General features: G+C 43.6%; 1 long non-coding RNA gene across 1 annotated transcript; it reads left to right on the top strand.

Annotated features, from left to right (window-relative positions):
- The first annotated feature begins 35707 nt into the window (after positions 1–35707).
- On the top strand, positions 35708–111440 carry LOC124791962. The gene is made up of 3 exons (XR_007016575.1): positions 35708–35822; positions 54066–54181; positions 111294–111440. It is a non-coding gene; the product is annotated as an uncharacterized LOC124791962 (long non-coding RNA).
- The last annotated feature ends 32739 nt before the right edge of the window (positions 111441–144179 follow it).

Genomic DNA, 144179 nt, shown 5'->3' with positions numbered 1-144179 from the left:
CGAGGGGGAGAAATGTACGATAAGTTGACAGAAGAAAAAAATTTTCGTAAGTTTTGATGACATAGCGGAGAATGAGAATCTCGAGTTTGACAGAGATTTAGAAAAGCTGTGTTGAAATAAGACAGAAGGAACAGAAAACTGTTTTCCGATTTTAAAAAAGTAGTATACCACCATTTGACTGTATATTACTTTATTTTTCTTCCGTGCAATCTATATTTCGGCTTTCACGCCATTATCGAGTACAATACTCTTAGACCAATAACATCATTTTGAGGTATACTGTGCAGCATGATGTTAATGGCTAAGAATCTTGTACTCGATAATGGCGTGAAAGCAGATATCTAGATAGTACAGAAAAAATACAGTAACATACAGTCAAATGGCAGTGTGTTATTTCAAACAATACTGTATGCCTGTGGCTAGGCACCATAGAAAACTTTTCATTTCTTACGAGTTTCTAAAATCATTGAGGGAAGTAACACCGACAGGATTCTACACCATCATGCTTTGAGTCCGTGAGACTCGATGCATAGCCTCGGAAATTAGGACAATATAATCCATATAATGCTGAAAACGCAAGGGAAGATAACTGAGAGAACAATTGTTCAAGGAGATTAAAGGTCATGCATCCAAGTATCTGACCAAAATAATAAACACATAAATGAAAATAAAAATTTAGGGCGCGTTATATGACTATTAGTCTTTCCTTAAGAAAGGTAAAGACACCAGAAAGGCAATTCTAACGTTACGGTTGAGGACGGAAGCTAGAATTAAGAAGAAACATGACATTTCCATACTGTTTATTGAACCAAACAGCCACTTGAAAAGCTAAAATGGGTGTATGTGTTTGAAATCTTGTGCCGGAGAAGCAAGAAGGATTAAATTCAAAATGATAGAACATCGCTGAGAAAATTCTCTGATGAAATTACTGTTCTCTGCGAAAATCAGGAAGTATCTGATGTGCTACTGAAAGGAATGTCATTTGTCTAGTAATAGGTATAACAGCATATCAAAGAAAGGCGAAAGTGTCTAGGGAAAGCAGAAATGTAACGGCAAAATTAAAATATAAAAGGGAGATCATATGATGAAGTTCTATAATCTTGCATAAAAAATAACACATGAGGAATGACGCGAGGAAGAGGAAGATATGAGAAGCAAACCAGCACAGACAAAGAGGGCGTTTTACATTAAAAAAACTATTGTAGTGTCGAACACAGGAAGCAATTAGAGAAAGTAATTTCGGAGAATATGTGTTTGTTACACAACAGCGTGTGGACGAAGAGAATCGAAATGTTTGAGTTGTGGTACTACAAATTTATGCAGAGTATTAAGGTAACTAACAAGATAAGAAATGAGGAGGTCCTTCGGAATATTTGCTAGGAAAGAAATACGAAGAAAGCACAAACTAGAATAATGGATCGTGGATATTACGTATGTTAAGAGACGAGGGAATAGATTCCATGGTGCTATTGGACAACACAGATGATGTCAAGGAATTTGTAGTGAGAGAATTAATTTTATAATGTTTGGCATACCTTGGACTATCAGCAATGTCTGCTTCTCCAGACATGCATGCGTGTCTGAAGGAACAGACATTGCAAAATAGACAAGCAAAAAGATGATAATAAAGTAGTCCCATTCTGCCTGTTGCGAGAATCCTTGTAATGTTGGGAGCATTAGGGCTTATAGACAGTGTGGCAGATGAAGGTATAGATCAGCCTGGGGAGAAGGCACGAATATCTAAAGCTTGAGTCTGCCTTGGCAGCATAGTGGCACAGACGTCTTGTTTATGTCCATGCCATGCACAGTGTTGCTTACGTGATTCAGCCGTCTTGGTGTGCTAAATTTTCTTGGAAGGAGAATGATTTCTGTCCACCACAAATGTACGAAGAAGACCAGCTTTGCGAATGAATATGAGCGACCGAGGGTACTTAAAATCGAACAGTTTACCGGAGATGAAACAAAGATTGATTACAACGATTTTGTTGGCAGCCATCTGTCTATAACAAGCAGTGTGTTATATGTGCAACTGATTAACGGGGAAGTACGTGATAGGATTCCATGTGCAACTAGAAGTGGTCTTACATTCCCTCACTCTGATGGACACATTGGTGATATAACTGTGGAACATGCAGGACTTGGACTGCATACAGTCTGTGTATTTGAACCCCCTTTTGATGTCCCTTCTGAGATGGTGGTATCTGCATCCCGAAAATATGGGAAGGTATTAGCCATTCAGATGAAAAGTTGGCTCAATTTACCACATACCCAGTTGCTAAGAGGGTACAACAGATATGAATCGAGCTAACTAAACATGTACCGTCCTATTCATATATTGGCAGATGCCGTGCCATTATAGTGATGCTTACCTTGAATGCAGACCACATAATTTCGATTACGTGTTGGGTCCTGTATGACGTTATTACTGTGAATGATAGGCCTCTTGATGAATATCCAAAATTAAAGCAACAAACAGCTGTTTCCCCGTCCTGTATCTAAGCCACGATATAATCATACCAACGGTCAACACAAGGCCGTTCGATCGTGTTTTGCACGGAAGATAGTATTCCGGTCAACGGACAACCTCGCCAGCTGTGGCGTTAGGGCACCCATCAACCGGGGTAGTGTGTACCGGGTAGTCATCGATCCACAATCGCTGTTTATAGAGTGACAGACGGTGCAGTATGGCACAGAGAAGACGCCTGCCACACTCTCTGCAGTGGAGAGGCGTAGGAGGAATGGAAGCAGGACAGTCGCAAAATTGATGTGACCCGATAGCTTCTGTTGTTTCTCGGATGTGGCGACAGTTTGAAGAGACCGAAACTGCAACCTAAAGACTGGGGCAGATCCGACCATGTGTGATATCAGAAAGAGAAGATCTATTTGGCTATAAGGGTACAACAATACCGCCTTAGCACTGCACAGCAAATGGCCTCTGACCTAGCAGCATCCACTAGACGTGTTGTATCGACGCAAACGATGTACAGAAGGCTCCGGCAGAGTGACCTTTACTGTCGTAGACTTGCTGCATGTGTACCTCTGACGCGTCTTCACAGAACGGAACTTCTAGAGTGGAGTCGTCAACAAGCCAACTGGCCGGTCAAACAGTGGGCCAATGATCTCTTCACTGATGAGTCCCGAATTTGTCTGGAGAGTGAGTGTCGACGAATTCGCATCTGGAGGGAACGTGGAACACGGTTTCGAGACCCAAACATTGTGGAAAGAGATCGATATCGGGAAGGATCCCTAATGATGTGGGCAAGAGATTATGCTGAAGATTCGAACAGCTCTTCATGAAATTGTATGGCTGAATCGGCAAGGTTTAACTGGTGTCAGGTATCTTGACGAGATCTTGGGATCTCATGTGCGGTTGTCGCGAGATGTTGTGGGCCCAGATTTCGTACTGATGGACAATAATGTCTGACCTCATAGAGCATGGGTGGTTGATGTTTTCTGGGAAACAGAAGATATTGCACACATGACGTGGCCTGCTCACTCTTCCAATTTGAATCTCATACAGCATGTGTGGGATGCAGCATGCAGACGGATTTTGCATCACATCAGCATCCACCAACCACTCCTCGAAACCGGCGAGCAGCTCTGCATGAAGAATGGGCGTTATTGCCTCAAAATGAGACTGATGACATCATACACAGCGTGCCCCGTCATTGTCAAGCCTGTAGTGCTACAAGAGATGGTCACAACTCATACTGAGCACAACAATCAGTTGTCGGAGCGTGTGTGCAAATCCGTTAAGTTGTAAGAAAATGAAGAACGTTTTTGTCTACCATTATGCATGTTGCAATTGCTTACTTTCTCTGTTCTTTACATTGTCTCTACTTTACAATCACCTGATTATACTATTTTGTGGCGAAATAAACGCAACCTTGCAAAATTTCGGTTTGTTGCTTTACTTTTGGACACCAGTGTTAGCAGTGTCTTTTGCACCAGCGACCATGTCAGCCGTGTCACTGCTGGGCTGGCACTGTGTGTTCACATCTATACGCCAAGCGGCGGCCTTCGAAGTGAGCTCAATCTTGCAAGTGACTTACTTTTTGCTGCGGGGCGGGGGGGGGGGGGGGGGGGGGGGAAGTGATTGGAGATACTGGCCAGTTCTCTAGATGCACATTTTGTAACACTGTGCTAATTATTATACACATATAACGTATCTTTGGTTGGAAATCTGTAGATCTCAGAATTTTGCTATGATGTAGTAATTCTTATACATACAGTATCTTTGGTTGGAAATCGGTAAAACTGCAGTGCTTGTAGCTTTTGCTATGATGTCGTTCATTTTGCGGAATATGTTGTGGTATCTTATTTGTACCAAGAGGAGATCGTGTTTGTTTTCTAATACATCTCTCTGTCTGTCTCTCTCTCTCTCTCTATCGTTTCTCTCTCTCTCTCTCTCTCTGTCTCACACGCACATACACACACACACACACACACACACACACACACACACACACACATACACACACACAAGCGCGCACACACGCACACTAGTACTGTAGGTATGGCTTAGCAATGATAAATAAACCTTTCATGACATTCTGTATTGTGATAACACTGTGACATGACGTGACGTGACGCTATTTGACGTGGAAAATAATATGGCTCGATGCGACATGACGTCAAGAGCAGGGGGCCAAAACTCGTGTCGCTGGCAGAGAACTATAATTACATCAGAGCAATAGATCATCCACACCTGAGGTACAGGCAGAATATCCTCATTACGTACAACGCTGGGGAGCATCATACTGGAGAGCCTTAGCAATATTCACGATTGAAGAAGGGAAAAATTAGAATGGGCTGAGGTGTGAATTAAAGATTGTATTACAGAGGTCATTGGACTACGGTATTCCGTGTTAGTCATAATGCTGGGGTGGTGTAGTGGAGAGCATAACTGCCTCGTAAGCAAGAGACCAGTGTTCAAGTCCCAGCCTCGGCATGGATTTTAAAACATTACTTTAACTTCTAGCTTTATTGAAGATAAAGTTGACACGCAGTATCTCTACAAGAAAACATACTTACAGCAGAGCAATTTACATATCTGCCTGGGTGAAGTCTTTGCTGGTGACTCGAACGACAAAAATCGTGTATTATTTCATGCAATTTTTTTATTTACAAATGTTCACCTCGAGTGATCTTGCTTAATGTCATGACAATAACATTAATTTGTTATTCACCAATAGCCACACCCCGATCCTCGCCCAACTGTGCAGAAGTCATCCACTCAAGCACTCCAGCTGCAAAACATGAGGAGGATGAAAGGTTGCTTGTATCTTACTGGTCCGGGGAGAGATTGAGGGGAATCTTGATCAGTTGTCAGTGGTTTCTCAGGGAGAGAGGAGTGGGAGATGACTTTGATTACAACCAGCCCAAGTGTGTAACCACGCACCAAAAGCGTAACCTGATACCACCCTCTCATCAGTGGATTAAACCAGATACACTCATGCTCATAAATTAAGGATAACTGCAGAATGTGGTACCACACGAGGTGGCGCTAGACAAAACTAGCGCTAATAGCATAGGTACATAGGGAACACACACGACACAGAACTGTGAGTCCACAGTATTGGTGATAAGTTGAGAAATCCGTCCCGAAACACATGTGCTACGAAACGCCACTGTTTCCTGCGCATGTACCACGACATCAATATGGGATATGATCACCATGCACACGTACGCAGGCCGCACAAAGGGTTGGCATACTCTGGATCAGCTGGTCGAGCAGCTGCTGTGTTATAGTCTCCCATTCTTGCACCAGTGCCTATCGGAGCTCCTGAAGTGTCGTAGGGGTTTGAAGACGTGCAGTGATACGTCGACCGAGAGCATCTCAGATGTGCTCGATGGGGTTTATGTCTGGAGAACAGGCAGGGCACTCCATTTGCCTGATATCTTCTGTTTCAAGATACTCCTCCACGACGGCAGCTCAGTGGGGCCGTGCGTTATCATCCATCACGAGGAAGGTGGGACCCAGTGCACCCCTGAAAAGGCGGACATACTGGTGCAAAATGAAGTCCCGATACACCTGACCTGTTACAGTTCCTCTGTCTAAGACATGCAGGGGTGTACGTGCACCAATGATAATCACACCTCACACCATCAAACCACGATCTCCATACAGATCCCTTTCAAGGACATTAAGGGGTTGGCATCTGGTTCCTCGTTCACGCCAGATGAAAACCCGGCGAGAATCACTGTTCAGACTATACCTGGACTCGTCCGTGAACATAACCTGGGACCACTGTTCCAACGACCATGTACTGTGTTATTGACACCAGGCTTTACGGGCTCTCCTGTGACCAGGGATAGGTGGAATGCACCTTGCAGGTCTCCGGGCGAATAAACCACGTCTGTTCAGTCGTCTGTAGACTGTGTGTCTGGAGTCAACAGTTCCAGTGGCTGCGGTAAGGTCCCGAGCAAGGCTACCTGCAGTACTCCGTGGCCGTCTGCAGGCACTGATGGTGAGATAACGGTCTTCTTGTGGTGTTGTACACTGTGGACGTCCCGTACTGTAGCGCCTGAACACGTTTCCTGTCTGCTGGAATCATTGCCATAATCTTGAGATCACAGTTTGTGGCACACGGAAGGCCCATGCTACGACCTGCTGTGTTTGACCAGCCTCCAGTCGTCTAGTATTGTACCCCTCATATCATCAATATGTGTTCTTTGAGCCATTTTAAACACACAGTCACCATTAGCAGGTCTGAAAACTTCTGCACACTTACTCGCTTCACCGTACTCTGACATGCACCAACACAACTCTGTCGTATGTGGACTGCTGCCGGCGCCACCTTGCGATGACCACAGGTCAAATGCACCGCATGGTCACACCCAGAGGCGATTTAAACCCACAAACCGCCCACCAGAGCGTTGTTTCACCATGTATCAGCATTATCCTTAATTTATGAGCATGAGTATATAATCGGCTATAACTGGAGTGTGGGTAGAACTCACCCTGATGAATTCTTCTCAGATTATCAGTGGAGTGGTGGCGTCGTCTTGTCGCAACGTTTCAATGAGTTTCTGGCGCCAGAAGATGATGGGTGCGAAACTCATTGAAACGTTGCGGCAAGACGATGCCACCACTCGGCTGATAACCCGAGAAGAATTCATCAGTAGAATACGCCGAGAAAGACTGCAGTCGCAGTCGCATTGAACTCACCCTGATTATCTACTAACATGTTCGAAAGAAACATATTCCCTGAAACAGCCAACAGTGGTCCACGTTAGGAAAAAAATATGCTGAAGGTAACAAAAGTTGAAACGCTAAAGAGGGTAGCAGAAGCTTCACTGATAGGAAGTACGAGTATATAGACAGGCTTATCTAAAGCGCAGTTGACTACCAGATGACACACACATCCGAATGGGCGATCAGGACAACTCCTATACTTCCACCGTGGAATAATGATTGGATGTCTTCTGAATAACAAATCCGTGATTTCAGCCCTTGTAAAGCTGTCCAAGTCGACCGTTGGTGATGTGACTGTGAAGTAGGAAAGTAGGAAAGCCAAGGAACAGCCACGACTACATCAAGACAAGGCAGATTCGTACTGACGGACAGAACTGCCGAGCTTCGCGGACGGTGGTCCTAAATAAAATCAGGGAAAGAATCACTCGTGAATTCCGAAGTGCTAGCAACACAATGAACACGTAGGAATTTAAAAATAATTACAAACAATTTTCGAGCAGCTCCTTATAAACCACAGATTTCTGTAACCAGTGCTAACAGATTCTCCAGGCGGTGTAAACACAGCCGCCACTGGACTGCAGATGACTGGAAACGAGGGACTTTGAGTGATGAACCACGCTGCACACTGTGGCTGTCCGATGAAAAGGTTTGGGTGTGGCGAATGCCTGGAGAACGCTACCTGCCATCATGTGTAGCGTCAACAGTGAAGTACGGAGAAGGTGGTCTTACGATATGGGAATGTTTTCGTGGTTAGGGTGTGGTCCTCTTATTTCGCTTGGGAAAACACTAAATGCTGACGCTAATGATCACTGTATATAGCATTATGTACTTCATACACTAGAGAAACGGATCTAAGACGACTAATATTCGTTTCAGCAAGACAGCACACCATCAACATAAAGCAGCATCTGTGAGACAATGGTTTGTGAACAATAGCTTTTGGTTGGGATGAGTTGGAACGTATAGTTTGCTCTAGTCCCCAAAATTCAGCATTTTCTCTGATTTTGGCTCTCGGCGAAAAATGGGCTGCCATTTCTCCATAAACGAGCAGTGATCCCAGCAGAGTTCACGCCATCATAAAGGTGAAGGGTCGACGCATTCCATGTTAATGGCCACTGACAGGTGTCCGGACACTTTTGATCAGACAGAGTAGATTATATCTACAGAGACAAACTACACCCTTCAGAAGATGTCGCTGATTTTGGAAAGTAGAAAAATCGCACATAAATAAAAATAAAGTTTTAGATCACAAGTGTAAGTTGTGTACGTACTAAGGTTTAAATAACAATATGCTACTAAATTTTCGCCGTGAGGATAAAGTAAACGACGTTTTCTCCTATTTCTCTCATTTTCCTACCGTGTAATGATTGCGCCGCCAGAGCATTTAACTTTTACCGACGGTTTAAGTCTCTCTCCACGACATTCGGTACTTTTTCTGTAGCACACGGTGCAAATGCGACACAAGCTGTCGTTTAAAGTACAGCCGCCAGAGATGTTTCCTCAGCAAACATGAGATGTGTGCTTTTCACATCGTTAGAAGTACCACTGAGCAGTCTCCCTGTGCTTTTATTAAGGACGAGACTCAAGTGGCACATCTCCAGTTCTTAAATGCTTTTGTCAGTTAAGAGCCTCAGTGTATGAGGGGACACACAACTGATGACTCCGTGACAATGACTGAAGCTTAGGAACAAAGTGTTTGCATCAAGGTGGAGCCAAAAATTCCATAATGTGGAGCTATTCTTTTTTCTCCATCACTTTTATTCCACCATATGGCTTTTTTGATTCATTTCGTTCTTACTGTAGATTTCATGAAGGATCTATGATAGATGATACTGATCATCGCTTCCATGTGTAGAAGAAAAAAAAATTGCAAATTTTAATGGGGTGCAATAAAGCACATCTAACGAGACCTATGTCGTAGAGAAATAGTTTTTATAGATACATTTCGTGCCTTTGGCTGCACATGTTTGCATAACTGTACGATTTAACAGAGAAGGAATGTTGTCCCACTATTACTGATCATTTAATGATAATTACGTTTGTGAAATTGACGGTCAATAGATTATCCCCTCTCCGTTCGCCCCTGAAGTGTGCTGAAAACGATTGGGTCTGCATTTAGATCAAGTGAGGCGAGCAGTGGTTTAAGGCACTGGACTTACTTTTCGGAGGAGTGGGTATCAAATCAACCTAGGCACCCATATTTAGGTTATCCATTGATGTCCAAAGAGCTGAAGGTAAATACCGACATAGTTCCCTAGAAAAAGACCACTGAATATCATACGTTATACCAGTGTCTAGTCTGAGCTTGTGCCCTGTCGCTAATTACCTGAATGACGACAGGACGTTAAAGCCCAACCCACCTACCTTCTGTCTGAAAGGCTTATTTCATAATACATCCACCATTTGCACTCAGAAAACTGTAATTTTCGTTTAGATTGTTTAGGCTGAAACGTCAACGTATTGCAAGTACCTATTGACAACGAACTTTCTTAAAACATTACATTCGGACTGAATGATAACATTCTACCATTATAGCTGTCATCGACTGGTATAAACACATTTTATTTCTTTCTCATTATGCACAGTTTTGGCTGTCAAGTCATTTTCTATTGTTTGTGTAGTATAACCCACCAAGCTGGACATACGTGGCTTAGAGTTTAAGAACATATGATAAACAATCAATCCTGATCTGCATGTAACGTTTACATTATAACTGACCACTAAAATGCTTCGCTGAAACAATTCATTATTAACCACAAGACCCAGCAACATGATACAACATTCGTTTAAAAAGATTTGAGTAATAGTTAATTCTGAAAGCTTGCCCTGTTAGCATGCAAGGCAACCTGCGGCATGTAACCTAACCGGTACATCAGAAACAAGGTACACCAGTTTCTATGGAACCAAAACAGTATGCTCACTGCAGGTAAGTAAGGACAGAATTAGCAAACCATTAGCTTACAGTACGTGATGGGAGCGCTATCTTTCTAGGCACATGTTAAATATGTGTACTTGTGGAACTCACAACAAGGTAGTTTGTCCAACATGTCAGAAATCACAGCCACAGCTGTCCCCAAATCACCAGCGAGCCACACATTCTGAGCTCCAAGTTTGTACTACGACCGAAAGGACACAGGGATATCTCTGTTAATGACTCCTGTTGCCCTTCGCATTCAGCAGCCAACAACACTACTCGGCTCACAGCAAAGTACTCCCGTCACCTGCCGCAGCCGCGAGATAACACTGGTTTCAACAAATGGGGTAAACACTATCTCTGCTCAGTGACTCAATGAACCACAGTGATGCCATCCTTATTATCAAAACAAAAATCGTGCCAACATTAAAAAAATGTCCCCGTTCGGTAGACCGTTTGCCGGGTGCAAGTCTTCCGATTTGACGCCACTTCGGCGACTTGCGCGTCGATGGGGATGAAATGATGATGATCAGGACAAGACAGCAGCCAGTCCCTGAGCGGAGAAGATCTCCGACCCAGCCGGGAATCGAACCCGGGCTCTTTAGATTGACAGTCTGTCACGCTGAATACTTAGCTACCGGGGGCGGAATGTGCCACCATTGACATAGCCTGAAATAAAAACTGGATCAACAGCGTCGGATTCTCTCCATCCACAAGTGCAGTATTTGTCTGTGGCTTGTTGATCGTCGTAGACGAGCCCGAAGGTGGCGAGGTAGCGTGAAGCCCAACGTATTCAGCAGAAAAATGTGATGATTTTTGGAAGTTACCAGTCATCATAAGATAAAAATCAACAAAAGTAATGTTGTATAGCCTATTCATACTGTATTAAAAGAGGCGGTACTGAGAGAACTTTTGGATGGGAAAATAGCTGACAATGGTCAAAGCAGAGAAGTTATAGAGTTCGGGAAAAGCAAAACAACCTTTTATAAAAAGAAAAAAATATGTTAACAATGAATAAGAATTGAAGTAACACTTTATTCATATTTCTGTTACAGTTCCGTGTAACTCATAGTGACAACTACTGTAGTTTCGAACACAGCCGTTCATTTTCAAACCAGATCCGCAGTAACAGTGCTTATCAAAGCAAAACTACACCTGCACTAAAAGTGCTTATCGAAGCAAAATTCCACCGACACTGATAAGCACTTATAGTACAGGTCTGGTCTGAAAACGAATTGTTCCGTTCTAAACTGACCACCCGTATAAATTACACGCAACTGTGACATAGATATAAATAAAGAATTGTCAAATCTCAGTTGCTGGTATTTTCCCAACAAATGGTAAAATTACACCAATTTAAGCGTTAAACATTATAATCTGTAAACAGTCTAGAAATGTTTTTGAGGAAGGTCTGCCTTGAGCAGAATATCATTTCACCTTTTCTTTTATTTCACCAACATTTTTCGCTGAAGTTACCACATACTGCGGTTTTCCTCCATTTTTATGTTTTTCAATGCAGTTGTTTTCTTTCTCAGTTTGTCATGTTTTTCTTTCCCCATTATCTTCACTGTGAAAATTTGCAATAAGTAACATTCGCTGTCACTGTTTGCAAACTCAAAGGCAGTGAAAGTTACATTTTGCAAGTCAGAAAAAAAAGGAAAACTTTGAAAGAAAAAAACTGCGATAAGAAACACAAAAATATAGGAAAACCACAGCATGTGGCAACAAAAATGTAATACAAACCTCCTGATAATGCAGAAACTTCAGCGAACCATGCCTGGGAAATAAAAGGAGTGACAAAATTGTGATTTGCTCAATCCTCTCCAAAAACAAATCTATTTGTAATCACACACGGACAGAAGAGTGTCAACTTCAATATGATTATTATTGCAGAATATAGACTTATATGAAAGGTAAAGAAAAACAGATAAGTTCTTGAAGTTCGGTGCTACAGAAGAATGCTCATCTTAAGATGGTAGTAGATAGGGTAACTGTTGTTGTTGTTGTGGTCTTCAGTCCTGAGACTGGTTTGATGCAGCTCTCCATGCTACCCTATCCTGTGCAAGCTTCTTCGTCTCCCAGTACCTACTGCAACCTCCTTCTGAATCTGCTTAGTGTATTCATGTCTTCGTCTCCCGCTACGATTTTTTACCTCCGCGTTGCCCTCCAATACTAAATATGTGATCCCTTGATGCCTCAGAACATGTCCTACCAACCGATCCCATCTTCTAGTCAAGTTGTGCCACAAATTTCTCTTCTCCCCAATTCTATTCAATACCTCCTCATTAGTTATGTGATCCACCCATCTAATCTTCAGCAATCTACTTTGCACCACATTTCGAAGGCTTCTATTCTCTTCTTTTCCAAACTATTTATCGTCCATTTTTCACTTCCATACATAGCTACACTCAATACAAATACTTTCAGAAACGACTTCCTGACCCTTAAATCTATACTCGATGTTAACAAATTTCTCTTCACCAGAAACGCTTTCCTTGCCATTGCCAGTCTACATTTTATATCCGCTCTACTTCGACCATCATCAGTTATTTTGCTTCCCAAATAGCAAACCTCATTTACTACTTTCAGCATCACCTGAATTAATTCCACTACATTCTGTCTGTGACAGAATGACAATGTCATCGGCGAACCCCGAAGTTTTTATTTATTCTTTATGAATTTTAATACCTACTCCGAATTTTTCTTTTGTTTCCTTTACTGCTGGCTCAATATACAGACTGAATAACGTCAGGGAGAGGCTACAACCCTCTCTCACTCCATTCCCAACCACTGCTTCCCTTTCATGTCCCTCGACTCTTATAACTGCCATCTGGTTTCTGTACAAATTGTAAATAGCCTTTCGCTCCCTGTATTTTACCCCTGCCACCTTCAGAATTTGAAAGAGAGTATTCCAGTCAACGTTGTCAAAAGCTTTCTCTAAGTCTACAAATGCCAGAAACGTAGGTTGCCATTCCTTAATCTTTCTTCTAAAATAAGTCGTAAGGTCAGTATTGCCTCACGTGTTCCAATATTTCTACGGAATCCAAACTGATCTTCCCCTAGGTCGGCTTCTGCCAGTTTTTCAATTCGTCTGTAAAGAATTCGCGTTATTATTTTTCAGCCGTGACTTATTAAACTAATAATTCGGTAATTTCACATCTGTGAACACCTGCTTTCTTTGGGATTGGATTTATTATATTCTTCTTGAAGTCAGAGGGTATTTCGCCTGTCTCATACATCTTGCTCACCAGATGGTAGAGTTTTGTCAGGACTGGCACTCCCAAGGCTGTCAGTAGTTCTAATGGAATGTTGTCTACTCCCGGGGCCTTGTTTCGACTCAGGTCTTTCAGTGCTCTGTCAAACTCTTCACGCAGTATCATATCTCCCAGCTCATCTTCATCTACATCCTCTTCCATTTCCATTATATTGTCCTCAAGTACATCGCCCTTGTATAGACCCTCTATACACTCCTTCCACCTTTCTGCTTTCCCTTCTTTGCTTCGATCTTGGTTTCCACCTGAGCTCTTGATATTCATACAAGATCTCTTTTCTCCAAAGATCTCTTTAATTTTCTGTAGGCAGTATCTATCTTATGCCTAGTGAGATAAGCCTCTACATCCTTACATTTGTCCTCTAGCCATCCCTGCTTAGCCATTTTGCACTACCTGTCGATCTCATTTTTGAGATTCCCACTATATCTAACTTTAACCTATCCATTTCCCTTTTTAAATTTTCTAACCTACCTGCCCGATTAAGGGTTCTGACATTCCACGTTCCGATCCGTAGTATGCATGTTTTAACTAATGAAGAGATAATGAATCGAATTAGGGTGAAGAGGAATTTACGGCACAACTTGACAAAAATAAGGGATCAGGTGACGTCAGATACCAAAGAATTGTCAATTTGTAAAGCGGGAGGGGTGAATTGTCCGAGATGAAACTTGTAGAAGAAGACGGAGTACTAATTACACTTACCTGGTTTAGCTGGATGTAGGTTGGTTTTTACACCAACTCACAGGATGTAGGTCTATTGGAGCCTTCCTCCTAGCTTAGAACTTACTTATAGCTGGCCTTGCAGGAGGACCTAAGCCGGCACGCCAGTCGGGAACGGCAGGGAAGAGAGGACTGTGTGAAGAGATCAGCCAATCACACGCTAACCGGACCTTCCTCCAGGACGAGAAAGCGACATCAGCGGCCTCTATGTGAAGATGACATAAGCGCCGCGACCGACTGATGGCGGCCCAGTTCTATAGCAGCATCAACGATAGCGACTTCGTTTGCAGTTCGGGAAAGACTTTTATCAGTTAGAGATCAGCAGTCACTGCAAAGACTGATTGCTTCGCATGTCGCTCTTTGCTCGCGACACATCTGTGTATTACCAAAGTTAGGTATTGTAATTTTCTTATTGTAATAAAACTCATTAATACAACGTGTTTGATTGTTTATCTAGCGAATCCAGTATGCAAGCTTCCTAGACACCACAAGAATGATGGCGAGACTGGAGTAAACAACAAACACTGCCAGAGACGAAAGAAGCGGTAAGTGGCTCAGTAGTCTGGCGCTTAACCACGAGCCACCGAGCCTACAGTGGTTAATTAGATATGAAGCTGCTTGCATAGTATACGCCGAGTTGAGATCTGTATCCAACCAGTCTCCGAGCTAAAGACAGCATATCATGTGGAAATGTTGAACGCCTGTCATCGGTATGGAGGGAGCTGTGCAGTGTCTGGACTGCACCAATGTGTCGTCCAGCCCTACAGTTAACATGTCAGCGATGGGCTCGTCTTTTAAGACAACAGTGCATGAGCACATCTCGTAAACATCATCCTGCTGAGGTAGCAGTCAATCGAACGTATTGACGTATGATAAATACTGAGATGAAAGCAAAGTGAATGCTTGGAATCAGTTGACACTTGCAGTGTGTCGTCGTAGGAAGCTCGTAACACACAAGATGACTTCCACAGGGCCGCTGTCGATTAATGGAGCAGGCTCCAGCAGCTAAAACTCGACCGCCTTGCGGAGGGCATGTCAAGGACACAGCAAGAATGCTACAACTCACTTTTCGGAGCAACACCGTATGGTGTGTTATCCAAAAATCTGTGTACAAACATATGCAGTTTCTAACAGACTGTCTTTATTTTGTTTCTTGCTTAGTTTTCAGGACTCCGTACTAACGCGTTACGCCCCTATCTCTCTGTATAAGTTAATTATCGATTTGCTTGATTGTAAAGTTCTCAAATGAGGTGACCAGTTTATTGTAATGAAAACTGACAGTACTGAAATTCTGCAGCAAAAAAAAGTCAGCCATCGCCAGAGAGAGGAACACATCACTTAGATGGTGGTTATATAGCCATAATATCACACCTTTGTTGTGCGTGCTATGACCACATAGCGCGCTCAGTAAAAGTATAGGTACTGTAACGTAACAGGCTAAATTGGGTCATGTGGAGTACCCTGTACAGCAGGTTTTGTAGCATGCGATACACGCTAAAACAGAGGAGCGTAGTGTATAAGGACACTTAATGAATAAGGTTACTTAGTGCAACAATGTGAAATAGTTGTAACGAAAATGTTCAAGTGTGTCACAGACCAATTAATGTATGTTCCCAATCAGGTAAAGTAATGTACAGTTAGGATAAGTCATTATAACTTTGATATGAATTTCGGGATGTTTTGAAGCGAATGAACAAGCTCTGGAATCAGTGTTAATAGTGTATAAATGTTAGTAACTTTTTCACTCAGTTTTGTAATTATAATTCAGATAGTAAAATTAATTGCTTACCATAACGCAAATTAACTGTGTAAACCATTAATTTTAGAAACGCCTAACATTTATGTACCTTTGCAAGTCAGGACAACATATTCTTATGGAAATCACCAACTAAAAATCTGTAATTAAACTCGTAATTAATGTTTCTGGAACATTCTATAGAGAAAATCAGTGCAATGTCCACATACTACGAAAACTAGAGAATATTCGTTTGAACGGGAGACATAACCTGATTCAGAAAGACAATTTGTATCATAAATAATGTTAGAAGAACGATTTATTAATTTTTTGTAACACAACTTAAAAATTTTGTGATGCACGTAATTATTCCGCGTTTTAGCCTTCAAATGTTGTAAAAAGTCATTTTGAATGTCTGAATTGTAATTCTGATGTTGTAGAAATATTACCAGCTCAAAATTATTTCATAAAATCGCATAATTAATTAAATTACGTAAAGATATTCGAAAATGTTCTGGACTGAATAATAAGAACTTAATTAACTGTATGCATGTTTCAAAATTGCACTTGTAAAACACCGTTAATTTCGGAAATATACATTATCATTGTACTCGTTTTAATTTCTGCTAAAACTCTGTAATGCCAGTTTTTGCGGGATTAACTTATTGCAATTGTAACATCATACATGAAATAACATAATAATGTCAGAGAACGTAATTGTTAAAAGATGTATAAATACACCTGCTCTAAGGTCTTTGATGTGTGTGGAGGGCGGTTGGAGTACTAGCTGGTGTTTTGCGGTGCCTGAGAAGTTGCGACAAATAAACAAGCGGTGTCAACAGATTAACTGGTGTACGTATGGTAGTGACCCAAGACTTTCTGCAGCGATGTTATCACCTCCAAAAATGTAAAACATGATACTATCAACAGTACTATGTTAAACATGAACTGAGGGGATTGCTACGTTAGATTTGATGAATGGAACTGGTATGAGAAGTTACGTTAGATTTGACGTTGGCTTCTGGACCTGGTTACGTTTTAGTATGTTATTAACAAATACCTGAGACAGTTTTCATCAGCCACCATCAGTCAATAGTATTTAGCGGGGTCTGTATCCGACGGGGTCGAATCCCGACAGCATCACTGGCCAGAGACGAACGACCGAGCAATTCGCAATAATTTCTTGCACGAAATAAGCACAGGAAATGTTAAAACGATTTCCATCTAATCTCAGGGCAGAGATTCGCTATGAGCAATGACAAATTAGTGATTCAATGCGATGCACGTTCTGTCATTACGTCGGTTCGCAATGAACTGCCGACTTCGCTGTCTCAGCTAAAGCAATCTGAGACAGTGCTAATTAGTACATAAACATGTAAATATCCACACTAGGAGATTTTGTTTACATTTTCTTCATATTTAATTCTATGAATAAAACCAGCAAACATCTATACACTTACAACAACCGTCTGCTCACTCAAGCAGACAGAGGAAGAAGACTTATGAAAAATATGGAGAGCTAAGCTCTTGCCAGAAGACACGAGAAAAACGACTTCGTACCTGTGTTTTCTTTCAGCCACAGGCTGATCTTATATCGCTGATTTCTTTGCATATGGTATTACGATTTCTTTTACATTGTATGGTTCTTGACTGACAAGGATTTTCTTAAAAATTTCATGTGTTCAAAGAAACAGATTCCTAAGGTTCCTACTGAACACTACAAGAAAAATAAAACTTTTATTTAAAAATAATATTTCAGTTCCTCAGTCGGTAAAAATGGAAACGGAACCTATATAGGATGACTTTGTTGTCCGGTTGTCTGTCTGTCTGTAAAGATCCGTTTTTTTTATTCTGAGGAAGAGGTGGAGCCGTGAAGCTGTAATTTATATCAAATACTAAGATCAATGGTCCCTTAACGGTTTGTAAAAAAATTAAACTTGTATGTCAGTGCATTAAAAAGATACGGCCATTTATGTAATATCTTTTGATCTGTCTACATCAATTTGTACAGAGCCCTCAGAGTACACAACTGCTCGCACTTGTTCGGGTTTTTGTTTCACTGTGAAGTAATTTTTTGCACTGAAGCGCCAAAGAAACTGGTGTAGGCATGTGTATTCAAATACAGAGATATGTAAACAGGCAGAATACGGCGCTGCGGTCGGCAACGCCCATATGAGACAGCAAGTGTCTGGCGCAGTTGTTGATCGGTTACTGCTGCTACGGTGGCAGGTTATCAAGAGTTACGTGAGTTTGAACGTGGTGTTACACTCGGCGCACGAGCGACGGACACAGCATCTCCGAGGTAACGATGAAGTGCGGATAGTACAGTACGACCATTCAGGAGTACACCGTAAATATCAGGAAGCCGGTAAAATATCAAATCTCCGACATGGCTGCGGCCGGAAAAAGATCCTGCAAGACGACTTAAGAGAATCGTTCAAAGTGACAGAAGTGCAACCCATAAGCAAATTGCTCCAGATTTCAATGCTGGGCCGTCAACAAGTGTCAGCGTACGAATCATTCAAAGAAATATAATCCATAAGGGCTTTCGGAGTCGAAGCCCCACTCGTGTACCCTTCATGTGATTCACGACACTGAGCTTCACGTCTCGCTTGGGCACGTCAACACCGACATCGGATTATTGATGACTGGAAACGTGTGGCGTGGTAGGACGAGCCTCGTTTCAAATCGTATCGAGCGAATGGACGTGTTCGGGTATGGAGACGACCCCATGAATCCATGGACTCTGCTTATCAGCAGAGGGGCCGGCCGGTGTGGCCGTGCGCTTCTAGGCGCTTCAGTCTGGAACCGCGTGACCGCTACGGTCGCAGGTTCGAATCCTGCCTCGGGCATGGATGTGTGTGATGTCCTTAGGTTAGTTAGGTTTAAGTAGTTCTAAGTTCTAGGGAACTGATGACCACAGATGTTAAGTCCCATAGTGCTCAGAGCCATTTGAACCATTTTTTCATCAGCAGAGGACTGTTAAAGCTGGCACAGGCTCTGTAATGGTGTGGGGAGAGTGGAGCTGGGGTGTTATGGGACCCCTGATGCGTCTAGATACGACTCTGACAGGTGACACGTACGGAAGCATCCTGTCTGATTACCAGCATCCATTCATGTCCATAGTGCATTCCGAAGCACTTGGTCAAAGCCAGCAAAACAGTGCAACAACCCACCCATCCAGAATTGCTACAGAGTGGCTCAAGGAACACTCTTTTGAGTTTAATAACTTCCGCTGGCCACCAAACTCCCCAGGCATGAACATTATTGAACATATCTGGGATCCCTTGCAACGTGCTGTTCAGAAGAGATCTCCGCCCCTCTCGTACTCTTACGGATTTACGGACAGCCCTGCAGGATTCTCGATGTAAATTCCCTCCAGCACTACTTCAGACGTTTGTCGATTTCATGTCACTTCCTGTCGCGGAACTGCTGAATGCTCGCGCGGACCCTACACGATATTAGGCGGGTGTACCAGTTTCTTTGGCTGTTCGTTGTAGGTTAATACGATTGTATTCTTTCCTTTCCGTTCGCATATATGCATATTGTTCCACACTTTTTTTGGGTTCTTTAATATGAAAGGCGGCGCAACACGAGGAACTACCAGCAGAGGGAGACAAGCAGACTCTCCCAGAGTTTGCAAAATGGATTACAAACGGTGTTCAGACGAGAGGCCTGTTGGGCAGATTTCAGTGGTAGCTACATCAGTGCAACCGGTTGCAAAGTACAACTGCCTTCAATCGAGACCCTAGCGGCTTCGTAACCCATCTGAATTTCGCGTAGTTGTTCATCATTAAGTCCGATTAAATCACTCCTAATACTCGTAAATCAGCAGTTGACGTTCTTGAGTTGCCGGGGTCTACTGTCGGACATTGTCGCCTCCCTTGCATCATACTTCGGTGACGTGACTCTCCGACTTCATCAGGAGCTACCTGAGACTGATAGACGGATGTAGCGTGTCCGTAATCAGTCCCCTCAGTCTTTCCTCTCCATCTGTAGGCACCGCCCTCGAGTGTTCTGTTTTCGATTGAGGCCTGTTGATCGCGTCCTGTTTGCAGCCCGTACTTGCTTTGGTCGCGGACGGAGTGGGAGGCAGAGAGTAAAATTTACGGGCACGCTCCATCCGACAGTCTCAGGCAGCATCTGATGAACGGGGCGAGTCACTTTACCGAATTACAGGGTAAGGAAAACGACGATATCCGGCAGTACACACGATAATTCAAGAACGTCGGGAAACCGCCGAGTAAGCCTCAAGATTTACAAATCAACAGTTGTCAAAATTCCTCATTTCTAGTTCTGATAACTATAACATTGCTGGCTACTTGGTTTTCTAGAAGTAGTGTGAGTACGATGAAGCAGCCATAAAACTCGAATCCAAGACATGCACAAGACGGTCTTGTCTCTCTAGTACGACCACACTTTGCCCAACTTCCTTCTCGTGCGATGGATAAGTTTTAATTAGCACCTCGACAAAATGAAATTTATTTCGTGCAGGTGTGTCTCTGTAGTCGTGGTATATACTGAAATCATCGCATCAGAGTACCGTAGCACATATAGAAGTGAAAAAAATATTGGCGCAGCCCACTGATAAACTGGAGTACCCTGCGCTGACAGTTTTCATGCATTTGAACGGTAGCAACGCTGCAAAAATTCCTGCTGGGTTCTTGGAAGTGTATTTGGCAACAGTATATGATAGTGCTTTGGTGATGCAGACGCAGTCAGTTTGTTGAAACATATTTGAATGACGAAGACAAAGTAACAGACTGTCTAACTGATAAAAATCGAGAATTGCAAGAAAAGTGAAGACCGCAGTGCAAAAAGTCCAGGGTATCACAGTGGAGGTGATAGCGGATCAGTTTTGAGCATCTTTCACCACGTTTTAACGACAACAGAAGTCGCCATCCGCTGGCTTCCGCGACTGCTCAGACCCATTCAAAAAGCCAAACGAACCGAGGCGGCAGCGGAAATGTTGCAGGTATCTCAGACAACAGCAGATGACTTCTTTGGCCGCTTCATCGCTGTGGATTTTTTCTGGGTGTATCTTTATGACTATGAGACAAAGCAAGAAGTGAGACAATTTGAGCATACCATCGCTGAAAAAGGTGAAGACACAATCAAGGTTACGCTGAGTGTTTTTTTGTAGTGCCACAGTGTTCTCTTGCAAGAATATGCTCGTAAGTGGAAAAGCGTCACAGGAGCGTATTACGGAGTCCCACTGTTACGGGAGGAGGTCAAAACTATGAGCCGCACCAGTCTGTCCAAGGAGGTGCCTTTCCTTCACGATAGTGCCCCAGTTCATCCTCTGCAGCACAACACGAGATATTCACACTTGCTGCTTGTATGAGGTATCACATTTTGTCGCAAACCCATAACCATCGCGATACTCTTCTCACATGAGACCCATTAACTTCTTCCTTTCTCTGTTATGTCCTAGCCAGTAATGCCACCCGAGCCCGCTGCCAAAAGGTTGGCAGCATCAAAGTCCGGACGCCGTCCGCATAAGCAGCGCCAGCGATACAGGAAATCGCCGCAAGTCTGCGCGCGCCACCGCTGGCTTCTGGCTTCTTAAGCGCTGGAGTCGCGAGCGCTAGGACAGTTCCGTATTCGCCGCTCAGTTGTATACTCGCCACCGAATTGTGTACTTGCTAGTCAGTTGTGTGTTCATCGCAGCAGAGTTGTTGTTTGTCGTCAGCCGACGCTGACCTAGCCGCTCCGACTCGAACTAGACAGATTTCTGTAGACGCAGAGTTCACTACTGTGTTTCTGTATCTTCATAAATAAAGATAAGTACCGACTTTTATTTAATCTGAGTGTTTGGGCTTTCATCTTTCTGTTCAGTGTTCCAGCGGACCGGTCGGCCCGCTATTAAAAGTGTGGCGGTGACTTCGTAAGCCATTTCTACAGCCAAGTGTTTGTCGCTACGAACACCGCCACAAAATTCTCCCCGGTTGAAGAAATCACTGCATGATAGACCTTTCGGAAATTATTTCGTACGTGGAAACGTGAGAATGTAGAGCAGGAGTAATACCAAGTTTAATAGTTGCAACTTTTTCGAGACGACAAGCAAAGAAGAGGAAGCTGAATAATGGAGAGAGTGTGTAGAGTATTTATACAAGGGAAGTTAAGTTGAAGGCATTGTTATAGAAAAGAAGGAGAGTATAGGTGAAAATCGATAGGGGATATAACAGTGTGAGAAGAATTCGGCGGAGCACTGAAAGACCTAAGTCAAAACAACGCCCAGGGATTAGATGACAATCCTTCAGAACTTATACTTCGGAGAGCGAACCATAACAAACGTATTCCACCTATTGTGCAAAATATATGAGACAGGCGAAATACCCCCAGATTTCAAGGAGAATATAATAAATCCAATTTCAATGAAAGCCGGTGCTAAGAATGTGATTATTATCGAACTATCAGTTTAATAAATCGTGGTTGCGAAATAATAACACATATTATTACAGAAAAATGGGAAAAACACAAATTATTACACAAAAATGGATAAAAAACAAATTATTACAGAAATATGGAAAAAGTGGTAAAAGTTGACTCAGAAGAAATGTAGGAACATGTGAGGCAGTATTGATCCTACGACATTTCTTTGAAGATAAGTTGATAAGAGGCAAACCTACGTTTATAGCTTTCGTAGGTCTGGAGAAAGCTTCCAACAATGTGACTGGAATACACACTTTGAAATTCTGAAGGTAGCGGGGCTAAAATTCAGGGGACGAAAGGCTATTTACAACTTGTACAGAAACAAGATGGCATTTATAAGAGTCGATGGGCTTGACATGGAAGCGGTAGTTCGAAAGGAAATGAGGCAGGATTGTTGTCTGTCCCCTATGTTATTTAGTCTGTATAATGAGCAAGCAGCATAGGAAACTAACGAAAAATCTTGACAAGGAATTAAAGTTCAGGGAGAAGAATCCCGATAATACTGTAATTCTGCTAGAGTCAGCGAAGGACTTGGAAGAGCAGCTGAACGGAATGGACAGTGTCTTGATAGGAAATTTTAATACGAATATAAACAAAACCAAAACAGGTGTAATGCACTGCAGTAGACTTAAATCAGTCGATGCTGAGATAATTAGATTAGGAAATGAGACACTAAAAGTAGTAGATGAGTTTTGATATTTGGGCGACAAAACAACTGATTTTGTCCGAAGTAGTGATGATATAAAACGTTGGTTGCAATGGCAAGAAAATCGTCCAGGAAGAAGAGAAATTTGTTAAGGTCGAATAAAGATTTAAGTGTTAGGAATTCTTTTTTGTAGATATTTGTGTTGAATGTAGCCTTGTACGGAAGCGAAATGTGTACGGTAAACAGTTAAGACAAGAAGAGAATAGCAGCTTCTTAAATGTTGAGCTACGAAGAATGCTGAAGGTTAGTTGGGCAGATCGTGTAACCAATGGGGAGGTGCTGAATACACTACTGGCCATTAAAATTGCTATACCACGAAGAAATTCAGATGGTAAACGGGTATTCATTGGACAAATATATTATACTACAACTGACATGCGATTACGTTTTCACGCAATTTGGGTGCATAGATCCTCAGAAATCAGTACCCAGAAGAACCACCTCTGGCCGGGATAACGGCCTTGATACGCCTGGGCATTGAGTCAAACAGAGCTTGCATGGCGTGTACAGGTACAGCTGCCCATGCAGCTTCAACACTATACCACAGTTCATCAACAGTAGTGACTGGCATATTGTGACGAGCCAGTTGTCTGGCCACCATTGACCAGACGTTTTCAATTGGTGAGAGATCTGGAGAATGTACTGGGAAGGGCAGCATTCGAACATTTTCTGTATCCAGAAAGGCATGTACAGGACCTGCAACATGCGGTCGTGCATTATCCTGCTTAAATGTAGGGTTTCGCAGGGATCGAATGAAGGGTAGAGCCACGGGTCGTAACACATCTGAAATGTAACGTCCGCTGTTCAAAGTGCCGTCATTCGAACAAGAGGTGACCGAGACGTGTAACCAATGGCTCCCCATACCATCACGCCGGGTGATACGCCAGTATGGCGATGACGAATACACTCTTCCAATGTGCGTTCACCGCGATGTCGCCAAATACGGATGCGACTATCATGATGCTGTAAACAGAACCTGGATTCATCCGAAAAAATGACATTTTGCCAGTCGTGCACTCACGTTCGTCGTTGAGTACACCATCGCAGGCGCTCCTGTCTGTGATGCAACGTCAAGGGTAACCGCAGCCATGGTCTCCGAGCTGATATTCCATGCTGCTGCAAACGTCGTTGAACTGTTCGTGCAGATGGTTGTTGTCTTGCAAATGTCCCCATTTGTTGACTCAGGGATCGAGACGTGGTTGCACGATCCGTTACAGCCATGCGGATAAGATGCCTGTCATCTCGACTGTTAGTGATACGAGGCCGTTGGGATTCCGCACGGCGTTCCGTATTACCCTTCTGAACCCACCGATTCCATATTCTGCTAACAGTCATTGGATGTCGACCAACGCGAGCAGCAACGTCGCGATACAATAAACCACAATCGCTATCGTCTACAATCCGACCTTTATCAAAGTCGGAAACGTGATGGTACGTAATTCTCCTCCTTACACGAGGCATCGCAACAACGTTTCACCAGGCAACGCCGGTCAACTTCTGTTTGTGTATGAGAATTCGGTTGGAAACTTTCCTCATGTGAGCACATTGTAGGTGTCGCCACCGGCGCCAACCTTGTGTGAATGCTCTGAAAAGCTAATCATATGCACATCACAGCATCTTCTTCCTGTCAGTTAAATTTCGTGTCTGTAGCACGTCATTTTCGTGGTGTAGCAATTTTAATGGCCAGTAGTGTGTATAATTTGATAGAAAAGAAATTTGTGGCGTAAGTTGCCTAAAGGAAGAAATCTCTTCATCGGACACATTCTGAGACATCAAAGGATCGCCGGTTTAGTATTGGAGGTATGTGGCGGGGGAGAAATGCGTAGAGGGAGACCAAGAGATGACTGCAGGAAACAGGTTCAGAAGGATGTAAGTTGCATTAATTATTCACAGATGAAGATGCTGCACAGGATAGAGTAGCGTGGGGAGCTGCATCAAACCAGTCTTGATACTGACGACCACAACAACACAAACAACAATTCCAACTTTATGAGTACTGCTAGTAAACGCTTAGCAATCCTTCCGCTGGCAAAGTATTGTCCCCCTGTTTCAGAGGCGGCCCCCACAAGACAAGACGCTATGTCCACCTGGGCCACCCACTCCTGTCCCGTCTCCCCCCCCCCCCCTTCTCCGGCGCTGCTTCGCTCGATAGCCGCCCGCCTCGGATCCCCCCTGCGGCCTACGCCTCCGCGGTCTCCCTCGCACTTGACGCTCCGATCAATCCCGACAAGGAGCCACAGGAGTCCAAGACGCGCTCCCCCTTTTCCATCTCCACGCTCTTCCCTCAGCCTCGCCAACAGAAGGGAAGGGTTCTCATGTCCGCCCCGCAACTTGTGTAACGAAGCGCCAACTCACTGCGTACGTACAGCTTTCTGTCCGAGATGCCCTCCTATTAGGAGTGATAGCGTAACAGTATTACTACAAGAAGCAGAGAACTGAAGAGGAATTTAATTGAAACAGTTGCGTGATGACAGTCTCACTCCACATAAATGAAGTCACCTTTGATTCAATAGCATGTCATTTATTATAACCTTTAGTAACAGCTACGATTACGATTCTGTGGATTGGAGATGCCTAATGATACAAAGGGTCGCACTGTCACGCTATTCTTGCAGGATGCCTAGAGCAGGGCGGCCAGTTTTATACGAGTGCCTTCTCTACTTACGGCAACGACCTTGCCGCAGTGGATACACCGGTTCCCGTGAGATCACTGAAGTTAAGCGCTGTCGGGCGTGGTCGGCGCTTGGATGGGTGATCATCCAGGCCGCCATGCGCTGTTGCCATTTTTCGGGGTGCACTCAGTCTCGTGATGCCAATTGAGGGGCTACTCGACCGAACAGTAGCGGCTTCGGTCAAGAATACCATCATAACGACCGGGAGAGCGGTGTGCTGAACCCACGCCCCTCCTCTCCGCATCCTCCACTGAGGATGACACGGCGGTCGGATGGTCCCAGTAGGCCAGTCGTGGCCTGAAGACGGAGTGAGTGTCTTCTCTACTTATAGCACGTCGTTCCCAGATCTCCCTGAAGTCTACGTTAGACGTAGGACCAAAATCTATCGCAAGTGAGTCCAAACGTGTGACTGCTTTAATTATCGCCGTTAACATGCTGTGGTAGACTGAGAACTTCCTCTGTGTATATCCTCAAAGGGAATTACGTGAATTCTGTAATAGTGCCCCCGTGAACAGAGATTACCCTGACACCTATAGCGTTGCATCATAGTGACATTAAACCTCAACGTATGTGGATTCAAATCTCCTGTACGATAATTGGTTTCTTCCATGACGAAGGAAACAGAGGAAATTGTAGAAAGCTAGGATTTTTCTTTTGTCAATACATGGTGCCTGAAACCGTGGCGCCGGCCGCTGTGGCCGAACGGTTCTAGACGCTTCAGTCCGGTTCAAATGATTCAAATGGCTCTGAGCACTATGGGACTCAACATCTGTAGTCATAAGTCCCCTAGAACTTAGAACTACTTAAACCTAACTAACCTAAGGACATCAGACACATCCACGCCCGAGGCAGGATTCGATCCTGCTACCGTAGCGGTCGCGCGGTTCCGGACTGAGCGCCTAGAACCGCTAGACCACCGCGGCCGGCGCTTCAGTCCGGATCCGCGCTGCTGCTGCGGTCGCAGGATCGAATCCTGCCTCGGGGATGGATGTGTGTGATGTCCTTAGGTTAGTTAGGTTTAAGTAGTTCTAAGTTCTAGGGGACTGATGACCTCAGACGTTGCCCGGACCAGGTTGCTGCGTGGTGTGGAACACAGTTATGTACGTATGGAACTACCGACTACCAGGACGGCAACGGCACGTGATATATATCACATCTTGACTCGACGACGGTCGAATAATGCCGTAGAGCGCCGCAAACCAACAGTTACGTGGTCAGTGGTATGGCGTACAGTGCACCACCCACACCTTGATACGGGAACGCGCGCAGTGTGGTATCAGGTGGTAAATGGGAAATACGTGACTCGTTCCAGGTCGCATACAATTCATATGGCGGACGAGCCACTGTGTCCGCAGTGCAATGTTATAGACACAGAAGTGCATCGCCTGATAAGCGGGCCTTCGGCGGACGTATGGTGTTTGGTCAAAAAAACGATCGCCTTCCTCCTTCGGGTGGGGCCGCAAACAATAGAACCACGCACACTACTTCTCCCAGATAGGACATATTACCCCCGAACAAAGACAAACGCAGTGACTTGGATTCGAGGTTTGACTGTGCGTTATCTTTTCCGAGACGGCAGTAAGAATGTGTTCGACTTTTGGGCCTTACTACAGGAACATCACTCGCAGCTTATGAGACATCCGAGATATCGAACATATTACGCAAATTTTTTAGGGAGTGCCTTGCTTGATCCCCCACCCAGTTGGGGTGCCCCGGGTAGGAGAATGTAATTATTGCCTATAAGTATCAGAACAAGAAAGGACCAGGACAGTGGAGAGGATCCACAACCACACGTGAAGACGTACCCGACTCCAACGCGAGGTATAACGGGATTAGCGAGGTACGCGCCCAAAAGAGGAAAGTAGATCGTTATTGTTTTGTACTGCCAGAAGCAGGATTTTTTTTCACTATTATGTAAAAAAAATCCACTTATTTACGTTTCCCAGAAAAATTTTATTTTATAAAAGTCATCGTCTTATATATTTAAAAAATGTTAGAAGCAGTTTATGTTTCTTATTGTTACACCATCCTGCAAAAAAAGCGAAAAAAAATTAAAAAAATAAAAAACAAAAAAATAAAAAAGTTGTCAGCGGCACAAAAAAAAAGTAGTCAGCGCAACGGACTGTCAATCCTAAGGGCCCTGGTTCGATTCCCGGCTGGGTCGGAGATTTTCTCCGCTCAGGGACTGGGTGTTGTGTTGTCCTAATCATCATCATTTCATCCCCATCGACGAGCAAGTCGCCGAAGTGGCGGCAAATCGAAAGACTTGCACCAGGCGAGCGGTCTACTCGACGGGAGGCCCTCGTCAACGCCATTATTATACCTCAGTCGTTAAGTCCCATAGTGCTTAGAGCCATCTGAACCATTTTTGAAACCGTAGCCCATAGCCGTTTATATGGAGATAGAGAATCAATGGTCGGAAAGGTATATTTATTGTGTTATGAACATACGCAGCGTGCGCTTCATCATACCAACGTAGCTCAGAGTAATTGCTGAAAGTGAGGACCGCCAGTCTCAGTGGATGCACGGCAACTGCGCAGGTAGTTCTGCTGCACCCTCTCAAAGATCACTGGTATCTACTGTACCGGGAGACAGACCAACTTGAACCATAGCAAGCAAGGCTTCATCCGTCTCTACGGGGGTTTCACGTACCAGCGTCTTTAAGCAACCCCAGAGGAAAAAGTTCAGAGATGTGAGATCAGGCGATCGCGCTAGTCGTGGGACAGGAGCTTCCTTTCCAACTCAGCGATGAGGTTACATGTTGTTAAGGCGCTAGCTATCGTTAACATAGAAATGGCTTGGTGCACCGTCGTGTTGAAACCACATCCTTTCGCAGACAACAAGAACTGTGGTAGTCACATGGCACATGTGCTATGAGCTAAGTTGTGTACGGTGGTCAGGGGTATACTCTGTTTATCACGTGCTGCCTGTACAGCAGACACCCAGCAGGTACTTGTATATGCAGAGCTCTTACTACACTACTGGCCATTAAAATTGCTACACCACAAAGATGGCGTGCTACACGCTCGAAATTTAACCGAAAGGAAGAAGATGCTGTGATATGCAAATGATTAGCTTTTCAGTGCATTCACACAAGATTGGCCCCGGTGGCGACACCTACAACGTGCTCACATGAGGAAAGTTTCCAACCGATTTCTCATACACAAACAGCAGTTGACAGGCGTGGCCTGGTGAAACATTGTTGTGATGACTCGTGTAAGGAGGAGAAATGGGTACCATCACGTTTCCGATTTTGATAACGGTCGGATTGTAGCCTATCGCGATTGCGGTTTATCGTATCGTGACATTGCTGCTCGCGTTGGTCGAAATCCAATGACTGTTAGCAGAATATGGAATCGGTGGGTTCAGGAGGGTAATACGGAACGCCGTACTCAATCCCAAGGGCCTCGTTTCACTAGCAGTCGAGATGACAGGAATCTTATCCACATGACTGTAACGGATCGTGTAGCCACGTCTCGATCCCTGAGTCAACAGATGGGGACGTTTGTAAGGCAACAACCATCTGCACGGACAGTTGGACGACGTTTCCAGCAGCATGGACTATCAGCACGGAGACCATGGCTGCGGTTACTGTTGACGCTGCATCGCAGACAAGAGGACCTGCGATGATGTACTCAACGATTAACCTGGGTGCACGAATGACAAGATTTCATTTATTCGGATGAATCCACGTTCTGTTTACAGCATCGTGATGGTCGCACCCGTGTTTGGCGACATCGCGGTGAACGCACATTGGAAGCGTGTATGTGTCATCGCCATACTGGCGTATCACCCGGCGTGATGGTATGGGGTCCCATTGGTTACACGTCTCGGTCACCTCTTGTTCGCACTGACGCACTTTGAACAGTGGACGTTACATTTCAGATGTGTTACGACCCGTGGCTCTACCCTTCATTCGATCCTTGCGAAAGCCTACATTTCAGCAGGATAGTGCACGACCGCATGTTGCACGTCCTGTACGGGCCTTTGTGGATACAGAAAATGTTCGACTGCTGTCCTGGCCAGCACATTATCCAGATCTCTCACCAATTGAAAACGTATGGTCAATGGTGGCCGAGCAACTGGCTCGTCACAATACGCCAGTCACTACTCTTGATGAACTGTGTTATCGTGTTGAAGCTGCATGTGCAGCGGTACCTGTACACGCCATCCAAGCTCTGTTTGACTCAATGCCCAGGCGTATCAAGGCCGTTATTACGGCCAGAGGTGGTTATTCTGGGTACTGATTTCTCGGAATCTATGCACCAAAATTGCGTGAACATGTAATCACATGTCAGTTCTAGTTTAATATATTTGTCCAATGAATACCCGTTTACCATCTGCATTTCTTCTTGGTGTAGCAATTTTAATGGCCAGTAGTGTATTTGGCCACATAAGTTTTTACATGCTAATCGACGGCGAGATAGGTACTATTTTCGAACATAACAGTGCTAGAACAATGTTGTGAATAGCTACCCCGATGTCGCATCCAGCGGAGCTCTGCGACAGAGAGTCGACTGGACTAGGCGCAGTTTCAGGTGCTCAGGTGCAGGGCGACAGAGCTGGTGGCAGGGACAGGGTGTCAGCAGGGCAGCTGCGTGCGTGCGTGCGTAGCCGCAGCGCTAATTGCGGCCTGATCGATGCGGCGCTGCGTCGCGTAGCAGCGGGCTGCGAGCGCGCGCGCGGGGGTCGAACCGGGGCCCGCAGCTCGGCAGCCCTGTCGCACAAGCAGTGCGGCCGCGGACGCAAGGCCGGCTGGGCCGGGCCCGCGACCGGTCTGGAGCCGAGCCTGCCGGATGCTGGCCGCGCCGCGCGGGACGTCCCGCGCCCGGCCTCCGGGTCACCGTCTGGGACTGGTCCCATTCCCACACGGGACATCTTCGGGTCAGCGGCGGGGTCAGCGCTTCTGCGTCCGATCTCCCGGTGCGGGAAGTGACTGTGGCCGCCACTGGAGCCAGTAATCCTTGCAAGTGCGTCGCGTCCAGTCGGTACCGCTGCTCCAGAGGTGCACGTCCTACACGACGGGGAGAACCGCACCATCCATCCCGTACCCAGCGCGGACATGTCGATGGCTGCAACTACCGACATTCACCGGATGTGACTCGCCAGTTTCCTGAGGGTGAATAGAGCGGGCGTATCGCCAGCGACAATTGCACACCGTCTGGAATGCGTCCAGAGGTACTGCAGTTCATTTTCCGGGCTGGTGTGGCAGTAGCCATCGGCGGTCGAATGCTTCTGCAGTTCCGGAGTTCCACAAGCGCTGGGAGTAAGAGCATTAACGGAGTAGGTATCTGCACTGAGCATCGTTTCCCCGGCACTACCGTAATCTGTCTGAAACAAGTACATTACATCGGATGTACTTTACTCAAAAAGCTTCCCTATTTTATCGATATAAGGTGCTATTTCTTCGACTTATTCACACCATTCTTAATGTGTGTGTTCCATCATGTTTGTAAGCCGCATAGTAAGATGTTGTACCGGCCGGAATGGCGATGCGGTTCTAGGCGCTACATTCTGGAGCCGAGCGACCGCTACGGTCGCAGGTTCGAATCCTGCCTCGGGCATGGATGTGTGTGATGTCCTTAGGTTAGTTAGGTTTAAGTAGTTCTAATTTATAGGCGACTGATGACCTCAGAAGTTAAGTCGTGTAGTGCTCAGAGCCATTTGAACCAAGTAAGATCTGAGCTGCACATCTTGCGGACCTCGTGAACTCTGAGGAGCGATAGGCCGGTGAATCATGTAGAAAACTCGCAGATACCGACTGCGGCTGAAATATTAGTGTTCCAATCGATCGCATGTACTAATTTTACTGCAGTTTTCTCGGATTTCTTAACTTACTCAGTTATCTCGGCGAACATCATTCACCACTTTGAACAAGTTCACCAGCATTTCTGAGTTGGTTTTAAGTAGTGAAAGTATGTGGATTTCTAGATAATTAGCTCCGTCGTTTTGTCGAAACCTTTCGATAAGAATCATATCGTCCGTCTTGTACTGCACTCGTCATTTCTGCATTAGAAGACAATCCAAAGTTGTAAAGCTTTTTCTGTACTTTCTCCTTACAGCAGGTTCGCAATATGTCCACACATACCTGAATGTTTACCTTATTTTGTTTTTCCTTGTTTGATGTAGTTGATGTATAGGAAATGAAGTCACGTTCCTCTTCATTTCTCCAACTTTCTCGACGAACAGTTTTGCGTCCGTGGTATCGTTAATGAAACAGTGCCAGGCTGTGGTTAATTGACCGACACATTTCGTAGATGAGTGGGTTCAATTTCCAGTCCTCTTAGCCTTGAGTTTTCAATGCATCTTTGTAAAACACTTTAGGTAGACTGGCTCTTCAAACTTTGTAACTACCCTTTTGTCGGATAACTATCTTCAAGGGTCTGAAAGTTCATGTCTATGGACATTTCCGTGACGCTCGCTCTTGTGTCACACATACTTGTGACTCCGCTAAATCACTGAAGACGAATGCCAGGTTGGTTCCTTTCAAAGGGGACGACAGACGTCCCTCCGTTTCCTCCCATAATCCGACCTTGTGCTCCATCTCCAAGCCTTCGTCGGCGGTGGGATGTTAGTCTTTAATCTCCTTTCTTCGTTCCATAATGACACCATTGTCGTAGCCGGCCGCTGTGGCCGAGCAGTTCTCGGCGCTTCAGTCCGGAACCGCGCTACTGCTGTGGGCGTAGGTTCGAATCCTGCCTCGGGCATGGATGTGTGTGATGTCCTTAGGTTAGTTAGGTTTAAGTAGACTGATGACCTGAGATGTTAAGTCCCATAGCGCTCGGAGCCATTTGAACCGTTTGAGACATTGTCTTCGAGAAGTTTAGTTAACACTCACTTCTTAATGAAAATTACTAATGTGGTTACTATTACAGGTTACGGTTGTAATTTAATTTCCCATCATCTTTGACAAATGGTTCAAATGGCTCTGAGAACTATGGGACTTAACTGCTGAGGTCATCAGTCCCCTAGACTTAGAACTACTTAAACCTAACTAACCTTAGGACATCACATACAACCATGCCCGAGGCAGGATTCGAAACTGCGACCGTAGCAGCTGCGTGGTTCCGGACTGAAGCGCCTACAACCGCTCGGCCACAGCGGCCGGCCCTACTAAATCAGTTATGGTGAATCTCGAGACGGTGGAAGAGAGCAAGGATGATTTGTTTCGCCAAAATTGCCCTATCCGGGCATGTACTCAGCATGTAACGATCTTACTGCCCAAGACAAGTTCGTCATCGTCCGTTCTAGCACGTAATGTGCATAGAAAACCTTACAAAAATGGTTCAAATGGCTCTGAGCACTATGGGACTTAACTTCTTAGGTCATCAGTTCCCTAGAACTTAGAACTACTTAAACCTAACTAACCTAAGGACATCACACACATCCATGCCCGAGGCAGGATTCGAACCTGCGACCGTAGCGGTCGCGCGGTTCCAGACTGTAGTGTCTAGAACCGCTGTACCACCCCGGCCGGCGAAAAGTTTACACGTTTCGGTTGATCGCTACATCTTCTACCTTTGCCTGGTCTTTGTCCAGTATCTTCACGGGTGGGCTTGTTAATATTGGATTTGGCAATGTGAGTGGTAGTGGATGTCCGGATGCCCTTTTTCCGGATCACCCCTCGCCTCCGCCACTCCACCAGGTCAGAAGCTGTGTACTCCAGTTCTCTGCTCCGTAATGTTATCCCGTGTAAAGGCATGCGAACGTTTTCTACATGCTTGCGAATCTGGTAACAGGGGCGGAACGATATGAGTAGCAGCCCGGTGTTCACCTAGTCGGATGTGGCAAACCGCCTAAAAACAATATCTCGACTGGCCGGCATACCGGCACTCGTCATTATTCCGTCGGACGCGCTTTCCCGAATCCTGGAAACGGTGTGCTAACGAGGGCGACTATTTGGCCAGGTTGTTAGTCTCTACACCCCCAGTGTGGATGAGCAGAGTTCGTTTCGGTCTCTTTCTCTGCCGTCTTCTTCAGTCCTGAGATATTTCGCTTCTGTGGCGTCGGAAGCGGGGTGCAGTGGTAAGTTGCCGCACACAGCCCAGTAGAGGCCGTCCGGTGAGATAGCGGCGGCCACGGCGGCGGGCAGCTGCCATTGGCAGGGCGCAGCGGAGGCTACGGCTGGGTATCGGCGAGGCGCTGCTCGGTATGCCGCGGGCGTCGCGGCCCGCCGCTACGTGACGCCACGGGAGTTGCGCAGCTACTCACAAAGCCCACGGCCCACGGCCCACGGCCGCGCCGGACTCGCGACGAGAATTGCAGAGGCGCGCCGAATGGCGATGCCCGCCTCCCAAGTTGGCCAGCCTACCCGCCGCCTGATTATACCCGCCGGGGAGGCGGCCGTCCCGATGACGTGCAAATCGCACCTCTCTTACACCCAATTCACATTTCTCCCTCATTCTTATACAAAGGCATGTTACTGACCCGTGTATATTAAATTTTACCTTCTACAACAGTAGCGTAACTACACCGTTTAAGTGACGTTGTCGATAGTGCTCCAGCTGTGGTGTAAGGTTTCTGTTTCTACGGGACAACAAACCAACGAAATAGCAGAAAGACTGAAGCTGAACCGACACAAAATTTATCTTGAAGCTTCTCAGCAGATAAGTTGGACTTGCACTCGAACCGGGAAACGTACCTTTAGCGGGCTATGCTCTTACCGAACGAGGTATCCAGGCATGATAACCCCATCCCTGTCCCCATACAGCTTTAAGTCTTTCGTACTTCCAAATCCTCTAGGCTACGCCTAAGTCATTTCTTGATAATATTCCTTGTTACAGGTACGCTAGTCGTGCAAGATATGCAGCAAATTTTTTGTTAATTTTCGGATGCAGGAGAGAGTTATTGACGGAAATAAAGCGGTGAGGACAAATCGTCAGTCGATGCTTGGGCAGCGCAGCCGCTAATAGCATCACCCGCGAGTGGTGAGGTTCCGAGTTCGAATGCCGGTCAGCTACACAGTTGTCATCTGCTAGGAAGTTTCAGAATAGCGTAGAATCCTAGGAAGAGTGAAATATTCCTTCTGAGAGCACATCTTCCCAAAAAAAAAAAAAAAAAAGTATGAAGCAGTGCTTAGCATTCCAGATATGTGAACGAATCGTTCTTGATCACCTTTTAATACTGCTCCGATAACGAGGCAGCCACGATCAGACCAATAGGTAGATGTCAACGAGAAAGTAAAAGGCCGAGTTCTGTAGTTCTGAAGGAAACAGTCCAGGGCCGGCCGGAGTGGCCGAGCGGTTCTAGACGCTACAGACTGGAACCGCGCGACCGCTACGGTCGCAGGTTAGAATTCTACCTCGGGCATGGATGTGTGTGATGTCCTTAGGTTAGTTAGGTTTAAGTAGTTCTAAGTTCTAGGGGACAGATGACCTCAGCTGTTAAGTCCCATAGTGCTCAGAGCCATTTGAACCATCTGAAACAGTCCATCGAGTCTCATGGACAACGATACAAAACCGTGGTAAACCTGAATTTGTTCCTTCTGATTACGAATTAACAGCTTCACTCACTGTAGCTTTTCCTTTTTGCACAGACTCCGTGAACGTTTAAACGGTAAAAATTTTAACATGGTCCCGATTTGAACTGTAGCAAATGTATGTGGATTATAATTACTTAGCTACTTGCCTGAAATTGCAGTGATGGTGAAAATAAAATGTAAATGTCGGACATTTGTCTACTTGTGTTCTAATGTGTTGCTGAACATATACTCTGATATACAAGGGGATGAAGTTTAATTGTTAATGATTTTGATTCCTGTCATATGCAAGTCTGTCACGCCAGAGGCGGAATTCTTTGCTATGTTTCCGTGCAATATCATGTCCAGAGTAATGATGGAAAAACAGTTGCGAACAGTGCAAGATAGTTGTACATCAACGAATTGACTAAACATTCAATAAAACTTCTTCATTTATCCTTCGTATTTGCTACCGTTTTATTTAAATAATACTCGGCACTAGTTAGCTGCGGTCAAGGAAATATTCATTAATCCAAAGAGAAATGAATCGTATGCTCCATGACTTTCACACATTTTTTTCTGTCCTGCAGGTGATGAGGCGATACGTGTGGGTGATGTAGCGGAAGTGAACCGGACGCTGCAGCTCCAAGGCGCGTTCGGTGCTCTGCAGAAGCTGTGCAGATAATGCTGGTTCTACAAGGCCAGGAACTGAGGTACGGCGGTTAGCCTCGGCTGTAGATTTATCTAAACTGATGCCAGAATGACAGAAACTTTTTGTCACTTGGTACTCTGTGATTAAGATAGGGAATTTTGTGTTATTCATTGGTATCCTACAAGTTTCCTTGGTTTTATTACTTCAGTTGTAATATATATTTAATATTTTATCGTAGTCAGTGGATGTATTGCCAGATATGTAGTAGCTTCCTTGACGATTTCAGTTGCTTGTCCCACCGCGGGACTAAAGTTCTTTTCTAATCAGCATGGCCCAGTAAGCGGGAAGGTACAGCAGTTGGTGACATAAAAAATCATGTTTTTGAACCACGTTTTAAGACAGTTACTAGTTTAAGTGTAGCATGGGAACTGGAAGGCTTCTTTATCAACATTTAGGAATGTGGATGCGGTAAATCACTTTATAAAACAGAGCTGTCGTTCGATGCCGAGTAACTACAACACTAAAAGAAACTGATTGTTAGTCTCTTAAATTCGCTCAGTAACTCCAAGCAGCAGTAATGGCACCAGTCGTACTCCTCACTGTGAAGATATTATGGCGCGTCTCATAGTATAGCAGGTTGTACTAATTGTGACAGCGAGTCATATATGTCCCGAATAGCTCAGAAGGCAATGCTTCATACCTTCGCGGGTGGTACTGAAATAAGGATGCTCTGGTATGCCGTCCTGTAGACGTTACTTCTCAGAGCAGACTAGTTGTACGCGGGTGGAAAAGGAAGTGGCCGTCACCATATTCAAGCAAGAAGCTCAGCGTTGGTTTGAGGCAATTTATGGGTAAACCATTAAAACGCGGATCAGTTTTTGAGGCCGGAGATTTGTGTAACGGTCGTCCTACCGAATATAAAGCTAGTGCATTTACCACCGTGCCGCCTCTTGAGGGAAGGGTATTGGTTTGGCCGACGGATGTGGTTTGATTCCCAGTGACCTATTCAGAAAGTTAATAAATGGGCAGCATGACATTCTGCTAACAAATTCTTTTGCCGAAACTCTTATATTTCCTAAGCTAAGGTCCTATGATTATTTACTTCTTAGAAATATATTCTTTTAAGTAGAGCAGTATGAGCTATAGAGTAACAGGTCACTGAAACTTCTAAAATTCCGCGTTTAGTCACATTCTGGCACACAGTTTGAACCCGCCAGCAGGTTTCAGAAACAGCACGAACTCCGCTGTAGGATGAAAGATTCATTCTGGTACCACAACATCGTTTCACCCATCTCTAACGACTTCGTCGCGACGAAACGTTAAACGCTACACGTCCTTCAGTTTTACCTCAGCTATCACACATATCACACCAGTTGAATGGAATGGATAGGGTCTTGAAAGGAGGATATAAGATGAACATCAACAAAAGCAAAACGAGGATAATGGAATGTAGTCGAATTAAGTCGGGTGATGCTGAGGGAATTAGATTAGGAAATGAGACACTTGAAGTAGTAAAGGAGTATTGCTATTTGGGGAGCAAAGTAACTGATGTTGGTCGAAATAGAGAGGATATAAAATGTAGACTGGCAATGGCAAGGAAAGCGTTTCTGAAGAAGTGAAATTTGTTAACATCGAGTATAGATTTAAGTGTCAGGAAGTCGTTTCTGAAAGTAGTTGTATGGAGTGTAGCCATGTATGGAAATGAAACATGGACGATAAATAGTTTGGACAAGAAGAGAATAGAAGCTTTCGAAATGTGGTGCTACAGAAGAATGCTGAAGATTAGATGGGTAGATCACATAACTAATGAGGAAGTATTGAATAGGAATGGGGAGAAGAGAAGTATGTGGCACAACTTGACCAGAAGAAGGGATCGCTTGGTAGCACATGTTCTGCGGCATCAAGGGATCACCAAATTAGTATTTGAGGGCAACGTGGAGGGCAAAAATCGTAGAGGGAGACCAAGAGATGAATACACTAAGCAGATTCAGAAGGATGTAGGTTGCAGTAGGTACTGGGAGATGAAGAAGCTTGCACAGGATAGAGTAGCATGGAGAGCTGCATCAAACCAGTCTCAGGACTGAAGACCACAACAACAACATCACACATATTCTCCCACCCTGTACAGGGGAAATACTAAAGAACACGACAGTCACCGTAACAACTAATCCACGCAAAGACGCCCCGGTAGCCTGCGCTCTGTAAATATGTGTTATATTCGCCATTTCGTACGAGACTTATTGTATGTCGCGATTCTTAAATGATCAACGTCAAATATTGCACAGTAAAACTCATATAAAATTTCTGGAAGTGTCTGCGTGCCTTCAAGAAACTTTTATGACAAAGATTTGGTGTGTAGAACGGACAGCTAAGAAAGAAGTAATGAATACACGATTTAGTAATAACTGCAGAAATATATTCCGTTTATACTTCCCATACTAGGTTTATCACCACTTGTGCAAATTACGAACTGGTCTTCAAAGGCCGAGAACAGAAATTGACTTCAGTCGCTTAGTAAATATTCTCGCTGGTACATCGCCTCGATGACACTGTAATTCTGTCAGAGACGCCAAAAGACGTGCAAGAGGAATTGAATGGAATGGTTAGTGTCTTGAAAAGAGGTTGTAAGGTTAACGTCAACAACGGTAAAACAACAGTAATGAAATTAAAAAAAATGTCGTGTGACGAGGGCCTCCCGTCGGGTAGACCGCTCGCCTGGTGCAAGTCTTTCGATTTGCCGCCACTTCGGCGACTTGCGCGTCGATGGGGATGAAATGATGATGATTAGGACAACACAAAACCCAGTCCCTGAGCGGAGAAAATCTCCGACCCAGCCGGGAATCGAATCCGGGCCCTTAGGATTGACAGTCTGTCGCGCTGACCACTCAGTCGTTGCATCTAATCGGGGCGGACGTCGTAAGACACTCTTTTAAGTTCGTTGTTGATCCATTAACTCAGTTTTTTATTACATAGGACAGCTAACCCTCTGACCGAACACGCTGACCTACCGTGCCGGCTACCGGGGGCGGACTGTAATGGAACGTAGTCGAGTTAAATAAGGTGATGCTGATAGAATTGGACTAGTGAGTGAGACATTCAAAGTACTAGATGAGTTTTGCTGTTTGGATGGTACCGTTACTGAAAAAGAGAAATTTGAAGTTTTTGGGAATCAATTCTGAAGGTATTTGTCAGGGTTGTACCCTTGTACGGAAGTGAAACGTGGACAGTAAGCAATTCAAACAACACGAGACTATAAGTTTTAGAAATGTGGTATTAGGCGAAAATGTTGCAAATTAGATGGGTAGTTAGAATAACGGGTGAGGAGGTAGTGAATCGAAGCGGGGAACAAGGAATTGTGCGGCACAACTTGACTTAAAGAAGAGCTCGGTTGTTACGACACATTCAGAGGCATAATGGAATCATCAGTTTGGTACTGTAAGGAAGTGTATGCAGTAAAAACTGCAGAGGGAGTCAAGACATGAATACAGCAGGCAGGTTCAAATGGATGAAGTTTGCAATAGTTATTTAGAGATGAAGAGGGTAACCAGCGTGAAAACTTGCATCAAATCAGTCTGCGGACTCGGGAATATTCTAACAACAAATTTGTAAGACATCACGGCAGTAAAAACTTGTCTCAATAAAAGCCTGTTCGGAAGTACCAGATTAAAAGAAAGTTTTTTTCGCCACTAACGCCCTGTTTCCATTATTTAGACCATGCTCCGTGCATCCTAAGAGAAAACCGAAAGTGTTTTGTTTCGTGGGATGGGGCGGCCTGCGGGCCGGGAGGAGGGGGCGGCGGTCTGGCTCGGTAACGGTGCCGTTTATCAGCGCCGACCCGGGGGGCCCAGAGAGGCGAATCGGAATTCCCAGCAGGGCGGGGAGGGATTTGAACCGGGCAGCATTACCGGCCACCGCCGCCGCCGCCGCTGAATTATTCAGCAGCGGGGGCGGCGGCCTGCTGCAGGGCGCCGCTCAGTTAAGTACCAAGTTGGCCGCCGCCCCCGCCGCCGCCACCTGCGCAGCTCTTGGGTCTCGAACTCGGACCCGCCGCCCCGCTGCGCCGCCCTCCGGCCGAGGCGCTTCCCTCCGCGTGAGTCACTTGCCGCCCCCACAGCCCCCCGCGCCTGCCCGTTGCCTCACTCCTCCCCCGCGCCGGCCACGCTTCGCGGTATACATCTTATTTCAGTCCTCCTCTCCCCATCTTCGGCTTCTCCTCGTGCGGCGCGCTCCCTCCGTTTCCCCCTCTCCCCGCTCCGCCCCCAGCCCGCTACCCGAGGCGTCGCTCTCTGTCTTTGTCGCCCGCTTACTCTCTGTCCTCCTCTGCTGCTCTGCGCGTCTACTTACCACGCCATCTCTCTCTCTCTCGTCTCGCGCTTACTCCTTTCATCCCATCTGTTTTTTATGGTTTTGTTTGCTTCCACAAGTAGTCTAATTTTATATTACGTCTCGCATTCTCCTATCTGATTCTTCGGTGAATTCCCTTTCGTCTTCAGGATGTGTGTACGCCCTTAATGAAAGTGCTTTAAAGAGTTTTATTCTTTCTGGTTCATCGCTCCAGCACGGTAGAACACATTTTCATTTGCTTGACAGGTTTGTTACATTCCAGCCCACAGTGTTTTACTTTCCTAAAATAACTTTTGGGGCTTTCTTACGGCGTAGTACAGCAGTTCCATACTAGAGTCGCCGGTCGCGCTTCCCCGAAGGTGAAGGAAGGAAGGAAGATATCGACATCGAGGTCATTAGAGACGGAGAACAAGCTGGGATGATTTCAGAGATAGGGAAGGAAATCGGCCGTGCCCTTTCAAAGGAAACTTCCAGCGTCTTACTGGAGTGCTTTAGGGAAATCACGGAACACGTGAATCAGGATGTCCGCACGGTGTTTGAACCGTCGTCTTCCCGACTTCAAATCCAGCGTGCTAACCACTGCACCACCTCGCTCGTGCGCTTGCCCGATACGACAGCCAGTCAGTGAGCTATGGACCTCGTCGTAGTCCTGGATGGGTTGTAATCAGCATTCGACTACGTTCTCTTCCGAGACGGCTCTTTACGCGGCATACATCAGGAACTCTCAGTTTGTCAGTTTGTAGCGGCAAACGACTGAATGACGTTCAGCATTCTGCAGCTGCCATTTTAATATCCTCTAGTCTTCTCCAACCATCATTCTTATAGAAACAATACAGCACATTGAAAAATAGGACACATGTATTAGCAGACTGAATAGTTCCACTAACAAAGAGGCGCGATCGGATCCTTCAGATAAAAAGAACATTGCCCGCAAATGTCCATATTATATTTACGGCTCGCCACTTGTTTTCATCACTCTGGAGGTGCCGATATTTCACTTTCCTTTGGTGTAGCTATTTTAAATTACTATTCTGCTTCAGGCTTTAGGAGAAAGAGTGACTATTTTAGACTATACCTACTCCACCGAGAGGACAACAATTATTGAATGACTTTCGATGCATCTTCAAAGGGTAACAGAATTTTTGTGATGTTAATGTTATCCGTCGAAGAATATTGCAGTTGTTACTCACTAAACCGATATAATGTGATTCCTAAGACAAAGCAATGTTGCAGTAACACGTTGTAAAACTATGACATTGAAGGACGAAAACGGTGTAGAACACAAAAGAAGCATTTAAAGTAAAGAAAATGAGGTGATATATTATGTAATGTCGAAGCGCAGTTCTCGTGATAACTTTCAGAGGTTTCTTTAGGGTATTGCCTGAGAGAGCCATACGAAGAATCCATTGCTTCCGTTCATGTGTTACTGAACAGCGGATTATCTACACGTATGTGAATTTAAAGTATCGTGTAGGTGATACACATAGCTCATAGAGGAGAACTACTTGAAGCAGCGTTTACATAGTGATGGTTTGGTAACTGTGGTACGGCTGAACAGCTGCTTTGTTACCAAATACGAAGCTGACCCAGCTCCGCTAGTCAGCTCATGGGAACCGCATAATCTACCAGACACTGGTCGTCGCTCTTGTGGACGTGTATTCTGGGCCTGTTGTAGCCAATTAAGTTACCAGCCAGTCTTACTGAACGTGGAACATATTCAACACTCCAAATTGCGCCTGAAGTGATCAAAAGAATTGACGATTTGTGTAGCTCTGGTGAGAATGCAATAAGCACTATACAGTAAACTATAAAGCGAATACATGTGTTACATGAGGTACCGTAAATACTCAAAAAGTGTTTTGTATTTTTCGTTGTATGCTCTCTAGTATTGTTGTATCAGCCATAATTCTACTGTGTGTATGTCGGAAACTGATGAGCACATGTTTAATTTCTCTTTTATAACTTTCAACGTCTCGAGGACTGTTAGGCTGTTGCAGGGAGTTGTGGCCGAGCGGTTCTAGGCGCTGCAGTCCGGAGCCGCACTGCTGCTGCGGTCGCAGGTTCGAATCCTGCCTCGGGCATGGATGTGTGTGCTGTCTTTAGGTTAGTTAGGTTTAAGTAGTTCTAAGTCTAGGGGACTGATGACCTCGGATGTTAAGTCCCATAGCGCTCAGAGCCATTTAAACCATTTTTTTCTTGTTTGGGTCCATATTACCCTGTACCAAATCATGGAAATCAAAGAGCTTCCAGTGGAAGAGATTTGTTTCACAGTGTCGAAGGAACAGTGCTCATAGCTATTAAGATACGCATTTTGGGCTCATGTTTACTAGACTTTTTGCTTCGAATGATCGTTCCTCTCGTATTTGTGAATACTGACCTTTCCTCCAGGGACGCCCTTTGCAGAGCCAATGAAAGTAGCTGACGTATTTTTGGAAGTCTGGTGTTTCATTTAATTTAGTGGTGAATGCGTATGATTCTAATACTAACGATACTGTACAGAACAGTGAGTTTCGTGATGAAGTTGCATCATTACATGTGAAACATTTTGAAATTTTGCTTGGAGAAGGGCTAGGAGTGAAACAATCACTAAGCAAGATTCCTCTGGGCGGAGAACTAACTTTCAGTAGAGGAAATTAACGGCTGCGTGAGCCGCCATCGCATAAGGAGAATGTGTGGATAGTTTCTTCGATAGGGCAAGGCCGATTTTCTTCCCTACCCTTCCCTATAACGGGACTGTCTCTAAACATCTCGTTGTCGATGAGACACTAAAGCTCACTGTTCCAAAGGTGCAGTCGGCCTGAGTACTTACTTTCTGTAAGTGCACTCCACTCTTCCAATGTTTTTTAATGTAGGAAATACGAAATAGCATCGTGATTCGGAGTCCACGTGAAACTATAGGTCCTCCTATAACTGGTTCAAAAACGGTTCAAATGGCTCTGAGCACTGTGGGACTTAACATCTGAGGTCATCAGCCCCCTAGAACTTAGAACTACTTAAACCTAACAAACCTAAGGACACCACATACATCCATGCACGAGGCAGATTTCGAACCTGCGACCGTAGCGGTCGCGCGGCTCCGAACTGAAGCGCCTAGAACCGCTCGGCCACAGCGGCCGGCCCAAACAAGAAAAATGTTGGTTGGTTGATTCCAGGGAAACAGCGAGGTCACCCGTAGGGTTAGGGAAGGATAGGGCAGGATGGAAGCGTGCCCTTTTCAAAGGAAGCGTCCGAGCGTTTACCTGAACCGACTTAGGGAAATTACGGAAAACCTAAATCAGGATGGTCAGATGCGGGTTTGAGCCGTCACTCTCCCGAATGCGAGCCCAGCGTGCTAACAAGAAGTTGTCTGGTAAATACGGGCTCTAAAATGCTTCAGCTATGAGCGCTTGTTCGGTAGAAAAGACGTGTTTCACACAAGCGAAAAGAAACGAATGCTCACAGCTCTTAGGGTATGCTTTTTAGAACCCATTTTTACTGGACTCTTTTTAGCTGGAGTTATCGTTTCTCTTATATCTCTCAATATTGACCGTTCTTTCGACACCCTGTATAGTAACGAGAGACTGAGCACTTACGAGCAGAAAAATGAAAGATCAGTTTCAGCACTCTGGAAGTGAGAGCTCAAGAGATCGATTATTTGTTCTGTGATTGGAACGACAAATAATCACATCAGCCCAAAAGTCAACCTATGGCGAAGCAGTCTCGTGCTTCCCTGGGGAGCCGAAGGCGCTGCTGCGGAAGACGGGCGGAACGCGCGAAGTCGGCGCTGCCTGATGATCCCCGCGCATGCGCAGCGCTGAGCGACTGTCTTGTGTTTATGAAGCGCGGTTGCGGCTGCGTGGGGCGCGCCACGCCGTCCGATAATTGCATTACAGCCAAGGATACGGCGTGGCGCGACCGCCGGCAACGTAATTCCAGATACGGGCGCACATAAATTGCGTCCCGGGGCCATCTCTGGCCGCCGGCACTTGCATGGCAAACACTTTTTTGTGCTCTGCTTGGCGGGAGCGGAGAGATGGCCGGACGACAGGTTCGCGCCTGGACCGGCCGCGCAGGTCCATTTTCTCACGGCCCGAGATGTGTAGCAGGGCTGCTGCGACCGGTGCTCCGGAACCGGTCCGCTCTGTCCAGTGGGCCACAAAGAGCGGAGAAGACGTTCCTGGAACTGCAGCTGCGCGGCAACGTGTAGCACACGGAGATGCGACTCGTTATGAGATACATTTCCGTTTGCTCTGACCTGGCGAGTTGCCGGAAACAGATTGGAGGTTTAATGTCCCGTCGACGTCGACCTCATTAGAGACGGAGCACAAGCTCAGATTCGCAGCCAGGAACTTTTCAAAGCAAAACAAAAGATTTTGGGAAACCAGGGATGTGATGAGATAACATCTACTAGGCGCACTACGAATGTAGTGGTGTGGACATGTTGGGAATGAGGGTCTCACGGGGAGCGTGCACGGGATAAGCCCCTGCAGGCGCACTATCCTCTATGCCCTCGGTGGCTCAGGTGGATAGAAATCCTGGGTTCGAGTCCCGGTCGGGGCACACACTTTTAACGTGTCTCCATTGATGTATATCAACGCCTGTTTGCAGCTAGGGTGTCGATTTAATTATCATTTCAAATCAAGGAGAACCTAAATTTTGGTGACCAAACAGGCACCTGAGTCTAGTGCCTTAACGCTGCGTCATCTAGACTGGATGGGAAGGTGCCATATAAAGAGACGGGCTACAAAAAATGGTTCAAATGGCTCTGAGCACTATGGGACTTAACATCTATGGTCATCAGTCCCCTAGAAGTTAGAACTACTTAAACCTAACTAACCTAAGGACATCACACAACACCCAGTCATCACCAGGCAGAGAAGATCCCTGACCCCGCCGGGAATCGAACCCGGGAACCCGGGCGCGGGAAGCGAGAACGCTACTGCACGACCACGAGCTACGGACAGACGGGCTTCATAGTGTCATTAAAAAGGGAAAGAAGAATAATGTCACCGAGATGAGTGGGCTCTTCATAACTCTGAATGAACCCAAGCAAAAGATTTGCTTATTTATTAACATTACGGAGAGACCTACCATCTCGGTAACTACGGCGGTTCGTTTGCTCCTAAAAAGTAGAAACAAAGCCACCAACATGGTCTATGGTCTTTTTCTGCAGCTTTTCTCAGATTTTATCCTCGCTTTATTTGCATAACTGCTGTTAGCTAGAAACACATATGATGCACAAAGTAAATTTTGGAAAGGGATGCCAAATGTTACTACGTTGTAAGAAGAAAGTAATAGACGATATGAAAGATTTAGACAGAAACAGGTGTCCGCGTACCAGGCTATTTCATTTGGGAGGGCTTCGGTAAACACTTCAAGGGCGTATAGCCTGAGATAGCGCTGGCACGAGAGGTTAAGAATATAGCTTCCCATCGACGTCTAGGTCATCAGAGACAATATGCTAATAGAGATGAGGATGTGTGGGGAAGAAAATTGGCCGTCGTATTGAAGGAACCATACCAGCATTTGCCTGAAGTTATGTACGTACTTCACAATGGCGAACAAAGCTAATTTCGAGCACTAGAGAAGAGGATCCCCAGACGGACTGCTCTAATATTAGACACAACAAATTGCATTACTTTCTCTAATTATGTACAAAATTTTACAGGAATTAAAAAAAAATCAAAACTCCCATGCCTGAGCAGTTATCTCTGGATCCTATGGTGGCTAAGTACGACAAAGACTTAACGACGCTTACTGTGGCATTGGGTTTCTCAGATCCAAGAAATACTTTGCTCCGGTTGACGCTCCACTACTTTTCTTTTTTAATACGTGATCTTTTACTAACGATATGCTGATTAGAAGTATTATTAAGACTAAATATGTGCTTCAGTGATGTCCTTGTAAAAACTGTACGCTGATTGTTTACATAACGTCATACGAGATAACTCCTAGAATTAGATGCGAATTGAGCTCAAGTGACGGCGCCCATACTTCACGTGAATAGCAATTTTTGTTGATGGGTCATTCTTGGAGTCCCACCAAATAACGCGAACCATTGTCGCCTCTAACTGCGTGTGTAATAAATGCGGACGTCATCGCACATCTGACTACGATAAAGGGGTCGGCTGACGTGAACGAGAGTGAAGAAATCTTGTCATCTGAGCAACAATAGAGTGAGAAACGCAGGTAGGAATTAGAGTGTTTTGAAATGCTGAACATTTTTCCGTCGAACGTTGATATTGTTACAGTACCCTACAATGAGGATTCGCCTGCTATATACGTATGAGAGAAACGTTTATAACCGATGTGTTTAGAAGTACTTGATTGATTAAGGGGATCTGGAACTGACTGGAAAGATACCTCGTCAGATACAGTAAGCTAGGGTATATGTTGAACACTAGTCAGACGACTTACAATTTTACCATACCTGTGATCTAGGACGTTGGCCTATTAACTGCACTCCATTGTTCTTATACCCATTTTTTACGGACGCTTTTGTCTAAGCTGGTGTGTGGTCAACCTTTCCATCTCTCTCTCTGACTGTATCTCGTCGTAACTATGGGTGCTTCAAATGCCTCTACGCACTAATTTTTGCTGTGATCATCAGTCCCTTAGACTTAGAACTACTTAACCCTAACTAACCGAAGGACATCACACACATCCATGCCCGTAGTAGCAGCGCGGTTCCCGACTGAAGCGCCTAGAACCACTCGGTCACATCGGCCGGCAGCAGTCGAGAATTACAGATTGCTTCAAGTTTATCAAATCAATCAAAAAATAATGAATCCTTGCTAACAGTTGGTTTAGCGAGCGGCCTTGCAGCAGTGATACCACCGGTTCCCGTCAGATCGCCGAAGTTAAGCGCTGTCGGGCTGGGCTAGCACTTGGATGGGTGACCGTCCGGTCTGCCGAGCGCTGTCGGCAAGCGGGGTGCACTCAGCCCTTGTGAGGCAAACTGAGAAGCTATTAGATTGACAAGTAGCGATTCCAATACGGAAACTGACATACGGCCGGGAGAGCGGTGTGCTGACCACATGCCCCTCCATATCCGCATCCAGAGACGCCTGTGGGCTGAGGATGACACGGCCTGTTTATTAACAGATTTAGAGCGTGATTGCATTATGCTACCATCTCCTCGCTCCAGATAGAAAATGCCAGCCTAACAACATAGAATCAAAAAATGGTTCAAATGGCTCTGAGCACTATGGGACTTAACATCTGAGGTCATCAGTCCCCTAGAACTTAGAATTACTTAAACCTAACTAACCTAAGGACATCACACACATCCATGCCCTAGGCAGGATTCGAACCTGCGACCGTAGCGGTCGCGCGGTTCCAGACTGAAGCACCTAGAACCACTCGACCACAACGGCCGGCTCATAGAATCAATGCAGTAACTAGTTAGGGGAAAGCAGCAACACACTACTGAAATTATCGTGCCCCAGTAGCGCAGAAAGCAACAACTTCAAATATATTTCATCGCAAAGCCACCATTTAGAAAAGGTTCGCCAGAAGCCTCTGGCGGTTACAGCACGTCAAACGTAAGCGCTGATCGGTTTGACTGTGGTGGCTCACTAGTTTCCTATAACCATACAGGTGATTACGTGGCTAATCCATATTTTCTGCCGTATCAACCTGTAAAGACATGCACAACGACATGAATTCCAGCAAAACGTACGAAACTGATTAGGAAATAGGCAACAGTGTTTTTCCTCTCTCAATAATAGCAAAATTTTCCTAAAATTGATTAAAATGGATGGATGCCTAAGAAACGGAAGAGCCTGGTCAATTTCTAGCTGTCCACCCGCGCAACAGCGGCAGATACGGGGTGAGCTCAGCAACGCGAATGCATCTGAGTAGCTGCCTGCACACAGAAATCGTGGTCAACGCTTTCCGCAAACAATCTGAGTGTTTCTTGAAACTACAGGCAGCTTTCGGCGAGAATTAAATCACAGACGGACGATGATGGTGGCTGTGGTCGTGGAGACGGTAAAGAAAATTATAAACGTTAACCACTTAACCGAGTGGTATCAGAGCTGTGTATTTCTCGGTCAGGGAATAATTCTTCTGAGCGAGGATCGTCGTGCACATGCGCTGTGCTGACCTGCAGAAGTAGCGCTCTGCACACTTTCACTTCTTCACTAAAATTTTCTTTAAGTAACTCTTTTTAGAATTTTACCGAGACGTACTGCCAGCGTGCTAGACGCTAGACGCTAGAAAACATGAGGTTACACACAATGAAACTTGACATTCTGTGCATAAGGGCGATGTCTACGAGATTTTTCTGTTAGTGCGTGCTGGCCTTTGCTTAGTTGTGCTCCACAAAAAATTCAGAAAATGACTGCTTTCAAGAGCTGTTACAGCTGGTGTTTTTCATAGAGAGAGTGGCAGTGATGCTTAGGGTCGTAAAATTAGCTTATTGCTATAGTAACTCAATGAACATAAGTGCCGTTGTCATATGTGTCTCTAAAAACATACCACTTTCGGTAAATGACTGAAAGCTTTTGGCTGCAGTTTCAGAATTTCCGCCCGGTCATTTGGGAATTGTGCATCTACACAATCTATCGCCGCCTTACTATACGGTTGAAAGCTATCCAGGCCTAGGCGATAACGCCAGCCTGTAGCTAAGAGACCCGGGGCTGTCTCATAGATATATTCATTCCTTCATGGTTAATCTCGGCGCTAGACAAATAGTTTAGTCGATCACATTTCAGCATAAGCTAGCGCCTTTATGCACCTCAGTCTCCGCCTATAACTTGCTGTCAGACGCACTTCTGAGGTGCAACGGATGCCTAATATTTTAAAAATAATAGTAATAATATATTTTAATATAATGATATTAATCATTTGTTTATATGCGTTCGTAGTACATCGCTTTAGCATAACTTCCATGAAACTGCATTTCAGAGAAAGAATTTGTACGAAAAATTGAGAAGTACATGTATCATGTAACGGATTGACTACATATTAATTATACGACACAAATGTGCATTCACTACTATTTAACTTTGCACTACGACTGCGTACCCAAGTCCACCAGACAAGAGGTGTGCGAGCGTGTAGATAGGGGATACTGTTTCTTCGGTCGTTTCCGCCCACGTTCGGGAAAGTCAGTCTTCCTGTTACTATTTTAATGGCGGAAAGTCTTTCCTTTTCGTAGTTCCTTACTAAACTTCGTATAATACACTCACCAATCGCGTCTGATTTGTTGTTCGGTGGCGTTTCATCCCCATAAGGGATGTTTGCTGCAGCCGGTAAGGTCGCAAGCCCATCGTCGTCGGCTTGCTCTGGGACAAACAGCCGAAAAGTATTTTGTGTTAAACGCCGGGTGTCATTTTCTAAGACTACTTTCCCGTCCAAAAGTTAGCTACGAAATATAGAAATTAGTATGTATAAAAATATGAACGCATTTGGTAAAATGTTCTTTGGTGGGCGAGAGGACTGAGGTTATAGCCCGCATGACACTCCTGCCCCTTTTTAAATCTGTGTGTACTATGTAATGAAAGATTACGCCCAGCATTTTCTTGGAGTCATTTAAATGAATCACGGAAAATGTTTATTAGAAGCGTATCGCTGAAATCGCTGAACATTTCTCTTGAATGTTATTCTGGTGTCTTGCTCCACTGCGCCAGCTCGCTAGGATGCAGATATTGATCCCAAACCGGGGACAGCGTCCGTAAATTAGTGCCCAGAAATCTGATGTTTCATTCTCAAGCTACAGGAGGAACAGCGCGTGACACGAGCGCAACAATGCTCTCGCGACATCGCGAGTAGAAGCGCGGACAGGCTCTGTAATCGCAGGAGAAGGCGCATCATTTATGGCGCATCGTCAGTTTTTGTCTCAAAGAAGTTTGTTGCCCGCAAAGGCTGCGAACTAATGCTGCTGAAGGGAAACTTTACTCTGGTAAGCGACCCGCCCCGTCCTCTTACCCCTCCTCGAGCGCCCCACGGTCTGCCGCCGAAATCGTCGCCACCGCGTGGAAAACTCGTGGCGCGCAAAAAGCCGTGCCGCAGTGCGCAGGCGGGCGCGCATGCGCAGAGCGCGCGCGGTCCGCTGGGAGACGACGCGCCTCGACCAACTTTGCGCCACGGCGGCGGCGGCGCCGACCAAATTTTCGAGGGAACTCGCAATTACCGGCAGCTGCCAGGGGGAAGACCGGCTCTCCGGCGGGAGTGCCGCGGACGGGGGAAAGAAAAAACTTCCAACTTGTGTTTAGAGTTTTCCTCGTGTAATTTATCTTGCGCAGGGAAAGGGATAATCTTTACTGAAATGGATGTCGGGAGGGGGGGGGGGGGGGTGGCGCTTTTCGCGGCTGGTGGGAGGTGCCGGGGACGGGGCTGAAGCGGGCGGCGTCCTGTCTATCGCCAACTTGAGAACTTCCACACATATTTTACTTCACGCCTGTTTAGAAAGGCGAGGGAAGGCCCACGCCGCGCGCCGCGCGCGCCAGCTGCTGCGGAGGGGATAAGAATGAAACAGAGCGCGCGCAAATCGCATTTGTCCCCCCGCTTCCTTCTGTTTGGTTTAATTACGCGTCTCCTTAACAGGTGGGAGCAGCAGTCGCTCCGAATATTAATTGCGGGAGGGACAGCAACTTTCTGTTTCCCCCCCTGACGTACTTCCTTCGCGAATCGATTGTTGTGCTTATGTTGCAGCAAGGACAGTACACGGTTGTTCTTGTCGGTGTGACAGTACTGGCTTTACGCTCAGATGTTGATACCTCGTTTTTCAATTCCAGTATAAGTACTATTCTACTGAAACTTCCTGGCAGATTAAAACTGTGTGCCGGACCGAGACTCGAACTCGGGACCTTTGCCTTTCGCGGGCAAGTGAGCTACCCAAGCACGACTCACGACCCATCCTCACAGCTTTACTTTGCCAGTACCTCGTCTCCTACCTTCCAAACTTTACAGAAGCTCTCCTGCGAACCATCTGTAAAGTTTGGAAGGTAGGAGACGAGGTACTGGCAGAAGTAAGGCTGTGAGGACAGGTCGTGAGTCGTGCTTGGGTAGCTCGGTTGGTAGCCGACACGGTAGCTCAGCGTGTTGGGTCAGAGGGTTTAGATACCTTCTGTACTAAAAAACTGAGTAAACGGTTCAACGAACAACCTGAACGAGTGTCATCGGACGTCCGCTACGAACAAATTCAACGAACAATATAGAGCAAAATGAGATTAAAAAAAAAAAAAATGTTGGTAGAGCACTTGCCCGCGAAAGGCAAAGGTGCCGAGTTGGAGTCTCGGTCCGGCACACAGTTTTAATCTGCCAGGAAGTTTCACATCAGCGCACACTCCGCTGCAGAGTGAAAATCTCATTCTACTATTCTACTGTTTTGTGGATATCTTGAAATAAACAGTCGACTTCTGCAACTCAAAGTGTGCACCCTATAGTATCTGTAACTAAAGTAGAAACCTCTTACTTAGCTTCTATTTCTGTCCACAGAGGTACCTAGGACTGCCTCCATTACATATAATCAGGAATTAATAATAAGCATTTACGACGTAACAGGAGTTCACTGACAAGCCCTAGTCAATATAATTGCGTCAATAAAACGAGTATAATTACAGTCGAAAGACACGCCAACAGCCTAATGCATTTAATAGGAATGCCGTCTCGCTACGACTAGACTTTATCTGAAGATTTTAACAGATAAAGTGTTTTAAGTTTTCCACAACATGCAATATTTCTTCTCGTGTCAGCATATAAACTCACTCGTCCTTTAGTATTTAATTCTTTTTTGGAGTCCAGTCTTATAACTGGTGCGATACGGACCGCCATACATTGCTCTCTTGTGCCAACCTCTTCATTTCACAGCGGTATTAGCACACTACGACCGCAATTGTTTGTTGGATATGTTCCAGTCCCTGTCTTCCTCCATATATTTTTCGGTTACATCTCCCTGTAGTACCATGGTTCTCATCATTCCGTACCTTCTTGTTGTCAGTGTTTACCATGTGTTCCTTTCTTCGTCGATTCTGCGGAGAACCTCCTCATTGCTTACCTCATCACTCTACCCAATGTTCAGCATCCCTCTACAGCACCGAATCTTAAACGCTTCGACTCTCTTCTTTTCCGGTTGTCCCTGACTCCTGATTCACTAGCCTACAATACTGTGATCCAAAAGTATATTTTTAGAAGTTTCTTCCTCATATAATGGCCGGTGTTTGATACTAGCAGACTTCTCTCGGTCAGGAATGGCCTCTTCGCCTATGCTGATTTTCTTTTTACGTCGTCCTTATTTCGTGCATCAAGCGTTATTTTGGCTCCAGTGTAGCAGTATTCCGTTAGCTGAGTCTACTTCGTAGTCCACAGTTTTGAAGTTAAGTTTATCGCTAATCTCATTTCTGCTATTCCTGATTACTTTCGTCTGTCTTCGGTGTACTCCCAGTCCATATCGTGTATCCACTAGATTGTTCATTGGACTCAACATGCCCTTTCTCTTCTTCACTTTCGCAGAGGATAGCAGTGTGGAAAGCGATTCTTATCACTGATACCATTCACCTTTCTTTTATTTCTGCCGTTGCTTCTTCTCTGTGTAGATTGAACAAAACACTGCGTCCCTTTCTTACAACCTTTTTAATGCGACCACCTCGTTCTTGATCTTAAATTATCTATCCTTCCCTAAAAGTTATGTCTATTTTTCTCAGAATTTCGAACATCATGCACCATTTTACATTGTCAAATTCCTTCCAAGTCTACAAATCCTATGAAGGTGTCTAGTTTATTCTTAAGTATTGCTTTAATTATCGATCTCAACGTCGGAACTACCGCTCTGGTGACTTCACCTTTTCGAAAACGGAACTGATCGTCATCTAACAGATCTTAAATTTTCCTGCAAGATTAGTTAAATTTATAAAGGAAACCGAGACTATTTTCAGTATTATCATTGTTATATTTTTTGTCCGTTATCTTCTGACTGGTTCCTGAACGTGGCAGGATAGTAATGAAAAATTGAAGGCCGAAAGAGGCCAGATAGTCGTTCTTTCGAGAAGTTATCTAGGCAGTTTATTTTAAAGAGCAGATTTTCTAATTTATAATAGTCGGTAGTAGGGTCTACGTTTCGACATAGAAAACAGCATCAAAAATGTATTAAGATATCTCAGAACTCGAACTGGTATGTCAAGCGTAAATCATTTCGGTGCAGACACTGGAGACTTGAAACTAACTCGCCAGCTGATGTGTTGCACAGTCTGTAATCCTTGCATAATTTACTGTAGGCTAAGCGTTATGTTTTATTGTCTATGCACAGTTTCCATCAGCTGCCATTCTGTAATAAAATCACTTGTATTATTTCGGCGTATTGAGTAATGTGTTAACGCGAATTGACAACTACTTTTATTACGAAGATGCTACGAGGAACATTCGAAAAATTTCCAGTTCCACCGGCCATTACATTGTCTATGTCAGCCCTAAACAACTCGTGTGTGCCCTCTTTGTGAAATGCACACAATACGAAGCAACTAAACGTACATTATGGACGCAAATTTCAGATATGCGAAGATTTTTTTACTAATTTACTGTCCATATGATTGTGACTATAGATTGTAAGACCTGCAAATGCGGGAAAAAAATACAATGAAATAGTATTAAGTCTATTACAGGCAGCAGCTGTTTAACTTCAATTTATTCATTACTATCAGTCAAACAGTACTTAGTAACAGACTTATAAATAAATCGGAAACTTAGGTATTGTTGTATTCTCTTGATGTTTTTATTTTGCTCCTAGGGGTCGAAACTAAATTCCTGAGTGTCTACCCTGTCTGTTCCCCTGTGCCATAAGCGAAGAATAGAGTGACCTTAAGCTAAGCTAGAGTGAATGTGCTGTAGAATTTACCCATCATTCCACTCGAAGAAGCAGGTCGTAAAGTACATTTAAATTTGCAGTCAGCGAACTTGTATAGTAAATCAGGCTAATACGATAATTCATGTATTTACATATAAAATGTCAGGCATACAATTGTAGCTTTCGGTATTGCAGTGATCTGGCCGACATGGTCGTGGTCGACCCAATGGTCCATCATATCCATCCGGTCGTAGGGAAGCCCGCACGTCCACGCAGAAAGCTTACAACGCTCGCCAGAGCTGTATAAGAAGGTATGTATCAACACACTTACGTTACTATCTAAATGCCGAAGATACTAATCACACAGGTGATCTTGGAATTAAAGGAAACAGACAACTGAAGGCTTGACATGTCCAAGAATGAACTGGAGTAATGTCAGTAAACCGCAGAAAAATGACAAACGGACACGCTGATACGATGTGAACTGCGAAGCACTCTGTACCAGCGTCAAAAAAAGCGGCCCATAAAGATAGTTCAGGGTTTTCTTCTCTCTTTTTTATATTTTTACCACAACTGCCGTTGGCAATACAGTAAGAGAAAGCGTCACATATTTCCTTTAAAATGCCGACTGAAATCTTAAAAATACAACTAGATCATCATTACTGTTTTGAGGTCTCCATTGTCTTCTGTTGAGATACACAACGTATCCAAAGACTGCCCGATAATTTATATTAAGATCTAGTGCTTTGTATGAGTAAAGTTTTGATGTATACAAGGGGTAAACCACAACGGTTTACGACGTGTCACAGTGGCGTAGGTGAAGTCGAGTCGAGTTGATCAATCATATTATGTCTACGTTTCTGCCGGCCGAAGTGGCCGAGTGGTTCTAGGCGCTCCAGTCTGGAGCCGCGCGACCGTTACGGTCGCAGGTTCGAAATCTGATTCGGGCATGGATGTGTGTAATGTCCTTAGGTTAGGTCTAAGTTCTAGGGGACTGATGACCTCAGATGTTACGTCCTATAGTGCTCAGAGCCATTTGAATCATGTCTACATTTCTAAAACGTAGGACTTTTGGTAGGATATAAGGGGAGTTTTGAAATTACAACATGAAGCAGGGTAGATAAGGAAATAGATAAATGTGTGTCGACTAGCAGGCACGCGCAGTTTCAGAACGTAGTTGCGATGTGTATTTGAATTGCACGTGTAACGCTGTGAACTGACAGAGCTGTCCCTCCTCTCTAGAAAAAAAGAATCTGCACGTACCGACTCTCGTCCTACCCCATACCCAGGCTGACATTCAGTGTCAGATTGGAGAAAGGCAGAACGTACATACCAGTAGCAAGCGTACCCAGAGTCATTTATGGAGGAATCTCAAAACTATTTCGTCATTACTACTGGGTTTTTACGATGTACTCTGCTTAAAAAAAAAAAAAAAAAAAGCTGTAGTGCCTAGAACCGCTTGGCCACCCGGGCAGGCTACTCTGCTAAAAACGCAGGCACTGCAGTAAGGTAGTTCATACCAAGACAAAGCCGCGGCAGTAATCGAAAGTCTGTCACTGGGCGGGAATCACAGTAATTGTGCGAGTACATGACATAGACAGACGGTGATGTATGGAAGTTTGGGTCGCTCCTGGAGATCTGCTCAGATGGCCGTCCACGTAAAGCTGGAGACCAGGATTCGAGTCGTGGTATATTGTACAGCTAGATACTGATCATATTCGCAACTCTTCCACTGTGAAGTTAATATGAAGTATCTTCGTCTCCCTCCCCTCCTCCCACGTTCCTAACCCCACCCTTGTCTCACCAGCACATATCATGCGTACGATCTTGCATCACATGCTGGCAATCAGCTGACACGGCGTAAAAACTGGGTCAGTGGGCCAGCCGTGCGGTACTATGTCCCCCAGACAGGGACTGCAGTGTCGTGTCGCTTTGAGCACTTGCGCGGCGCTACGGTGGGAGGCTGCTAGGTGTGGTAAGAAGCGTGGCCCGTGGCGCGCCTCTGATTAATCCATTTCCGTTTAATTATCCGCGGCCAGCGACGGCTGTTTTGCCGGCGGAACACTTGGCTGTCATTAGCAAGATGCGCCGCCTTGAGCCCGGCGTTTCTTACCGGCCTTCCCTCCCACCGGGCCGCATTTCGCGCCGCGCTGTAAATCAAGTTTTAGCACTACATTACTGCGAAGCAGGAGGAAGGAAGTCTGGCGAGCGCGAATGCACAATGGGAAGAAGGCGGCAGCGGCGGCGGTGGTGGTGGAGGAGAACGTGGCAACAGCGCCGGCCGGATTTTGCTGGTCTAAGAAATATCCACTCCCTACATTTCTCCTGGTTATACCTCCATCACACGCCCCTGCATCGATAAAATTTTCTTGCGGGAGAACTGTCATCTCCTGCTTCTCCTTTTCCTCCTTTTGTTTTATAATACGCGCTCGCGTCTTGGCGTCGCGTAGGTGGCGAGCGAAGGGGTAGCGGCGGCTGCCGAAACGCTATGTAACGCTCGCCGCCATTGGCCGGCTGGCCGGTGGGTGGGCGTAGCCGGCGCAGTTCGAGGGACAGAGGAGGGGAAATTGCGTCACTGGCAGCTCTCCGGGCTGCCTCTAAAAATTCCCCCTCCCTCTCGCGGCCAACAGCCAGAATTCCCCCCCACGCGCTCGAAAAATCTCCCCTTTTTCTCCCCGATCCCCACCCCGCGTGGAGCGCTCCACGCGGCCGTAATGGCAGGAGATGGCGAGGAGATAAAATTAAAAAAAAAAGGCGAAAAATTGGCGAAACAGAGGGAAAAAGGAAAAAGACGGGTAAAAACTTGCGCATTGAAGGTATCGGCGGCGGTGTTTTTACGCACCCAGTCGGGCGGCGGAGCGCGCGCCGTCCCGTGCGCCGGTGGCGCCCGCTTTTTCCACCCCTTTTTTCCGGCGGCAGGTGTGGGCGGCCCGACTGGCGGGCGGCCGCGGGGGTGTGGGGCGGCGCGGGGGTGCCCGGCGCGCCGCCGCGCGGCTGAAAAATGTAAAAAGCTCCGTCGAGCCGCGGCCGCCGTCCGAAGCGCAAGCCACCAGGGAATGAGGCGCCGTCTCCCGCTTTTTGAAAAGCGCACGGGCAGCGCAGCGCACTGCGGCCGTTTCTTCCGCATTCGGCGCTGCCTGACGTCGCCGGAGAGCCGGCCTCGACGACGCGAATCCCGCAAGGTAAGCCGCGACGTGCGCGCCGCTAGCCCGTGCTCCAGAGCCGGGGCCGCTTCGCCCCGTAGCTGCCGTAGTCCGCCCGCTGCGGCCGACGTCTTGCCCGCAGCCCTGCGCTCTCCTTAGTCGCGAGACGCCGCAGCCCCGCAGGGCGAGGCAAGATGGCCGCCGTCTGCAGCGAGCAGTGTCTTGGATCGATACGGCGCGCCCGGCCGGCTCCCCCTTGCGGAAATGCGAAGGAGAGGCACAAGGCGAGGCAAGGAAATGCGAGCGCTGCCGAGGTGGCCGGCCTTCTTCTTCTCCATCTGCAGATTTCCGCCGTAAGGGGGTGCCGGGAGAGGGGAGGCAGGGGCGGGGGGAGGCAGGCGTCGGTATTGATCCGAACGTCGACGCACTTGGGAGGAAGAGCGCGGAGGGAGGGGGGGGGGGGAGTCTTTTCTTGGTAACCCCGCCATGACACTTCTTGGAGGAGGCTGTGTACATCGATCCCTCGCATTCATATTTAGCATCGTTACAACTTACGAAACTCCCTCTCCACAACTAACCAACTTCTTTATTTTTCTTGAGACGCTGAGCATTTCTCAGTTTGCTAAGTCTTGCTTACATACGGAATATGCTTCCCTTATAGATATAGGTAATCTTTCTGTTTATTCACCGTTTTAATTCCGTATTCATGTCGCATTTCATGTTATCGTGGACGATCTTTACACCGTGTCGTATTCATGCATATTTCCTTTTCGTGAGCCTTTTAGCTTTCCATAAATTGCGAGTCTTTCACTTCCACGCATATTTCTTTCCTTTCTCCAGACACGTATTTTAAGTTCATATCCAGTACTCCTGTGGGTACTGCACTTTTTTCTGTGCTTGCAAGGAATATTTAGCTTCAAATTTCTGATTATTTATTATGCCTATTTGTTATTGTTTCTTATTATTTATTTCTTATTAATTTTTTCTGAACTTGTTCATGGACGAAGCGAATCATTTTCATTTATTTGCTGACTTGTGCATAAATTGCTTACATATATACATACACCTTGTTAGGATTTTCTGAGCTTCATTGTCGGTGTACATGATATTTTCGTGTTAAATATTTTCTTCTTAAATGTAGAATTATCTAGAATGCGGCAATGATATGCCTTGCAACCATGCAATTCTGTCCTTATGCTCACGGAAATGATTTTTGGTCGCTACAACGGCATTTCCATTCCTGTACTGAAGGGTTATTGTAGCCAAACAGTATTTATATCGCTCAAAGATTATTCCTTATGGAATTACCTAACGTTAGGATTTTAAGTATTTTAAAATGTAAACATCTCTAGCGGATTTTCATCAATATTTTTACCTTCACACAGTATCACAGTTATGTATTTTTACAATAATTAACAGATGGCAACGTAGCTACCCAAATGTACTCTAATCTTCCCTTAGTTCCTGTGCTGGGTTCCTTATTTGTTTACGATTTTCTTCTTAAAGTTAAATAACGGAAATCGGCATTTTAGATATAGGTTCCATATTCTCGCTACCAATTTATTGTTGAAAGATACCTCTACATCTTGAAAGAAAGCGAACGAGAGTGGCACACAACTTTGATCTGTTCCAAAGCTCTAACTAAAGTATTCTGATACGCCAAAAGAACAGCAGAAATGTAGTCAGTTTGTACACGTTCAGTTTTCGTTGCTACTCGTCTAATTGACAAGTTGTGAGTGTCTTGCCACGTTGTACCATGTGGTGTAAAAGGCTTAAGGATATGTAAATAGAACATTCAAAAATATTTCGCTAAATGGTTCAGTCCTCACAAAGGCCGAAAGTAAAAATTCACTTTAGGCGCATTATAGCGACATCAATATTTTCTCTGTAAAATGTGATCATGTTCTTTCTATTATTTACTGATTAAGTTTGTTAGAGAAGAAATAAGCTTTTTGTGTAGCTTATGAGAAAATAACTATTCGGGTAGTCTCGATAAGAAGAACAAGACACGGATATTGAGGTGTTGCACAGTCCTGCGGAAATCGGTATATCTGGTCTGCTTCCGGAACACGTCTCTCAGGCGCATTTCCCTTTACGACCTGCGGCGCTCAATCCGTTACTAAATATGCTTTACAAAGTATAGCGAGGCATACAAATTTTCCACTGCAAAAATGCTACCTTAAATGTTCTTACTTAAGAATAAGATGTGAAAATGAAGAATTATTCATGGGGGGATCGCTGCCTCCGCAGTTGTGTGTATGTGTGTATACATGTGGACATCTTACTGCGCATGCGCCGTAGCTGCGTAGTGCGATGCGCATGCGTGCGATCTGTTTTTAATTGTGTGCTATCCTTCCTTTCCTGTTTTTTACGAATTTCAGAAAGAAGAAACTGCTCTTCACACAAAAGACATTCTTTTTCGAGACAGAAGTAATCAAGACATCATGAAGCTCACTCATAACCATACACAGACATAAAAATACCTCACATCTTCTCATAATAAATTATGAGAATATGTGAGGTATTTTTATGTCTATTCTTTAATAGCTGAGCCATTAGGGAAGCACCACCCAAAAATAGAATTGTACAGAACTCGCACCTTCCTTATTAGGGGATTTCTTGTAGCGTTAAAAAACATGTTACCAACAATACGTAGCAACTTGACCAATATCCCCATCAAACTAACCAGATTTGGGAGGTCTGCGTTTTTCGCAATCCACTGTAGGTGAGTCCCAGAAAGGTTTCTCTGAACTGACCGCAGCCCCTGCCACCCTTTTCTAATCCGGGCTTGTATTCGGTTTACAGTGATTTCGTTGGCGATGAGAAGTCCAAAACTGATTTTTTTTTTTCGCCTTCGGACATCCTGTTGCGCCATCAAGCGAAGCTATCCGTTACAAATTTCTGAGACCATTTTTCAGTGAAGTGAAACTTGTGGAAGTATGTAAAGAGAATGCTTATGCAAGGGAGAAGGGCAAAGCTGGACCTTACCAAACGGGTTCTGAGCATGCGCACAACAAGCATGACACTATCGGAAGACTGGTTGGGGGCAGTGAGCTACAGGTAGTTCCACAACTGCTTTTCCTGAGTGAATGAAGACTCCCTCAGTGACGTAACATGTGTGGAAAGCTTCAACTTACCTGCACTGAACCGAACCGCTACTTCGTTCTCCCTACTTGGGCGAAGGAATTGTTAATGTAAATGCTTCAAGAAGTTAGTTTTCCATGGTGATACTGAAATTAGAAGATCGAAATGCCCCTACCGTTACATCGAAGAATGAAAGTGATCTGGTTTTAAAAATATTTCCAAACGACTCTGTCCAAAATTGCAGGACGATCTCTGTTTTGGTTTTATTTTTAATCTCTTCCACCACATCGACTGGCTTAGAAGGAAATTTTTCAAATTACCTGCCATGCGTGTCTGATTACTAGGAATAAGCTGAAAAATCAAATGAGATCCATTCATCGAGTGACACAGTCGTCTTATGGATCTACAGCGTTTCTGAATTTTTCTGCGCTATGTGGATTATTATTTCAAGTACTGTATCGCTCGTCTTCCTGTCTCCTTTTTAGACTAAGAGACTTCAGTGTAGTGGTGAAGAAGCTGAGCCCAACGGAAGGTGTAGGGATGCTCGGTCTACATATTTTAAACAGTCAACGACACAATAGCGTGACTTTCATATCGTATGACGCCCCATCGGTATCCTCATCAGCACGCCTTGGTCGTTCGCTTCACACCTGGCGGTTTACAGGCTATATTTCAGACACGTAAAAGAGAAATTCCTGTGATTTATTTGGATCTTAACCCATGAAAGCCTGAATTATACTGTTTCAAATATTCTGTGACCACGGCAAGGCAGTGGATAAACCACGAAATCGGGAATGGCCAGGAATTGAACCACAACTCCAGGCTGGTTATCCTTTAGTAGACTGCCTGTGGTTTCCTAAAATTACTGACCGTATGCTGCGATAAAAACCTCTTCCTTTTACCGATTACCTACATTACCCGGCTGTTAATGGCACTGCGGATGGGGCATTCTACTCTGACAACTGCATCTATTACTGGAATTAAGAGCTGTAAGATATTAGCTTGATAATTAAATAGAGAGGTCGCGTATAAAGAGAAAAAACATTTCTTAATTCAGAATGAGTAAAAACTTGGAGCACCATTAAAAAAAAAGAAAAAAAGAAAAAAACTTGCATTTTCTATCTCGTCAGTGCAGCAATAATTTGAGATACAGAGCAGCCAATGCGAACTTATTAGAGACCTAGCTCAAAAATAAGCAGTGAGATGCATAGTACCTACTCAATGAGCAGTGTTGCCAACTAATCAGGTTATCGTACCGTCTCAGGCAATACATAAAAAATACCGGAGGCACCTTAATAATGGGAGTCGTTGCTTGGCTGCAGTCAGTCACAATATTCTGTGTGCATTGTAAAATTATAAAACAACTCATTGGTACACATGTAAAATACACAACAGAACTTACATCAGTAATAGTAAAATTATGAGTGAATGTTTTGAAGTTGTTTTTCAGTTTTCGTATCTGACGTGAAAATATGTTATCGTAACTTAATATGTTTGTAATAAAATCTTCGTAGCTGCTATCTTCATTTCTTTTAGACCACAATCTTCTATGAGATGGTGAAAGAAGCACCAAAATGAATCTACGCAGAGTTAATCAAACTTTCTTTTGATTTTTCGTTACGGAAAAGCCTAGATTCGCAAATTAAAATAAGAATTACCTCTTGAATCACATTGATTTCTCGGAGTCTGGAACAATCAGATTGACTGTTGTGTAGTTAGTGGATTGGTCTATAAAGCAGCAATAGTAGAAATGCAGGAATCCAACACAGACTCGGCTGGATGCCAAGTATGAAAAAGATTCTGATCTAATCCATGCTCTGAATCTGCTACCCGAGCCAGATTTGCTAGGGTTCTTTGGACGTTTTACATACTCACGTTGGGTTGATACCCTTCTCATGCCTCACGAACATAGTATGCGAACAATTAAAATGATCTAAATAAAGAATATCGTAGACGAAGACAACGTCCATGTTCAGTGTTGGTCAGTGGGATAATCGGTGAGGAATAACATTCAAATACAGAAGACATTGTCACAGTTAAAGGTAACCAACAATATCGACTCAAAGCGAACGCTGTTAAATAACAAACACATAAGTAAAACGAAAGGTGTTTTGACATGTTAGATAGGGTTGTCTTCACATTAAAACTTAGAGCTTTTTCTCGACCTCTCTACTATACCGATATAGCTTCTGCTTAAAACATTGTTCCACACTTTATTGAAATTTTCGAGCAATCCGCAAAATTACGTGTGTAGCTTGCTAAGCATCCCACTACTAAAACCAAATCAGCCAATAACAAACAACATTACACCATTAACAACCCATCTGAAAATTTGTTTTTTCATACTTCCTCTCGGTGACTTTTATATCGACGAAAACTTGGGTCAGTAATATATTGTGGAAATAAAATTTCTTCTTTTCACTGCTTTATTGAATGGGTGGCATTGTAAACAGCAACCATAGCAGCGACAGAGATTTACAAGCTGTCAAATATATATACCTGCAGATATTCCAATGTACATTAAATATCATATGTATGCTAATAAATATTTATTTGCCCGCAATGTTTCAATTGATAGCAATGGTGACTTTTCTTTACAGATTTAAATGTAAGTATCTGCAGACAAATTGTTGCCATTGATCTGAGTATTTCATTTCTTCTGGAGAACGTAGTTCAGAAAATATCATCTGGCTACTTTAAGGTGGAAATCAATTGACTTGCCTGAACTATTTAAAGTAAATAACTGACTTTGTAAATAGTGAATTATTTGGTTGGGATAGTTTGGGCAAATCAGTTGACCTCTCACAGTAACTTATTCAGGGTATTTTTGTCTGAACTAAGTACTCCAGAAGAAAATAAATACTCAAAGCACAGACGACACTATGTCTGGAGATGTTTACATTTGAATCTGTAAAGAAAATACACATTGTAGAAGACGCATTGTCGTATTCTGGATCTGAAAATTAGGCCGAAAGACTACAGTGCTGTTTCCAAGGATCATATGTCAATTTATTCATGAATCATGAAGCTCTTGGCGCAACAGACTAGTGCACTGAACACAATGTACAAAAAAGGCTGAAGACTAACAATACCTGTCACCAACAGAGTCCTTCGAAAAAGTTTCAGGTGTCATTCATTGTGTGTCCATTGAATCTACGCTCGGGTCCTTTCAGCGGCTGGTGGAAGCAGTGGAACCGATACCCTCAGTCGAAATTTCTGTTGTTGTTGTTTGGAACCGTATGGAAAGCTTAAACTACCGCTTCCGTCGATTCTGTGACAATGTTGAGTTCAACAATTCGTTTGTCTGCTCTATCGGCTGGATTACTGTGAATCGCTTCGGAGATGTCTGGCGTGCACTTCATTCAGGGTAGAGTTACTGCGTGGCAAGAACGCGAGGAGTTTGCAAGCTAGAAAAATACTTCACTAAGGCTGGCAAGCAGCTATGTGAAGTACACTACACATCTACTATCGGGTCACCTGTATTGGTGTAATGGGGAGTGAATGTCCCTGTAAAAAAGAAAAATAATTCTGAACTTAGTGCTGGTTAACTGTAGAATGTGCGAGGAAGGGTTCAGAATTACTCCTACTTGTTTACGGTAGTACCGCAATCACATCTTAAATTTCTAATACAAGACATATCTGAAAGATAGTCTCGATACCAGTGGTAGCAGCGTACTCACTGCCATGGAAATCTCAGCTATGTCTAATAATATAAACACAGATAAAGTCAGAACGAGAGAGTCTCTGCATGAAGATAGGTGTCACAGGCGATGTAATCTTTCATTATCGTTCCTTCAATTTCAGAATGGCAGGTGTGAACAAAACTTCTTACATCGATGGCTTACACGTGCTTCCTAAAGGAGTTCTTGAAACAAAATATTAGATCTAATGATTTCAAACATGCCTGTTATTTTTACAGGTAGGATTCAAGGTCTAAAAAGCTATAACGCCATCACTGATCGCTAGTATTGAGCTTAAAGTTGAGAAACGTAGAAAACATACCTGCTGTCAAGGTTGAACAGACGATGGACAACAGCAAACAGTATTGCTACGATAGCAGAGAGAGTTGCATATAAAGATTAAAGGAAATAACTGATGATAAATAAAAGCTGAATGAAATCGAAGCATGTGTAAGGACTGCAATTCGATAAACTTTAAAAGCATTCAGAACCAAGATCTTACCTCACGAGTTGTCAGAAATGCTAAAAAATGTCGGCTGTGAGTAAAATCAGTCTGTGGACCATGGTGGTCTATCCATGTTCGTGATGACACCAAAACCGAAGGAGATAAACTGAAGACAGATACATTATAGGTTATCATCCGAGGCTGTTTCACTGAAAAACACTAGCGTTTACGACCGTTGCTTGGATACGAAAACGAGTCTGGAACTGAAAAACAAATGAAGGCCTTTGAATGTAATGGGATACCAGTCATATTAGGACCTACGTGTCGAATATGCGGGATCCAATACGCGGGACAACAGACACTACATCCAGCAAAAATCTGTTGCACTTCGCAGGAACAACTGGGCATCAATTTGACTGTAATGTGCTTAGGTTTTCCCAGCCCTTAAAGACTATCGCAAACAAATGCGCTGAACACCACAGGCCTAGGGCACTGCCCATCTGTTACAGAATTAAGAAACGTATTTCGAGCTCATGCATGAATACACTTTTGGAGCCTGAAAAACTACTCTATGGGAACCAATAATGACTCCCCAACTTCTGATGTAGTGACACAGTTTGCTACTTTCGGTTACGATACCACGAAGACCGTAGCCCATAGTGATGTCTTTCTTGAATCTGCGGGGGCTTTCGATACAGTCTGGCGTAGATGTGCAGGAAACAAAATACGTGCTTAGGGTAAATGTGAATTAGTATGAGATTTAACTGAAGGCTTCGTAGCAGACAGAAGTCAGAACAGTTGGTAACGAGTAGGTATCGTCAGAAGCGAAAGAACGCCCGATGTAAACTACCTGATCAAAGGTATCTCGACATCCCTGTGTAATGCGGAATTTACCACTGGATCTCACTAAAAGTGAACCTGCCCGTATAAAATATGCTGGGGAGTAATGCATTGTCAGTAGAGAAGCAGTAACGAACAGCAGAGTGTGTTGGCCACGAGAGCGCAGTGACTTCGGAAGAGGACTGTTCACTGGATGTCACCTGAGGAACAGATTCATCAGGGACATTTCAACCCTTCTACAGCTGCTCAAGTCAGCTGTTGGTTACATGACTGAGAAGCAGACGCCTGAGGAAACAATCATAGTTAAACCATGACCATGCGGACATCAAGTAGGACTTCTGATGGACAGGGACCGTCTAGCGGTGAGAAGGTGATAAAGATCGCATGAAATCAAGGAAGGAATCACCAGCGAGTTCCATCGTGCTACCATTGGTCCAGCTAGCACAATGACTGTGTCTAGGGATTTAAAAGGAGTGGCGTCAAATGGTCGAGCAGCGTATCAAAAGCCACGCATTTTTGTAGCCAGCGTTAAGCGAAGTTTGAGACGTTGAAAATAGCGGCGGCACTGGACCGTGGATTACTAAAAACGAGTGATTTAGAGCGACGAATCACGCAACTCTCACTCAAGGTAATCCAACGAATTTGGCTTAAATGGACATAAAGAACCTATATGGTTTTACTACACGATCGACGATCAATCACTGCGGTCAGTCACAGTCTTCAAGTTTATATAAGTAGCTGTATGGAGCGACACGCACTATGTGATCAAAAGTATCCGGACACCTGGCTGAAAATTACTTACAAGTTCGTGGCGCCCTCCATCGGTAATGCTGGAATTCAATATGGTGAAGGCCCACCCTTGGCCTTGATTACAGATTCCACTCTCGTAGGCATACGGTGCGTTCAGTCATGTTCTGGAAGGTTTCTTGGCGAATGGCAGCCCAGTCATCACGGAGTGCTGCACTGAGGAGAGATATCGATGTCGCTCGTTGAGGCCTGGCACGAAGTCGGCGTTCCAAAACATCCCAAAGGTGTTCTATAGGTTCCAGGTCAGGAGTCGGTGCAGGCCAGTCCATTACAGGGATGTTATTGTCGTGTAACCATCCTGCCACAGGCTGTGCCTCATGAACAGGCGCTCTATCGTGTTGAAAGATGCAATCGCCATCGCCGAATTGCTGTTCAACAATGGGAAGAAAGAAGCTGCTTAAAACATCATTGTAGGCCTTTGCTGTGATATGTGCCACGCAAAACTACAAGTGATGCAAGCCCCCTCCATGAAAAACACGACCGCACCATAGCACCACCGCCTCCGAATTTTACTTTTGGCACTACATACGCTAGCAGATGACGTTCACCGGACATTCACCATACCCACACCCTGCCATCGGATAGCTACATTGTACACCGTTATTCGTCATTCCACACAAAGTTTTTCCACTGTTCAATCGTCCAATGTTTACGCTTCTCAAACCAAGCGAGGCGTCGTTTAACATTTACCGACGTGATATGTGGCCGCTCGACCATGAAATCCACGTTTTCTCACCTCCCACCTAACTGTCACAGTACTTGCAGTGGATCCTGATGCAGTTTGGAATTCCTGTGAGACGATCTAGGTAGATGACTGACTATTACACATTACGACCCTCTTCGACTGTCGACGGTCACTGTGTCAACAGACGAGGTCGGTCTGTACGCTTTTGTGCTGAACGTGTCCCTCCACATTTCCACTTCACTATCACATCGGAAACAGTGGATCTAGGGATGTTCAGGAGTGTGGAAGTCTCGCGTACAAACGTATGACACAAGTGACACTCAATCACCTGACCACGTTCGAAGTCGGTGAGTGCGCGGAGCGCCCCATTCTGCTCTCTCACTATGTCTAATGGCTACAGAGATAGCTGACATGGAGTACCTGGCAGTAGGTGGGAGCACAATGGATCTAACATGAAAAACGTATGTTTTTGGGGGTGTCCGGATACTTTTCATCACATAGTGTAGGTCTAAGGTGGAATGATAACTTAAATATAACCGTGGAATGAAAGTACGTGGTTCATGACTGATGAAACACAGCGATTGTTACCTGGAGGCTACAAATACTTCATTGTATCACACCTTAGCGATTTTTCAAGATGATGTGCCAAAGAATGTTGGCTTTGGCCAGCGACATAGGCAAATCCTGCGATTCTTATGGTTCGTTATTTCAGAAACTGAAATTTTCGTGAGGGGAAAGTGTGATTGTTATCGTCTGAGATTTTAGCCTTACAGGTACCGTATTGGTATTTACTGTTACATAACGTCTAAGCATTACGCTTGGTTTCTTTAGCTTTACTTTTCCCTGATAGTCAGAAATTTCCACATGGAGCCCTATTTTTCAGTAGGAAATTGGAAGAAAAGAAATAGAAATTCTGTGACTGTGCTGAAGGAGTAGATATATTTGAATTTAATATTGTCCTCAATTAGAAGATTGATAAATATCTACTTCGTAATCCAGAAATTCATCTAAATGCAGAGGTAGCATCTGTCAGACTTATGGTTGAGAAATGAAACCGAGTAAAACCACAGGTGGAAATACAACATTAAGAAATGTCGGAAAGGTGTGTTTTGTGGTTATTTCACACAGCTAACGCCCTTCCTATTTTCAAAACATGATATTGAAAAAGAACTGAATACCAAAAGAATAAAAAATAAGATTCAAGATAACGAAAGGTTTTTAAACGCCTCATTACAAGAATGAGTATTGACGGGTTACCTCTGAAAATCAGAAGCTATAAACTGAGAGTCAATGTACTACAAGAACCATTAGTGATGATTACGACAAAAGTGTGCTGATGTCTGGACAAACAAAACAATCGACAGGCGTCATACACAGATCTGCCTATAATCTAGTGAAGATGCTCACCTAGTATTTCATAAAGTCAGGAGTAAAATGTAAACCATGAGAGAAAAATTGCGTCTGTAGGACGAAAATATATTTGCTCAACAGCGTACAGAAAGGCGTTCGATGTGTATCGTAAAAGAACGATACATTAAATTAACTTGTTTGCTTCAGTTATCACTGCATCGAAAGGGCAGATTTAATGTTCCTTAGCTCATAGCACTTTAACTTTTCCAGAAGTAGAAAACAGAGATCGGTAGAAATAAGACAGCCAAGTAATGGACAAACTTACCAAAACAAAGATGATAAAGTGAAATATTGCATACCTCCGGTGGTATCTAAATCTAGAAACTATTGTGATTTTGAGAATCTAAAAGTTTATACAATACAAGATTTCACTTCCATTGAGTTTTCCTGTAGGGCTAACTAGTTGTTGTTGCCTGCACACGTGTAAATTGTTAAGGTGATCGTATATAGAGAATCCAAGTATTTTCACGCCGTACTTCATGCAGCATGATTGAAATAGTACGAAGCAGTCTAAGGAAAACAGACTTCTACATCAAAGCAAACGGACTGAAAACTTAAATGGTTACCAATGTTTCTTTCTTTTTCCTGTAGGAAGAACTTAGATATAAGGTGCATATCCCATCACTTCCTTGCACATTTCCGCGCGTCATTGAAATGTCGAAATTTGGGTTGTAGGCAGAACGTAACAAGGTAATGACTCACTTGACTCAGTATCACACCAACATTCATTAACGAAAGGAGAGTCAAACAAAATTTGTTACTTGACTGAGGATTTCTTGGTACAGAAAACCCAGCACATTATCTAGAGGGTTATCGACATGAAGAAGCAGCTTTCGCTGCACCCCAGGGAAGTTTGTTGGGACCCCTGCTGTAGATGGTGTACATCGATGAAGCGGCAGGCAGCTGTATTAGAACCTCGGACTCCGCAGATGATGTAGTTGTCAATAATGAAGCAGGGCTACTGCCTGAAAAAGCCGCACAAAAATTTGTTAGGTTCTTGACACTATTTCATGATGGTGCGAAGATTGGCTACTGGCTTTAAATGTACAGAAATGCAAAACTGTACACTAACAATAAGTAAAAGGGTAGAACCAATGACTAACCGGATCAGTGTTGGAATCAGTCGACTCCTATAAAATACTGGATGTAATCTCCTACAGTGAACTGAAACGGAACGATCACATACTCCGATATACTGGTAGTATACGGGGAGACAACGTTTAGTATACAAAGGATACCGCTTAAAAATACTAGTGCAGCCGATCGTATACTAATGGTCAACTGTGTCGCATCAACTAGGGCTAACACCGGGGATTTAACGTATACTATACAAAGAAGGACGGCACTATTGATCATAGCTTTGTTTGCCACGTGGGAGAGCATCAGTTGCGGAGGAAGTGAGACAGGATTTAGTATATCCCCGACACTATTGGTTGGCTCTGAGCACTATGGGACTCAACTGCTGAGGTCATTAGTCCCCTAGAACTTAGAACTAGTTAAACCTAACCAACCTAAGGACATCACAAACATCTATGCCCGAGGCAGGATTCGAACCTGCGACCGTAGTGGTCTTGCGGTTCCAGACTGCAGCGCCTTTAACCGCACGGCCACTTCGGCCGGCCCCGACACTATTCAATCTGCACATTAAGATAGCTGTGAATGAAACAAAGGAGAAATTGGAAAGGGAATTAAAGTTCATGGAGAAGAAATAAAAACTTTAAGGTTTACCCTGACATCGCAATTCCTGCAGAGCCGGCAGTGGGCATGGGAGATCAGTTGAACGTGATAGACATTGTCTTAAAAAGAGGTAAGATGCATACTAACAAAAGTAAAAAAAAAGGAAATGGAATGTACTCGAATTAAATCGGGCGATACTGATGGGATTAGATTAGGAAACGAGACACTATAAGTAGTTAATGAGTTTGGTAGTTAGGTCTAAGTTGAGAGAATACGTATAAAATATAGATTGCTGATAGCAAGTAAAGTATATCTGTAAAAGAGAAACTTGTTAACATTTAATATCAGTTTAATTGTTTGGACCTTTTTTCAGGAGGTGTTTGTCTGGAGTGTAGCCTTGTATTCAGACAAGAGGAGAATAGAAGATTTTGAAATGTGATGCTACAGAAGAATGCTGGAGATTAGATGGGTAGATCGAATAACAACTGAGTAGGTATTGAATCGAATGGGGGAAAAATAAATTTTACTATAAGAAGGAATCGGTTATGCATCAAGGAGTTTTAAATTTGGTATTGACAGGAAGTGACGAGTGTAAAAATTGTAGAGGGTGACCAAGACTTGGAATATTGTAAGTAGCTTCAATGGATGTAGGTAGCGATAGGTGCTCAGAGATGAAGTGGCTTGTACAGGATAGCCTAGCATGGGGAGCTGCATGAAACCAATCATCCGGCTGAAAACCATAAAGACAACAGTTGTTTCAGTTTACTGTCAGAACATGTGACAGGGGTGACAGTTCACTTAACCAGTTTTGATGTTCATTTACTGTTTGTAAGACAATGACTGAACATTATAAAATCTACAATTCTCATCTTTATTAAGTAATTGTAACGAAAAATAATTATTTTAATCGCTTCATTTCCACTAATTCTTCTTAAGAGGGACGATATGTTTGTTCCGTTTCAGACAGTTGAAGTCTGACAGACAGCACATTAATCGTATAACAACCGAAAAAAAGTTTGTAGGTCTCTTCGCTGGTGCACTTAGTTCACTCGTCACAACGCTCTGGTACTGTACAAGTAAGCTATGAAAATCATTTGCGAAGCTCTTAAGTTACAAACCGTAACCGCTCTGAATTTCGTTTCAGGACTGAGAAACAGACTTCAAGATACAGCTTTTCAAATGTATAGGTAAAAAATATATCTAGGGTTATTCTAAGAATGTCATTTCAATTTGTTCAAGTATCTAGTAGCAATTTCCACTCGACACTTCAGTAATTCATACTTAGCCAGGCATTACGTTGATCACGCTGCAATATAGGTGGAAGTTGTTTTCAAACAGGGTACACCGCTGCAGTTGAACAAATTATAAAATTGACGCCAGCTATGTTAACATGAGTCATACCATTCTACATGCTCACTAAAATTTTTATTCGGTAGTTTCTATTCGTTATAGCGCGTTTTGTCAACTGTGAAGCATATGTCTTGCAATGATATTACTGCCGCCCGGATTAGAGACTGCTCTTTCTATGATGTACTGCAGTACATTATGAACAATTCTGGGAGTAACGGCCTAGCCAACTATCTCACAGTCCGATTGCATTTCAGATGTTTCCAAACTCACGGTGAAATGCTTGTAGGCCCTACTTGGGAAGGGAAGCCTCTACATTGCAATCTGTCGCACTCTTCAGACCTGAAATTATTACTGAAATTGCTTTAGTTTCCCGCAACCCTCTTGAAAACTGATAGTACGTTCCTGTCACATCAATCCTTACGTTGCATGTACTGGTCATCTGTTTCACTGCTGTTTCCATATATCTGCCCGGAAAGGGACACTGTACCTACAGTTTTTAGGTTCCAAAGTTCATACTCGGAGGATCTTTTCAAAACCACTTCCAAGTATGTAAGAGACACAGATACACTGCGTCTTCTATCCTCGTCTTAGTTTAGCCATAATACACCTAAAATCAGCACTCTCACACATACGTGAAATTATTTATCCCTTATCAGAAGTTGGCAACACATTATAAAGTAAAACAAAATCCCGGATGCTCATTCTCAATGAACAAGCTGCTGCGTCGCAAATTAAATTAAATAAATCCTATAAACAACATCGTATGAGTGAAAATATTTCCAGAAACGGGATCATAGTTTGTGAGAGAAATATCGTATTCGAGATTTCTTACAAGACAGGCGTATAAAAAAAGTTCTACAATCTTAAATGTCGATCACGGAGCATACCTCGCATTTGTGAAGAAAAGCTACCTATGACTGAGAGATACTTTTCCCCCAGTTAAGAATGGCAAATGTGCTCCTACTTATATTCACCACTGAAAATGCTAAATCGTAGTGGAAACTGTTTAGCAGAAGCTTTTCATGTTTTAGGTGAAATGAAATCAATTACACAAACATGGTGATAGACTGTAACCGTTCAATCTCTGTCAGTGTAAAGGTAATCTTACGGAAGGGTACATTTACCCTGGCAGGAAGAAAACTAACAAATTTACAGAAAGTATTTGAAGACAATATTAAAGTCTGACGTTGAAAAACCACCCATACACATTCTGCAGATTAAACTGTTGCAGCTGTTAAAAACAATTTGACAGGGAAAAATTCTGCCCTTCCTTCTTCAATAAGTGGAAGGCAGTTATAAAATAACACCAACAACCCATCCAATACAAAACTTAAGAAATAAATTTTTTTGAACAGAAATGATTAATAAACTGCTACGCTTTTCCTTCCATTATCTGTTCAAGTCCTGACACGACAAACAATTATTTGCTCCTGTAATTCTTTGAAAACCTGTGTACTTAATATTCTCAAGATATTGCGATACTCAGTCCTGTTTAAAAATTTCAAACATAGCTTGAAGGACAAAGCTATCGTTTGGAAAGTACAGATCAGGTACTAATTTATACACTACGTGCATATTTGTGCCTGGAAAGGGAATATAATGTTTAAAAATATAGCAGACAGCTCCGTACGGAACAAAAGCAATACCTTTCATCGGAATAGGCCTATACTCCTTCAGATCGCAACCTGTAAATTATTCGGTGTCAGTTAGATAAGAAATGAAATATTTGCAACTACAGACACGTTATATAGTGGATTAAGCGTCTATCTTCATCAGGTCACAGAGCGGAAAGTAAACTAAAGATTTACAAGCAATGATGGTACGTTACGGGAGAGAAAGTCTGTAGTTTTGATGAAAACAGAAGCAAAATTATAACAAGCAAAGGGTTTTTTCAAGACTGTTTGTAGGGATTGGCAGCAAGAAGATGTAATGCAGAGTAAGGCATCAAGATGAATTTTCATGAGTTTCAAATTACTTTTGAAGAATATAAAAACAATTCGTGAAGCTTCCTAGAAAAATTGCACTATGACTCCAACTCCGAACTGTCATGAACTATGTACCCGGAGATCGTTTCAATAAGGATGTAACGATTTCTGACATGCATAGTGTAATCACAGATTACAACACAAGACATGATGATAATGACGAGTTTTGAAACACATTTCTGGATCTGTTTAACGGCAGCATAGAATAAAATACTCTCTTACTTCAAATTCTGAACCGTTCTGGAAAGAACTTTGACGCTATTTATATTGTACAAACTGGGATCAATTTTTTCCCGTTCTGTTCACAATAAGTTTCTTCAATTGATCCCCAGTAGTTTTACCGGCGACCATAATTTTTTTTCTCTCTTTGGATGAATGTTGATTCTGATATTGCTATACAGTTCACATGTAACGGGTCATCTGTCATTTAGCTAGAAAATAGATTGTTTTTACAACTGCAATATTTTAATTCTTTATGGCGGTATTCCATCCAGTTTGGAGTGGCTCAGGAAACGCTTAACCTTCTCTTACAATTCGTACTGATCCTCTTGATGGTATAACTTCACAGTTCATTCTACAATAGTGAGTGGTGATAGCCAGATATCACTGAGATATCTTCACAAGGAGATTGCTTTTTTGCACTGACGTTTCTGTGTTTATAATGTTACTACAAACGTGCCCAATGTGGAAAATCAGGTCCACGAACTTTGACTACAGTTGTTCAGTTTAGATTGAGTCACACTATACCCAAAGACTGTACAAAACACGAAAATAATTTCCACGTCGAATTTAAATCCTTATCTAACGGAGTAGCGTTGCGTATCCTTTTGCTACAACCTTTTACAACAGCCTCAGTTACGTATGGAGTTATTGTCGTGGTCTTAAGTGCGACGGCTGCCCAGTTGCAGCTCTAGACAATAGTCTGTCTACTGAAAGTCACCTCATTTGAGAGTAACGGCTCCAACTTGCGACCATTTGAACCTGCTTGCTCTTCCTTCTTTTTTTTCGCCTCCCTCCAAAATTTTCGTTTCCCACACTTCCTTCCACTACCAAACTAACTGTTCGGCGATGCCTCAGGATGCAGCCAGTAAGCCTACCCCTTCTTTTAGCCAAGTTGTACCACATAATTGTTTTCTCCCCGTTCGGTGCTGTAACTCTTCCTTAACTACGAGATCTACCTATCCTATTATTCTTTAACGTCTTCAATTCTCCTCTTGTCTCTGCTTTTTATTGATTGCGTTCCACCTCCTCATAAGGCTAAACTCTAGACAAATTTATTCAAAAAATGCTTTCTGACATTTAAATTTACATTCAGTGTTAACAAATTTCCCTTTCTGAAAAAAAATTATATTGTGCTATTGCCTGTATGTATTTAATATAACTTTTTATTCGACCATTGACAGCGATTTTGCTAAGCAAATAACAAATCTGGCAATTTTAGTGTCCCGTTTCCTAATATAATTCCGTCAACTTCGCTTGTCTTAATTTAATTCCATTCCACTACCGTCGTTTTACTTTTGTCGGCTTAAGTATTATAACCACTACTCAAAACATCTACCATTCCATACAACTGATCTTCCAATTGCTTAGCAGTCTCTGATAGGATTACAATGCTTCGACAAACCTTAAAGTTATTATTGCCTCTCCCTGAACTTTGAATAAGATAGGATACAGAAAAGTTATCAAAATAAAAGAACAAGTTAACAGCTATTGTGAATTTCTTTCGCGCTAATAATTAAATCAATATACACAGCAGAAATTCACGAAAGTAATATGGAAGCAGTTTGATACCTTTTATTTCTGGAAATAACTTCTTGCTTTGAAGTGCTGGAACAAGAATTTCCCACCTTGTTAAAAATTCGTAGCTGAGACAGTTTGGCCTTCAGTATTAATAACTTGTTTAAGCGAATGTCTGGTGCCTGTAATTAGAAATCCCAATTCGTCCGGTACCATTTGCGATTATTTTCTTATGAGGAATGCCTTTGTTATTGGATATCTGCTTTCCTTTGACAAATATCCAAATGCATATGCGCAAACGTATGGCGTACAGAACCAAAATTCATTTCACCGGTTTCTTGAAAGTAGAGACTTAATGCATGGTGACCACGCATTCATTCGTGCATTTTACAGTTTAAGTGGTTCATTTCTGTGGAGGCAACATTAACACACTATGACTTCTGCAGCTGTGGAGCAGTAAAGCTAGTTGAGTCAAACATATATTGTTCTTTCAGCCACGTCTAATGAATACGTCTGACATGGTTTGCATAGCTACAATAGAATTCATTAACGAAAGATTTTCAGACTTCACGTTCCCCTTAACAACATTTAAATTTATGTCTTAGATTAGTTATGCCTGATTACGTGAAATCATCTGTATCAGATTGTTTTCATCGCAAGGACACAACTTTGATACTCAGAACACATGTATCTTGAGGCCACTATATTTGGAACTTTACCTTGCTATGAAGCATGGCGATTAGTGCTCAATGTTTTCACCATTCTTTGGGATTTTGGGGTGTGACACTTCCTGCAATTTGATCAAATAATTTTTATTCAGCGCGGGCGACAAATTTTGAGCAGTAACTGTCAACCTGTTGATGTTAACTATCGGGCAAGGGAATATGCTGAAGTTATGTCTGTGTGCAACTTAGAGCAGTTTACAGGAACTGCTTGGTTCAGAAATGTACTGCCAATGCTCACTTTAATCACGTCATTCTTGAAATGATACTCTCAACCACAAACGATGAGTAAGTCACAGTTGCCGTACACAATTTAAGAAATTTGCACACCGCCTTACCCTAATATAGTCTGTGATATTGTGACCTATCCGTTCTTTTTATCCTGGATAATCGTTTTAATATGTCTGAAACGCATAACTGAAGGACTGTTATTTGAAGTTCTGGCCTACGCTTTCACAACAGTATGATACGACCTCTTCGTGTTTGACAGACGTCCCTGGGTTCCACAGGCACTCTAACGGTGGATAACGCTCGTCTGTTACGGAGTGGGTGTTAAGGTATTTGCAACTAATGTTGCGGTAAGACTGGACAAAGAAACAGCGAGGCGTGTCAGCTGTAAGGCACGCGCGCATCGGTCTGCGCAAGCCGGCATCCGAGGCCCCGGCCGCCGCCATCTCGACTGCGCAAACTGCGGGCCTCCCAATGGCGCGACAACGCGTCTATAACAGAGCAGCCAGCTGTTACAGTAACAGTTACGTACAATGCTGGCACGCAAAATTCAACTTCTTCGAATTATAAATGACCCAGCGGTCTTTCCGAACAAGCGAACGACAGCTGTAGAAAAAATGAAATTGAGAAATTAAAAAAAAAATCTATTACAGGAATTACAGTGTCGAAATACAGTATCGAAACATGACTGGTGGAAACTGAGAATCATATTTCGTTCAAAACAGCAAAAGGATCTAAAGTACAGCTTCAAACATGAAAAGATTGGCACAAGACAGGAAAAGATAGAGGACAACGTGACACGATTCGAAAGGCTGGTGATGTAAAAGGGAATAAAGAAGAACCTTTCAAGAGAGACCGTTGACAATCTGATGTTAGACAGCTTTCAACGTTTTCAGTACTTTCATTTCGGAAGTGTTGCCCCTCTGTGCATACCAAAACAGATTATTTGAAACATCTCTAGAACTCTCTAAATATACACGACTTTCACTGAATTATTATGATTGTCGTACCTGCGACATCAATTAGCAGTTAGCTCCCAATTCCCTACTCTAATGCATTCAGTGCAAGCTTTATAAATTTATGAAGTATAATCCTTATAATGACTGCGCTCAAAACTGATGTTTATGGACGGTAACTGGATGTGGGTTAAAAATATTGTTGCTATTGTCACGGTACTCTACACTGGCCATAGAAGTACCCTGTTAAGGCCGTGTTACCCGACTTTCATACTGAACACTTACTTTAGATATTATTTAGGACTCAAGCTACAGTCCTGACTTACGTTTTAAAGAAGACAATGCTTCAAAATACTTTAACTAGCATTTTGTCACTATGTCGTTTCCGAAGTTCAGACGCTGACAGTAAAACAGCCATTCACTTGCGAAGTGAGTGCCTGGCATTTGAAGATGCATAACGTACCCAAAAACAAGTAGGCTTTCACATTCACGCTTCAAGCAATAGAAAAGGTGAAGCAGAATGAGTCAAAAACGTTTTGAAAGTTGTTTTCTTGCTGAAACTTAATTTATTTTTCCCAGAAGAGTTTTGCCTTTTTCTTACATCTACATCTACATCTACATTTATACTCCGCAAGCCACCCAACGGTGTGTGGCGGAGGGCACTTTACGTGCCACTGTCATTACCTCCCTTTCCTGTTCCAGTCGCGTATGGTTCGCGGGAAGAACGACTGTCTGAAAGCCTCCGTGCGCGCTCGAATCTCTCTAATTTTACATTCGTGATCTCCTCGGGACGTATAAGTAGGGGGAAGCAATATATTCGATACCTCATCCAGAAACGCACCCTCTCGAAACCTGGCGAGCAAGCTACACCGCGATGCAGAGCGCCTCTCTTGCAGAGTCTGCCACTTGAGTTTGTTAAACATCTCCGTAACGCTATCACGGTTACCAAATAACCCTGTGACGAAACGCGCCGCTCTTCTTTGGATCTTCTCTATCTCCTCCGTCAACCCGATCTGGTACGGATCCCACACTGATGAGCAATACTCAAGTATAGGTCGAACGAGTGTTTTGTAAGCCACCTCCTTTGTTGAATGACTACATTTCCTAAGGACTCTCCCAATGAATCTCAACCTGGTACCCACCTTACCAACAATTAATTTTATATGATCATTCCATTTCAAATCGTTCCGCACGCATACTCCCAGATATTTTACAGAAGTAACTGCTACCAGTGTTTGTTCCGCTATCATATAATCACACAATAAAGGATCCTTCTTTCTATGTATTCGCAATACATTACATTTGTCTATGTTACTCTAAGGCATCTTCTTCTTTGTGGTGCACTATTGTTGTATTGTCACTAGTTACAGCTATTTGTTCGAGCACTATGCTTTTAACAACGTAAACATTGTGACTTCATTGTGTGTTTCCTCCTGTGACAATATTTACGTTGTTAAAAGCACAGTGTTCGAACAAATAGCTGCAACTAGTGGCAAAGGAACAATAGTGCACCACAAAGAAGAAGGTGAAACATGATGAACAGTGAAAGAAAAGGTTCGGAATACAAAATTGTGCTTATGTTTCGGATATAAAGTGGTAGTGTGACCTCCATACCAGATGGAAGGAAACACATACGCCAACAAACTATCCTACTGAAGATGCCTTAGAGTAAGAAAAAGGCGAAACGCGTCTGGGAAAAATAAATTAAGTTGCAGCATGAAGAGACGGTTGTATTTACAAAACAAGTATCTCTATGCTTGCTTCGGAGGGTGGCAACGTAAACAAACTTGTTTTGTAAGTTGTCTTCCAGAGCAACACAATTGGCGACCACAATGAAATAAAGTCTGAATAACTATTTATATGTCACACCATTACGAATATCAGTTTGATGTGCAACACAAATGTTATCCAACGTTGTCATATTTGTTATCAGTTAGTGAAACTACTACTCACAGACGTAAGAGGACTGTAAATAAATGGGAATTATAGACTCTTGCTTTTACAACAACATTGTTCCACGGAAAGTTTGCCAAAATCACTGGTTCTACAGGGACAGAAGGGAAAGCACGACTTTATAAATCTGTAAGCTAGGTTACCAGTCGTGACTAAAAGCTCACATTCGCTACTGCAGTTTTCTTTTATTAGCAACTGAACTGTTCACACCTTAGTGCCGGCCGAAGTGGCCGTGCGGTTAAAGGCGCTGCAGTCTGGAACCGCAAGACCGCTACGGTCGCAGGTTCGAATCCTGCCTCGGGCATGGATGTTTGTGATGTCCTTAGGTTAGTTAGGTTTAACTAGTTCTAAGTTGAGTCCCATAGTGCTCAGAGCCATTTTTTTCACACCTTAGTCTGACCATGGAATTCCCCCCCCCCCTTTGTTATTCTGTATCATAGTTCATGTTTCATTACTTTCTTTGAAGCGCAATCCATTCTGCCTGTATCGCTATATTACCGATAAAACAGAAATTAGGTTGTTGTGAACTGATGTTTTGGTGAGTCAAAAATCGTTTGATTCTCTCACTTTAAGCTCGTTTTCCTTCTTACAGGTCCGAGGATTTTAGAATTTGATATGACTGGCATTAATTTAAACACCGACTGTATCTGTTTCACTTACTTTCAAGGGCTGGCATTATATTAATTTTTGGCGACCACCACTTAAGTTTACATGTTAAGAAAAACACAAATAACTGACAGAACGGCCGTACAATAAGTACCTACTACCTTCGAGGCGAAAACTGTTGCAAGCACAAGAACCTATCGTTTATTGTATTGCCCGAAACAGAACATTATTAGTATGTAGCACTACTTCTCGTGAGATGAACGCTGTAATAAGCAATAGTATGCCAGTTAATTAATCCGAAAGTATCACAACGAAAAATGAATAAGTGTAGAACAATAGTAATATCCTTGTAAGGGATATTCTGCTGTCCTACAGACAGTCCCCCGCTCCCCCATTTTACTGCTCTTGTTTAGGTTTCCACCGAGTGGCATATGTTATTGTTGTTGTTGAATGTTATTCTCTTACTTGCACTTCAACATTCTATTAAATGTGTTGCTTTTTCCGAAAAGTCGCACGCTGAACCGGTGCGGTTTAAAAATGCCCTGCTGCCCTCAGTGCAGAAGTTACAGAGCTCCATCCTCGGTAATTAGTGTCGGTAATTGCGTTATCTTCTTGAAATCCTGAGCTTAGATTTACATGAATTAAAAGTTTATAGGCCTATTGGTGGTCAATGAACTGTTCTTGGAGGAAATAAGACTAAAGTACTAAATTCAAAAAACTTCATTCATGAAAAGTTTAGAACAGTTTCAAACTGAATATGTTAATGTTAGAAAAGAAAGAAGTCTTATTCTCATGAAAGATAATATTAAAAATTATGAAAACAGTACCAGTGGAATGTGAAAGTATAGCTCGTTGAAGAATGCAGTCTCAGTTCTCTATACGAAAGAAATATGTGGCTGTGCTGCTGAGATGGAATAAACAGTCACTTACTCGAATTGCAGCACATTACAGCATGTTCTAAACACAGTTGAAAAATTACTTACAACGAACAGAAATTGCCTATGTCGAAGCCATGCTGACCCTACGATAAACAGCTTTCTTTTAGCAGATGTTGCCACCTCCTGCATAGATGGAGATACGAAAACAAAAGATGCACTGATCGCGCATAGTGTAAGTTACACGCTACAGTCAGACACATACTGTTTAATTTCTTCCACGAGCTGGAAAAACAAAATTGGATGTAGCATTTATGCTACGTACTGTCTGAGGGGATTATAGAAAGTACTGAGATACACTGCTTTCCTCTGTCGCGGGTAAAATTGACAATGTAGTGACATTTGATTGGAGAGACTCAGCAACGCTCCTGGAGATGGTGCGGCGACGCGCGGCTTCGGCAGTCGGCCGCCCCTGGCGACGTGCGGGCCAAACACGCGTCCGATCCACCGCACCCCTTTGTCAGTAGCCTGCAACTTCACTCGCTGTTCTGTCTCTTCTGTACAGTCTTCGCTGTCTCAGTTATTTTTATAGACGTAGCAGGGGCTCACATGACTGTTGGCAACTCACGTGTCTCGTTATTGTTGCCACTGTAATGTTTACAATAACAGTATGAACTATAAATGACTTCCAGTTCGGAATAGCGTTTTGGGCTGGATGAAGCAATAGTACTCGGCTGCGTCCATTTTCCATCCTACGGCAGACCTTGAGGCAAACCTTCATTGCAATTTACGTTATGTATCTTCAGTAGATAATCACATTAATGTACGCAAATGAAGATCGTTTTAAATCCTGTGTTTACGATTTCGAATTAGGCCTCTTCCTTTAATTTTGAAGACATTACAATGGTTGGTTTTTGAAAAAATAAAAGAAGCATTTGTCATCGTCACAGACCGGATTTTTGTGTAATTTGCAGATTCCTTTCCTTAGCATGTGAAAAGTGTAAATTTCCACGAATCATGTTGGCAACGTTAATATATTTAAATTTTTCGTTCCATATTCTTTCATATTTCACTATAACTGCATGTTTTTACATATTAAAACTTTATTCTACGTTGTTGCTATTTTATCCTCGGCAGGACGCTCCCTCAAAAAACTATCCGAATCCGATATGTCACGAAAGTTGATTCTTTTATGTTCAGAACTGAAAACCCATGATGTCAAGATCACACATGAAGTCTTCTTAATCTGGACTGATTACTAGTTTCGGCTAACAATCTAGCCATCTTCAGATCTAAAATATAAAACAGATTTTTTTTCTCATGTGAGCATAATACAACAGCTTACTGAAATGCAGATGACATGGTCTAATTGAAAAAAAGCTTTTCGTCGTTCGTGTAATCGAACGACAGTCTAAACTGGAAATATACGTTAATATAGAGAAGAGACATTGTTATTCAGTCTGTTATTAATTCGTGTATATACTCTTGAACCCTGCTACTATATTATGTGCAGTTGTGTGAGTTGTTATTTGTTGCTAAAATGATGAAAATCTGTTTTATATCTCAGATCGACAAATGGGTAGATTACTAGCCGAAACAAGTACTAATGAATCTAAATAAAGAAGATTTCATGTGTGATCTTAATTTCATGGCTCTTTAAAGTCAGTACTGCCATTATATTGTTGCTTATTTATAGTGTTACATTTACAATTACACAATCATGATTTCGGCTTCGAAGTGCCATTATCAGGCGTTTTAAGTGTTATAAATTGCCTAAGATGGCAAAACGACAGTATATCTTGTAAATGTAACAGTGTAAATAAACAACAGTCTGGTGGTACTGATTTTGAAGAAATATATTATGACTGTGGCTACGCATTATGAAAAAATTATTAATTTCATGGGTTTTCAATCCCTAACATAAATAAAAAAATGTACAATAGATCGCTTATCTTCTGGTTGACAATGTTGACAAACGTATTAAAAGTTGAAGACCGGGAGTGCCTTATCTCTAAAAACCACAGTCTACTGCAATAACAGGAAATTAATTTCATTTATAGTTGGCTTATGAGGGATGTGCTTCTGCTTACCTTACTAATATTTGGAATTTCAGTCCACAAATGTAAAGCAGATAGAACAACAACACTGTGGGTAGAACTGTAGCAACCATTACTGTGTGTAGTAAAATACGTCGTGTGCAGTCGATTTTGTCAGCTGGGCCATCAAATAACTAGCGGCCCAGAATTAGGAAATGAGTGCGTGCGCCTTTACAAGTTTGCCAAATTGTTCTTCTTAAGAGCTCACTACTGATTGTGTTCATCCTACTTCCTCTTGCACTGAAATTATCATTTAAATTAACATCTTGGTTTAGAAATTGTTGAGAACCTCACACCAAGGCTGACTGATACAGAGGATGGACAAAAATATGGAAACACCAGAACACGACATGTTACCATTACGTTACCACGACACCTTACGTTGTAACAAAAACGCTGGCGTTCAAAACAACTTCCAGTCACTCGGAATCGATAAGTACAGGTCGTGTGTTGTGCCATTCTTCCAGCAAAATAGTGGCAATATTACGTAACGAAGATGGAGGTGGATAGCGTTCACACACCTTTCTCTCCAAAGCACGCCACAAAGGCTCAACAGTATTGAGATCTGGTAACAGTGATGGCCGAGGAAGATGCGACAGTTCATCCTGATGCCCACAAAACCAGTCTTGGACGATGTGAGCTGTGTGAGCGGGAATCCTGTCGCTCTGGAAGACAGCGTCACCACTGGCGAACAAACACTGTACCACGGGACACACTCGATCAGCCGAAATGAAATTTAACGATCTTACGGGGTAACCATAGGGCCCATGGACGCAATACGTCTTTCTGGCTAGGTTCGCTAGTGCAGAATCTAGTTGCGTAGTGACTTCTGCAGCTCTCGTCCCCTTATTTTCGTTACAATCCTCTTCGTCCGCGTTGTGGCTCAGTGAGTGATGTTTATCCGCTTCTCCTGTATACGGTACGAATCTTCAGCACGGTGCATTTATATTCAAGATTGAATTTTTTACTGTTTTTCCATACTTTTGTCCAACCCCTGTAGCAGGGGTGATATTGGGCTGAACGCAGTGAATAAGTTTGACACTGAAGGCAAGAAATGCAAAGTACTCTGCTTTTGCCACTATATGCAGTATCCTCAATGGTGGCAAATACGCTACAGTGGACATCTCTTCAACATTTCATTTCTTAAAATTTGCTCTATCAACGATGTGTGATGTGGTGAGGTAATTTTCGTCCTATAAAAATCTCGCTCATCTCGGTGACAATGTATGAGTTTAGAGAACTTCGAGAAATAAGTTACCCGGTTGTTCATGCAATTTAAAATTTATATTACTCTAACACCATGGCAGTAGTGAAGAAGGAGATTGTAGCTAACAGATGTGACAGGATATAATTTTCTTCTTTTCGTTTTTCCGATTTGTTGAGTTCCATAGTAGGATAAGGTAGAACCATATTGTGATTTGTTGAGTTCCACAGTAAGATAAGGTAGAACGATATGGTGCAGTTGAATTCTGTGACAATCCTCGGAAAAAATGTAAAACAGTAAGAAGGTGCAATGAATTCTGCTTTCCAGCATTTCGTATGTTACTGCAAGCGAATAACTAGCTTCATATGTGTGTGAATTCTGCGGTTCAGCAGAAAGATGGAGCAATATCTGCGAAAGGGACTCCCAAAATGTCAACAGACTAGTACATTATAATCGATAATTACAGAATTCGCAGTAAAATTTATACGGGCCTGATGAAAATACCTTCATAATCGGTTTTAGAAACACATGGTCCTCTTGGAACTATGTTCGAGAACATGTGATATGCACGCAAGTTTATTTAAGGCATCGAACATCGAAGAATTCTTCGATTATGTGTATACTAGCCGACAAGCGCGGCATTACCCGGGTATCCACTTTCACAGTTTTCCATTTGAAACGAAACCTTGTACGTAGTCCTGCAGTAGAATCGGTGTGAGATGACCCCGGACCGTTACTGTACGCTAGGCATAGCTGCTTCACTTGTCTACAATGCGATTTTACAAACGTCTCTATGGCAACGCCTTTTCATATCTCATTAGATGGATTTTGTTTTCACCTGCAGTCGTTCGCGCTTCTCAGTTGAAAGCTGTCATAAGCGCTGCCAGGTGCCCAGGATTTCCTAGCGTTAACTCGATTGTGCAAGTGTCATAGTAGTAAAGAATAAATGTTTGGAAACTTCATTCATGATGTGGCATTTTTCGCGAATCTCACTGTTTATGACATCATAGCTCTTGAACTATGTGTCGTACAACGATATTTTTGTGTAGGTATATTCGGCGGCATATATAGATACTGTCTGCTAAATATAGAGTTGGTAGCAAAAAGAAGTAATAAATTTAAATGTCGTGCACAATACAGCAGTTTTTCACGTATCTCAATGTTTATGGCGTCATGTCTCCTGAACTATGATGTGTAGGTGCCTCTTACCCCTATAGGCATTGTTGCCTGACTGTAATGGATAGGTAAGTGTGCCGAGTTTGGTTGAAATCGGTCCATTGGCTTAGGAGGAAATGTGGAACAAACATACAAACATACACATATCAAACTTTCTAATGTGTACGTGAGTTTCGCAAGAAAGTAATTATTTACAGTGTTTGTCAAAGTGTATTTGTCCCCGAGACAGTAGTAAAGGATGATGAGCAACGAAGAAAACAACTTGAAACTCTTCGTATATTCGTAAAGGCAGCAATATACACAATAGCACAGCAGACGTTGAGCGGCAGATCTCTATAGAAGAAACTAGACCTGATGGGCTGAACGCAGCAGAACATCAGCGATCAGCGGCACTCTCTGCCAGAGGCGTAGAGGCAGGACAGAGGCTGCCTGAAGGGGACAGGGCAGGGCAGCGGCGTGTTCTATCGGAAAGAAATTAAAGCGCGCCGCTCGCCGGAATATTACTTTCCCCGCATTCAACAGGTTGCCCTCACCTTGTGTGGGAAAAAAAGCGGCCACGGCGGGAGTTTTTCTGCGCGGGGCGCGCGCGCCGGCGGCCACACACGTACACCGCAGGCGCGATCGTTAAGAGCCCGCAGCACCACGCCGCGGCCGCCGCTTCTTTCACGTGGCCCCACAAAAAGGCACGAGTCGCATTTCTCAAGGTATTCCGTCTCCACTCGCCGGACTTACCACTTGCTCTCACCTTACATCGTAACTGCAGCGCCCTGAACGGAATTACGTGTCTCTTTAATTCAAACTGCTAGCTACCTCATAGATGGAATTAATTTTATGTCGTTATGCTATTTAAGTCCGCCTCCGTAGCTGAGCGGTTAGCGCGGTTGATTGCCTTGCCGAAGATCTGATTTCGTTTCCCGGTACTGCCAGGGGCTTTTCGTTGGTGAGATAATGCACTCAGGCTATTGAGACCAACTATGGAGCTACTCGACCGATTAGTAGGGATTCCAAGTTTTAAGGACTGATCACATACGCCCAAACTGCATCCAATGACGCCATTGGCGTAGGATGACATGGCGGTCGGTCGGAACACGGAACTTTACCTTACCCTTCTGGATGTTTATAACTTAGTTATACAAACGTAATCTTTAATCGTGAAAAGGGTAAATAGCTTACAGAAATGTTTGATAGAGCACTGAATTCAATATAACTTCAAGTTCCATTCCAACCTAACACTGCTAGTTCCCGACATTCCCGCTTGGTGGCATGCGCGAATGAGTTATTCCAACAGTCATCATCGAGTGCAGAGGGCAGAGTGCAGAGGGTGTGCAGTGTTCTTTATGGTTTCATGACTCCAAACGCACTACGGTACTACAGTTCAAAGACAATTCACGACTGCATGACGTAAGTCACCACCTCAGAGACAAGCTGTTATTAACTGGTACAACCGTTTCACCAAAATTGGCTGTGGTTCACACAGGACGCTGAATCGGTGTCTGCCAGCAGTCACTGACGCAACAATTGAACAAGTTCGGCAGTCTCACATACGCAGATCGCATATTCTATTCTAAGCTGGCACGTCTCGTTCATTTTCTTGGACTACGAATGTAACATTGCCAAATTTGTTCAATTGCTGCTTCAGAGACTGCTGGCCGACCTCAACCTGCGTTCCTATATGAAACGATTACACCAATTGATAACAGTTTGTCTTTGAGGTGGTGGCTTGTGACATTTAGTCCTGAATTGCCTTTGAACTGTAGTAGCGGATTTGGAGTCATGAAGCCATAATCGACACTGCGGTCGCCCTGCACCGTTATACGCCTCCACAATGACTGTTGGACTAACTCATTCGCGCATGCCACCTAGCGCGAACGCCGGGAATTAACAGAGTTAGGCGGGAATGAAAGTCGAAGACACACTGCATTCAGTGCTATATCACACCTTACTGTAAGTTTTTACGCTTTTCACAATTACAGGTTACTCTTGTATAAATAACTTACAAACACCCTGTACTGAAAGGAAGTTCCATTGAAGCGCATGTGATCAAGTTTTCTGGCTAGAGACAAGGAAACTGTTTCCTCGGAAGAACAAAATAATAACTTACTTATTTATTTATCACATTCTGTGGAACCATGCTGGCCAGAGTAACGAGTCATTACTCAATTTACAGGATGTTGGATGATGAATGTTGATACAAAATTACAGATTTAATAAAACACCAGAAAATGCTATGAAAAATGTACGAATAAACGCCACGTCACAGAGGAGAGTTTCCAACTGTGAGGAACTCTTGCCCAAGCTTTCATCTCAGGTTTTAATACTTGATTTTATTACTGTTTTTTCTTAGTTGTGCTGAGACCCTACTGAAAATGGAAAACGCTCAGTAGTGCAAACTTTTCTGTTGAACGTTTAAGCAAGTGTTATCCAAGTGGAAATTGCTTTTCTGTTTATGGTTCGCTTAATGATGGTTGCAGTTCCTTCCGAATGAGCTAATCCTGCAATGCATCAGCAAACCCTGTAATGGAGTATATGTACAGAGATAGCAGAGGTATGACTCGAGAAACATGAACAACGCGACCTGTACGGAGTTCGCCAATTGACACCAAACATCTGCGTGATCGCCATTTTCTCGCTAAGAATGTTCTGACGAGTGCTCACACTTGCCCCAAAATATGATACCGTTGGACAGAATGCGGTGAAAGTAAGAAAAATAAACAAGTCTTCGAAATTTCGTTGTCAGAATCGTTAGCTGTCCTCTATGTGAGCCTGTATGGATGTCTGTTATCCTTTTAGGTTATCTTACGCGTCTTCGTGTCAGCTTTCTCAATTATCGTTCACGCACAGTCACTTCGCTGCTTATTTTTCTTTACATTAAATCGGCTGCTCCGTCCGATTTTGTTGCAAAAATGTACAAATACGTCTGCTAAATACTATACAGCTGAAGAATACAGAACTCACTTATTTGTATTATAAAACAAGGCAGAATGTTATTTGAGACTGTAAGAAGCGCAGGACGCTCTCCACGAATCAGTCAGATAGTTACTACTGTCATTTATTGAAAAAAAAAATAAAGAAACATATTCTATGTGGAAAATTTATTATAGTGTTATCAATATTGAAAACTTCTTTTTATATACTTTAGACACAGGCACGAAATATGTTTTTAATTTTCAACAAAGCTTTAATTTCTCCTTTTGCAATCCCAATCACTGATTTTGACGTATTATACACTGACTACTAATTCCTTAAGAAACAATCAAAAATATGTCCTGTTATTGTATCTAAAGGACATATAATACACCTAACATTCTACTCGAAGTAAAATTAGTGCTAAACCCGAAACCATTTCTGCTGTCAGGTGTTCAATAAGGCGAGTAGCAAGTACAGAAAAACAGGATAAATTAAGAGAGCCATATAGACAATAACTTGCTTTCTTCGGCTAGAAATCCACATTCCATTGATAATAGTCGTCACATCAAAGCAAAATCATTCTTCATTAAAACCTGATGAACGTTATTTTAAAGGTCATACCAATATCGGTTCTGATAGTTATTTACCACTCTTATTACGACAGTAGTTAAAAGGTGTGGCATTTTATTCATATTACCAGTTCGATTAGACATCAGCGCATGAAGTTGTTTTTTTTTTTTTTTTTTTTTTTTTTTTTTTTTTTTTTTGCTTACCTGGCCATTACTCAGTGAATCAGCTGTTAACAAACACTTGGTACGTAAGCTTTTAAGGATCAAAAGTTTGTCAGTCTGAACGTGCTTGGAGATTAATAATCCTCTGCTCATTTTTGCCGAAGTGGATATGTTCGTATCTGACAATAAAGACAAAGTATCGTCTTGGATAGATCAATGAATGGGAAGGGGATGTGGCATGGGGTTTTAGTCGAAACTCCCACAGCATTCGCATGAAATGATTTGAGAAAACCCTACGAAACCAAATTCAGAACAGCTGAACTGGATTTGAAGTCTAGTCTTCCTAAATATGAGTCCCCTCTTTAGCCACTGCGCCACGTCGCTTTTTACAACCCTCATTAGACAGAGAGTATTTCATTTTACTTTGGTTTTGAGGCTGTGTGCAATCTATCTGATCGTGAAACCTGTTTGTTAGTTATTAGAGTTTGGATCAAAGTTAATTTTTTTCAAGGTGAATGATAGTGCTGTTAACCGCTATGCTACATTGCCCTTTTTTTCTAACATACGCTAAATTTCTAGCTTTCAGTACCATCAGAAGCACCGAAGAGTTTTGATTAGCAGTACGTGTACCACATCTCACTACGGATGTCGTTATAAATATATCTGGCGTTAGTAGTTCGCAGTCTAGTTCTTAGCGCGAAGGAGTACAAACACTGTAAGAAGGGTTATACTACTTCCTAATGTGTCTGCCTTAAGGGGAATTTGCTCCCATTGTTATGAATTCTGTTAAATTCCGCCGTCTTTGGTGTCAGGCGGGGGTGTAATTTCGCACAAGGCACAACCCCTTGGCCCGGAGTGGAGGAAGTCCCCGCGGCTGACTGCTGTATGAGAAGCCAACCAGGGGGCTGGCGACACAACACGTTATGTTCCCCGTGCCCTGCTCCTTGGATTTATAGCCACACCGTCAACAGCCGCTGCGCGCTCAACTAATTAGAAGCCGTTATTAACGCAATGGCAATATACTGCGGCGCGGATTTCATGCATAACTCAATTACTGCCGCTGTATTACTTCTCCACCAGTACTATAACAGCACTCATTCCTCTGAACCGTATCTTTATGTCATTTTATTTACTTAATCTCGCATAATGCACACTCTCAGAACCTGCTGCAATGGCAAAGGGTAGTTGCGCAGTCTATTGATGCCGGCAGGAGACAGCAAGTATTCTCACATTACTAAAGAGCAATCTGTGTGCTTTACACGAGGGAGCGAGTTTGTTACAAAGTGTGTTGAGGGGAGAGAGGGCATGGTTCCAAATATAATGGCTGTAGTCTATGCTTTCATGCCCTTATTTGGCAGGCGAACTATGGCAGAATACATATAATACTTCTATGATAAGGAGTAAAAAACGATCATGACATTCAAAGCACAAAAAAAACATTAAATGTTTCAAAAAATAGTATTTTTTGATTCCGAACTACTTTTTTACTTGTGAACGAGTTGTGAGTAAATAGGGCAAGGTATTCAATAAAACGAACAATAACATTTGTGCTCTTACATTCAGTGTTTGGCAATGGAGCTAACTTGTCTTTAGTCCGCCTTGGTAGCAGCACGGTCAGCGCTGGATATAGCTTAGCGAAGGGGCAGGGTTTAGATTGCTGGCGGACCCGTAGATTTTCTCCGCTCGGGGACTGGTCGTTGTGTTGTGTTTACGTTCATATTGTCACGAGTGACGCTCCACAGGTGAGATGGCTCTATGGGCATGTAGCAAAAGCCGTTAAATTGAAAACAAACCTCTATTTAATTACCACACTGACACTATTCCATATTCTTAGGTATTCCGAGAAGTTTCCTAACTGACCCTTTAGTAATCTATAATGGAATATGGTTCTCTTTACTAGTATACGAAGAAAAATTTGAGCTAGAAACTCAAGTTCAAAGGAGAAGAAATAAAAACTTTGAGGTTTGCCTATGGCATTGTAATTCAGTCAGACACAGCAAAGGATTTGCGAGGGTAGTTGCACGGAATGGACAATGTCTTGAAAGGAGGATATAAGATGAACATCAACAAAAGCAAAACAAGGATAATTGTTTGTAGTCAGAGGAAATGAGGTGATGCTAAGGGAATTAGATTAGGAAACGAGACAATTAAAGTACAAGATGAGTTTTACTACTTGGGCAGCAAAAAAAAAAAAAAAAAAAAAAAAAAAAAAAAAAAAAAAAACTGATGATTCCCGAATTGGAGAGGACATAAAATGTAGACTGGCAATGACGAGAAAAACATTTCTGAAGAAGAGAATTTCGTAACGTCGAATAAAAATTTAAGTGTTAGGAAGTCTTGTCTGAAAGTATTTGTCTGGAGTGTAGCCACGTATGGAAGTGAAACATCGACGATAAATAGTTTAGATAAAAAGAAAATAGAAGCTTTCGAAATGTGGTGCTACAGAAGAATGTTGAAGATTAGATGGGTAGATCGCGTAACTAATGAGGAGGTACTGAACAGAATTGGGGAGACAAGAAGTATGTGGCACAACTTGACCAAAATAAGGGAACGGTTGACGGGACATATTCTGAGACACCAGTGACTGAGAAGCAGATTGAGAAGAGTGTAGGTTGCGGTAGTTATTCGGAGATTATGAGGCTCGCACAGGATAGAAAAACCAGTCTTCGGACTGAGAACCACAACAATAATAACTGGACCTTAACTTTAACTACACTATTTGCTGCATGAGGTTCTCAGTTAATAGACAGTCGCTACAAAGACACAATCTCTTTTTAGAAATATTATACCGAAAATCCAGGTCATTTACCGTGCTGAACACAGGACGTATTCAGTTCAGCACGATGGATACCATGGCTTCAATTTTTAACATCGATCAATGGTTGGAGACACATACGTAAAATGTACATCCTTAAATAGCCGGAAATCTGCATACTTCGATGAGATGTCAGTGTAAGAACTATGTAAATTACGGGAATATTTGTACAATTCACCGTAATTTGGTTCTTTCACAAGTTTGTCTTTAAATACGATAGTTCTTTGAAAAGCGTAGGTCATCAATGGATCTAAATACATAACTATGATATTAATGGTTAAGGGGAATGCAGTAATAGATGAAATCTTTTAATAAATTAACAGAGAGACTAGGTGCGTACAGTTTACTCCCACTAGATATGTCGGTAAATTTGTGCACTACACTATAGCGGCGGGATTTACAGCTATATGTCTAGCAACACGCGTACTGTTTCCGGGAAGGTAGGGCATAGCTTTCACGTGTACCATACAAGCCACTGAACAGAGGTTAGCGGGATCTATTTCGTCCACTTGTTTTCCACAAGCTGCCGTCTTCACCAGCGTGTCGAGCCAGAGCAAACGACAGCCTGTATGTCTCCATATGCACACTAGTCTCTCTGTTCTTATTCTTCTGGTAAGACGTAAGGTGGAAGCAGCAAAATTGTTGCACACTCTGCATCGAATACCGGTTCTCTAAAGATAATAGAGTTTTGAAGAACCGTATCGCCTTTCTACCGAGGATTCCCATTTAACTTCCCTTAATATCTTTACTACACTTCCATATGGGCTGTTCGGATTCTAACAGGCGTCTGGGATTGCCTTCTATGTCTGTGACCTGTTTCTTCTTGAAACACAAGAGCCGGCCGCTGTGGACGAGCGGTTCTAGGTGCTTCAGTCCGGAACCGCGCTGCTGCCACGATCGCAGGTTCGAATCCTGCCTCGGGCATGGATGTGTGTGATGTCCTTAGGTTAGTTAGGTTTAATTAGTTCTAAGTCTAGGGGACTGATGACCTCAGATGTTAAGTTCCATAGTGCTTAGAGATATTTTTTGAAACACAAGAGAAGTTATCTAGATAGGTCACAAAACATGTAGCTGTCCTTAATCACCGTAAAAGCACTGCATTCTTCCAGAATCATTACAATTAAATCTAAGCCTCCCCTTTGCCTTAACTTGGTACTGATTTCTCCCATTCCTTTCATTCCACTTGTATCACTTATTGATACTTAAACCAGATTCCAGGAGTTCCTTTCCTTTGTACTGGAAAATATTCGCTTTTAAATACATTTGGCACTCAGTAAATTAAGAGAAAATACTGTCTCAAGTCATTCTGCTTTTCCATATTATCATCCAGACACCCTACTTTCCCATGGATGACAGCATTGCCTGTGACTAACATACAGTGCTACTAATGTACGTGATATATCGTTTACATACATTGAAAACGTAAGGAGCACAATTACGCTTCACTGGGTCAATTCTCATGTTACTCCTGTTTCAAATGAACGTCTTCTGCCTAGTAATAACATGTTGGGCTGCATGTGCCAAAACATACATTTTCGACTCAGTAACATATTTTAATTATTGTCTTCGTTACCGATCAAAATGTGGTACTGTCACGAACGACTTACGGCGAGCTAGGAAGTTTATATCTCTGTGTAATATATGTAAATACAGTCACTGAAAAGTTATATTTGTAGTGTGTGTACGGGTGGCGTTTTCTGTACATGAGATGACTCTTTTGCGGGAAACATTCATAAACCATAAACGTCATAAAGCACGATCTTATATGGGATCCAACATAAGTCGGTTGTTAGGGATATTGGTTCGTAACACTGCAGGAAAGTTAAAACGTTATTTATAAAGTAATGTTAAATATATGCTTGAGGAAGACTCGAAGACACGATATTAATTTTCAGAGTCTCGAGGTCTTCTGTAGTTTTTATTTGGGAAGGGATGAATAGGTTTACTAATTTAGGTTCCTTAAAGTATCCCGGGCCAGCTTTCAGTAAATGAATGAGTGGGTGACCGCATCTCGACAATATCCGTGGCATTCCGGCTGGTCAGTAAGCATAAAGAGCCTTTTCCATATGCGTACGTCCTCAGTCTTTAATGACTCGAACTTCGAAGATATTACATTCTTATTTTTTTGGTGTTGCGCAACTACGATCATCGAAATAAAAACACATACAAGGAATATATATATATATTCCCATTATGTTGGGAATGTGGGTGTCACGGGGAGCGTTCAAGGGATAAATCCCTGCAGTCGCATTATCCTCTGTGCCTTCGGTGGCTCAGATGGAGAGAGCGTGTGCCATGTAAGCAGGAGGTCACGGGTTCGAGTCCCGGTCGAGGCACCCATTTCAACTGTCCCCGTTGATGTATATCAACGCCTGTCGACAGCTTAGGGTCTTGATTTAATTATCACATACAACGAAGGTTATATTACCACGACATTTTTGTGTAAAACATTCTAGGATTTCTCACCCTGTCAATTCTGGGTAAAATATCGAACTTTCAACAATTAGCAGCATCATCTCCTCGTGCTTCTGACGAAGACGGTGCTCTTAATCGCCTAAATTTTGAGGTTTTACCCGGAATTGATAAGGCAAGAACTCTGAGAATCTCTGTTCATGAAATCACAGAATTCAACTGTCTTTTTGAATGGTTGTTTTCACATTTTTTTCTGTTGAACTGGAATACGCACACAACTTAAACACTTCCCAGATTTTAGTGAACAAGGCACAAGTTTACCTGTTAAATAAAGTAATACAGAAAATGTTTGATGACAGCTTTAAATCTCAAAACAACCGCACGCGAAACGGAGAGGAGCAGTCGCCGCCGTCACCTCCCGCTCGTTGTCACACGGAAAGTTAAAGAACGAATGGCCTCCAGTTGACTTCCCGTTTGCCGAAGCTCGTAGGCGCTCCGCTCGCGAAATGCAATTTATCAGGAATTTCTATTTAGCGCACGGGGACGAAATTTGCATGGCGTGTCTTACAACCGGAATAACAGAATGATATGCATGCTAATGAGGCGGGATGCCTCCGTATAGAACGGAACAGAACAGGTAGTGAGAAGGCTCCGCGGCGGAGGGGCGCGGGGGAAACGGAGGAATTTATGATGGTGCCGCGGGGTGCGGCGGGGGTGGGGGGGGGGGGGGTGCGGGGAGGCGCCGGCAGGCGGCAGCACGTGCGCCAGGGCGCCATTCCTCAGCGCGCCGCCAGGAAGCGAAGCCGGCGCGGCGGGCCGGCCGCCTTGTGAAGATGATGTAGCGTCCGCCCCCGCACGCCGGAGAAGAAAGTAAATTGGATTCTCCAGGAACCGGGCGCAGTGCATCACGGCGCGGCGCAGCTCGCCGCTGGAATAGTAATACGGCGCTGGCGGCTCTTTGTCCGCCAGGGCGGGCCTAATTGAGCGCGCAGCGCCGGTGCAGGCCTCTGGCGGAACCTTTTGAAAATTACCGACGCCGCGGCGCCCGCAATAGCGAGGAGGGCGACGCCGCCTCCACGCCTGCGCGCCGACTAATCCGGGGTGGCGTCTGCCGGCCTCCTTGCGCTCAGGCGGCCACTGTCTGAAGTGCCTCCCGAAACTTTTGCGGCGTGTCCACCGAGGGTGGGCCGCTGACGACTCGATTAACGAACGCGTACTCTCTACGAAAACAAACTGCGGGATCCCTGTTGTACCCGCAGGTCAACTACTCTTAACAAGCTATGAAAAGCAAACAATGTGAGTGACGTGTCCTTCACCGGAGAATTGTGTTGTGTGGGATTTGGGCCGTGGTACACGGCTTCTTTCCGTGACAAGTTTTGTCTCGTAATGCTGGAGATGTCGTCATACGTTATGAAAGCTCAAGTAGCAGTTTCACACTTGACCAAGCCCAGCGACCCGTACTGTTCATACGTTTCCTCGCAGACATCAGATCGATGCTTAAGATGGCGGAGTCGCATCGATGTTTGTTATAGAGCTTTAGTATGCAAGAGTTGTCGCTGAATCGTTACCACCTCTGATGATACCTCTGTCTGAATTAAGACTTGGACCCCGGCCTGAAGCCCATAAAACAAAACACCCAAAGGACACAAACACCGGCCATAAAGGCCTGTTTTGTGCGATCGGTTCATCTACAGCTGCATGATTACTTTGCAATTCACAATTAAGTGCTTTGCAGAGGGTTCATGGAATCACCTTCAGCTATTTCTCTACCGTTGCACTGTCGAACGGCGGGGAGAGTAAATGAGGGCTTAAATATTTCCGTGCGAGCTCTGATTTCTCTTATTTTCTCATGGTGATCATTTTTCGCTATGTAGGTGAGGGCCAACAGAATATTTTCTCGATAGGAGGAGAAAGTTGGATGATGTTGCAATGAAAAGCACCTTTGCCGGCCGATGTGGCCTAGCGGTTCTAGGCCCTTCAGTCACAGGTTCGAATCCTGCCTCGGACATGGATGTGTGTGATGTTCTTAGGTTACTTAGGTTTAAGTAGTTCTAAGTTCTAGGGGACGGGTGATCTCAGATGTTAAGTCCCATAGTGCTCCGAGCCATATGAACCACTTTTTTGAAAAGCACCTTTGTTTTCGAATTCACGTATCATATCCATGCACTGTCTGCTCTATTTCTCAATAAATGAACACGACCTGCCCGTCTTTGCACTTTTTAGACGTCTTCTGCCAGTCCCGTCTGATGTGGATCCCACACCACACAACAATACTCCATAAGAGGGCGGGCAACCGTGGTGTCACCCGGCCGGTGTGGCCGACTGGTTCTAGGCGCTACAGTCTGGAACTGCGCGACCGCTACGGACGCAGGTTCGAATCCTGCCTCGGGCTTGGATGTGTGTGATGTCCTTAGGTTAGTTAGGTTTAAGTAGTTCTATGTTCTAGGGGACTGATTGCCTCAGAAGTTAAGTCCCATAGTGCTCAGAGCCATTTGAACCGTGGTGTCACCTGTTCTTTTTTTCTTTTTTTTTTTAGTAGTAGAGTGATGGTTTAGGTGTGAATCTCTGTTTAATGGAGGAGACACAATACCTTAAGGCCACTGAATGACGGGTGCATGGCAGGAGATGCGTAACAATACACACGCACAAAAAGTTCTAATGCAAATCCCCAGAGCACTTGAAAATGGGAACCAATTTTTGCAACGAGTCGTGGTACAGTATGGGAAAACATAACAGGTTCAGTACATTATTATTTAAATCACTAACGCCATAGTTTCCGGGTTTCGAAAAACATCGTTTATGATGGAGAAAGCTAAGGAGTAAATACAGATGAGTCGCTTAAGAATAACACCATTTTTATTTGGTGATCGACATCAAGGTATCAAAACGATTTATATCGAATGAAAAACACAGTCAGCATCACTTTTCCTTTTTTATTGATGATGACTAGTTCCTGTCAGACAAGCACATCATGTAACATAAGAATTACTTTTGTTTCATTCTTACCACTACTGACAAACTGCAGTTTTGAGCGGTAGATCTGAGAATGATCTGCTAGCCAGATGGAAACCGCTCATAATTAATTAAAGATAAATACAGTGGCAGAAAAGCTATGGTAGATGGAGGGTTGAAAATCACTAAGAAGAAACCGGATTACTTGTGCATAGGAGGAGGCCAAATGGAAGAAACAGACCAGTTGAATGGACAGAACTTGAAGAAAAAATTCGATAGTTTAAACTACTTTAATCAATAGATGGCAATTCAGACGTGTTGAAAGACTGTAGAATGGTTGTATGAACTGAAATAGTCGTCAGGTGTTTTTCACGATAAAAGAATTAGTCTGAACACTAAAACAATGGTTTATAAGCTAGCAGTGTGGTCTGCAATGCTGCATAGAGCAGAGCCGCGGACGCCAACTAAGAAACATTGCAATTCAATGTATGTGGCTGAAATGAGAATGTTAAGAATAAGTTGTGGCGTCGCCAGATTGCATAGGATCAAAAACAACAGAATGAGAGGTAGCATTAAAGTGGCATGTTGGCAACAGAACGGTAGAAATGAAAGTGGAAGGTGACAGAAGAAGTGGAAGATCAAGAAGGAGACGGATGAACTGTGTACATGAGGGACCCACGTTGCAGACTGTACTTTGATAACTTAAATTAAAAAAAATATTCTGAGCCCACGACTGTTTTTTAACTAGTTTGCTGCATCAGATATTAAGGAAGATGTCGGCTGCTTAGCAGAAGTTGAAAGCACGAAAGGCAAATATTAAGAAAGAGTGAATAAACCGCCAATGACGCTTTTCGATACTTTTGTTACAGTAACGTACGTGTGAAGCGTATCTAAGTAAAATTAATATTACGACGATAAAATAATTACGTATGAAAATAACGCTAACGTGCAAAACTGTACCTGTACCAATGGCGAACTAGAATCTCTGGAGTTAGGGAACATAGAAACGTTCGAAAACGAAATTACTTTATGGGTTTTTATATGGTGCCTTTACAGTGAAATTGCGTATATTGCGTGTTACATAACCGTGGAAATAAGGAATATATATATTAGTGTTTAGATGCAAGTTGATTTATAAAAGATGTAATATTTTCCGGGTATTTGTTATGTTGGAGAAAAACCTTTGTACAGAGGAAAGTCTGAATAAATAAATAAATAAATAAATTTACATCTCGCTGTCCACCCCACTTTCTCTTCATTTAGATACGTTCCCTGTAGGTGAGAATATAGAACTATGACTACTATCTTTCAAATATTGCATGTACTATTCATATTCAAGGAGCACAAAACAGGTACATTTATTTAACTCGCCTTTTCATAAGCTCACGTGCAAAGAGGCACCACAAATTTTATAACAGAGTTCGTCTGCTGGTGTAGAGTGACTCAAATTTGTGCATCGGGAATCGTTGTCATTTAGTTAATACCAATGCATGATATATTGTTACAATATGAACGACTTGTGTAACATTTCTCTTTGTTCGTTACTTCCATTTTGACAAAATCTGAACTACACGGCTTATCATATTCATTTCTTTATTAATTTTACGTATTTGTGACAGTTTTTTTCTTCATTATATATAAAGCTTTTGCATTGTGTGTATTTAATGTATGGGGTGTACCACACGTAATAGCGAAAACTCACACAGGTGAAAGCATACGGTAATAGGAGCACAAATGTTTCAGTAAACAGGGCTCCGAGCCGTTTGCGAGACAATTGCGGATGCCTGGTTACGAGTCGCCATTGACATGAGTACGAAATATTGTGATGATTGGTACAAATGTGTTTGAAATTTAAAAGATTAACTCTCAGTCTACTTGTACTCAAACTTTGTCTGTGGGAACCTTGGCACGAAATACAATGCTGATTCAGCACGTGAAAAAACAAGAGTTTACGGATTACTCGTATCTATTAAACAGAGTACCGCACGTTTCAATCTTGCATTTGGATCCAATTATTGTTAATATCGTAAATCTTAAAAATTCCGTACAATTCGCAGGTCTAGTTTTTCAAAGTAGTGCTATACTGTTCACCTCTGAGGCAGAACCTACCAGTGGACTGAGCTCAGGTGATCCTGTAGGCCAATGTATAGGCCCTGCCAAGCCTGTTCATTTTGAGACCATACTGGCGGGTTAGATACCCTCTTCAAACACTGAATGTGCCGTGGGCACAGAATATGTGTACTACTTTTTCAGTCATTAGGCTCATAGAATAGTTGGATGTCCTCTTGAGGAACGGGTCATTGGGACTCACTTCGAAGCGGGACTCATCACTGAAGATAATTCTACTCCAGTGAATGAGATTTCAGGCTGGAGACGTGTTTGGAGGCTTCTCGGAGAGCGTGTGGACAGCAACATGAACGTCGTCCGTCATACGGCCCAGCAACCACGAATGGTGGCCAGCAGTGCCATTTCCTTTCATTGCAGGACCCATTTGGTTATCATCCGCAGCACCCTTACACCACTGTGGTATGTGGGCAGTATTCTATGATCAGTTTTGTTGCCATTTAAGGCAAGCTATCCTGAGCTTACGTTTCAGCAAGATAGTGCCCAGACACACAAGGCGAGAGTATCTACTGATTGTCTGCCTGGTCGCCAAAAACTGGCCAGCAATGTTGCCGGATCTCTCTCCAACTGAGAGCGTTTGGATCATTATGAGTAGGACCTTCCAACCACCTCAGGATTTTGACGATCTAACGCGCCTTTTGGACAGAACTTGACAAAATATCCCTTAGGAGAACATCCAGCAAACCTACACTACTGCCCATTAACGCTGCTACACGAAGAAGAAATTGTTATATCCTAGCCAGTAATGCCACCCGAGCCCGCTGCCAAAAGGTTGGCAGCATCAAAGTCCGGACGCCGTCCGCATAAGCAGCGCCAGCGAGACAGGAAATCGCCGCAAGTCTGCGCGCGCCACCGCTGGCTTCTGGCTTCTTAAGCGCTGGAGTCGCGAGCGCTAGGACAGTTCTGTATTCGCCGCTCAGTTGTATACTCGCCACCGAATTGTGTACTTGCTAGTCAGTTGTGTGTTCATCGCAGCAGAGTTGTTGTTTGTCGTCAGCCGACGCTGACCTAGCCGCTCCGACTCGAACTAGACAGATCTCTGTAGACACGGAGTTCACTGTTGTGTTTCTGTATCTTCATCAATAAAGATAAGTACCGACTTTTATTTAATCAGAGTGTTTGGGTTTTCATCTTTCTGTTCACTGTTCCAGCGGAACGGTCGGCCCGCTATTAAAAGTGTGGCGGTGACTTCGTAAGCCGTTTCTATCGCGAATTGTTTGTCGCTACGAACACCGCCACAAAAGAAATGCAGATGACAAACGAATATTCATTGGACGAATATATTATGGAAAACTGACATGGGATTACATTTTCACGCAATTTGGGTCCATAGATCCTGAGAAATCAGTACCCAAAACAACCACCTCTGGTCGTAATAACGGCCTTGATACGCCTGGGCATTGACAGACAGAGCTTGGATGGAGTGTGCAGGTGCAGCTGCCCACGCAGTTTCAACACGATACAACAGTTCATCAAGAGTAGTGACTGGCGTATTGTGACGAGCCAATTGCTCGGCCACCATTGACCAGACGTTTCGAATTGGTGAGAGATCTGGAGAAAGTGCTGGTTAGGGCAGCAGCCGAACATTTTCTTTATACCGAAAGGCCCGTACAGGACCTGCAACATGCGGTCGTGCATTATCCTGCTGAAATGTAGGGTTCCGCAGGGATCGAATGAAGGGTAGAGCCACGAGTCGTAACACATCTGGAATGTAGCGTCCACTGTTCAACGTGCCGTCAATACGAACAAGAGGTGACCGAGACGTGTAACCAGTGGCACCGCATACCATCACGCCGGTTGATACGCCAGTATGGCGATGACGAATACACGCTTCCAATGTGTGATCACCGCGATGTCGCCAAACACGGATGCGACCATCATGTGCTGTAAACAGAACCTGGATTCATCCGAAAAAATTATGTTTTGCCATTCGTGCACCCAGGTTCGTCGTTGACTACACCATCACAGGCGCTTCTGTCTGCGATGCAGCGTCAAGGGTAACCGCAGCCATGGTCTCCGAGCTGATAGTCTATGCTGCTGTAAATGTCGTCGAACTGTTCGTGCAGATGATTATTGTCTTGCAAACGTCCCCATCTCAGGAATCGAGACGTGGCTGCACGATCCGCTACAGCCATGCGGATAAGATGACTGTCATCTTGACTGCTAGTGATACGAGGTCGTTGGGATCCAGCACGGCGTTCCGTATTACCCTCCTGAACCCACCGATTCCATATTCTGCTAACAGTCATTGGATCTCGATCAACGCGAGCGGCAATGTCGCGATACGATAAACCGCAATCGCGATAGGCTACAATCTGACCTTTATCAAAGTCGGAAATGTCATGGTTCGCATTTATCCTCCTTACACAAGGCATCACAACAACGTTTCACCAGGCAACGCCGGTCAGCTGCTGTTTGAGTATGAGAAATCGGTTGGAAACTTTCCTCATGGTAGCACGTTGTAGGTGTCGCTACCGGTGCCAGCTTTGTGTGAATGCTCTGAAAAGCTAATATTTGCATATCACCGCATCTTCTTCCTGTCGGTTAAATTTCGCGTCTGTAGCACGTCATCTTCGCGGTGTAGCAGTTTTAATGGCCAGGAGTGTATAATCAGTGGCAAGCCGAATAACCGCTTCCGTAAGGGCCAGAGGTGGAACAATGTGTTATTGACCTGCCCAGTTTGGAAGATCTTCCTCTTGAATAAATCATCCAATGTTTGAGAAACTGTGATGATTTTTTGTCTTTACATGTACGTGACCTCCACCAATTTTCGTGCTATTCGAATAATTCCTTCGTCAAGCGCTTTCTTGTTTTAGAGTGTACATTTGTACAAACAGGGACTGTATTTCAAACTGAAGTCAGTACAGGTTTTACTCATGCATTCACAGTTACCTTGCAAGCAACTCGTTTGCCGATGCCTGTTTACTGGTCCCTTTTGGCTCCTATTATGGTACATTACCACCCCTATCAGTTTTCATTGCTAATTTGATACACTCCGTACACCACCCACAATTCAGAGTGATTCAAGTGGTGTAAAATGAAATATAATTTCGTTTCCTTATTTTAGAGAGTAAACTTCTGTCCTCGGGAACCTCTTTAAGTCTCTTCATGGTAGATGACAGCTTCGAAATGTTTTAAAAGCGTTTTAATGACCAAGCGCTCGACTGACACACATCTACGCCTTGTATGCGGTTACGGCGCGCTTTATGCGAGTTTTACGAGCTCCGCCTTGGGAGGCGCCGGTGACGTCTGCGTCTTCTTCGCGAGCCGCCCCACGACTGCCGGCGGCATTGTGTGCGGCGTGGGCGGCCGGCCTCCCAGCGACAATAGGGCCAATCACTTGTGCCCCTAACGAGGTCCATTACACAAGCGTAATTGTTGTGCTCGTCTGCCGCACCAGTGGCTCAGAATTAACGCGAATTATCCATCATTACGGCATTTTCCGTTACTATCGCTATTCATGCCCGGGGTGCTGTGCCCATCCTCAGATACTTTCCTCCTTGCCGAAGATGCGTTTCACTGAGATGAATGGAAATTTGGCAGCGAAGGATGGGAGTGTATATCGAAATAAGCGATCACGATTGAGTTGTTATTCATTCATTTATAGCGGAAACGAGTTCGAGGAACAGAGAATTTCAAGCTACCTCCGACTGACATCTGACGAATAAAAAATCTGGAGAAGTCGCAGAAGAAATCGATTGTGAGATTTCTTCACCTTCAATATAAAATTACAACAACAAGGCCAAAATCAAAATATCAGTCCGACTTCTGTTACAAAAAATAATATTGTCAAACATGCAAATTGTGTTTCGAGCCCACCAGGCTCATCATTAGTTGCTTATTGCAGATTTTCGTTAAGTATTTGTATACAATGTTTACCTTGTCATATTATAGGAAGACATAATTATGTCAGAATTAGAAGTATTTCTAGAATGAGATTTTCACTATGCAGCGGAGTGTACGCTGATATGAAAGTGGTAGAGCAGTTGCCCGCGAAAGGCATAGGTCCCCAGTTCGAGTCTCGGTCCGGCACACAGTTTTCATCTGCCTGGAAGTTTCATAAGTATTTCTGTTACATCAGCGGGTTACTGTCTCTAGTAGTGTTGGCACAGAAGTAAGAGAAAAATAATTCGCGTCGCACAGCAATGAGTCGTGGTACGTAACTACGATACAAACCCGTTAAAACGGTATTTTTCGGTCAATAAAGGTTATTTCTCGGTTACGTTTAAACGTTAATTAGTGTTTACCATCGTTGGGTTTATCACGATGTATTATTGTAAGAATTTTTTGTTTACGTCAAGTTAATTTGAAATGTATAACTTCTTATTCGGTTTGTTTTTGTTCTGACTTTCTAAGCATCTCACCAGAAAAAAACTACAATGAATGAGTGATAATATGGTATTATTGGCCAGGAGGCACTGTCTGGGGCTGCGTTTAAAATAATTGCGCTGCACTGTTAATAAAATTATCCGATGTCTCGGCCACTGTTGCTAACCCCGTCTGGGTTTGTTCGGTCTGTCCGACGCCTCTTCGGCGACTTGCGGTGACTAATTTCTGACAAATGATACAAAGTCATTACTTAAGAGCAATGACAGTATACGCAGCAGATTGTTAATGAGCTAGCTACTGAGTACGTTCTTCCGAATTCTTCCTCTGAAGTTCTAGATACGCTGATAACCGTGTCAAAAATCGTTTACGCTCTGTGCAGTGTTGTTACAACTGAAAACGATGATATTCAAATGCATCATTTACTAAATTACTGGGTAGTAGACTCATTAATTTAGAAACACAAAGTTATCCTTCAGGCCACAAAATGGAGACGCAGCGCACACGAGACGTGGTATAATTTCTAGAAAAAATACTTCATTCAGCACTGGACGCCGTTCTAGTATAGAATTTTGCGTTTGGATCGAACTGTTTTTCGGGTCATAGGTGGAAGCAACATATTAGGAAGATAATCCTTCTATGCTTAATATTATGTTTAGGTAAAGGACCGGATATCTTAAGAAACGTCGGCTGAGACACTTAGGCCGCAGTATAAGAATGAAGGGTGTTCATAAGACAAAGTACGAAACAACACTGTGGGTATAATTGAAGTGTTTATTCAAAAGTAATCACCAGAGACCTGAGTACACGCGTGCCACTGTTCCACGAGCTGAAGGGTTTCCTGTCCCCAGAATTCCTGTGGCTGCGACAGGAGTCAGTCCTCCACTGTGTCCTTCAGTTCGTCGTCAGAGTTGAAGCGCTTCCCTTTGAGATGCTATTTAGCGGACCAAACACACGGAAGTTGCAGATCAATATGTCCGGGCTGCAGCCTAGGTGTTTGCTCTTGATGGACTTGCTTAGGCCACGGAGTGTCTCATAGTACACGTCTCAGTTAATGGGTTTTCCGTGATCGAGGGATTCTGCGATTATGAAACCTCAGACGTCGGAAAAGAGGGCGAGCGTCCCTTGCCTGCTGATAGCACATCTTTGAATTTTTTGGAGGGAGGTAACACACGTGCACAACCACGCCGGATGCCGCTCTTACATACTCGGATGTCTCACTATGTTATCCCAAATCAAAGCGGCTTATGTACGTTTCATCCGCTTTGGTTGTTACGACTTTTTGCACCTTTTCATTTGAACTCTCCGTATACTATGAAAGTGACGCAGCATGTACGCAGCATGTACATGGAAGGATGATTACTGTTGACGTAGACCACAAGGTCATCAGAGAAGGTGCAGTCGCCACATGATTCAGCGTTTATTTACTCTGTCCAACCATAAGTTTCCTTAATAAAGGTATAGAATCTTAATTTAGAAGTTTACGATTCAAACTTTACGGCAACCTATTGCTACGTAATCAAATATATTAAAACTGTAAATTAAAAGAGGTTGAAAAAAAAAATCTGCCAACCAGTTGCAAACCAAAGGGTATTTAGCCTTTGACCTAGGTTTCGATATTTACGAAAATATCTTCTTGAGAAGGAGCGGGCCTTGTTATTTCACATGGTGATAAATATGTTGGGTGAAACCGAGCGGCTCTTGTAATACACAAAATTGGTATATAAAAACCAGAAACATCACATGTCATGGTTGACAGCAGCCAGATTATACACAGTGTATGCCAGAATAAATGCACGAATGTATTCGCCCATTGGTAAACGCTCTTGTGTAAATGTTTCTGGTTTTTGTACCAGTTTTATGTATGACAAGAGCAGCTCGGATTCTGCTTATGTAATTTACCACCATGTAATGTAACAAGTTCCCCCCCCCCCCCCCCCCCCCCCCTTCCGGAGAAGATTTTTTTATAAATATCGAAATGAACCTCAAGAGCTAAATAAACTTCAGGTTTGCTACTGGTTGGCTGATGAAACTTCCTGGCAGATTAAAACTGTGTGCTGAACCGAGACTCGAACTCGGGAGGACGGGGCGTGAGTCGTGCTTGGGTAGCTCAGTTGGTAGAGCACTTGTCCGCGAAAGGCAAAGGTCCCGAGTTCGAGTCTCGGTCCGGCACACGGTTTTAATCTGCCAGGAAGTTTCATAACAGCGCACACTCCGCTGCAGAGTGAAAATCTTACTGTGGTTGGCAGATTTTTTCAACTTCTTCAAATTTATGCAATTGCTGAATCGCAGCCACGTTTAAGATTCTGACTATAAATTAAAGTCATGATGATGATGAGTCCCATACTCCGTGACGGAGCATAGGGGAACGATGCGGGAGACCCGCACCGCCGTATTAGGCAAGGTCCTAGTGGAGGTGGTTTGCCATTGCCTTCCTTCGACCGTAATGGGGATGAATGATGATGATGAAGTTATAGGAATATTAAAAACAGTGTACGTTTATGGACAAACGTTCGCTAGATCACAAATTACGACAGGAAGATATGAATTCAAGTGAAACCCGTTCACAGAACTGCAAGAGTAAATGGTAGGGTACATGTGGAATCGAAATATTAGCTGCCGCAATCCGTGCTAAAACTATTTTCATTGCGATACTGGTCGTTCCAGTAAAAACAAAATAAAATATTTTAATTTCGACTCAACGTTCAAGTGTGGCCCAGGATTTGAAAATTTAGAGTTATGGCTCTCCTTTCGAGGTTATTATTTCTACGTGCTGAAACGCCATAGTGTTGCGAATCCTATAGAGAGAGTAGTCGAGAGGAAAGAACAGGCCCGGGCTAACATGCCTGGGTTAATCACAAAAACGCTGAAACCGAAGTCAATTGCTATGCTGGCTCACGTACTTCATAGCGAGTTCCTCGTTTCGGATGCAGGCTAAAACAAATAATGTAGTGCATATTTCGGTACCACTTCATCTCTCCATTTTAGAATCGCTGCAAAAGGATGCCGAGTAATTTTTCTGTGAGGTTGTATCTTAAAAGGTAGTGAGCACGAGTTGAGCAGGCGCAGCGGTAGTAATAAGTGAAGTGCGTGCTGATTAGACGGAATTAGAGCGACGTGGTGGGGCCGGCACGGACGCCCCGCGCCTGTGGCATTTCCCAATCGGTGAGCCGCACGCACGTTACACAGACAGGCAGACGGCGCGCGCCCCTGGGGCCTGCGGCTGAGTGATTAATGCCCAGCAGAGTAGTACCTGGTTCGAGTCCCGCCGGGGCCGGTGGGCACTAGCTCCTCATTAGGAATTGCCCTGGGGAGCGTGCGTGTGTGCCGAATAAATCCTCAGGCCGCCGCCGGACCGGCTAACACGGCCGGCGAGCTGGAAGCGTTTTAAGAGTGCGCAGAGCCGGACCGCACAGCGCGAAGGAAGCAACAAGTGGCCAGTTTGGGCTTTTATCACGGCGACGCTGGCGCCGCCGCAGCTTTATTAAAAACCCTATCGCCTCGCCTCGGCTTGCCTCCGTGCGGTTTAAAGAGAACAGGTTGTTAACCCGCGCTGCGGACAAGATGACTCCAGTGGTGTGGCATTTCCACTCGTGTCCGAAAACGCTCCCATATGTAGTCCAGGTTGTTGCAGATGATTCTGTGGCTCCTTGATAACTCAAATTTCTCGAAAGAATTCGAAATTCATCATTGGGGTAACATTCTTCCATGGTTATCGCTGACAAAACGGTTACTTTGAGATATTTTACTATAAAAATACAGCGACCAGCCACTTTTCTTATTGCGTTTTATTTATGCCAATATGCATCTCGGTTCAAATGAGGTTCAAATGGCTCTGAGCACTATGGGACTTAACATCTATGGTCATCAGTCCCCTAGAACTTAGAACTACTTAAACCTAACTAACCTAAGGACAACACACAACACCCAGCCATCACGAGGCAGAGAAAATCCCTGACCCCGCCGGGAATCGAACCCGGGAACCCGGGCGTGGGAAGCGAGAACGCTACCGCACGACCACGAGATGCGGGCGTATGCATCTCGGGTTTGCACCCATCTTCAGCTGGCAAATTACATGTATCTTCAGTTTCTACAGTGGTAGAATATCGACAGCAATTTGGATGCTGCAACTGGCCTGTGCAAAAGCAACGATTCCAATCATTTACTTCAGTTTCGCGAGTTTTAAGTTACGCACTATCAGTTGTTCATTTTACTTAGATTCTCCTCTCCTTGTTTTTTCTTGGCCTTTCTTCTTTTTTGTAACAGCACAAACACTTTTTGTCACGTATTTTACACACGTGCACTGCGTTATCCGCCATGTTGTCGACTGACAGTTTTTTTTTTTTTTTTTTTTTTTTTTACATACAAGCAGTTTATCTATGGACAGAGTTATATTTTACGAACGTTTTGAGGTTCTAGTTAAGCTACTGTTTACTAAACATTGACTTGGGTGATAGAAATATTCTAAGTACGATGTATACTAAGTTCTTTTTTTACTTACGCAGTATTGAAGATAATAACTAACATAACACATTTATACAAAGCAGTAATTCATAAATTTACGAATAACAAAGATATTTTGTGTTGTATATTATTACATGCATTTGTTGGGTTTATATTAGATTACGTTATTTCTTGATTGTGCTTAGTAAGTGGTTTGATAAGTAGAGTGTGGAAGTTTTTCAGAAATATTCGGTTTGGTAACTCTGATTGGTCGTTAAGTATGTCAGAAGGGGATGCATGTTTATGTGACTTACGATGGGACTTCTGATAAATTTCAGTTCTACTCTATTCCATCGTCCCAACTTATTTGCGGTACAAAGTTTTAGAATTCTGAATTATTTCCTGCTCAAGGTCGTTAAAGACTACACACTCAACAACTGAGTCAGTGCACTGTTGTAATTTCGAAACGGCGCTCGAAGGAAACAACTGAAGCTTCACGTTATCCTGATTTGGTGGGTTATTGTGAACTGTCCAGATAGACAGAAAAAATAGGATTTGCTTCGCTTCTATATTTCATATTTTTATCCAGGTCACACGGGAAATAATGTGATACCACTGAAACTTCTAAGGTTAGCAGGTTGCGCTAGCGAAAGAGATTTTAGTTTCTGAGAATCGTCCATCTTGTCTGCAAACCACAGTGTTACACTTTCTTTGCTATACTTGCCACCAAGAAATTTTTCTTTTTTAAAAGTCATTGCACTATCGGGAGAACACTTGAGAAACAGTCCCGTGTGGTCAGTATGGAATATCTCGCGTGGATCACAATATACCAACAGGCTTCCTGGTTCATTTTTCCATTCCGAACAAACTCTCTTACTAACACTTGCGCTTTCTCCACAAAGCTTCTTAAAACCGATATTTTGTCTCTTTTTAAAGTCAGCTAACCATCCTCCACTAGAGGCGAACCCCTCAGTGCCGAGACTAACAACGAATGGCTTCTCTTTTTCATGAAGCATATAACCTTCGTCAAGTACCTCGCCAGAGCTATTTCAGCAAGCATTCTTACAGGCGCGGAAATTCTCTTTGACGCGTACGGTTCCTCCCGCCAAATGATAATGTGTTCAAAAATCCGATCTTTCTGTTTAAAGAATATTGACAGAGTATAAGGCAAAATGTCGAAAGTTTCCGCTCCATACTTTTTTCTTACTACACAGTCAGTGACAGGACACTTAGAAAATGTAACAGACCTACTAAGGAGACTGCCTACACTACCCTTGTCCGTCCTCTTTTAGAAAACTGCTGCGCGGTGTGGGTTCCTTACCAGATAGGACTGACGGAGTACATCGAAAAAAGTTCAAAGAAGGACAGCACGTTTTGTATTATCACGAAATATGGGAGAGAGTGTCACTGAAATGATACAGGATTTGGGTTGGACATCAGTAAAAGAAAGACGTTTATCGTTGCGATGGAATCTTATCACGAAATTCCAATCATCAACTTTCTCCTCCGAATGCGACAATATGTTGTTGATACCGACCTACATAGGGAGAAACGATCATCACGATAAAATAAGGGAAATCAGAGCTTTCACGGAGATGTATAGGTGTTTATTTTTTCCGCGCGCTATACGAGATTGGAATAATAGAGAATTGTGAAGGTGGTTCGATGAACCCTCTGCCAGGCACTTACATGTGATTTGCAGAGTATCCATGTAGATGTAGATGAAATAACGTGCTTCTTTTCTGCCAGAAACTAACACTCTTATATCTTGGAAGTCAGTTTTGCACCTGATTTATCTTCTAGAAAACAATATGCCCTATTAAATAAACAAAGAACAATTGAGGAGTTGAAAGACGAACTATGTACAGAATCAGTTGTCTAAGTAATTCAAATTACCTATTGTCAAAATCTAGCTTCTAATTGCGTTTCTAGGCGTACTGTTATGACAGTCGCTTTCATTTATCATGTGTACCAAAGATTTCTTCGATTTATCGAAGTTTTCTCAAGGTGCTGGACAGCTATTTCAATTTATCTAGAAACTCGACTTATCGACGTTCGAATGAGTAAGATGCGACTGCATACACACGCAAATACAGCCGACTTCACGTACCATCAGATCGGTGTGCCAGAGTGATAAGACACTGAACCCGCATTCCGGAAGAAGGCGACTGAAATATCCTCGTCTGGCAGACCAACTTTATATTTTCCGTGCTTTCCCTATACCGCTTAAGGCAAATGAGGGGATGGTTCTTTTGAAAGTAATATGACCGATTAATTTCCCCATTCTTCCCCAATTCTAGCTTTGTTTTTAATGACATCATGAAGGAATGCCAAATCGTAATCTTCTTTTTTTCTCCTATGTATTAGATGATGACTACTATGTGTAACTACTAGACTCAAAGAAAACAAGATATCAACTTGAGTGCGTTTAACATTTAAAAAATCCCTTTTAGACATCACATGTTAGTAACGGATAGGACTGATTCAGCTCAACTTACTCCACGGCTCTTATGCCCTTCCTTCATTTTCAACCCTCTCCATATTCTTAATTTATTATATTGTTTATTGTTTATCTTTGTGGTTCTCTAAGCATTTGCATTAATGCGAAACATCAATTTGGGTGGTGGTGCATAGTTAACATTATTCCAGGCTTTTAGTTTCATTAGAGTAGCGGTATACGTTAACATATAACGGTAAACCCAGAACTTTAGTTAGTAAATATTTTGGCTTAAATAGATTCTAGACAAATAGTGATAACAGGGGCTTCACAGTTCTCGTTATTAACAGAACTTCAGTACCAATAGACATTTACGTGTGCCTGTCTACACATAATGTATTAAGAATACTTTTACAATAGGGGCAGATGTCACATTCAAACACAATTTCTATCACATGCAAACAAGGAAGACAGTCTATTTACACTTTTGTCTGAAAACTCCTTCGCTTCTAAGTTGTTGTTTAAAGAATATTTTACAAAGCTCCCAACTCAGAAACTCGTAATCAATGTTGAAGACGCCCTCCACTTCAATTAAGCACAACTGCTCTCGTCCGATCATTCCATTCAAATACTGCCAGACCGTATCGAATCAAATACTGCCAGACCGTATCGAATGATTTCGCAGTCTTCCACGCTACACCGATGAAAAGTTTGTAGACTACAAATAAATCCTGCATATACTAATCGTTTTTGGCGGCCACGTAGATTCCAAAATAATTCTGCAGGTCATAGTACTAGTGCTTCGGTACCAATCTATTTGCCATAGTAGAGACCATCCAGAGGTAATGAACAATATAATCGAAACGAGTTGAAACCGCAACAGGCATAAACGACAGGCTGCTTCTTATTTTCGGGAGAATTCTGGAAAAGAGATCCGAATAAAGACCTGTAAAATTTGTTGCGAGAGCACATGGGCCTTCCAGACATTCGCATTCAGCACCAACGCACATATTAATTTTAAACAGATTCTGCTTTCTGTTCTCCATTACGCGACGAAGAGTTTCGTAGTTATGCATATTTTAGTAGCGAAAATGTATTCTTCCATCTTTTACAGATGATGTAATATGATCCATTTCATTTCAAATCCTTGTGAATTACTCCATACTTCGTATGTCCGAAAATCTCTTCGTTTTGAGATGTTGCAGTTCTCTTTCTCTTTGCAGAGTCACAGTGGATAATTAGATTCTGTAACGCGATTACACTGCGACGTTGTTTTACGTAGTGAAAAGTTTCACATTATACCGCGAGTACGTCATAGCATAATATTTACTTGCATGCTTCTTATCTTCTGTGTGTATTACTTAATTTAAGACGATGATTCTCATTTATATACAAGTTCTGATACTCTACCACTGCACCTTACTGCAATCGCTTTAGAGAAGAAAAGCAGAAACTTCCGAATGTGCCTTCATTACGTAGCAGTTCACCACCGTATTTTGTTGGTTATTAAAACGTATTTATAAAATGAGTGTGCCTAGATAACGAATAAAATAATTTACAGTGTTTCTAGATAACCAAACATTTCAGTTACAGTAGCAACTTGTCAAAATTTTTCAGATTACCCACGTCTAAATGAATTGGAGGATGGAACTGCGGCGCCAACCGGTTCTGAGCAGCATTGTTCAACATATAGTTTTACGAAGGAATCCTAATGGCCTGAAATCTAAGAATTCATGCTCCACAGCGTAGATGCCTGCGAGAGCGGAGAGCGGAAGCCCATTCTGAAGAAAACTGTCGCCATTGTGGACTGTTAGTTGAGAACACATATGTTCGGTTCCTAAACGGAATCAAATACTGTTCAGAAAAATGTGTGAATAATTTCTCTAGTAAAGGGGAGAGAATTTTGGGATGATTTGAAGAAAAAAACTTAAGAACACGAGTTGCTTATGAAATTTTCAGCTCTGCTGAAAGGATTAATTATTCCCTGAAACTTGAAAATGTTTTAACTAAACCGTATGTCCCACCAAATGAAAATAAAAGTTTTGTTACTCATTCATCTCATTGTCTTTCAAATATTTTAAATAACGTTGCTCCATACTTCATTACATACTTCACAATTTCTAAATAACTCTCATTCTACACATAAAACATAAATGTCTGTATGCTATCGCACCAGATAGAACTGATGAAGAGCTGTAGTAAAACAAATGAGAAAAATGAAACATTCAATAAGTGTTTGTGAATACTCACAAGCTATGTCACTGAATATTATAAACATCCTTTATAACACGCAACAGGCAAATCATAGCCTGTTTCCTGCACTAAGAGTAAATTTGGGTACTGGTATTTCTCAATGCAGTTCATAGATTTCGGAACAACAGGTAAACAATTAATGCAAATTTTCCACTGTTGCACTTATAGTTAAAATCAACAATTTTGCGGTTGTAAGGTGAAGAAATAGAAGAAAGTGTTACGAGAGACTATGGGCTTGGTAGTAGCGGTGAGGGAGGAGAAAGACTAATTCGATTCTGCAATAATTTTCAGGTAGTAATAGCTGATACTCTGTTCAAGAATCACAAGAGGAGGAGGTATAGTCGAAGAAGGCCCGAAGACAGGGGAAGATTCCAGCTTGCTTACGTCATGGTTAGAGACTGCGAAATCAGATATTGGATTGAATGGCTACTCAGGAGCAGATAGAGACACAAATAACAATTTAGGAGCGTATATACACACAGATCACAATTTAGTAATGATGAATGGTAGACTGAAGTTTAAGAGAATCTTCCGGTACAATCAGTGTGGAAAGAGGTGGGATACTGAAGTACTGAGAAACAATAAGAGGCATTTGAAGTTTGCTAGGCAAGCAAAATAATCCATGACGGACGAAACAATGAGGACTTAAAAATCAGACGATCAGAGGCAAAGAGAGCATTCATGGCTAAATAAACTCTTCTAGTATCCCACATAGAGCTTAATATGAGGAATAAATCTCTGAAAATGTACGAATGGAACATAGAATTGTATGGTAGTGAACCATGGATTGTGGGAAAACCGGAACACAAGAGAATCTAAAGTATGGTGCTGTAGAAGAAAAATTAGGTGGACTGACAAAGTAAGAAATAAGGAGGTTTTTCGCAGAATCGGCGAAGAAAGGAACACATAGAAAACACTGACCAGAAGAAGGGACATGATGACAGGAAATGTGTTAATACATCTACGAACAACTTCTTAGTACTAGAGGGAGCTGTAGACGGTAAAGACTGAAGACGAAGATGACAAAGTTTGCGATATATACAGCAAATAATTGACGACGTATGTTGAAAGTGCTAATCTGAGATGAAAAGTTTGGCACAGAAAAGGAATTCGTAGCGGACCGCATCAATTCAGTCAGAAGATCGACGACACAAAGCAAATGGTTCAGATACTGCGATAAGGAATACTACACTAGACAGTTCAGCTGAAGAGGAGTGGACATGTCTAAAAAGGGCAGTCATACATGTTGAAAAGAGAATCATAGGTACGAAGCAGTAAATGCGAAGAAATCTTGGATAACAAAAGAAATACTTCAACCGATCAACGAAAAAGTAAAATACAAAAATGTTCATGGAAAAGCAGCGTTATACATACAGGAATGAAGTGGTCCAAAAGTGCAGTGTAGCCTTTTAGAACATTTATTAACTAACCAAGTGGTGAAATAAAAATTAAATACAGACTAAAATTTCAGCATTTCTTTGAACCATCAGTCATATGGTTCCTCCATAATTAGTGTTTATGTACACAGTACATTACCTGAATTAACGTTATAATCCTCCCAGGTCATCTGGGTCCACCACCAAAGTGCAAGTGCAAGTGGACACCTTAGTTGTACACAATGTTACCGTCTACTGACACAGCCGGAATGCGGCTGACACAATTAACACAAGTGGTATCACAACAGACTGATCTGAAAGGGAAAGTACATTAAAAACTGACCACATAAACATTCAATGACAACTCCGTTTGCTTATAGTGCCGGTACTTTCCTCTTTAACACTGGTACCTTAAAAAATGAGATTATAGACTCCTTAGTTAAGAATCACAGTATAACACTGTAAAGCTGAAATGCGGCCACTGAACCAGATACCACTGAAAAAATCAGTAAACTAAAACGTAAGCTATACTAACGGCTACAACAGTTAAAACAGTCAGGACAATCATATAATAACACAATCTTAAGAAGTAGTTTGGTTAAAATAACAGTCTAGACAGCAATGATATTACGATCGCAGCTAGAACAGCCGATGAGCTGCCAGCACCAGTCACAGGGGACTCACATTTGAACTTAAAGTCGACACTGGTCATAATAAATAAATAATATTGCGATATAGACTGTTACTTTAACCAAATTGAAGCACCAGACCGCTGTTCTCCTACAGACAGCGTTGTCTAAATTGATGCAATTTTGTCATATGATGACATGGTTGGTGGCCGTGGCTGTTATCTTAAGACAAATGTTGATGGTGTTGAGACAGCAACTAGCCACAAATTTATTTTCAGTTCCTTTATTCAAAGGGTACCGTTACCGGTTTCGAATCGTTATCATTCATTTTCAGACGGTTTTCATGCTTTCATTACAACATGCGGTGCGTTTTTTTTTACAGATTAATTGTCCTAAAATATAAATAATACATAATTATAAGCACGCCACACAGATGGTTGCGTTACAGATTTTTACTGGATATGACTTACGTGAAATGTCGGTTTGGAGTATTTGTTTTCATTACATTCGTCCAACAGATGTGAATACATTCCCACTGTATTCTTATAGTTGCACACGTACATTTTTCTCACTCAACACTTTATATTTGTCACGAAAAAAATTTCTAACATGCACCACATATTTTGATACACACGAAGTGCTTACAAACATATGGGTGTCAAAGATGCTATGATATGTCGTAACATTATGAAGATGTCCTATGTTTGGAAATGATTGTAAATTCATTTACGCAACGGAAACGCCTTTTACACTAGTACAGAGAAACATTGGTTTTGTGAACTTTAGAGCGAAAAAAAGGATCAATTTCATAATTAATGAAACAGTTGCATAAGTGAATTTATAATCTTTTCCAAACATAGAACATCTTCATAATGTTACGACATATCATAGCATCTTTGACACCCATATGTTTGTAAGCACTTCGTATGTACCAAAATATGTGGTGCGTGTTAGAAATATTTTTCGTTACAAATATAAAGTGTCGAGTGAGAAAAATTTACGTGTGCAACTATAAGAATACAATAGGAACGTGTTGTATCCATATCCTCTCAAGAACAGCACGTTCTGTCATGGGACTATGTACATACTATACAGGGTGTTACAAAAAGGTACGGTCAAACTTTCAGGAAACATTCCTCACACACAAAGAAAGAAAATATGTTATGTGGACATGTGTCCGGAAACGCTTACTTTCCATGTTAGAGCTCATTTTATTACCTCTCTTCAAATCACATTAATCATGAAATGGAAACACACAGCAACAGAACGTACCAGCGTGAGGTCAAACTCTTTGTTACAGGAAATGTTCAAAATGTCCTCCGTTAACGAGGATACATGCATCCACCCTCCGTCGCATGGAATCCCTGATGCACTGATGTAGCCCTGGAGAATGGCGTATTGTATCACAGCCGTCCACAACACGAGCACGAAAAGTCCCAACATTTGGTACCGGGGTTGCGTAGACAAGAGGTTTCAAATGCCCCCGTAAATGAATGTCAAGAGGGTTGAGGTCAGGAAAGCGTGGAGGCCATGGAATTGATCCGCCTCTACCAATCCATCGGTCACCGAATCTGTTGTTGAGAAGCGTAAGAACACTTCGACTGAAATGTGCAGGAGCTCCATCGTGCATGAACCACATGTTGTGTCGCACTTGTAAAGGCACATGTTCTAGCAGCACAGGTAGAGTATCCTGTATGAAATCATGATAACGTGCTCCATTGAGCGTAGGTGGAAGAACATGGGGCCCAATCAAGACATCACCAACAATGCCTGACCAAACGTTCACAGAAAATCTGTTGATGACGTGATTGCACGATTGCGTGCGGATTCTCGTCAGCCCACACATGTTGATTGTGAAAATTTACAATTTGATCACGTTGGAATGAAGCCTCATCCGTAAAGAGAACATTTGCACTGAAATGAGGATTGACACGTTGTTGGATGAACCATTCGCAGAAGTGTACCCGTGGAGGCCAATCAGCTGCTGATAGTGCCTGCACACGCTGTACATGGTACGGAAACAACTGGTTCTCCCGTAGCACTCTCCATACAGTGGCGTGGTCAACGTTACCTTGTACAGCAGCAACTTCTCTGACGCTGACATTAGGGTTATCGTCAACTGCACGAAGAATTGCCTCGTCCATTGCAGGTGTCCTCGTCGTTCTAGGTCTTCCCCAGTCGCGAGTCATAGGCTGGAATGTTCCGTGCTCCCTAAGACGCCGATCAATTGCTTCGAACGTCTTCCTGTCGGGACACCTTCGTTCTGGAAATCTGTCTCGATACAAACGTACAGCGCCACGGCTATTGCCCCGTGCTAATCCATACAACAAATGGGCATCTGCCAACTCCGCATTTGTAAACATTGCACTGACTGCAAAACCACGTTCGTGATGAACACTAACCTGTTGATTCTACGTACTGATGTGCTTGATGCTAGGACTATAGAGCAATGAGTCTCATGTCAACACGAGCACCGAAGTCAACATTACCTTCCTTCAATTGGGCCAACTGGCAGTGAATCGAGGAAGTACAGTAGATACTGACGAAACTAAAATGAGCTCTAACATGGAAATTAAGCGTTTCCGAACACATGTCTACATAACATCTTTTCTTTATTTGTGTGCGAGGAATGTTTCCTGAAAGTTTGGCCGTACCTTTTTGTAACACCCTGTATAACAGAGCCACTTTAGGGACAAGTAAACAAAACCTGCATCATGACTTTCCAGTAATAAGGCTCGTTCTTGTTTCCTTACAGAAAATAGAGAATGTACATGTAAATAAGTAGTGCACTACGTGTAAACTTGTATGCATGTTCGTTGTAAATAAGCTGGAAAACAGCTACGCTAGACAAAGAGGTAGACAGTTTTACTTCCATACCTCCCTAAGATGGCTTCTCCGACCAAAGATTCCTTACCTCAAATTGTTCAGTGGAGCATTCTCTATGTTCTGTAACATTTTTTCACGCTTTTATGGAAACACTCTGTATGATATGCTTCTACTCAGGGCTTACTGTGCGTCAACCAACTCCTTACGGTACCCTTTTACCAACCGTACATCACTTCGTATCAGTCGCTGATGCTGGTCGCACATGTGTTTCTGACATCTCGCTCTGACTGCCCGTCCTTCTCACGTCACAGCCTCCCGATAGCGCTCATATCGGGCCAGCTCACACACCGCGGAGATGTGCCAATCCGCCGATACAAGGAAGGCAGTGCCAATTTACGGCACAACAGGAATACCGCAATAAAAGTTACTTGGGATGGAAATAAATAGGAAGCGCAGTAAAGCCAAGCCGAAATGACTGCAGGCCAAATTTGAAGGAATCTAAAAAGAAACGACAGTAGGAAGGACTGATTCATTCTATACAACAGCCAAAACAGCCGTCAAAAAAATGGCTCCAAGTACTATGGGACTTAACATCTGATGTCATCAGTCCCCCGGACTTAGAACTACTTAAACCTAACTATACGACTTCACACACATCCATGCCCGAGGCAGGATTCGAACCTGCGACCGTAACAGCAGCGCGGTTCCGGACTGAAGCACCTAGAACCGCTCGGCCACAGCGGCCGGCAAAACAGCTTTCAATGAAATTAAAAGTAAGAGCGGAAACGTTAAGGTCGCCGTGGGAATTCTACTGTTAAACTCAGAGGAGAGAGTGATTAGCTGGAAAGAGTTTATTCCCTTGGATGAAACATTCGAAACAGAAATTTCGAACACCAGGAAATCGAGTGAAGGCAGGTTTGCCACAGCGACATTACTTCGCATGAATCTCACTCGAGAAAGAAAGATCGTTAACATTGCTGAAGGTCTCACGCAATAGTAATTGCACGTCATACAACGCATAACGCATCCTTTTTCCAAAAACTAGCATTTGCAGTTCATTATGAATGAAGATACACTACAGAAATTTCACCGAAAAGAGTTTCAAGTAATTTTTCATTAACTTATTGTATCTTTTTCCTGTTTTATTTCATTCAATAGACATATTATTAGAAAGCATTTGTGCAGAAATCTTCTACGGACATGGACAGTTAAATAAGAAAAAAAATAAAAATAATAATTGGTCTTCGAATAGGGGCACAAAAGTGTGAAGCAGCGACGCTAACCAATGTGCCACCGCTTCGGTTTGACTGTTTACTCGTTAAAAGTCACGATAACTTTGACCATCGTTTTCTCTATAACGGTAGATTATCTAGGGATAAGTCGAGACACGTGTTCGTTTACTTTGACCCCTCTTGAATTGAGCTAAGTTTCTGGGAAATCGGGTTATGGCGCTTGCTGTGTTCTCCTCGTCACAGATTGCCTACGTAAGCAGACGTTTACGGTGCCGGTCGTGTTGTGTGTAACGGACGGTGGCAAGCGGCGCAAACCTCGGCGTGATGTGCCGGCCTCCCACGCCGTGTTAAAACAGCGTGCAGGGCAGAGGCAGAGGCAGAGCCGCTATTCAGCGGACGCGTCGGCGGCAGCAGTGATTAATCGGCCAGGGAGGCGCGAGCCGCAGGCCGCAGGCCGCTGCAGCGGCGGCAGCGGAGCCACCGGAGTCCAGCCCAGGCGGCAGCTGGCGGCTCGACCGGTCCTGCAGAGCCTCTGCTGCGGCTGCAGCTGCCGCTGCGCGCTCAGCCACCGACCCCTCGCACCTCACCCTGCTGACCGCTGCCATTCTGCCACTGTTGGCATCCCTATCTGCCGTGTGCGAGAATGCTCACCTTCCACATTACTGCCTTCCGTCCTATTTCTCAGACCATTATATACCTTATCTGATCACCCCTATTTAATTCCGAATTGACCACTAGATGTCACGAGAGGCGGATAACAGCAAAATGGGTTGGTCAGGGGAACGCAGTGACTTCCATAGCGGATTAGTTATTGGATGTCACATCGCTAAAAAATCCATAAGGGACGTTTCAAGCCTTCTAAAGCTGCCAAAGTCCACTGTTGGTGAGGAGTTTGTGAAGTGAAAACGCGAAGGAACAACCACAGACAAACCAAGACCAAGCAGACATCATGTACCGACGGAGAGGGACCGTCGAGCTTTGCGGAAAATGGTTGTCAAAAACTCACATCAGGACAACGGAAGGAATCACTCGTGAGTTCCAAAGTGCTAGCAGCAGTGCAGCTAGGACAATGACTATGCTTAGGGAGTTAAACAGTACGAGGTGAAATGGTCGAGCTACTCCTCGTGTGCCAAGCGTTTCTGCAAACAGTGCTAACTGACGCTTGAAATGCTGAAAAGAGAGACAACATTCAACAGTGGATGACTGGAAACGAGTTACACTACTGGCCATTAAAATTGCTATACAAAGAAGAAATGCAGATCATAAACGGGTATTCATTGGACAAATATATTATACTAGAACTGACATGTGATTACATTTTCACGCAATTTGGGTGCATAGATCCTGAGAAATCAGTACCCAGAACAACCACCTCTGGCCGTAATAACGGCCTTGATGCGCCTGGGCATTGAGTCAAACAGAGCGTGGATGGCGTTACAGGCACAGCTGCCCATGCAGCTTCAACTTAATGTGACGAGCCAGTAGCTCGGCCACCATTGACCAAACGTTTTCAGCTCGTGAGAGATCTGGAGAATGTGCTGGCCAGAGCAGCAGTCGAACAATTTCTGTATCCAGAAAGGCCCGTACAGGACCTGCAACATGCGGTCGTGCATTTTCCTGCCGAAATGTAGGGTTTCGCAGGGATCGAATGAAGGGTAGAGCCACGGGTCGTAACACATCTAAAATGTAACGTCCGCTGTTCAAAGTGCCGTCATTCGAACAAGAGGTGACCGAGACGTGCAACCAATGGCACCCCATACCATCACGCCGGGTGATACGCCAGTATGGCGATGACGAATACACACTTCCAATGTGCGTTCACCGCGATGTCGCCAAACACGGATGCGGCCATCATGATGCTGTAAACAGAACCTCGATTTATCCGAAAAAATGACGTTTTGACATTCGTGCACCCAAGTTCGTCGTTGAATACACCATCACAGGCGCTCCTGTCTGTGATGCAGCGTCAAGGGTAACCGCAGCCATGGTCTCCGAGCTGATAGTCCATGCTGCTGGAAACGTTGTCGATCTGTTCGTCCAGATGGTTGTTGTCTTGCAAACGTCCCCATCTGTTAACTCAGGGATCCAGACGTGGCTGCACGATCCGTTACAGCCATGCAGATAAGATCCCTGTCATTTCGACTGATAGTGATACGAGGCAGTTGGGATCCAGCACGGCGCTCCGTATTACCCTCCTTGACGCACCGATTCCATATTCTGTTAACAGTCATTGGATCTCGACCAACGCGAGCAGCAATGTCGCGATACGATAAACCGCAATCGCGATAGGCTACAGCCCGACCTTTATCAATGTCGGAAACGTGATGGTACGCATTTCTCCTCCTTACACGAGGCATCACAACAACGTTTCACCAGGCAACGCCGGTCAACTGCTGTTTGTGTATGAGAAATCCGTTGGAAACTCTCCTCATGTCAGCACGTTGTAGGTGTCGCCACAGGCGCCAACGTTGTGTGAATGCTCTGGAAAGCTAGTCATTTGCATATCACAGCATCTTCTTCCCGTCGGTTTAATTTCGCTCCTGTAGCACGTCATTTTTGTGATGTAGCAATTTTAATGTGTTAACTTACGTTTACTGGTATTATTTTATGACTGACGTAGATATAATGAATTGCGCTGTACCCTGTGCCAATCCCATGAAAGTGTTTGGGTTTGGAGAAAGCCTGGAGAACATTCTTGTCGTCATGTGTACTGCCAACAGTGAGGAAGGTTAAGCCAAAATACCTGTCACATCGGACAGAAAGCTGACATCCCATTAACACCTTTCCAACACAGCTGAGAAAGCTACAAACACCAGTGAAGCTTGTGAAGAAACTCTGGTACTACATGGGGAGCAAATACATCAGTTCGCGGCAGAATATACTCTACAGCAGAACAATGCACACCGCTTTGGTTCCACAGCACTCATGTGAGTAAAGCTGATGTTCATGTGAACGAAGCTACGAAAACCATTAGTGGCAGAGTCAACTCTAGCACAGTCAACTCTACACTTACCAGTACTTCCGAACATCTCTATTGGCCACTTCCGTCGCAATGCGGCCCTCTACAGCGTTCGCCAGCAAACAGCAAAGGGTACAGCTGTCAGTCGCAAATGTTGTCTAGGATTCGGTCACTGCATAGCCATAACAAAACATTTGATGTATCACTTACAGTAAGGTGACATGCATGCCTTATTAAATGATCAGATGCATAAGCTTTATATCTACGTCAGTCATAAAATACATATCAGTAAATGTAAGTTAACACATTAAAAACACTTTTATATGAACTTAGTAATAACTGGTCATGTCAGAGGCTGAGTGCACACTAAGCCCATACTTACAATTACAATACAACACATTTGGTTTCTGTGTACGTCATAATAAACTACAGCGCCCTATTTACATGCGTGATACATTGACAAATGTATTAACTGTAGTTTACAGTTCGTAAGTTTTATCATTTTATTTATTATTTTATGTTTTCTAAAACTTTTGTACATAAAATAAAAAAGATCGCTGTAACTAAACCCAGTGACCAATATTCTATAGTTGTACAAGATGGTAACTGTGTGGACTGAACAGTGGCGTCAGCTACTGCTGTACATTTTACAACTCAACGTAACTTCAAATACCAAAGTCAATAAAATTTGTTTTAAAATCCTGCAACATACTAAGTACAGTTAAAGGCATTGGAACAGACATGGACGGTGCTACAAGTCATCCTACTGTCAGCAGTACGTCGAATCTTTCTGCTTTAAAATGTCCACCCTTGTAAGTTTCGTAGACAAATACATTATAATTTACACAGTCTGGTGTCAAACCTTATAAACTGTCAACTATATCATGTAATAATATGGGAAATGCATTACATTTGTCTCCTGAAAAATTATGGTCAAATGCCATCTGGGAGGAGTGAAATCGTAAATAGATCTTGACTGTCAGATCAGTGCGTCCCTTGGGATCGGTGTACACAACCAGAATCCCAATGATTTTCAAACCATTCTCAAAACTGGAGCTTCTCGTGGCCAACTATACATTAAGCAGTGTTACACGACACGACGCCTGATTCCAAAACATTTCAATCTCCTGCAACAATCCATGCTTCTTCCTTCGTCGGATAGATGGAGCATTCACACATGTAAGGAGAAAATTTATCCAAGCTTACATATAATAAGGCATGGACATTACCTTACTGTAAGTGGTCCTTCACATGATTTTTAGCACTGAAGATGGCCACAGGGTGACCGAAATAGGATTGTTTTTGTGATTAGATGTGGTTCCCTTATTGTACATAAGAAAATGCTAATTGCGGGAGGATGTGAACGCATCTTACAGAATTGTGTACTATGTACAGTAGAGGATCATTTGGAAACCACTGATTGATTGTGTCAGCCAACAGCCTTGCCACAGTTGTAACACCAGTTCGTGTCAGCTCACCAAAGTTAAGCGATGTCGGGCTTGGCTAACACTTCAATGGGTGACCGCTCCGGTCTGCCGATAGTTGTAGGCAAGCGGAGCGGAGCCAGTCCTTGTGAGGGCAATTGAGGAGCTTCTTGACGGAGGAGCAGCGGCTCTGGTCACGAAAGCTGACAACTAGCGCGAGAGTGGTGTGCTGACCACATGCCCTCTACATCCGCATCCAGTGACGCCTTAATCTGAGGGTGACACGACGGTCGGTCGGTACCGATGGGCCTTCCAAGACCCGTTCGGACGGAGACTGTTTATATCAGCATGAACACGTACGTTGTCATACAGTTGCATCTGCGAGGCAATGGTTTGCGGACAATAACTTTCCCTAAAGCCTCTAGGCCCGACTTGAAACCAATAGAACAAAAAATGGCTCTGAGCACTATGGGACTTAACAGCTGTGGTCATCAGTCCCCTAGAACTTAGAACTACTTAAACCTAACTAACCTAAGGACATCACACACATCCATGCCCGAGGCAGGATTCGAACCTGCGACCGTAGCAGTCGCGCGGTTCCGGACTGCGCGCCTAGAACCGCGAGACCACCGCGGCCGGCCAATAGAACACTTTCGCGATGAGTTACAATGTCGACTTCGCTCCAGACTCCAGCATCCAATATCACTAACCTCCTCTGATTTTGCCCCTTGAAGAAGAATTGGCTGCCGTGTCTCAACAGACATTCAGACACCTCATTCAAAATGTCCCTAGTACAGCATTCAAACTGTCCCAAGCACAGTTCAGGACGTCATACACGCAAACCGTGGACACACCCTATATTAATGTCCACTAATAGGTGTTCGTTGGTTCTGATCATATAGTGTACTTTTAGATCACGCACACCCTTATCTCAGCCGTGACAGAGGGCAAACCGCTGACTAGTTGCCATCACGTACAATGCTCTATGGAGTCAATAGTTACAGTTTTTTGAGTTATAGTTGAGGCCAAGAATTGCTTCTACCAGCTGACCGACGTGTTGTATTAGTATTACATATGAAGAAGTGCCGTTAACGTAATTTTCCCGAAATGCCTAAAATTAATATGACAGTTGCCGTTTATAGAATTGGCCACCTAAAACGGTAACAAACAGGATGAAACACCGTACTGACAGTTCTTTCTTTTTGCGAATGACAGAACATTGGCAAAAGTACCATTTCGTTTTCTGGCGATTACTCAACAGTATTAGTGCAATCTTTTATTACTTTTTTCATAAGAAATGATTTCCAATTCTATCCATAACACAGAAAATGAGCATTTATATTTTATGATTTTGGCTTAATGCAATAAAGATACTTAAATGGTATGATAATAACAAGCATCATATATATATATATATAGAGGGTGTTACAAAAAGGTACGGCCAAACTTTCAGGAAACATTCCTCAGACACAAAGAAAGAAAATATGTTATGTTGACATGTGTCGATACAAACGTACCGCACCACTGCTATTGCCCCGTGCTAATCCATACATCAAATGGGCATCTGCCAACTCCGCATTTGTAAACATTGCACTGACTGCAAAACCACGTTTGTGATGAACACTAACCTTTTGATGCTACGTACTGATGTGCTTGATGCTAGTTCTGTAGAGCAATGAGTCGCATGTCAACACAAGCACCGAAGTCAGCATTACCTTCCTTCAATTCGGCCAACTGACGGTGAATCGAGGAAGTACAGTACATACTGACGAAACTAAAATGAGCTCTAACATGGAAATTAAGCGTTTCCGGACACATGTCCACATAACATCTTTTCTTTATTTGTGTGTGAGGAATATTTCCTGAAAGTTCGGCCGTACCATTTCGTAACACCCTGTATATAATAAATATTCTCAAATAGAAGGCCATTCGAATGTGTGTGGTAACGATGTCACTCCTTCGTGCTAGTCAGCTGATGAGTCCTGCCTCTTTATTTTTTTGAAGAACGTTTCACGAGGTGGGCACGGTGTACTCGTTTAGAAAGACAACACGTCGCGGAAGCGTTGAATGTTGGGTTCTATACCAGGCTGCAGGATCCCGTCTCAAAACGGTACAGCTCTCAACTACCATGGATAGCGATGGGAGCTGACCCTACATGACACTGTCCCAAAACGTGGTTCAGCCACTTCCCTGCTATATCCGTGACGCTGCATGACGACACGCGCATTGGAACCTGGCCGTCTTCGCACCCTTCTACGACAATCAGACAAACTCCGTAGGATTGCTGATGCAGAGCACAACGGAATTGACCCTTCTTCCATTTCAGGTTTCAGATGTTTCATTGCCTCCTTGACACACCACGTTGCTGGAGAGGGGGGGGGGGGGGCGGAGGGTGTGCGTTATAACGTTTTTTGTGTGGGGACCGTTATGTCAACACAGTCCATCCAGTTGCCTACTCAAAGGTAACGCACTGTTCTGTTGCATTCTTGTATTCTTGATCGTGGGTGGCCACTAAAATGCTTTTCAAAGCTTTGTATCTCGCTATAGTGGTTGAAGTTACAAATAACATTTCAATACTGAACACCAGTCTGGCGGCCAATTTCTCCTGCTGAAAACGCAGTGGCAGTGCATGCACGGTCTAAGGTTGGAATGACCATTCTAGGCATACCAACAAACTGAACGGTGTACCCACATAAAACTGATTTTGGCAATTTGTGCATAAAACTCGACATCAAAGACTGTCATAACAACAGTTGCTGATCACAAATAATTAGGATCTGAAGCGACAATTGAAATTTTGTGCCCCGACCAGGAGTCTAACCTCGCCAGGTGTCGCTTTACCTTTACGCTATCTTAGCCTACAAATCCCGTCCCTTTCAACGGTCCTATTCCCATGTTGGGAGAACCGCTGTGTTTAAATGTTCAGCGTGAAGGAGGAAACACAGAGGTACTGACAGTACCACTCTTATTCCCTACACATATAAATGATCTGGCGGATAGAGTAAGCAGCAGTCTGGAATTGTTTGATGAGGACACTTAAGCGTACGGGAAAGTGTTGTCATTGAGTGACTGTAGGAGGATACAGACTGAATCAGACGGAATATCTATTTGACTTGCTGCAAATATAAAGAAACGTAAGTCAGTATAGATGAGTAGGAAAAACCATCCCGTAATATTCGAATACAGTATTACAGTGACCTGTTTACACAGTCACAACGGTTAAGTATCTAGTCGCACCGTTGGGTAGCAGTATGAAATGGAACGAGCGAAGTTTATTACTGGTAGGTTTGATCAAAAGCGAGTACTGTGGAGCTCGTTCGTAAACTCAAATGAGAATCCATCGAGGAATGACGAGGTTCTTTTCGCGAAATCCTATTGAGAAAATTTATAGAAAAATGATTTGCGGCTGACTACAGAACGATTCTACTGCTGCCAACGTACATTTCGCGAAAGGACCTCCAAGACAAGATAAATTAGGGTTCGTACGGAAGCATGTTGGCAGTAGCTTTTCTATAGCGCCACTTACGAGTGGAACTGGAATGAGAATGACTAGCAGCGGTATTAGGTACCCTCCGCCATGCACATGGTGGTTTGTGGACTATGTATGTAGTTGTAGACTCGGAACTTAGGCGTTCTTGGACAGTTTAATGGTACGCCCGTTGCTCCTGTAAAACAATAAATATAAATGATGAAAGCCGCCATAAGGGCATTAAAATAATTCAGTGGTGACAGAAGAAAGTTTGTGGCTAACTAGGACTCGAACCCAGATTTTCCGCTTTACGCATGCGATATCCTTAATTATTACGTACTGAATCATATGCAGGATAGGTACTCACTACTGACAAAAACACATTTACCATTATTAATTTCATATATATTCAGCAAAATTCTATTATTACTACAGGTAATTGTATCAGTTTCAGACCGTGAACAATTAGCTCGTTCTTCTTGTACAAAGGGACAAACATAATAATAATTGCGGTTCTAAGAGCGCAGATAGCGCTTCTCCATTGTTGAGTATCGACGACTGAGCTATACTCCTTTTTAGAGGAGGCTATGCCATAGCTTCCCACATAAACTTCTGCAGCGCAGCTGAAACAACCTTGACAACATGTGGGCGGACATATACTGCCACTGAATGATGCCGTCCGTCAATATTCTTGGGCGTTTGGACTTGATGACGCACTTCAGTTTTTGCGAAGTGTCCGCGTACCGCAGTAAGTTAGTTGCGACACCTTGCTGCAGTAGGTCAATGGAGCAGCAGGCCCTTGCAGGTCGTAATGACTTTTCCGGAGCCTGCGTGCATGTTGTTTCGAGTATGCTGCAGAACTTTCTTTGGGAAACCCTTACACGTTCTCAATAAAACCCTGATCTTTACATATTTTTGGAGCCCTGAAGAAATACATTCGTGACCCCCCCACCCCCCCCCCCCCCCAATTTGCTTCTGACGAAGATGTGCACGAATGGCGTCTTTCGAGGTTCCGTTGGTAACCGCAAACATTTTTCCATGAATAAATGTCTTCGCAGTTATGGCGATTTTCAAATTACATGCATCTTTTTACCAAGTCTACCGAAAGTACAAATGCCGATCGAGGTCTCTCAGCATCCATTTTGCCTCCGCAACCATACACCCGCCGCTAATAGACCTTTGCATAAATCCAGCATTGCGCAATACACATTGCTCTCCGATGCCAACAAGGCGGCGTTCAGACATGTGGTGTATGTACAGATTGTCCCACTCAAATCTCTCTGATTTCAAAGATCGAGGAAAAAAACCACAGTAGATACGACAATGAAAAATGCACCACACTCTAGAGCATCTCAAAGAATTTATTTCTTTATCATCAAAACACCTATGCATGTGAACAATTTGCTGCAGGAAGAATATCGAGTCTATATTCAATTTCTTGCCAAGTTCTTTGTAACAATTGCTCTGTTATTGTTACAATCGCATTAGCGATACGATGTCGCAACGTAGGAGTATCGTTCACTATGGTTGCATACGCGCGGTACTTCACGAATCCCCACATGAACAAATCAAGCGGCGTAGTGTCGGGTGGACGTGGTAGCCAGACAATGGGTCCTCCGCGTCCGATCCAACGACTGGGAAATTTCCTATCCAGGAACTTGCGAACAGCCGTTGACCAATGTGGTGGAGCTCCATCTTGTTGAAAAATGATGTTGGGTTGCAAATCTTGTATCTAAGGGTACACAAACTGCTCCAACAAGTCCGGGTACAGTGACGCATTCACTGTTTGTTTCGCAAAGAAGAACGGTCCAACAATACTGTCGTGCATTAGCCCGCACCAGGCGTTTAGGTTAGGGCTATCACGAACATGCTCAATGACAACGTGCGGATTTTGCGAACTCCAAATCCGAACATTATGCCTATTAACCCTTCCTGATAGATGAAAGGTTGCCTCATCTGAGAATAAACATCTTTCCAGGAAGCTGGTATCTATATCAACACGCTGCAGCATATCCGCAGCAAATCGTTGTGGGCGTGGTTTGTCCTTCGGCTTCAGGTGTTGCAGAATTTGCACTTCGTAAGCACACATACGAAGACGCTGGTAAATTACACGATGCAATGTTGATCGGGCCGCGTGGGATTAGCCGAGCGGTCTAGGGCGCTGCAGTCATGGACTGTGCGGCTGGTTCCGGCGGAGGTTCGAGTCCTCCCTCGGGCATGGGTGTGTGTGTTTATCCTTAGAATAATTTAGGTTAAGTAGTGTGTAAGTTTAGGGACTGATGACAGTAGTTAAGTCCCATAAGATTTCACACACATTTGAACATTTTTTTGAATGTTGATCGAGGTACATCAGGTTGCCTAGATGCTTGACGAATTGACTTACGTGGGCTTCTGCGAAACGTTTGTCTGATGTCCTCCACTGTCTCTTCTGAAACTCTGTAATGTGTACCGCCAGAATGTTTCAGAACACTTCCTGTTGCCAGAAACTTCCTACACCATTCCTTAATTGCTCTCACATCAGGTGTATCACATTCACACACACGACGATAATTTCTTTGCACAGTTATCGGCGATTTTGTTTCTGAAAACCACACTACATCTTGCACGCGCTGCTGTGGAGACACCATTTTCACTTCATGCGACCATTTTGCACTCTGGACACGATACTTGGCACTTCTGACGCGGGAATATAATTTTTTGTAGATGCTCTACAATGTGGAGCACTTTTCACTGTCGTATCTACTGTGGTTTTTCTCTCCTGGGTCCTTGAAATCAGGGAGGTATGAGTGGGACAACGTGTATTACCGTGTAGGGAGTTTTGAGGGACGAAATGGGTCCCACGATACGTCTGCCGCCGTTTCCCACTGGTAATACATGTTAGAATTTAGAACACATCCTGTGCACCATTTAATTCATCTGTAGAATCCTGCAGGTGGCTTTTACCTTCTACAATGCGCAACAAAATTAAAGAATCGCTCTCGGTGTGACCCACACACCTTTTTGAGCACATTAAAAATGTACCAGTCAGAAACTTCGACTCCAATGCAGCCACGAGGCTACTCTAGCGCACGAGATTTAGGCAGCTCATTCGACACCAACAGGTGGAGTTTGCCTACTTTCAGGCGCTAGAGCAGCCGCACCAAGAGACAGGTTGCTGCTTGGTGCTGTTGCAGGCGCGTAATGTGGTATGGAAAGAACACCGATGAGCCAAAACGTTATGACTACCTGTTAATAGCGTGTTGTTCCACTTTTCAAATGCAATGCCACAGAGATTCTGCTTGGCATGGAGTCCTTGACAAGATTCCAGAAGTATGTAGCACCTAATGTCGACGCACAGGTCAAGCAATTCCCGCAAATTATGGGATGGCGGTTTAATGGCACGCATCTGCCGCCTGAGAAGGGTTGCAGTGGGTACAGATCAGGCACATTTTTTTGGCTAAGACCACGGATAGTTATCCTGCTAGAAGATGTATTCGCTGTAGGGCAGACTTCAAGCATGAAGCGATGTAGGTGGTCCGCAGTAATGTTCACGTAGTTCACCGCTGTTATGCCTTCAATTACATCCTCAAATCCCATGGAAGCCCAACTCAATATACCCTACAGCATAATTCTGCACTCATCGGCCTGCATCTGTGGCACGGTGCCTGTTTCGTGCAGCCATTCCCTTGGATGACGGCGTCTAAGGACTCAGCCAGAGACCTGGTGCAACAAGAAATGCCATCCACTCGGTAGACGACACGTTTGTATTGATCCACGGTGAAAACTCCGTGATGCTGTGTCCACTACAATCATAGCTGACAATATCCTTGGGCCAACATAGGAACACGTAGGGGTCGTGTGATATGGAGCTCCACGTTCGACCATGGTCTCTGGACGGTGTGTGCCGACGCACTAGTGCCTGCACCAGCAATGTACTCTGTCGTCAGAAATTTATGGTAAGTTCCTATGGGACCAAACTACTGATGTCATTGGTCCCTAGGCCTACACACTACTTAGTCTAACTTAAACTAACTTACGCTAAGGACACAGACACAACCATGCTCGAGGGAGGACTCGAACCTCCGACGTGGAGAGCCGCGCGAACCGTGACAAGACGTCTCAGACAGCGAGGCTACCCCACGCGGCTCTGTCTTCAGATCTGTCACAAATCGCTGCTTGTTTTGGATTATACAACAGGGGATCCTCCGACGCCTACGTTTTGTGATGAGAGGTGATCTTCCAGTACCATAGGGCCTATTCGTTATTTCACCATACTTCAATCGTTTTCTATAAGTGGTCATGATTGTAGTACCCCAACAGGCGACCAGCTTTTCCGTTTCAGATGTTCTCGTTTCCACCCGCAGCGTCACAACAATCTGCCCTTTGTCAAAACCGCTTATATCAGTGGATCTCCGCATTTGCGGCCCATATCTTAGCTACAATGACTGCCCGTTCGTCTCTCTTACGCTTACGTTCTATCCTTACTGCATCAAATGCCCGTAACATTACCTGGAGGCATTCAACATTGCGGTGGTCAGGAATCATAACGTTTTGGTTCGTTAATGTATATAAACCGACCAGAGACGAATGGGGAATCACTCTAGCGACGGAACGACTCGTAGTTGGGGAAATCCACTTGTATATCTGAGTATGACAAAGGGCCGATTTTATGGCCCGCGCAACTTGTCGGCTGTTAGCATGCTATTGTCTTGCGTCGCTATGGAACGTGGTTGAAGGACTGTGAAATCATGAGTAGTCGACAAGGTGTTGGACGTCGACACCTCAACACAAAACGAGGAGGTCGGAAGGTTACCCACTCCAGCAGGATAGGTGGCCGTCGGTGGTGGATCTAGGATGGAGTACTGTGCTGATGCATGCTAATTTTGTAGCACACAGTTTAGCGCACATCGTTGAAAATGGAGCTATGCAGCAGATGACACCACATGTTGGCTCAACGAAGTCGTCCGTTACGATTGTAGTACACACAGTTTAATCGAGATTATACAATTTCTCAATGGAAACGTGTCATCTGATCGGAGAGATCAAATATCTTGTTACACTATGTCGACTGTCCTATTCAGATATGTCATCGTCCGGCTTTCAGCCAGCAGGAGTAGTATTATGCTATGGGAGATATCCACTGGAAATTCCATGGACTTGTGGTAGTAGTCAAAGACACCATGGCAACTGTGTACTATGTGAACATTATTAATACGCACCATCTACGTTCCTTCCTACTTTTATGCCTTCCCCGTGTCCGTGTCACAGAATCAGGGCTCTGTTACAATAGACGGTGGTGCATGATAGTGAGAAGTATGTCTATACGTCTTCTGCCCCAGTCTGTACTTAAATCCAAGATGGCGACCACTTAGCGCTACCAAACTACTTTGAAAACATGAAGTCACAAGCTTCGTCCCTTTGTCAATGACATCATATCTTTTCTTGCAAAGTCGGCAGAGGTTGAAAGCACCAGACATTAAAACGAAACCCATCACTTCCCAGTAATTTTCTGGGTATTAAAAGGAAACACAGTGTAGCCTTAGAGTAACCGTCTTTGCCATGTTCAAAAGAATCCCAATGATACGAAACTTTTAGATCATGTTTAAAATTATTTATCAACAAAGTTACGAGAAGAGTGAAACCTGCAGTATTTCCATGTATGTGTGAGCTTCACAGTCAGCAACAGAAACACAAACACACACACACACACACACACACACACACACACACATTTTTATCCTACGAATGTACAGGTTAAGAATCACTTCTGAGCATTCATAGTTGGACCTCTGGACCACACTTGCTGTAAGGCACAAGGGACCCTCAGGTTAAATATTTGCACACGTAAATTGGGCTATAAAACATATGATGCTTGTCAATTGTCATAATGTTACTTCCACATTTAAAACACACGCAAAAGTACCTCAGAAACACAAAAATGCAATGTTTGTGTCAAGTGTCGCAATGTTATTTCCATACACACACATAGGTATCAAAACTAATGTCTAAAAGATGACTATTGATTCTCAGATTAAGTGCCTCCATGTCATTGTTGTTACAAAACACTTGTGACAAAAAAATTGCTGAGAAGGCTGATAACATTTTATTTTTTGCCTTTAATGATGCTACGTACAAAAAGGCACCTCTCCAAGCCTATAACTGAACACAATCCATGTTGCTTAAAATACTATGATAAGCATACAAGCAGAGGTAGCTGACAAAGACAAGTAGGCAGTTCTGGATTATTGTAAGCTACAGGAAGAATGCATTTAACGGATAAATTACACTTGACGCCTAAAGCATGAATATGAGCTCTGAAATTAATTGCCACAGTAACTCCACATCTCAATTATTCTTTAATTGTTCGAAACAAATGGAAAGTGCGAAGCAGGCAGTTGATATTTCATCCAACGCCTAAATGAGAGTACGCCGAAAATAAAACCTAACAAGCACCATTGTAAGGGTGGGAAGTTAATGCATCGAGTTGTACACTAGAAAAGTATAATCGAAGTTATCGACTTGCTAATTTAGCTTCTTTTAATCACCTTTCGATATGGGATATATAAGCGGTTATGTTTCACACGTATGCCACACAGTGACATCACATTTTCAAACTTAGCGTAAGAAATGGCGCTAAAAATGATACTTTTAATGAAATGTTTAGAACTGGCATTTACATCGTAGGTTTACTTGAGACTACATTACTCATGGTTCACAGATCGATCTATGACCATCTGAAATTTTTACAACTTTTCCAGTAATACATCACTTCACTAAGCACCAGCTTAAGGCGGAAGAAGACCATGCGTCGTGTTCTACACTAGAGAAATATGGTCAATGACACTGACTGGCTAATAATGCTTTTTATTACAGTTGAAATAGGCCTGGTGACCGTTATGCAAAACGAAATTTTGAGGGAGGCTGCAGCATTTACCAATGGGAACTATGGTTCCAAGGCACTCTAAAATTATACATAATGTTTTTTTCCATTTCTTTCCACAGTCAATTACTTAAGTAATATTGAGATATAATAGTAATGCTTCAAAGTACAATATATAGAAACCACAACATAGCCAAAGACAAACGAACAGATGAAACTCCATTTTACGAGGAATAAGATGGTTTTATGATATCTGTATTGCATTGTATCAAACTACCAATCTTTGTAATACGCAAATGTCACTTTGTTATGCTCCGAATATGAGCTGAAAAAGTGCCAAAAGTCAATGGTGGACAAGGTTCCACACAGAGATAGGTAAGTGTGACATCTCCAAATGAAATTAAAATATTTATCAATAAAATTATTACTCAAAATACTTATAGAGTTCGAGTAAAAGCACAGGCAGATTGCTTGTTGTAAAATGCAAGTACACTTAAAAACCTCTGACAGCGAATGAAAATTCGAACTTTGTACCAATATAAAATTGTACTATGTCTCAAAACACGTATGATTTAGAGTACAAAACGTAGACTTATGTCAAATGCAATAAAAAAGCAAAAAAGCCACAAATAAGTGATAAGCGAGGCATGGCCTGTGACATAATGTATTCAATTTCGTTTAAGTGCAGTGTGGCCACCGTCCTAGATTTAAGTCAAAAATGGCTCAGAAACCCCTGATCTGAAACCAGTGGTACACTTCTGCGACCCTATCTGGAGCTAGCTCCGCACCCGCAATCCATCGGTCCATATTTTACGGAAATTGTGTGATCTGTACATAGCCATCTGGTGCCATATATGTCCAGAAACCTACCAAGAACTTATCGAATCCACGCCACTGCTGTTTCGTGAGCTAACATGCAGTTATAAACTGGTCTTCGCGTTTTGTCTCATCATGTACTTTCAATGACATAGTTTACAACTTCACTGTCTTAGTACTACTAGGAAGTAATCAGATGCCAAAATGTTCACATATAACTGCACTAGGGCAAACTGATACACTGTTATAGACCAGTAAATACAAGCATGATCACACCGTCATCTCAAAGTAGCCAACTTTCAAATTCAACATTTGTGTTCGCTTGCAGACATACGTAGGTAAACATGTACGAAAGACTAAATTGTTGAAGCTTCTGACAGATTTAGCCGCCAGCTTAAAGTCGATGACAATCCGAAAGCAGCATGAGCATTTGTCATTAATAAAAAGTGTACATGAAAAATAAGTAAGTGTACAGTGGATACAGTACCTCAAAGTTTCTAATGAGGCTTAGAGAAATCAATTTGGAGAGTCTAGTGAGGAAGTCGTGAAGTGCAGCATCCTGCAGACATTTTAGGTAGTGATTCGTCTATTATACCATAGAGCCTCAGTAGTTAATTTATACTAATTGGATTCGTGGACAACGATAATTCCATAATTCCACTTTTGTGCCACATTTCCAATCAGTATCAAATACGACGCTTAGCTTACATAGTATATTTGCTTTTATTTCCACAAAATTTATCTTGAAATTTGTCATCAGCAGACCAGACTGCAGTGGGACTTCATAAAACGTATTCTGAAACAAGTGGCTCCTTCTCATCACGTACTAACTTTTAAAATATAAAAAAATAACGTAGCCATCATTTAAATGGAAATCTCAGTGTCGTTTTCCTTCCAGTTAATCATCACTTTGAGACGAACGAAACATTATCAGACCAATTATTAAGGGAACATCGCAGTGAATTTAATTTCCAGTGACGTGATGGCACCATATTTGACGGCAGCTGTTGTGTTTGCTTGAATAAGGCAGCTAACTGGACTCTACATCTACCAGCAGTGACTCTGATAGTTATCGTTTACGCTTGTACCAGAAGGCCTGATTGACTTTTCGAAGGAAAGTAGTCACATCAGATCTAGCAGCAAAGTGATCCATAATAGGCGTATCACTCCGTCTCTACCACACCTCGCACTCTGCAACATTCCTTCCGGGCGTTAATTACATCTACTGGCAAGCTCAGAGAGTGTGAATCAAGAATAAAATTATTTTTTAGCAACGAAACACCTTTTTTTATGCCAAATAAATATATAATGGCTACAAATTTTCTAAAAGCATTCTATTTCTAAGAAGCTTTTAGTTTCCCGGTTATCTCTCGAGCTCGGCAAACCTTCGAGTCCTTTTGGGTCGTAAATAATCTTGTCCTCAGGTTCGTCCATTGTCCATTATCAGCGACGGACAGCCCAACAATAATTGTTGGAACCTACCGCTTGGACAGGCACCTACAATGGCTTCCCGAAACGCGCCTGCAGTGTCGTCGTCTGTCGTGACACTTTGCCCTGTACCTCTGGGCCTTCCTGTGTAGACGCACTAAGAGTCAGCTTCCTGTATCACAACCCATTAGAACATTTACAGTCCGTGAAACGGCAGGCGTTTTGGAGTGAAGTTACGAATATTATCGGGCAGGATTATAGTTTATGAAAAGTAGGTAAGATAAAGTTCTTTGTTGTGACCCTAGTAGGGCAAATCGTACCCGACCTACCCAGGTGTCACCCTCTACAGTATCAATGGCGTCATTGGATGTGGTATGGAGAGGCACGTGGTCAGCACACCGCTCTCTCGGTCGTTCTCAGTTTCTTTACCTTCGAACCGCTACTAATCGGTCGAGTAGCTCCCCTGTTGGCCTTGAGTGCACCTAGCAATAGTCTTCCTACCAAAGAAAAATCCTGGCAGTGCTGGGACTCGAACCCCGCTTGACAGAGTCAGCCACGCTGACCACTCAGCTACAGAGGAAGACTTCGCTATAAATGTAGAAAGAAATATTTGGTTTATCTAGGAAAGTCCAGGTAGAGAGTAGCAAGAAAATTTGCGCTGTTGAATTCCAACTTGACAGATCAAACGTAAACATACGAGTATTACGCTTCATTTCCAAACTAAGTATTTCTGGGAAGTTACTTGGTTAAGGCCAAAACTCACAGTGGAAGAAGGGTAACAAGGATTCGTCATTCACCAAATGGGGCCCTACCACACTGGCGTTGGTATATCTGGGAATATATAAATGGATAGCTGAATACAGATACAATGATACCTTCCCGTGGTGGTCCTTTAAGGATGAACTTCGCATTCCTCTACATTCAACTGAGTTGCAGTAACTGAGGAGAAAAACACCACAGTAACGTTACACTGGAAATACATGACAGTGCTTAGCAAGTATGGGACTGCCATTCTAAATCTACTTTGTTGCACATGATGCTGATAACTACACGTAAAGTCTGACGGCAGTTTTTAAAATCTCCTCTTTAAGACAACGACAAAATCAGGAACCTATGGTCCGTGTTGGTAAAAACAATCTAACGAAATCGTCCAGTAATTCGTAATCCCTCTACAGGCTATCCGCAGCTCGCAGCTCGTGTTCTAGTGGCTATCGTTGCGACCTCTGGATCACGAGGTCACGGGTTCGATTCCCAGCCGGGTTGAGGTTTTCTCTGCCCGAGGACTGGGTGTTTATGTTGTCCTCATCATTCCATCATCATTCATTAAAAGTGGCGAGATTGGATTGTGTTCAGATTGGGAATGTGTACGGGCGCTGATGACCGCGCAGTTGAGCGCCCCACAAACCAAACATCATCATCACTTTATAGGCTGAACTAATCTCCGTCGACAAAAGTTGTCAGTTGATCTGGGATATTTTATGACTGTTTTGCTGTGGACCCGTGGTCTTCCGTGGCTTGTTGCAGAGTAATTTCATCTAGTCTGATTTCCTACTTCCATTTATTTTTGTATCTGTAGTGTGCTTAAGGTATCTGTATTGCAGTACAAATGTGCACGGTATGCGCTATGTGTGTAGTTTGAAAATAAAGTTGTTCCTCTTCCTGAAGGTACTTTATTTTGACAACAGTAATGCCTGCTTTACTCTTAGCCCTCAAGCGTGCTCCTTCAGTAGTACTCGATTATTTCTCTAGCTTGTTTCTCCACTATTGTTGTGCATTAACAGCGATGCACTGCAGTATGGATAGGTTTACTGATAAAGAGTTGGTCGATGTGCAACTTGTATATGAGTTCACACGATTTTCACAGAAAGAAAAAAAATCGAGTAACAAACTGAATAATTCATAATTACATTATTACTCTGTAACGAGCCATCGGTAACCACCGCGATCTTTACGCCGAGGTGACAAAAGTCATGGGACGGTGATGTGCACATACAGGGTGTTTAAAAAATGACCGGTATATTTGAAACGGCAATAAAAACTAAACGAGCAGCGATAGAAATACACCGTTTGTTGCAATATGCTTGGGACAACAGTACATTTTCAGGCAGACAAACTTTCGAAATTACAGTAGTTACAATTTTCAACAACAGATGGCGCTGCGGTCTGGGAAACTCTATAGTACGATATTTTCCACATATCCACCATGCGTAGCAATAATATGGCGTAGTCTCTGAATGAAATTACGCGAAACCTTTGACAACGTGTCTGGCGGAATGGCTTCACATGCAGATGAGATGTACTGCTTCAGCTGTTCTATTGTTTCTGGATTCTGGCGGTACACCTGGTCTTTCAAGTGTCCCCACAGAAAGAAGTCACAGGGGTTCATGTCTGGCGAATAAGGAGGCCAATCCACGCCGCCTCCTGTATATTTCGGATAGCCCAAAGCAATCACACGATCATCGAAATATTCATTCAGGAAATTAAAGACGTCGGCCGTGCGATGTGGCCGGGCACCATCTTGCATAAACCACGAGGTGTTCGCAGTGTCGTCTAAGGCAGTTTGTACCTCCACAAATTCACGAAGAATGTCCAGATAGCGTGATGCAGTAATCGTTTCGGATCTGAAAAATGGGCCAATGATTCCTTTGGAAGAAATGGCGGCCCAGGCCAGTACTTTTTGAGGATGCAGGGACGATGGGACTGCAACATGGGGCTTTTCGGTTCCCCATATGCGCCAGTTCTGTTTATTGACGAAGCCGTCCAGGTAAAAATAAGCTTCGTCAGTAAACCAAATGCTGCCCACATGCATATCGCCGTCATCAATCCTGTGCACTATATCGTTAGCGAATGTCTCTCGTGCAGCAATGGTAGCGGCGCTGAGGGGTTGCCGCGTTTGAATTTTGTATGGATAGAGGGGTAAACTCTGGCGCATGAGACGATACGTGGACGTTGGCGTCATTTGGACCGCAGCTGCAACACGGCGAACGGAAACCCGAGGCCGCTGTTGGATCACCTGCTGCACTAGCTGCGCGTTGCCCTCTGTGGTTGCCGTACGCGGTCGCCCTACCTTTCCAGCACGTTCATCCGTCACGTTCCCAGTCCGTTGAAATTTTTCGAACAGATCCTTTATTGTATCGCTTTTCAGTCCTTTGGTTACATTAAACCTCCGTTGAAAACTTCGTCTTGTTGCAACAACACTGTGTTCTAGGCGGTGGAATTGCAACACCAGAAAAATCCTCTGTTCTAAGGAATAAACCATGTTGTCTACAGCACACTTGCACGTTGTGAACAGCACACGCTTACAGCAGAAAGACGACGTACAGAATGGCGCACCCACAGACTGCGTTTTCTTCTATATCTTTCACATCACTTGCAGCGCCAACTGTTGTTGAAAATTGTAACTACTGTAATTTCGAACGTTTGTCTGCCTGAAAATGTACTGTTGTCCCAAGCATATTGCAACAAACGGTGTATTTCTATCGCTGCTCGTTTAGTTTTTATTGCCGTTTCAAATATACCGGTCATTTTTGAAACACCCTGTATAAGCATGGCGGTAGTATCGCGTACACAAGGTATAAAAGGGCAGTGCATTGACAGGTCTGTCATTTGTGCTCAGGTGATCCATGTGAAAAGATTTCCGACGTGATTACGGCCATGCGACGGGAACTAACAGACGTCCAACGTGGAATGGTAGTTGGAGTTACACGCATGGGACATTCCATTTCGGAAACAGGTAGGGAATTCAATATTCCGCGATCCACAGTATGCCGACAATACTAAATTTCAGGCATTATCACTCACCTCAGACAAAGCAGCGGCCTTCACTTAACGATCGAGAGCATCGGCATTTGCAAAAGCGTTGTCAGTGCTAACAAACCAGCAACACTACGTGAAATGACTGCAGAAATCAATGTGGGACGTGCGACGAACGTATCGGTTAGGGTAGTGCGGCGAAATTTGGTGTTAATGGGCTACGGCAGCAGACGACAGCAGCTAATAGCACGGCGTCGCCTGCAGAGCCTTTCCTGGGCCGTAGATGACTGGAAAACCGTAGCCGGTCAGATTAGTCCAGTTGTCAGTTACTAGCGTTCGAGTGTGTTATAGACCTCATGGAGCCGTGGATCCAGATTGTGAGCAAGGCTCTGTGCAAGCTATTGGTGGCTCCATAATGGTGTGAGCTGTGTTTATATGGAATGGAATGAGTCCTCTGGCCGAACTGAACAGATCATTGATAGGAAATCGTTATGTTCGGCTACTTGGAGACCATTTTCAGCCACTCATGGACTTCAGGTTCGCAGACAACGATCTCATGTCACCTGGCCAGAACTAGTGGCGACTGGGTTGAAGAATATTCCAGACAGTTCAAGCGAATCATTTGGCCACCAGTATCTCCCGACACGAATCCGATCGACCATATATGAGACATAACCGAGAGGCCAGCCAGTTCTTGCACAAAATCTTGCACCGGCAACATTTTCGCAATTATGTACGGCTATAGTGGCAGCATGGCTCAGTATTTCTGCAGGGGATTTCCAGCGATTTGTTGAATCCATGCCGCATCGAGTTGCTGCACTACGTCAGGCAAAAGGACGTCGGACGCTATATTAGGAGGTATTCCATTGCTTCTGTCACGTCAGGATATATCACAAGACTCAGAAAACATCCCTGAACAAACCCCGGTGTCTTGTCGCTGTAGTTCCGGTATTGCTTTGGCGAGTCACAGGGGATATAGCGTGCACCAGTTGGAAGTTCCATGCGGCTTTTCGCGGATGATGCTGTAGCATACAGAGAAGTTGCAGCATTAGAAAGTTGCAGCGAAATGCAGGAAGATCTGCAGCGGATAGGCACTTGGTGCAGGGAGCGGCAACTGACCCTTAACATAGAAAAATATAATGTATTGCGAATACATAGAAAGAAGGATCCTTTACTGTATGATTATATGATAGCGGAAAAAACACTGTTAGAAGTTACTTCCGTAAAATACACTCCTGGAAATTGAAATAAGAACACCGTGAATTCATTGTCCCAGGAAAGGGAAACTTTATTGACACATTCCTGGGGTCAGTTACATCACATGATCACACCGACAGAACCACAGGCACATAGACACAGGCAACAGAGCATGCACAATGTCGGCACTAGTACAGTGTATATCCACCTTTCGCAGCAATGCAGGCTGCTATTCTCCCATGGAGACGATCGTAGAGATGCTGGATGTAGTCCTGTGGAACGGCTTGCCATGCCATTTCCACCTGGCGCCTCAGTTGGACCAGCGTTCGTGCTGGACGTGCAGACCGCGTGAGACGACGCTTCATCCAGTCCCAAACATGCTCAATGGGGGACAGATCCGGAGATCTTGCTGGCCAGGGTAGTTGACTTACACCTTCTAGAGCACGTTGGGTGGCACGGGATACATGCGGACGTGCATTGTCCTGTTGGAACAGCAAGTTCCCTTGCCAGTCTAGGAATGGTAGAACGATGGGTTCGATGACGGTTTGGATGTACCGTGCACTATTCAGTGTCCCCTCGACGATCACCAGTGGTGTACGGCCAGTGTAGGAGATCGCTCCCCACACCATGATGCCGGGTGTTGGCCCTGTGTGCCTCGGTCGTATGCAGTCCTGATTGTGGCGCTCACCTGCACGGCGCCAAACACGCATACGACCATCATTGGCACCAAGGCAGAAGCGACTCTCATCGCTGAAGACGACACGTCTCCATTCGTCCCTCCATTCACGCCTGTCGCGACACCACTGGAGGCGGGCTGCACGATGTTGGGGCGTGAGCGGAAGACGGCCTAACGGTGTGCGGGACCGTAGCCCAGCTTCATGGAGACGGTTGCGAATGGTCCTCGCCGATACCCCAGGAGCAACAGTGTCCCTAATTTGCTGGGAAGTGGCGGTGCGGTCCCCTACGGCACTGCGTAGGATCCTACGGTCTTGGCGTGCATCCGTGCGTCGCTGCGGTCCGGTCCCAGGTCGACGGGCACGTGCACCTTCCGCCGACCACTGGCGACAACATCGATGTACTGTGGAGACCTCACGCCCCACGTGTTGAGCAATTCGGCGGTACGTCCACCCGGCCTCCCGCATGCCCACTATACGCCCTCGCTCAAAGTCCGTCAACTGCACATACGGTTCACGTCCACGCTGTCGCGGCATGCTATCAGTGTTAAAGACTGCGCTGGAGCTCCGTATGCCACGGCAAACTGGCTGACACTGACGGCGGCGGTGCACAAATGCTGCGCAGCTAGCGCCATTCGACGGCCAACACCGCGGTTCCTGGTGTGTCCGCTGTGCCGTGCGTGTGATCATTGCTTGTACAGCCCTCTCGCAGTGTCCGGAGCAAGTATGGTGGGTCTGACACACCGGTGTCAATGTGTTCTTTTTTCCATTTCCAGGAGTGTATCTGGGAGTATGCGTACGGAACGATTTGAAGTGGAATGATCATATAAAATTAATTGTTGGTAAGACGGGTGCCAGTTTGAGATTCATTGGGAGAATCCTTAGAAAATGTAGTCCATCAACAAGGGAGGTGGCTTACAAAACAGTCGTTCGGCCTACACTTGAGTATTGCTCATCAGTGTGGGATCCGTACCAGGTCGGGTAGACACAGGAGATAGAGAGGATCCAAAGAAGAGCGGCGCGTTTCGTCACAGGGTTATTTGGTAAGAGTGATAGCGTTACGGAGATGTTTAGCAAACTCAAGTGGCAGACTCTGCAAGAGAGGCGCTCTGCACCGCGGTGTAGGTTGCTGTCCAGGTTTCGAGAGGGTGCGTTTCTGGATGAGGTATCGAATATATTGCTTCCCCCTACTTATACCTCCCGAGGAGATCACGAATCTAAAATTAGAGAGATTCGTGCCCTCCGCTACACACCGTTGGGTGGCTTGCGGAGTATAAATGTAGATGTAGATGTAGATGTACATGTAGAGACGGATTCTCGCTGGTAGAAGCTCAGACCGGTGATTGCAGCAGCGAGACAAAGGCTGGGGCACGGAGGCAGGCAGCGTGGTCGATAGGTGAACTGGCCGAGTGGAGGACCGCGGCGGATGGTTGCGGTGCGGCTGGCCGGCTGCTCCCCTGATAGATGACATCGCTCAGGACCCGAGCCGCCGCCACCTGCACGCCGTCGCTATCCGCGCCAGTAACAAGTTCATCCTCCCTATTATCGACTTCAACATAAATCAAGTTTATGTACGCCCAGAGGTACGGAAGTACAGTGGGAGACACTCTTACGATACGTAGTAGACAGCTCCTAAATTCCGTACCCAAAGCTGGGAATCGGCACTGGAGGAAATTTATTTCACCCTTTCGCTAAAGGAGATTTAGAAGAAACACCATCTCAGAAAAATATGTGTACTAGCCTTATTGCTTTCGAATACATAGTTTGTGTTTCTTTTATCGGAAACTTCCTTCTCGGTACTCATTTGGTCACGGAAAACCGCTTTGTAAAGCGCAGCGGAGGGAAATGTAGGAACGCAAGCTTACAAGGAAACGTCACAACCACAACTCACATTTTACGGACAGAAAAGTACACTTGGAATATGTCAGCCCCAGCAATCGACCCCCGAAAATATTTGGGCCACAACTCTGGTAGTATGCAGTTATGACCTACTGAAATCATAGTTTTTAAATTTTCGCGCGCAGTGGTTGTGTGTCACTTGCTCCGTCCCAGTGCAGTCGTCTAATGACCGAGAGCTAACGAGGAGAACACGACAAGTGCCACAACCCGATTTTGCAGAAACTTCGTTCAGTGGAAGAGGATCAAAATAAGCTTATCCGTAGGACTCGACCGTTTCTGAATAAAACGACGGTCATATCTTCCAAGGTATTTTATGTTATTTTTTTACCGAGCAGTACCGGAAGATGATGTGGTGGCACAGTGGTTGGGTCGCGGATTTTTAATTTTGTGCCCCGCGTTCGAAACACGATGTTTATTTTTATTTCTATTTTCATCCATACACCCATGTCTGTAGAAGACAACTACACGAATGATTTCCAGTGTATATTGATATAGCGTTGTCCTGCGTCTACTAATTGTATGTCAGATGAATCAAAATTTTAAGAAATTGAGAAAATTATTGAAATTGGTTTGGTGGAATTCCTATAGGGTGTCTTGAGTCATAATCAACTTCTAGCGCAAGTGTTCGGAAAGGTGATGATCGCAGGGTAGAGTCACTGAATTGTGGCCCCTATTTAAGCTGTACCAAAGATGGGATTCTTCCTGCACATCGGTCAGGGGCCTGAAGATGGCGTAATGTTGCGCCAAGACTGGTTTCTCAGTAAAATAACAACTGGAAATCTAGACGGCTGAAGGTGTTTTGATTCGGCATTTTATATAATGAACTGCCGAGGTCCTGTTACCAGCTGTATAGAGACAGACTTACAGACATACGATTAAATGGTTCAGTTGAAGAAGAAAAAACATATCTTAAAAATTTCATTGCATAAATTTTTAAGAAGTAGCATCACCATTCCTCTCTAAAATTAACAGAATTACAAAAATTCTAAAAAAAACGAAAGCTTATATGTTGTCGATGGAACGGAATTCCAAGAAGTTATTTCAACTTAAATCCTTACTGAGATATGTAAATGTACATGTACATCTACATGGCTACTTTGCAGTTCACACTTAAGTGCTTGGCGGAGGGTTCATCGAACCATTTTCATACTACTTCTCTACCATTCAACTCTCCAATGGTGCGTGGGAAAAAAGAAACCCTTAAAACTTTCCGTTTGAGCTCTGATTTCTCTTATTTTATTATGATCACCATTTCTCCCTACGTAGGTGGGTATCAACAAAGTATTTTCGCAGTCGGAAAAGAAAGTTGGTGACTGAAATTTCGTGAATAGATCTCGCCGCAAAGAAAACCGCCTTTGCTTCAGTGACTGCAACCCCCAACTCGCGTATCATCAGTGGCACACTCACCCCTATTGCGCGATAACAGGAAACGAGCTGCCCTTCTTTGCACTTTCTCGATGTCCTCTGTCAACTCCACCTGGTAACGATCCCACACCGAGCAGCAATATTCCAGCAGAGGACGAACAAGTGTAATGTGGGCTGTCTCTTTAGTGGGGCAAGGAATTTTTCCGAGCAGATTAAAATATGCAATTGTTGCAGCTCTTTATAAGAAAGTTAACAAGATAAATTTAAATAAATATTATCCAGTTTCTGTACATGTCTTTTTCCAAACTGTTCGAAAAAGTAATGCACTGAAGAGTGCTATGAAA

Source organism: Schistocerca piceifrons, chromosome 1 (assembly GCF_021461385.2).
Source record: "Schistocerca piceifrons isolate TAMUIC-IGC-003096 chromosome 1, iqSchPice1.1, whole genome shotgun sequence".
Lineage (NCBI taxonomy): Eukaryota > Metazoa > Arthropoda > Insecta > Orthoptera > Acrididae > Schistocerca > Schistocerca piceifrons.
This window is presented reverse-complemented; position numbering and strand designations above follow the sequence as displayed.